Below are 107,399 nucleotides of genomic sequence, written 5' to 3'. Positions count from 1 at the left end.
GAAGTTTTGGAATGCTAAAGGGCAGATGGTGGATTTTAATGAAATGAAACGACAGTGACCTAAGCTATTTCCCGCGCATGCTTCTTTCCTGTTGCATTTTACACAATTTTTGTATAGAAAATGGAGAAGTTTACAATCCCTCATGGGATGTTGAGGACAAGCTTGAACAGGATAATGAAGAGAATGTTGCTATTTGTAACAGGGAATCAAATTAGAGCAGCACTTATGAATTACTTTAATTACTAAATAAAAATAAAATATTGCTAAAATAACTAAAATGGCTGAATCCAGCAAAGGATCCGTTGGAATCTTAGAATTTTGGAAAACGTCCACCACCAGTCTGATTCCAGATTCCAGCAGACATAAATTAACTATACATATTTATTTATTATTTTCAGAAATAGATCATGACAGTAAATTTAAACTGCGTACATAAATATTAGAATAATCAGTGATTTTGTTTGGTCAAACTATAGAGAAAATTGTGACACGCCATGACTTTTAAGAGTTTTTTCCCAAAGCATTAAATGGTGACAGTTACAACTTTTAGGTTTTAGGCGTACTGGTTTTTACCCATTTAAACCAAGGAGCAAGTCCCGAAGCATACAACAAGCGATTGACGTTGAATGTGGCATGTAACTGACTGAGAAAGTAGAAACAACGAGGCATTAATCTAGTGGACTGGATATCGAAACTCAACATGGGGAGCACATGGTACATGCATGCATTGGCTTGATTCTGTAGTGAGATTCAGTCATGTCACTGCCTCAAATGTACCAATGCATGGTTGGAAGAAGCTTTTAAATCAACATCTAAAAGTACCTATCGTTTAGTGCAAAAATGTAAGCCAACATCAACAAAAGTGGTATACTCTTTGCCTTTAAGATGTCAACACAATATGTTGCCAAGAACTTATTCGGCAAACAAGAGGGCTGGGTCACAGATTTACACTGTGTGTACGTACCGTGTGTGTGATGATTGTGAGGTAAATCAGATTTCTTATTTAACTTTGTAAGTAGGCTATAACTACAAATCTGAACACAAAATGTTTGAAGATTGGTAAACAAATAATCATGTTATTAATATTTGTAGACATTTTAGGCAATGTACAATATAGTAAATAATTTGAGTAAAACTAAGCTACTTGATACTAGGCCTAGGCCTAGTCACTGACTGACTGTGCTAGATCGATAAGCCTGGCCTGGCCCTGGCAATGCATTTCAGGTCCCTGTGCTAATTACTAGGCCCGTAAAGGAGGCAGTAGAAAAACGTATCTAAAATGTTTTCCCCAAGCTGGATTTTTGTCGATTTTGGATATGTTGTTCTCCATAAAATTGCGCTTCTAGTTCTAATGATGTAAAAATTTGCTTTGTACCATTTTTTTTCCGGGTAGGGTCTATATTTTTGGTTCAACTACCAGATTAACTGGCGAAATTATTCCCTGTGGTAACATAGGCCGAGGCCCATGGAGTAAAGAATAAGAGGAGACACAACTTGAATAGTTCAGTCAGTTCACTGTGTTTACCGCTTCCTTAAGGCTATGCTTGTAATGAGTATTTAATAGGTGCTAAACACTGCCGTTACGTAACCCAATTAGCAAAGATTACAATTGTTTACTGCCCGCGGTCAATTTTGGTGTAAGTACACATGCGTATATATTAGGACGTCACACAATACTCTTGCTAGGCGATGTGCGTTCAAGCGTGAAAGGTGTACTATACTGTTTGTAGACCTACTGAACTTGTATTCCGACCTTGTTTATTAATTTTTATAAAAAGCAGCGCTATTCTACTTGATATCTTTTATTAATAAATTAATAATACAAGTTTTATACGGCACCAATAAAGGAATTATATTTATATGGTTTACTGTGTACTAAATGTTGGTAATTTCTCCAGACAACTTATCATGAATCATGATGGATTAATGGGTTTAATAAGGACCAGTGGTGGTGCTACGGGGGCTGTATCCCCTCGTCGGAGAGCCTAGGGAATATGATATACAGTAAAAATCATTCGCGTTCACTTCGTATAACTTCAGCACCTAGAAAAACCGCGACGTTCCATTTTTTTTAGTACGTCGGAGCGGAGGGCTATTTCACTTTATATGCATGCATTATTGCCAGCAATCTAATAAACAATGAATAGGTACGCACTTGTCTGGCGGTTCCCCTTTGTACGAATTGTTTAACATTGGGCCCAGCCCATTGCGGTTTACGTGTGATATCATGTTCCATCCAGGGACCAGAATGTGTACTGTACTAGTTACTTTCCAGGTGAGGTTTACAGCCGCGTCAGTCGTGTATTGAGTATCGACTGTACGCAATACAGCAAAAGGGTACGAATAATGATGGCCCTGTTACTATTGAGGTCAGCTTGTGGGGTGACCACACAAACGTTGGCTTCACACTAAATGAAAGGGTAGAGGCAACTGGTTTAATTGTAACGGAATACAAGGACGTCAAAAAACTTGAATCGTCATCAAAAATGTCATACAAAGAAAATTAAAATTAAAATTGTATTAATTTTTTCAACATGCCATAACCATTTTTTAATTTATTTTGGGAGGAGATCGAGGTGTGAACACATTGTAAACATGTGATATGGATCAGAAGGATTGATTGAAATATATATTTAGTATATATAATATAATAATACAGTATTTATTCTCAGAACACAGTCAGAAATCATTCAATTTAAAGATGGACATTGCTTTGCATCATCATTGGAAATAGATGAAAGGCTCATTAAAGACTACAGAAATCCAGTTCAGAAAGAACGACAAAAATCAATCTTTTTCGACGAGAAAGGGAAACGTCTCGTATATTTAAAGGAAGTGCAAACAGTGGGCAATAATACACGCCTTTGAAAAATTCCTCTCAGCGATGGCCCTGATATTATTGAGGTCAGCTTCTGGGGTTAACACACAAACTGTTTAATATTTGTTTGTTAGATAACTAAATTAGTTAGATAGTTGAATTGTTAGACAAGTAAACTTTAAGGTAATTTTCAAAACCACGTCTAATGAAACTTTTCTTTTAAACAATCAATTAATGAACCAAATAGCTTACTAATTGTCTTGCTATAAACATTTGTATTCTTCCTTTTCATAGGCACTTTATTTATTATATCAACCATCACTTGACTTTGGAAGCCAATACTTAAGAACCTCCATGCTATGAATTATGTTATCGATCGTTGTTCCTGCCATCCAGACCCGATACCACTCGTCCATCATACACATCGGCCATCTACGACAAAAAGCTGGTTATAAGCTTCTTTGTTCAATCACTTGCAGTCTTCAGTGCATATCATCTTTGAAAGTGAACAAGCCCGATTAATCTTTGCCAGAATGTGGATGCTATTTGCTGACAGCAATGGTGTTGGGAACCAAAGTCTGACAACATTAAATGAGCATCTGATGCATACTGGTTGCTGTACCATATTTACCAAGCTCTGTGTGGTTGGATGCATCTCGTTATTCCCAGCCTGAGCCGGCAAACTGCTGTAATGCCTCTCCTAGGTGAATAGAGTGACACTTTACAAGCTTTGTGCCTATCATATTCCGTCAGAAGTCATCATTACATCATAATGGTGACAGATGGTGTGCAAAAACCATGATTTTGACACTGTCTGCCATGTGAATGCTTCATTCAAAATGTTTGAGCTGAACAACACCCCAGCTGCAAATAGAGAAAGTGCAATGTTTTCTCACAGAGAGTATGCACTGAAGCTTCATTTCCCGAATTCACCACCGTCATTTAAATCAGACATTCAAAGTCTTTGAATAATAATCGACATGGGTGCTATTTTAGATATGAAACCTCTTCTTGAAATAGGCAAGCAGTGCACTCATCGTGATACAGACCACCGCCCTGCCATCTTCATCCTCATTTTCTTATTATCGATTATAAAATCGTCAAGTACAGTTCAAGTGATTGATGTTGAATGTGCTATGTGTCTTACCGGGAAAGAAATGGAAAGTAGAAACGAGGCATTAATCCAGTGGACTGGATATCGACACTCAACATGGGTTGAGAGTAAATACATCAGAGAGCCCATCCGAAAGCGAATAATTTCGTTGACACATAGTAAGGACTTTTCAGCGAGGCGATACTTTCAAGAAAACTTTGCCTGGTGGGAAATATGCACCACAGCGTTAACAGTGAAAACAACAACTACAAAAAAATAGCTCAGTGGCTTAGGGAATGGGAGAAAAGACTCTTGGTGTAACCCCTGACAAACTAAGTTCAAAATGTAATATTTTTATCCCATTTCAGCAACTATATGGAAAAAAGATCTTCAGAGACGGGGGAACTAGGTGGCCCATGGAAAACTGTTAGCATTAATACATGCAAACAAGCTGATGGCCACAGCTGTGGTTCTTTTGTTATGTTGGTACGTACTAGGTTTTTAAAATTTAGATGTATAGAGAACATCTGTAAATTATAAGATACAATTATTATCTTTAAAACACAGAAAACCATTTTGCTTGGAAGATTGTTACACATTTAAATTAAAAAAGATAACAACTATACATACACTACAAATCTTTTAAAGGTAAAGTGTAAAGACGGTTTTATATGTATAATATATATGCTATATATTGACTAACAATAAAAGTAAAGTACTGTATTCCAAAACGTAGAAAACCAATGTTGACATACTAGACATTTTAGAGAACAGATCAGCTGAACGTCAACATACCTCTGTGTTAAAATAACAAAAATGTAATTAATAATAATAGTACTGTTTGTACTGTAATATTTAACAGAATTTATTGATATTTAAGTTGATAATATTGTCATTTCTGTATAATAAAATAGTACTATAATGGTAATCAAACAAAAAGCAATGCAAAGCCATCTAAAATTGAATCCGGAAAAAAAAACAAAAATATATTGGACATTATTGTTTACATACTTTTGTTCCCCAGGATATGACAAGCTACAGGGAAAGCTGATTGTTGCTGGAGACTGTTGGCATGATTCACTGGGTCATAATGCGACATTTGGGACCTACTCTATCTGCCATCCACGAGGACCAGCCGTAGTGCGAAGGAAGATGCCAGCGACTTCCCCTCTCCTCTCAGAGGGTGGGGGACGCCAGCTTTGCCGGAAACAAGACTCAAAGATGGCAGTGCATTGCCAAAAGACCAGCATCACCACTCCTGCTACGGACCAACACTGAACCCAGTGAGGAGGGGATAACAAATTCTCATCACCTAGAAAATGTTGACTTAAAAAGATGTCTTGAAAAGTTAAAAGTTTGGAATCCTGTGTTTTTCTGTGCTACAGTAGATGACAGCATTGTCATGTTTCCAGTATTTTTTTAATTTTTGTATAAAGTAGAAAATACACATATTGTTTATTTTTTTTACAGGAACACAAATTTAATGTAGATATTTTATCCATGGATCGCCACCCAATGATAGGCGAAGACTTTAAGGAAAAACTAACCAGAGATCAAACATAAGTACTGAATGATATATAGCACCTCGCTAAATCAGTCAGAAAGAGAATTGCAGCTGCTAGAAAGAAGCTTGTTTTTATTGCTTTTTTGTATCTGAGACAAAATAAATGAAATGAAAAAAGTGTGGGAAAAAGGCATCAATAATCTGTGGTGGTCAGCAGAAACCTGCCAAGGAAGTGAAACACAGCTCATGGGAGGGATTTTTTTAATGTAGCATGTTTAATAATTAATCTAAGCAGTTTCTTAGAATCGCTAATAATGCATATCTTTAACAGGAACGTTGGACCTCTATTGTGCGTCATATAGTTGACAAACACGAATGGATTTGTGGCTTTGAGTACATGAAGTGCAGTCATCCTCCACTTGAACCAAACATGTGAGTAAGTAGACTACAACAAACGCCACCAAGGACAACAACTTTCACCGCCATAACATCATACATGCCTCAGCAACCATGTGCATGACAAGGCAACACTCCACTATCTTTATCATGATTTTCTTATTATCGATTATAAAATCGATTTTGTCTTTAGTCGTCAAGTACAGTTCAAGCGATTAACGTTGAATGTGCTGTGTGGCTTACTGGGAAAGTAGAAACAACGAGGCATTAATCCAGTGGACTAACAACATGGGTTGATAGTAAATTAATCAGAGAGCCCATCCGAAAGCAAATCATTTCATTGGCGCATAGTTTCTCTTCAGCGAGGCAATACTTTCATGAAAGCTTTGCCTGTTGGGGAATATGCACCACAGCATTAACAGTGGAAACAATAGGAAACAAAAAAAAAAAAAGCTCAGCGGTTTATGAAATGGGAGAAAAGACTATTGCCTTTGAACAATTCATCTCTGCGATGGCCCTGATACTATTATTAAGGTCAGCTTGTGGGGTGACCACAAAAACGTTGAGTAAACAAAAAGAAAGGGTATATGCAACTGCTCTAAGCAGAATAGGTTGTTGTATGTAGTTACAATTTCAGACTTATTATCATTTCAGATTACCACCAGTGAAGAAGTCGGTGCACTAACAGATGAACAACTACAAAGTCTGGGAGTTATGAGACAGAGGAGATGGTAGAGAAAATGGGGGAGCAAGCGATTGGATGCATAATGCAGCATACCGGGTTAAAAAACAACTGCCTAGACCGCGATGTTCTGGAAGTGTCGTTCTGGCATTATGTCAAACAGGAAGGTCCATTCGATGACGATCATCCAGTGAATCAGTAAGTTTGAGTAAATACTATATTTGAACTAACGCTCAAAACAAATACGAAACAGTGAGCAATAATACACGGCTTTGAACAATTCCTCGCAGTGATGGCCCTGATACTATTAAGGTCAGCTTGTGGGGTGACCACACAAACGTTGAGTTCAAACTAAAAGAAAGGGTATAGGCAACTGCTCTAATTGTGACAGAACAGGTTGTTGTATATAGTTACAATTTCAGACTTATTATCATTTCAGATTACCACCAGTGATGAAGTCGGTACACAGATGCACAACTACAAAGTCTGGGAGTTACAACACTTAGAGATAAAAAACAGTCTGCATTACATTGAAGATTGATAACATTTTTTTAATACTTTGGAGTCGCAGATGGAACTTTTTTTAAACATTATTTTGGACGTTAGCCTATATTCAACTTTCTGTATCAATTGTTTTGTCAACATTTCTTTCATTTGGATTGAACACAATGTGGTAAGTGATCAATTTTTTATAATTCTTTTCTATAACCTCCTCTTTCTTCAAGTTATATATTATTATTATATATATACAGTACATATTGTAACATGTTTTTACGTTTCGGGAAATATGGCTGTTAATACTCCAATTTCCACACAGTCTTATACCTGGTACAGATACCAGCCCAATTACCCCATCATCCCCCTCGATAACCCTTCCGTCTCCATCAAATAGAAGTCATGCCACTTCTCAAAATTCCCACACCATTCCATATAAAGTTGATTCCAGGTCATTTTTGGGATTGACAGGGTATTATAGGAAGTTCATTCTACACTATGATGACATAGCAAGAGCTTTGATAAATTTAACTAAGAAAGCAGTTCAACCAAAGAGAGTAAAGTCTACCAGGAATGTCTCAATTTTTACCTTGTTTCAGCCGAGAAGGCTCATATTTTACCTTCTCGTTTGTCGGGAACTGCCTTCACATTCTGGGATAATTTGCCCAATAGAATCAAAACCAACTTTCCACTAGTGCAAGCTGAATTAATTAAAGCATTTGACCAGGATTCACTAAAACACTGGCATTCCGATCATCTCTCACGTTCTGACCAAGACGAATTGGAGAGCCCTTACAAGTTTATGCCGCCGACATTGCTCAGTTGGTACGCGAGGTCCTCCCAACTTATGGTCTGGTTGCGCAAGATGGTGAAACCTTCCAACGTTTTATTGCTGGTTTAGATACAGAGTTGCATCAAAAATGCCATGGGCATGGTGTAACAAACATCACACAAGCCTTGTGCGTGTAGAGTATGTAGAGTATTCAAAAGAGGCCACTCAATTTAATGGTCCATTATCTCAATCCCGAGCCCTTGTTCCTATGATTCAGACAGACGACCTTCATCAAGAGGTCATGGCACTAAAAGATGCTGTAAATAAATTATTATTAACTAATCAGGACAGACCTAGTAGAAGTAGATAACGATAAAAGTTAGCACGACCGACGCAGCCCAAGTCCATATCAACCAAGAAGCGTTGGGCTTTAAAGTATGTAGCAGGAGATGCTTTTAGAGGTCGAATAGTTTATTGTGTACGAAGACAGATTTTCGAATTTGTCCTATGTGCAGTGCTGAAACCGACAGTTTCACGAGTTTAGTCCAATGAACTTTTTGCCGCATCAAGCAACAATGTCCTTCATGCAACTACACACGACATTGGGAGTCCCAGCCGAAGATACAGAATGCGCATGCTAGGTAATGTCTGTTATGATCGAATTCATCAAAAGCATTTTGGATGCTAAATCACATGCAATGTGCTGCCATTTTGCAACAGACGTTATTTGTGCACCAGCGTAATTTTTTGTTGCCGAGTATTGAACGTCTAGGGGAAGATATAAGATACAGCAGACCAAGTGACAGACCGCCACTCCCAAATCAAGAAGTGGGTTTTGGCAATTGTTTTGAAACCCTACATTTCACTGGCTATTAGATTAAGGTATTGGTAAAATATTATTTCTTCATTTTTAAGGTATGAAAAAAAAATTGATAGCAGCAAAGCTGGTTTGTGGACAAGATATAAAAACATAGGCAAAAAGAGCATCAACCACCAAGTATATTGGTGCGCTACATCAACTCCATCCAGGGAAGGCCAAATCATGGTAATAAAAATGGAACTCGTTGTTACGGCACATGCAAAACATACACACAGGTCATGGTGATCTCTTCCCTTGTTGACTCCATGCTGAAATCAGTGATGGTGAGCCACAGAAGAAATGGTGAGGTGAGATTTTCTATTTTTTAAAACACATGTAAATATTTTCTTCTTTTGACATACAACAAATAAATATTTTGTGTTAATAGGTAGTATTGCTGCCAACAAAACAAAGGATATCATTAAAAAATCCTAGGTTAGTAAAAGACATTGAACAAATGAGTGAAAAGCACCAGACATCGAAATTAGAAGCATTATGCGCCAAACACTATAACCATCTCATAAAATTAGGTAATGTAAAGTTTGTAACGAGTGCTTTAAAGATCATGGTATGGTGGTATCGATGTATAACATTTTTTGGCTGATTTGGGTCTTAATATGTTGATTTTATTAGTACGTTTTGGTAAAATAAATTCTATAAGCGTAAATTATGATTTTTTTATGATTTACATACATCAAAGTTTATATCTCCAAAGTCGAATTTGGAAGCAGGAAATCCAAGGCAATAAATCGTGATGTCATAAGATGAACACACTGCCTGGTCGCGAAACTAGGCGCGCATCTCTCTGTACAAAAACTGTATATCGGCAAGATGTCAACACGTATTGTGTACGATCTCGACAGTTCGGAGTCTGATTTTGAAGAGGAAACTATCCATTATGAATTCGAAATTGATGAAGATGAAGGAGACGACGTTATGGATACGCAATATGAAGGCAATAATAGGGCGATTCAACCGTATATGTATGAGCCCTATCTCACCGATTCTGAAGGCGAGGCCGACCAACGTGAAGGCGGCGAAGAACGTTGTGGAGAAATTGACCAGGCCAACATGGATTATGGACCCAAACTTTGGAATGGTTAGTTACAGTCAGTTATATGGATACATTCTGATCGTGTTTTTAAACGCAATTAAATAATTAGTAAAACTAGGTAGGCCTAGTAGTAGGGGATTAATTTTGTTTTTGCTTTAGAAAATGTCTACCTAGAATAATGTAGCATTCCCATTTTGCTTCAATGTTGTTACATAAATTTTCTACAAACAAATCGACCTACCTAATTGTAAAGGTCAAAATATTATGTTGAATTGAGACCTTTGCAGACATTCAATTTGAATCTCTCAAATTTGTCAAACAATTTCTACCCAGTATAAATATAATATAACATAACCTTTTCTGTATTGCTTTGCTTTTGGTGTTACCTACTGTACATTTTTGTAGTGAGGCCTGGATGCCACACAACAAAAGTGATTCTACAATTGGCCTATCCTTCAAACAAAAAGTTGTTACTTGTTTGCATAAATGTATGAATGATTCTAATTCAACTCATAATGTTAGCATATTAACACTTTTTTCTATCAGCTTTGACTGGCTGATAATTTTAATAATAAATTTCTAATATATTCACGTTTCTTTGTAACCCTCTCCTGAGTAACAGCCTCTTTTACAGTTTTCTTCTCTTCCAGTAGGTGAATATTGCAAAGACATTCCGCAACAGATATTGCAAACAACCCACAATCATAACCTACCGATGTAAAAACATATTTTTCAACTTGTGCTAGATACAAACATAGTAAAAAAACAATTCAGCTAAAAAATACAAATGTTTCTCCATTTCAGATATCTTTTTAGAACAAAAATAAAATAAAATACTAATTATGGTGTTTACGTCGGAACAGAACTCTACATTGTCGACATACACACTCTGAGCAACTGACCACAATAGGCAGCAGGTGCACACAAAATGTACACGTCAGCTTAGTTTCTTTCAGTTTTCTATTTTTTCTGACACTGAAAGGAATCGACGCAACTAAAAATTTGAATAGCATCACAAGTGCGGTATGGGTATCTGTGACCAATGATCGGTTCGATGTTACCATATAAGCACTCATGCATACTGGTTCCTATACAACTAAGAATTGCGTCATGTGAGCGGTAAGAGAATTAAGAAATTGTTTGATTGTCAGCAGTGGTTTAGCATAGGAAAGCGTGTTGGATAATAGTTTGATCTCACCACTGATGCAAATTGTGTTCTTTTGTCCATGATTGTACACATAATAAAGACATATTTTTCCCCAAAAACATGAAAACTGTAGTTTAATATAAAAATCATGAAACATTTTATTATTAGTTTTGGAACTTACTGTTTTGTTGTTGAGGGCACTCTTCATTTACAAATGCTGTTTGTTCTTCAGCTAAAAAAAGATATGTTAAACACAATTTATTATTTATTACACTCGGATACCACTTGATGAGTATGTGGCTGTGTGTGACAGTGGCTGCGTGTGCAAGCCCTACTCCTCTACAAAGATATATTAGTACACATGAGCTAGATGTCTACACTGGGCCTACGTTTGCCGCCCTATATATTACGGTTCCATTGTCTTAATTAACCGTTTGGCCACTTGCTCATTACAACAATCGTGAAGGAAAATAATCACTTACCTCCAATATATGGAAGAAGTTTTACAGAAACTTGTTGTGCGACCCCTGCATTCATGTTGCACATTGAATCATAGTGTAAGAATTGTTGAAGTTCACGGTGAAAGAGCATCACACTCCTACAAAAATAGTAACAATAATTTAATGAAATTTGATGATCTTTTACCTGCAGTTGGTTTTGAGAAATTTAAGGCCTACTGTATGCAAGATCCTAAAATGTGTCAATTATAATCTTGTGAAGAAAATTTGAAAATAAGCCACTCAATAATTTGACTTAGATTAGAAAATTAAGGTTAAATAAAGATTTCTAAAGGCCACAGCACATTGAGCATTTATACGCGTCAAGCATCGAAGTGAACATTTTATGACGCAGTAAACAATTTCAGTGTGAACATTAAATGTGAATTTGCTAGACTTGCTCCATGGGCAACTTTTTCAAGCTTTGCATGACCTGTTTCAACTTGACTTGTGTCACTTAGTGTGCACCGGCCTTCAGTTAGGTACAGTAACTGTAATACTGTTCTAGAAATGTTCATACAGTATACCATATGCCCTAGACAGCAAGGACTAATCACAGACGGCAGTTCAGATGACCCATCATGTTTTAATTGGTCAAACTACTTGATGCATGCTTACTTTGCGTCCTAGTGGGAATCAAGCTTTAAATTCAACTTACCAATGACTTCCACCAGCTTCTGTTCTTATTTGGTTATTATTGATGAAACACAATACAAAATCTTTGGATTTCAAGTCTAAAGGTGTTAGAAATACTTCAAGGTCATCACCTACAAAATAAATAAATCATCACAGTATTTTAGTCACAGGTGTTTGTACAATACCAGCTTCTGAACATATATTTTTAATATGCACCCCAGGAGAGCATTTATTCGACTGGGGAGGGGTCATTTATTCAGGGGAAGCATTTATTTATACCTTGTCACATAATCAAATGAATGCCCCAAAAATATATAACAACAACAACAACACAGTATCAAAAATTGTATCAAAATGTTCAGTAAATTGTAGGTCATGGCAATTAATGAATTCTACTACAAATAAAATAAAATACAATACAATAATTACAAAATTGTGTATATATTATAATGCATGTTGCGTTTGATGAAATGATGTTCTATGGAGGGTAATTGTACCGTACACTTTTACATACAATTTGCGGGTACAAAAAGTGCATTACAGTAGAACCCCTATTAAAGGGACACTCAGGACCCAACACTTTTCCCTTAAAGGACAACTTTACCGAGATCAAGAACCATATTTTGAAAACGTATTAGGGACATACATATGATTTCAGAACAATCATGAGATTTACGATATTGCCAAAATGCTTAGTCTGTTATTTTGAAGGAACACTTCAATATCCATATAGGCAAAAGAATAATATAACAAAATTCAACATTTATATTTTTTACAATTTATTTAAAACTAGTCACGCTTTGAAATGACACAGGGACTAACTAAAAACAAAACTGACCACTAGCAAACTTTATAAACTGTGTGACTTGAGGACTTATGAACGCCACTTTCTCCATGAAACTGCAAAACTGTTCATGTTCAAAATATCTATAAATTTAAAATACAAATGTACAGTATTTAGATATAAAAGTGGATTGAATAATTATTTTACTATTTAAACAAGAAATACATAAACGCTGCTTGACATTTTTAATTACAGTAATCATTGTTCTTTCTTCAGATATATTTATGATTAATTATTAAAAAGATGTCCTTTAATCCCAAAAATACATAAAAATCAAAGATAGTTCTTTAATTATGAATCACATGCCCATTTTAAATTGGTCAATTTTGAACTTTAATGTGCTGTGTGTGTGTGTGACCTCAACCTGTAGGCATGCAACTGAATACCCTCTAGAGACAACGTGAATTCTTCTCGCGTCAACCAATCAAAGGGCGAGAATCCAAAATCGTTCAACCGTGAGCCCTCATAGACTCTCTTTTCCCAGACATTTTTTGGGTCCAGCAGCTGGGATCTATAAATTATAGTCGAGTTTACAAAGTCGCAAAACTGTCGGCCTTAGATTCTATAACTGCTGCTTGCTTTAGCTTCTGAATGAGTAGTCCTCATGGGACGTAGCTGGCTAGAGCAGCAGGGTGAAAAAACCATCGTGTCTAGGGATACAGTACCAAGGGCGCTATGCCAAAACAAACAATAATGGGCCGGCTTCAGGGTCATCATCTCTGACTTTGCTAAAAATTCAATACACAATTTTTGCCAAGCATATAAACGAAAATAGATTTCAGTACACGATTCAGTATTACTCCTGAACAGAGAGAGGGTCACATCAGAAAAAAACTTTAAAATGTTCTTAATTAAAAGAATACAGTACGAATGTGTGCGTTAGTTACTTTAGTATTGTGTTATTAGAGACTGTTCCTTCAATAATATTAAAAGTACACGATAAAGTTCATTTAGAGTCGAAATACAATGTGGGTGCGAAACAGCTACCTATAGGCTAGACTAGCTAGGCCTACTAGGCCCGCTAGCTAGTAATAGTAGGCCTAGCCTAGGCCCCTAGAGTTAGTAAAGAAAAAGTAGATGTTCCACTCACTCAAATACGAAGCTTAAAACATTATCATTTAACCAATGTCCCTGCTGAAGAAGAGAAAGGTCAGATTGGCGTAGAAGGCTATCGTGGTAACTTAGAACAATTTTATCACTTTCTGCCATTACTTTTAATAAAACGTTGACCTTGTTCCTGTTTTTAAGTACAAGACTTGGACCACCAAAACCTACTTCTTCCCTCTTTTAACTTTTTATCGCACATGCATGCCTAGATGGAGCAAATTCCAACGTGCTCTGCATGCTAGCTGCCCTTTAATTTATGCATAACGCGCCGTTCTGCTCTGTTGAACAACAACTTAACCACCATTGACCTTCAGGCATTGAGGCGTAGCGAAGTTGTCACACGACGTCGGTTTGATGAGGAGTTGACTTCTTGTGTTGTTATAAAACAATTAATAAAATGTCAGAAATAAGTCCTGTTAAAAACTTTTTAGCCGGAGGTTTTGGTGGAGTATGTTTAGTGTTTGCTGGTCATCCATTAGACACCATCAAGGTTAGTTATTGGCTACTGGGGAAGGCCTCTAGTTTAGTTACCGGTCCTACTAGCTAGCTAACCGGCTCCCGCTCTTCTGCAACTCTACTACTACTACTACTACTAGTCTACTACTACTACTAGGAAGGAGGCCTAGGCTACCTGAATCCTTCATAACTACTACTAGGCTAGGCACTGTAGTACCGGCGCCCGGCTAAACTAACCACTGGACTGACTTTAGGCCATAAAGTGCAGGCGTTAAACAATTCACCACATGAGCTACATTAAGGCCACTAAACTAGACTCTCTAGAAAGAAGGTCACCTTAATAGTTTTGACCTGTCAAACTATAAAAAAAAATGATTGATTGATTGATTGTTGTTAATTAATGTTTAATGTTAATGGAGTTTAAATACCCCTGTGTACCTAGTCAGATGGGATCTCTTCTTTGGTCTCCTCAGTCTGTGTGATCATTTCAGTATTTCAATCAAGGCAATCTAACAACAGGATGCTGAGCTCCGGAGATAAAAGGGTTTATCAGTTCCACGCCCGTTAACAGACACCGCGCACCATGGAGTATATCTTAACAAAGCGATCTCAGTGTCCAGTTGTTAAATTGAATCAATTCACCACCACAGTCATTGCCATTATCAAAAATGAATAATCAAAATACAATTTTATTTCCAAGTTAAGGTTATATAAAATTATAGATCAGAACGAAGTAATACATTACTACTGTAACCATCACTGATTTAATGAGTGCAAGTCTTAATATGACGGCATTACTCGCCATCATGTTTACTCATCATTGATTGTATTTTTAATTTTTATTATAAAGGTGCGACTGCAGACCCAACCTACACCGGCAGCTGGACAGCCTTTGATGTACAATGGCACATTGGATTGTGCAAAAAAGATTATTTCAAAAGAGGTAGATTATTGTAACCCAATTCTCATCATCTCCGAGGTCCTAACTTGGAAAAATTACATATCAGCAGCATGACTAAACCATATAGAGCTCTATATTTAAAAAAAACGGTACTGTACCTCAAAACGGGTCCTCCTAAATACCAAGCCCTATCAATTATAACCAAGCCCTACCATTATAAAGTGTAAATTTACCAATTAGCAGAAATTGCCCCACCTTTAGAGGGAGATGATTACCAATATTATCATTGTTTGTGTTTAAAAAAAAACTGACATTCCTTCATTTGTTCTTACAGGGATTTACAGGCTTGTACAAGGGCATGTTAGCACCCATATTGGGAGTAACACCAATGTATGCTGTATGCTTCCTGGGCTTTGGAATTGGAAAGAAGCTACAGACTCCAAGTGAACCTAATAATTCATATTCGTAAGAAAACAGGTTATTAGGTTGATCCAGAATGATTGATGGGAGAATAAGCCTGGGTGGGGAGGACAAATAGGAGGTATGGGGAGGGTGTGATGGTGTCGAACATATCCTAAATGCCCTTTCTTTCTTTTTTCAACTTACAAAGTTGAGGATGATAGAGCCTGAAACCCATCTTCTAAATTTGAAGTTAAGATTAGATTATTCCAGGAGAGTCGTTTTGTCTGTACAGTACACTGGGAAATGATAACCTACTCAATGACTCACTGTTGGTGTGGAGAATTTAAATAAATAAATAAAGTTGAGTTTGTGGCTTGATGGTTATGATGCTTGGCTACCTATCCAATGGTCCTAGGTTCAAGTCCAGTCCATGTCAGGATTCCACTCTTAAAGACTTGTAATAAGACTTTGTTTATGTAGAGAATCTTGTGTTGTCTTGTGAACAGGATTACCACCTTTAATTTAGAAGGATACTGAATGAATTCGCTTATGGTTATCCTTGACAATTTTACTAAATATATAAAAACAAAACAAATTGCAAAAAAGGGTAAACTGTACATGAGCCATGTTTTACCATAATGGATTAAATTTAAGAAAGAACTTGTTCATCTGGTTTGAAGATACGATATTTAAAAAATCTATTTTGACAAACCAAAATTAGTTACTGACCTGACTGACAGTTTGGTTTGTCAAAATAGATTTTTAAATAACATAGACTATTAGTATTACCATCAGAATAGCACAGCAGAATACAATGAATCTTATCTTGTATATAATATAATCTCTGCTTTTGTTATTCAGACCAACACAGCTGTTCAAGGCTGGCATGCTGGCTGGTGTCTTCACAACTGCCATCATGGCTCCTGGGGAAAGAATTAAATGTTTACTACAGGTACAACTAAATTATTTGTGTCAGCAAAATCAAATATAGATTGAGTTTTGTCCTAGCTGAAAATGTACTCGGTATGTTTTAGAACTTTGCATAAGTTTGCGCAAAAGCAGCCTACACGAGAGAAAAGGGACAAAGTTAAACACAGGATTTTATTGACCTAATATCTAATTTTAATTCTTAACTCAATGAATGTTATATTATTTGTAGATCCAAGCAGCATCTCAGGGTAAACCAAAGTATGCTGGGCCTATGGATTGTGCCAGGCAGCTATACAGGGAAGCAGGTCTATTTAGAGGCATCTATAAAGGCACAGTGGCAACATTGTTAAGGGGTAAAACAAACACTATATTTGTACAAATTTTACTACTGCATGCACATTACCATAATTGTACTGGGAAGGTTTATATAAAGTTTGAAAAATAGAGTTGTCAAAATGCCCCAATTTTCCCAGGTTTATAAAAATATTTGCTATTAGACGCATTCATAAATATCGGGTACTAAAATGCCTGCAATTTTACTCGGAAGGAAACTACATTTGAAAACCTCCCTAGATGTGAGTACAGGTACACACGCTTCTAGTTTTCAATATTGTCATTTATTATATTATAAATTATTTTAGTGTATCTAGGCAAATACCAAATTTGTTATAATAAAAATTGGCTGTATTACTATATATATATATCTTCTCTAAAATTGTCTGTGTGGCAATCATAAGCATCTATTATTAATAGCAGGGAACACACATGGTCCAGCTACCATAAATCCACCAAGTTTTTACAGACGCATAGATTTAATTTACATATTTAATTATAATTTGCATATAATTAAATATAATGCACATAAAATTATAAACAATGTGTAAATATTTTGTTTATATACAGATATACCTGCTAGTGGTGTCTACTTTATGTCATATGAATTGATCAAAAGGTCAATAACCCCAGCAGATTCCGAGTAAGTATTTTTATGAGCTGACCAACGCCACATAATACAAAATTAACCTATTAAATTGCAAGAAGGCTAGGTGTTATAATAAATCAAATTGCCTGGGCAGGATCCAGGGCGTAGTACGAGGGTTGCTGTTTGATACACCACAAGCTACGCACGTAGAATAATTAATTTATGGACACATTATGATTTAATGAATTAATGGACAAAGGATTTGTCAAGCAAGTACTATACATTTCATACAAATTTACCTTTAAGTCTTGGCCTGATTGACTGTAACCAACATCGTTGGGAGTTTCACGATTTTCGCACGCCCTTTTTTTCGTGATCCAATCGCAAAAGTCGCGAAAATAAAGGATGCGCAAACATTTTGGGCTTTACAGTACTTTATAACAGACTACAGTAGAACCTATCATTTGAGACACCCCTATTCAGGGAGATGACAACCCCATTAAAGGGACAATTTGTTGGGTCCCAATGGTGTGTCCCTTTAATAGAGGTTCTACTGTATTAAATATTATTATGTTAGCGCTTCCCTTGTTTAACAAATTCTGGATTCACCTCAGATTGCATCTTGTTTGTTCTTGTGTACTGGGATATTCTGAATATACATTAAAGAAAAAGGAATTTTATTTTGCAAACAATTTGAGATTAAGTAATTTCATTAAAAAGTTATTTTTATTTCCACTATATTTCAGTCCATCTAGTCTAAGTGTTGGTCGAGTTTTATTCGCTGGTGGAATGGCTGGTATATTTAATTGGGCAGTTGCAATACCACCTGATACACTTAAATCTAGACTACAAACAGGTAAGTGTGCAACCTATAGTAGTGTAATATAATGATATACATTTATAATTGAGAAATCAACCTATGTATTAGAATTCAATTGAGTTCACAAACTCCCTCACTTGGTCCAGTGGAGAGTTTGTCCAGATGTTTTAAAAGTCCATTTAGTCCATAATTGAATCCCTAAAGAAAACACTTTGCTTAACTTTATGACCTTTCCCATCGTTAAACCAGGAGAGATTGACACTATTTAAGTACAGATTTGACAGTGATATCCATCATTGGTAACAGCTTACTATACAATTAATCAATACCTCCAAGAAGTCCCTGGATCAACTTAGGACCAATCATTAGCCTCACAGATGATGTAATGACATATGCTAATGAACCGAAGCCGAGGAGCCTCCAAACACACCTCACAGCCACTTCACGGAAGACACACCTTACCAACACTTCTCCAGAAGCAGATGTACACTCACACCTCACTTACAGCATCACTTAATCCTCCGTTCCTTAGTTGCATATTATACTGAATTATTATTGTATCAAGTATTATTGAATAAACAATATATGTGTTACTACAGTCAAGCGAGTAGAGTCCTCATTACAAGTCAGAAAACCTCAACACACACTACATTACAGTAGTGGTTGTTACCGTATGTAGCCTGCTCATGAACTCAGTGCTTAGGTTGCAAGCATATTTTGTCAAATTATATTTTTTAAATAGTTTGGCTTTTAATAGACATTTTGTATTGTCTATTTACAAGTTTAATTTTGGCTGCCGTGAATTCTCACTATTTTGCATCAAAGTTAAATTGGCATCCATAATTGCTGTTGTGTATATTGTTGGGAACAAAGCTTTACTATAATTGTATACTAACTATTTTGATTTAATAGTGGCAGTTTCCCAATATTTCAAGTCATATCTTTGGTGGATATGTGTGCTTAACAAATCATTTTTATTGTTTGCTATACTGTATATGTATATTTTTAATTGTTGCATGTTTTTGTGTTAAATTCTCTCAATATTTCATTTTCCTCTGCTTACGTTGTGACATTTTTTTTTCATGCTTAGCTCCTGCTGGTCAATATCCAAATGGACTACGAGACGTTTTTAAAGAATTGGTTGCTAAGGAGGGTGTGATGTCATTATACAAAGGTTTTACTCCTGTCATGTTGAGGGCATTCCCTGCTAATGCGGTAAGTTACGTTTCGGTTTTTTCAAATACTATTAAATTTCGCAAACGCAAATTTTGTGTAGATTCACTTTACTGTTGTCTGCTGTCCACCTTTTTCAATCGATTTGTTAATTGGACGATTGTATGATGACATCATTTGTGAACCATTTGATTGGTCAGCTTACATTTTCAATAATATCTGCGTTGATTTTTACTCCTTTTCCTGTCAATCGTTGAATCTTGTTGACTCAGTGTAACTAACTCGCAGTGATTTAATGTCAACAGGAAAGGACAGGCTTTATCTCATGGCCAAACTATCAATTTAATGAAATGTTATTTCTATAAACAATTTGTTGTAGCACCCTCTATATTCAAATTATTGCATTCCCCTGGCCTTGTTTGAGTTACGTTATCTCTAAGATAAAAAATTTGTTTCAGGGCCCCCTATTTTTATTACCTTCAAATAATTTTACTTCACTGTTGCCTAAGTTCACCCTCTAAGCTTAGATAAGATATGTTATTTTAGAAATTATTTCATGTGATCAGAAAATTTGTGAAGTTAAATGGTTGTAGACCGCTCTATGTTTATTCAATCAAACAGTCTGTAATGCCCTCTATTTTGTTGGCCTTCAGGGAAACGATCGGTCAAACTCATAATTTGTATTTTTATTTTTTGCAGGCTTGTTTCTGTGGATTTGAATGCGCCATGAAATTCCTCAACTGGGCGGCACCTTCACTATAACAATGTGTGATTTACATAATGCACAGCTTATTTTAGAATGCACTAAATATGGATTAATATCAGTGAAAAATAATAATGAAAGACCTTGGTTTGATTATATTTACGATCTTTCATAAAATCTCAGGGTATAATCTCATGCGAGTATAGCCTGATTAACTACATTTTAATTCTTGCAATAAATTCATCCCAGTTGTACTTTATTCTGATATGTGACAATTTTTATCGCAGTATCTTAGACAATTTCCATAATACAGCATCACATGTCAATTTTGTAAGAGCAGGTGAAGACTAAATTTTACTCTTCCCTGGTATGAGGGAAGGGTATTAAATACAGTGTCAGATGATGTTCCTATGATACAGGTGACAATGTAACACAATTTGTCCATGATACTGTGTATTTTGCCAAGATACAGTAGAACAGAATCACTACAAAGGATATTGATAATAAGGAAGTACAGTAGTAGAAATTGAAAGTGATAAGTTTACATTGCAATGCAAAATATATTTAAGAATTGTATTTATATACTTCTATTGTTATGATGTTTAATAAACAAGATGATCGATATATTGTTTCCATTTCTTTTGAGTAAGTCACAGGTCTCTCTGAAGTTGCACATCTTCTGCCCATCAAAAAAATAATTGTCAACCCCCTAAAAAAAACCTGCATATGTATTTTGTTGGCTTAGCTTAATGTACCTGAGCGTTAATATTTTCTACTCAAAATAACACAATAACATACAATACACGTGGTACACCTGTAATGTGCGGGGATAATGTCTTTGCGCACAGGTGTAGATGACACAACTTTCTTCTCCCCTTCGTGTCGAGAGACGAGTGCTGCCACCAAACGGCGCTCATTCGTCTGGGCTGACCGGACCAGTACCCATACTGGTCCAAAGGATGGACTGGATTCATTAGTACACAAGCCAGTTGTGTACAGGGATATTAAAAAATATTGAGTTTAAAATGACGCAATGATAGCCAACTTACTGGAATTGAACCAGGGCCCTTATCCATGCCAATCCATGTAAGGTTCACGATTAGGTTTTAGCAATAAAACCCCCATTTGTTTTTAAAATGAAACCGATACTGTTTCATCATTGTCTATCGTCTTTTTCAAACTTTGACATCCTGCGTGTTATAAAGGGGAATCCCCAAGATCAATCAATCAGCGAAAATAATGTAGACCTAACTGAATAAGTACAGGCAACTGACATTGACCAGAGAAAGGTATTGATATTTTAAGGCACTAGGGACGTACCTGGTGGTTCATGCTTTCGAAATGTAATTACACCCATTATTCCTCGCTTTTGTGTCGAATAACTATAAATCAGCATCACCCCCATATAATAACAAAATGTCCTGGCGCAGGTATGGACCTGAATAATTCAAATGTTTGCCGAAATGTTAATTTTCCTTTTCAAACCAGTTGATCGGAAATCATTTTTATCATAGTTCATATTTGTACCGATATTTTGTCCACTCTTCCCGTCAGACTTTGCGGACTATCATGTAATGTCCGGATTTCAAAATCGATATGTAGGCCTACGGCTTAGAAATACCAGTCTACTAGCCTTACAAAAACTGAACATGGGGGGAAAATGCATTGTCAGAGTTACGTGAGACGACCCTGTACATTTGGCACATTCGGGAGAATTACGTCGCGGTGTTAAACTTCAAAAAAGAGGTGCCGAGCCGATTCGGAGACCCTATAGATCTGCCTATCATCTTTAGTTGCAGTGCAGACGTACCAATAGGTCTACTGAAAAACAATTGCACATACATGCACGGTTATTGTGTGAATCTTTATTCGATCCTTTCCTGGTTTCCGTCCACATCTTAAATGCTCATTTACATTAGGACGATAACTATCGACGATAAATAGATAAGCATGCATTTTTCTTACACAAAACAAAAGAATTTAGAAAGGTTTTGGTTCATAGAATACTCATTTATGCTGTCTTTGATAAAAAATAATATTTTTAAAAATCCAATCAAATGACGTCATGATCAATCAAACAAACAAAATCGTTATATTGTCACGATATTATTCCTCTTATGACGTCATTTGATTGGACATGTGAAAATATCATTTTCATCAAAGGAAGCATAGATGGTTCCTAAATAGTTCTAGAATAAACACTTTTTAGATTTCTTTTGTTTTATGTATGAACAATGCATATTTGTTTATTTATCGTCGATCGATATCGTCCTAGTGTAAATGGGCCTTAATACTATAAATCAAAAATAAATCAATACATTTCCAACTAAAATAAATAAAGTATTTGCTAAGAAATACTCTATATTTACACTTATCCTTATGCTTACAGGATTCAAACAAGGAATTTCTGTCTGTACCTGTTGCTATTTCACACACAAATTGAGGAAACATGGTATGTAAATATTTACAATCGCCGGATGATATTATCCCACTTCTTTTCCCCGATTCTGAACAACTTCCTTCAGTACTGGAGTGGAAAGTACGGATTAAATTTATAACACACTAACTTACTGTGTGGTTAGTATATAAGTCGGTCACAAATCCGTCAGGTTGTTGTTTTGGCGCACTTATTAACTAAACGTAAGGATGACATTTGCAGTTAGAGGTATGTCTAAAACTATTTTAATTTCTCTTTCTTTTCTACTCTAATTTGTCTACTTTGTCTTTTTATATTTAAATAATAATATTTTTGCTTGTTTTTTTTCTATGAAAGTGAGTAACTTTATTGAAACTGAAAATTGCAGATTATATTCAAAGTTAATCTTTATTTGTTCATGTTTTGGAATGGGGGTGGTGGGGGCAATACTCCATTTAGGTTACAATATTATTTCTCTTGGTTGTTTAAAACTTAGTTCCCACTAAGACGCAACGCGAGAGGACTGACGCGCAACCTGTTATTGTGTAACACATTGTCAGCCAGGTTGTTGTTTTTGCCGCGCACTTTTTATCTATACTAACTTAAAAGGATGAAAGTTATATTAGAGTATGTCTAAAACTATTTATTAGTATTTTTATAAAACAATGTATCTATCCTAAGTTGTTTCCACTACTGTACATGACTTGGTTGCCACTAGGACGCAACGCAAGAAAAGGCCAACTTAGACAGCCCGACGGAACATCTTGACTAGTCGGTGCTGTCTCAGTTGAATCCCGATGAGACGAGTCGTCTTGAGCGTCGGACGTAGTTTTTAGGTCGTCACGAGAAATTTAAACTTGTTTAATTTTCTCCTGACCAGACGACTCGTTGGGCCTCGTCGTACGACGCTGGTCTTAACTTGACTGATCTCAAGCGACTGTTGATCCGTCGCTTGTTAATCCTTGAGTTGCATCTACTACACCTTTGCGTTGCGTTCTAGTGTGAACTCAGAATACGTGTGTTTGAACCTGATGTTTTTAAAGTTTCTTTGGAGAATGGTAATGGCATCATTTTTTCCAACAGCAACTCTGTTTGCCGTTTGTGTTGTAGTAGCGTTATTGGAATGCGTCCAGGCTATTGGTATACCCACTGGATGTGATGATGGAAGAAACTACTGCACGTGCGGAGAGACGGAAAGAACTTTCTCTATGAGTTACGAAAGGTAGACGTTTCTTATATTATATATTATATTTATATTATTTAAAATTCTTTACAATTGTGAACAAAACTAACCTCACTAAAACAACTTGCTCACTGTCAGTGACACATTTTTTTTTTTTAATTCTTAAAAACACAACTTTTTCCAAAAATAGTAAAGTTCACAAAATGATCGGATTTTGTATATTAAAACGCGTTGATATTTGTAATTAAATGCGTTATAGAAATGACAATTTTAATGTTAATGTTCAAATACAAACACAACTGATTAAAAGATACACAAAATAGATTCACGCAAGTAATCTGCTCTGCAGATTTTATTCAAAGTTAATCATTATTTTTTCCAGTTTTTTGGGGTACAATACATAATTTAGGTTACAATATTTATTTTCTCTTGGCTGTTTAAAACCAACTAACACGCAACGCAAGGACTGACGCGCAACCTGTTATTATTTAAGTCGGTAACAAATTGTCAGCCAGGTTTTTGCCGCGCACTTTTTATCTATACTAACTTAAAAGGATGAAAGTTATATTAGAGTATGTCTAAAACAATTTATTAATATTTTTCTAACAACTGATTGAAAGATACATAAATAGATGCACGCAAGTCATCTGCTGTGGGGCAAACGTTTACATCATATAAGACTAAACTATAATAGCCGAACCGATTAAAATAATGTCCCAACATTATCGATGAAGTTGAATGTCGATCCAACTCGGAGCGTTGAATCTTTTAATCTCATGAAAACTGATATTCTCTGTTGTACTTGCTACTGATAGTCCTACTTACGTTTAAACAAGGCCAACAGCCATTAAGTCGCGTGCTACAATGCATAGTGATACCGGACCGACAGACAGACCGACAGACAGACAGACAGACCAACCGACCGACATAGTGAACTATAGACCACGCGACTAAAAACATCAAACTATGATTAACCTTTGAAGATTCTCCAAAACCCACCTCTAGATCTAAGATCAACAATTTTCCCGGAATGTTACATTTCGACAAAATAAATGTTCCGTGCGCAATGCCACCGTAATATTCAACAGTTTTCTATCAACAGTGTTCTATATTATATAGAACACCTGCATCTATATATTATTATATAGGGCTATGTATTATATTATATAATACCGTACGATATTATTTCAAACTATATTTTTTATTCAAACAAACAGGTGCACGTATTTCTATAGCTGGCGGCCATATTGTAAAGAATGTAACGAAGATTTAGATTTTGTCGCTCAATGCGCCCAGTATAAATACTGCCAAACCTGTGACAATAACGTTGATAGTTGTGTCACTTGTCCTCCTGATCGATATGGAAAGTGGTGTGATATGAGTAAGTTTGTTTTAGTCATTATTTTTATAAGCAAAAACGAAAGAAAAAAGGTCACACTGTTTTGGGTTTTTTTTTACATAATTAAAATTATAGGCCTATTATTCACTGTTTATAAACTGCAATAAGTTACATGGATTCAAATTACGTAATTTCAAGTATGATAATATATCATGCCATTTATTTTAATTCATGTCTAAAGTTTGTCACTGCCAGAACAAAGGAGAGTGCAATAGTAACGGAACATGCACGTGTCCAGATCGTTTTGAAGGTGATAAGTGCGAAAAACGAAAACCAGGTAACTGGAAAAACTCAGAACTCCTCATATTATACTACACAATCAATAAAACGATAATTAATTAATGATAATAAATATAAATTGTTTGTATTGCTACTGCCTGACAGCGGTAAGAGGACAAAGACAGTTTATTGTAACGGCGAGAATTAGACATTGTCTTAGCTTTAAATTGCTGGAAATTGAAGAAGATCTTGACTGTCTTTGCTTACAGTGTACTGCCCATATCCTTCCGTGCCACCAAATGCTAGGCTTGTACAATCACTGCAAGAATTCATCGGTGGAAGTTCTGTGACCATCATGTGTAACCAGAACTATCAATTGATTGGATCTTCCAGACTTCTTTGTGATTTTAATGGAGACTGGATTGGTGATCTTCCTAAATGTGGTAAGACCTCTTAATCATTTCATTTCTAGATCTTTGTTAAAATGTAATGTTGAAATAATCTGAAATTATGTTCTGTTCTCTACATTCACTTTAAATATTGAATTATATTAGGTCTTTTTAGTATTGATACTTGTTTCGAGTTAGGCCTATCTCTTGTTTTGTATGCCTCACTGAATTTCTAAAATGTACGTGAGTTCTACCTGTAATTGAGTCAAATATTACTAATATTGACTGAAAGAGAGAAGGACATGAAGTATTAGCAGTAAAAGGCAAATACCCTCTTACTGAGAATGACGTTTTATAATATAACTGTAGGTCACCTTCATAGATGACGTTACAAATTATCCCATCATGTTCTCATGTTGTTCTCATCAATTATCAATATTATCCCGACTGTTTCTATGAATTATTGGCAAACATGTTTCGAAACTAGTTTGCGGGAATTTCTCCAAAAATTTCCTAGTTTCATTTTCAACATTGAGTTAACTTTCAAGTAGACTGAGGCTATTGTTCTGTTATATTGTAGAGCCCATATGTGAAGCATTAGAGACACCAAATGGCGGCCTAGCGATCGTAACGTCAGTTCCTGGAACATCCATTGTTAGAAGTATTTTGTATGATTGTTTGAACGGGTATCAAATAAGCGGCTTGGATAGAATCGATTGTAAACAAGATGGTACCTGGTCAGGAGTTCCTCCCGTTTGTGGTAAAAATATACATTACAATTTGTATTTTCCTTTTTTCATCTTTGACATTTGCACATTCTCTTGTTTTTTTTGTAAAAAACGGGGGGAAATCTATAGATTAATATATTATTATTGACTCTTTTACAATGCTATTGTTTGTTGTATATTAAACATATATAAAAAGAGATTAGGCCTATAAAAATGAAAGTATCTCTAAGGGATAAAAACACAAAGAATGTAACTCTAATTCTCTTGAAATGCTTTTCGAAATTACAAATAATAAAATTCCACATTAAATTACACAAAATTCATTCCACTTAAATGTGTGTTCTAAATATGTCAAGATAATAAGCTTGGTATATATATAATATAATAAGTTTGTTTATATCGAGAGTTTAATAAATTTATGATCGACCTTCCATATCAATAAAATGTCGTCGACATCCACCCTGTGCAAGTGTAAGCAATAAAATAGATAAATAAATTAGGCCTATACTTTTAGTTGCAAAGTGCGACAAGCCAAAACGTCCAGCACACGGGAGCGTTACCTTAGACGACGAAGAAGCGGTACAACTAGAGGGATCTCGAGCCACCTACACATGTAACAGAGGTTACGTCTTAAGAGGACCTGGCGAGAGGCTATGCGGACCCGACAGACAGTGGACGCTAACAAGTCCAATATGCGGTGGGTATACCATACCATTATTAAATATATAGCAGGCCTATGCATTTTTAGGCCTATTGCCAAAAATTTCCAAAACGGATTATTTCCAATAACTGTCAATGCCCTCTAATAGTATAGGTGACAATCCGATCAAAGAAAAACACACATACACACACAGAACACGTCATAAGCATATTAAGTCTTTGAGACTAGAGTTCTTGCGTGAGATGATTTAGGTCCATTCCAGCCATATCTGAAAAACTTTATTCTAATATATAGAAATATTATACACAGTTTATTCCTAACCTACGCGGTTGTATGGCGGTGTCCTTTGTACGTATCGTTCGTGCCCCAGCTCGCTGTATGGGTATGATGCACGCGTCAACATCATGTTACATCTAGGGACCAAAATGCGTTTATTTTTCAGGTGAAAATAGGCAATTCATTTCGCAACTCTTAGAAATTTACAGACAGCAACGGCAATGGTGACTTCAAATAAAATAAATTAGCACGGCGCTGAAACAATGTGTTTTAATCAAAAGTACTTTACTCTTACGCTTTTTTCCCAATTTTTTTTCCTTATGCTAGGATAATTTTTTTTCCCTCAGATTTATAGGTGGGGGGGCGTGCGGAGGGTGCGCCCCCCCCCTTCCCCTCTGGATCCGACACTGGGATATGTTAATTAAAAGAGAATGATATGCATAATAACCTTTTTTTACCCTTGCCTTTCCTGATTAGACCCTGTCGAATGTGGAATGCCTGATATCCCAGAACATGGTTTTTTAAGTGCAACCAACTTTACTTTTGGCGGTGTTGTATCTTATACATGTGAAGAGAATTACATTTTTTCTAAGCCAGGTGTAAAATCAAGATTGTGCAAATTCAACGGTGAATGGTCGGGCAATACTCCTCAGTGCAGTAAGTCATTTTACCCTTTAAAAATTTCCTTTCATGTTTCTCCCGAACCAAGGTTCAGATCAGTGGAGTCTTCTTGTATCGACATTTGCCTATTATAATCCTTCATTTTAGTAATACATACATGTATTAAAAGACAAGTCTCTTATGCATACAGTATATCAAAATTTCAAAATAAGATAAATTGCAACTAAAGGGGAGAGAATTGAGAAAGGAAGTGACTCTGTAATAAAAAAGACATTTTGAAGTTTAGGTTTAGGAACAAAAAAATGACCTATAGTAACTGATCGGGTAATCGTTTTTTAACGGTTGAGGTCGTCAGGTTATATAGAACCAGTGACTGCTTTGAAAGTAAGAAAACCAAGTTGAAGACAAATTCTAGACACATTTAATAAATTAAGAGTGGAAAAGAGAACAGAAGAACGGTTAAAAGAATGATCCGAAAAGCACGGTTCTGCAAATGTTGGATACGAAAAAATATGACAAGCCGACCAATCAAATCAATCCTTCAATAACTCATGTTACAAACACTATACTTTAGTATCTAAAATAATATACAGTATATATTTCAAATTATGCAGTTAACGACGTATCGTGCCCTGATCCGGGAGTTGGACCAAATATTGTTCGGGTTCCTGATGCTAGTGTACGTACATTTCACGCCGGGGACATCCTATCTTTCTCGTGTGTTAATACCTTCACAATGGTTAAAGGAGAAGAAACTAGGGTTTGCCTCACGACCGGAAATTGGAGTGGTGACCAACCAGTTTGTCTTGAAGGTAAGATTTTCACTTTCAGTTCGTTAACAATGTATTCTAACACTTCCAGACATAGTGAATTAAAGAAATAAAGTATGATACAGTACATGAACCATTTATGATTCGTATTATTGATTCGCATTCATTGCAGAAACTTCGTGCCACGATCCTGGTATTCCAAAACACAGCGTCCGTCAAGTTTCACAGCCTGCTTTAAAGACTATAAGGTATTTATGCATATCCTTATTTGTTTCAGTTAATTTCATTGACGATGAACCGATGGTATTGAAATTTATCCTTTTTATTAGACTAGTAAATCTACGAATGGTGTTTGAGATCTGGTTTGAATCCAGATCTGAACAAACAACTGAAATCCATTTCCATTTTGTAAACATCTACTAACAATACAATTTGATTATTAAGCAGCTTTGATCGGACACGAATAGGACAAAGCTCATCAATGGCTTCATCCGAAAGTTCCGCTTCTAGTAGTGATAGCATATCGACGTCTGACATAGAGGAGGAATTTATGGGCGATGAAGACCAAGAACAGGAACAAAACAACTACCTCACAGAAGGTTACTTTACACATGGGACGCAGCTAGCCTATAGTTGCAAGTCTAACTTATATCAACTCTACGGATCTTCGCATCTTACGTGTTCTGGTGGAAAGTGGAGAGGGCACATTCCTACATGCAAACCAGGTAGTTAATGACAACAGCATGACGCATTGATGTGTTCAAACCAAGCACATTTTATTTTCAATTTACAGGGACTACTTTGTTTTACTTGACCACGTCGCAATTCTTATACAATACGTTAACTATCCACCTTTCCGTTACTTTCAAAGTTTGTGGAAAAGCTAGTGGTGAAAAACAGGCATATGTTGTTGGTGGAAACGATACGATAGGCGGCATGTGGCCTTGGAATGTAGCAATTTACAAGTACAACAATGGCACTGGTAGTAAACGGTTAATCTGTGGCGCTTCAATCCTTACTGAAACATTAGTTGTAACAGCGGCGCATTGTGTTAAAGACAGGTAAGTCTTAATCACGAGCTTAGCATTTCTATAATGGTTCGATTCTCGTGAAATCAGACTACCAAAAACTCTCGAACTGCATGTTCTTTTCTCATACTTTATACTGTTATTTCATCCAACTATGCTATGATACTTGCAACATTTTGTTTTTAACTAATGTGTACTGAATTTCTATTTTGTTAATATGAATGATTTAAGATTATTTCTTGATAATCTGTCTTTTCTTTTTTTAGATTTACCCACTTATTTAAAGTAGAAGTAGGGAAGTATTACCGGGCTCATCACAAAAGAGATGAGGAGTGGATTCAGTCAAGAAATGTAAGTAGGCCTAGGCCTACACGATTCTCTGTTTAAGACAATGAACTAAAGACCGGTGTAGACCCTCTGTCTACTACAACGGCTAGGCTAAGTAGTCTAGCCTACTACCATGAACAAATGAAATGTGTCCATGCTACACTACCTACTATGCGGCTCTACTACTACACTACTACTAGGCCTAGGCTAGTCTGGGCCTAGGCTATGTAGGCTAGGTCTAGCTCTAGCTAGGCTAGCGGCCCTTTAGTTTGTTGGTTGCAAACATACCTGTACGGTGAACACCAAAGTCTCACTGACCTTTTTATGACACTCACTAATTTCCAAAGGTTTGTTTCGATGAAGGCAACAACGATATAAAAAGTTCGCAAAAAGTTCACATCCGCATGATATGTTTAGAATTTTTAAAAAATGGCGGCAATGGGCGGAGCTATATGGAGCAGATGCATGATGGGTATATTCCGACAGGAAGAAACTGTCCTTTTACAAGATGATTTTTCTACAAAAATAGATTTAAGCTTGTAATTCTTCTGTGTTTAGGTTGCAGAATTTTTTGTACACCACAATTACAACCCATCTACACTAGACAGTGACATTGCTGTCTTGAGACTTGAGACACCGGTAGAATTTACGGCACGTGTTCGACCCGTATGTCTGCCGTCCGTATCGAGTACAAAACGCAATTTAAGACCCGGTAAGGAAGGGGTATTGACAGGCTGGGGGAGAACTGGTGAAGGGCTACCTACAGTTCTTCAGCAAGCTATAATTCCTGTAGTTTCAAGACTGGTATGTATCAACATTAACTGTCTTTAGGTTTGTAAATAATGAGTAAAATAAAGTGTAGAGGCTGTAACACCCCGTTTCCCCTGCCGGTAAAGGATGGTGGTCTTCCAGCGCGCGCATGCGTTGTATGACTCATCATGTCGTAGAACTCTAGGCCTATGTAAAACCATGAACTCGGGCATACATCAACAAGAATATTAAAATGTTTGTTTTGTTTTTCAGAGATGTCAACGAAATTACCGTGATTCTTATCCTGAAAATATTAACATTTTTGTCACACGCAACATGTTTTGTGCCGGCTTTGAAGAGGGCGGGGTTGACAGCTGCACCGGGGATAGTGGTAGCCCAATGGTTTTCTCACGAGGGACAGGTGAAATGAAAAGTTGGTATTTAGAGGGAATAGTAAGTTGGGGAAGTCCTGACAAATGTGGACTGCCGAAAGAATTTGGTGTTTACACTAAAGTATCCAAGTACTTAGCTTGGTTACGTGAGTTTGGAATCTCTAACTAATTATAAAAATTGTATATATTGTTCAGTGCAGCTTATTTTTTAGCCATGAGAATCATTATAGTATTGACAAGTGTATGCATTGTATGTATGCAAATGATTATTTGAAGATATAATGGAATATAAACAATCTTTATAGAATTGAACTCTAAAATATCATTTTAGTAGAGTGTGTACATAGTTGCCATTTGCCACCAGTATCTTCTTTGTAAATTATCGATGCTCGTCTCAGTCTCCAGGTCCGGAATAGTTGCATTCCTGAAAACATCTATTGCAGATAGTCCAAGATCTTAGCAATCACTTTGCATGTGCCTATTACTCTGTAAATTGTATATTCATAATAATAAAGGTATAACAGTGTGCATTTGTATAGTCTTCGTTTCATATTATTATGGATACATAGGATATTATACTTAACCTAATTCACGTTGCATTTTACTGTCTTTAGAGACTTTTTTTGTACCATAAGCGAAGGAAATCGTTGTTGGCTTATTGTTATTGCGATAATGCATGTTGTGCGATTATAAACCATTGGAAGTCAAATCTGAGACGTTTTACATATTTTAGAATGTATTTAATGTTATTTTACATAAATACATATCATAAGAATATTATTCAACTTGTCAATTAAATAGGAAAATTGTCAATCAAAGAGACAGTTATACGAAAACGTTCGATAATGATTACTTGTGAAAGAATATCACTAAAAGTAACTATCTAAATATATGTGGACGCAACGCAACGACGTTATGCACTATGCAAGTGAGTTGACCAATCACAGGCGACATTCGTGTGACCCATCGCATTGTGATTGGTCAAAATACTAAGCGAGTCTTGCATATCCTGCCGGTAGTTGCATAAATAAAATATTCATGTTTGTTTGGGCATCTAATTACTACTAGAACTGAATGACGGCTGATCAGCTGAAAATGACTCTGACACAGAAGATACTTCTAAAACATCTTCAATTTCTTCACATTCTTCTAATTCCTCGTTAAAACTAAACGATGGTTGGTCTTCATCTACAGGAGGAGGAGTAATTAGCTCTGCATGTACGTCTCCATCATTCTTTTGGAAAGGACTGGCGTCGCTCGAAGCAGATATAGAAGTCGAAAAAGATACTGTATCAGTTGGTTCCTTCTGTTGAAGATTCGTACTTTTCTCGATTGGTTTCTCTTTCCCAAGACTTAAGTCACTTAGCTGTACATCGATAGAAACACTATCGGATTCTGAATACGAAAGAAATCCGTCCGGTAGTGGTGGGTCTACGCGTAAATTCTTTTCATGCTGTGCTGTTTTCTGTAACATGCGTGTCATTGGCGGGAAACCGGGATCAATGTATGAAGGTTCTTCATCACCACTAGAACTGTATGACGCCGGATCTTCATAGGATGGATATGATAATTCACCAACAGGGGCATTCAGTGTTGGTTTAACTTTAGGTCTGCATTTCTTTACAGAAACTGCTACATTTGTTGCTGCATAGAAAATAAACAAAACAAATTAAGATACCGTAAACATAGGAACTGCGCCATAGGTGGAAAAGCCACCTCCGTGTAAAAACATATAAGGTAATAACTCAAGATACTGCACCACACAGCGGACTTCTTTGTACTGTTAGTGGCAACATTAATGATTTGATGCAAGTCAAGAATCATGTTAAGCTTGTTTCCCACTATAGGACGTATCGTAATTTGACCAATCATAAGCGATGGATTATTCGAACTGTCGCTTTTCATTGGTTAACTTGATTGCGTACGTCTTAACGGGAATCAATCTTTAGCAACAAAGCACACTGACCTGTGCATTCTTTGATACAAGTTTCTTTCATGACTGCATTCTCTTTTGAGCAAGGATCGCCACCATATCTCGGAGCAGGATTTGTGCAGTGTCGACGGCGGTAACGATGACCTTTTGCACCACATTCAGTAGCGCCACAGATGCTCCACGATGACCATTCTGTCAGACCTCCGTCAACTGGGAATTTAAAACACATTCTACTACATATTTTTATGATACAGTAATACGCATAATAATAAGCCAATTTACACAGACGAGCGGTAAGCGGAAACAAACATATATAGACCTAAACCTAATCTATTTTATTTGACCATTTACACAGAACGCGGAGAGTTGGGCTATCGAGTGGAAATCCAAAATCAATGGCAAACTACTTAAATTTAATTCAAAGCGTTTTTACCCTGTCTTGGAAGGTATTGAAGTTCACTAATTTTTGCAAATTGTGACTTACTTGGGCACCTGACATGCGCTGTACAGTTTCTGGTTTGTCTACTTTCCGAAGGACAATCTTTACCACCATGTTGTGGACGAGGAGTATTGCATAGTCTTGTCCTGATCCGAACACCAGTATCACACGTTGCACTACACCCAGACCATGCCGACCAAGTAGACCAGGAACCATCAACTGTAAGAAAATTGTTGTAAGTATGAAATTCCACAATGACACGAATGCATTGATATTTAGACACAGTTTAGTGATTGTAAAGAGATAGTACTGATAACAGAAAGTAAAGAACATGTGGCAGCAGGCAGTCAGCATTGTCTTTTCCTATGACCTCACTTGTATCAATATGCCTTTCTCGATCGGAGTTAAATCCCGAGTTAACTAACAGACAATAATGCATGTTATTTAGTTGTTTTGTGTTCAAACGCACTGGTTAAAAATCTGATATACTTCCATTGTAAATCCTATCAGTTGTCTAACGTTACATTTATTATGAAATTTATTAGGAAAAGTTACATTTTATGTATCTAAAACCTATCGGAGTTATTGGAAGTAAGAGTTAATGACACGAAGAGAATTACGGAGCAGCACACGAACAGCTTCGGGTGTAACTCGGATGATGATCGGATCAGTTTAACTGGGTTATATGCACGATTAACTTCAGTGCGTGTGAACACAGGTAATACTTTTGAATACCTGGACATGCTTTAAGATCAGTGCATGGAGATTGTTCAAGAGCAAGTCCATGACAGTCATCACCGCCATTCGCTGGAGCTGGATTGGTACAGCTACGAGTTCGTACTTTCATACCACTATTACCGCATGTTCTATCACACTGCGAGTAACTGCTCCATGGGCTCCAACCTCCATGAACTGCATTATCAAACAGAAAAAATATAAGAACATTTATTTTAACTTCCTGGCTTGATCTATTGACTAATTATTTATACATTTTGTTAGAGCAGAATTGTCCAGTAAAACCTGTCTTATGTATAAATGATTACAAATTCCAGGGTCAAGGGGTCATATGCTGTCTGCTGTATGTTTTCTCACTACAAAAATAACTCACTTGACTGTTGGAAGTTTCATCCTGCAGACAGAGTCTAAATACTGTAATATTCCCTGTGCTAATTACCTAATTGTCATGAACAAAACTCATTGAAACGTACCAGCACACGATTTTCGAACTGTACATGATCTTACGATACTATCTTTGCCTACACACTGACGGCCCTCGTACAATGGCGGTGGATTTGAACAAGTTCGTACACGATACTGATAACCTGTCCCGCATGAGACCGTGCAAGAGCTCCATCTTTTCCAACGTGTCCATCCACCATCTACGGCCACTGACAAACAAAAAACATAGATTAATTAAAATAGATCAGTTGAAACCTCGAATTCAGCGATAAACGACAAACATGCAATCATTTAAACCACGCCCCTACACACACCCTACCAACATCTTCTGAACAAGATGTAAAAAACAGCTGAGCTTGCACTTATTCAAATGAAAAGTTTCTTTGTTTTGTTTGCCTTGTCTTGAACTTTTATTTATAGGCGCGGAAAGGTACATCAGTAGCAACAATTCAGATTGACTTTTCAACTTGTGCCTTGTAACTTTATGAAATAATTCTTTACCTGGACATACTTGTTGATCACTGCAAGGTCGAATATCAACAGGATTTCCTGAACAGGCATGCGATTGGCACGTTCGGTACCTAAGCTGAGTTCCGTTACCACAAGTCGCACTACACGGGCGCCAGTCACTCCAATCTGTCCAAACTAAAATAAAGATACAAAATAGAGACATTTATTGAGGAAACAAATGCGGTGGATAGAAGGAAATAAAAAAAAATAAAAAGATATCTTCAAAGTCTTCGAAACCTTTTCGATGCGAACAAACACACAGCCAATCATACAGTGTAGTTCAGCATGTTGGTTTTGTGCTATTAGATAGCGAAAGCAGATTTTCTCACCAATTTTAGATTAATCGGTTATCAATTCCCGGCCAAACACACTTCGTTTTGGTCCTTACTTAGTCCTTGCATAGTCCCTATTTGTCATGTCATAGTTTTGAATAGAATTGTTCAATACAGTATCGTAGATTATATAACACCTAAATAAATTCCTGTCATTTGATTAGACAATTGTGGGTCACATGACGTGCAATAGTACGCACTATTAAACGATCGTTTAATACTACTTTTTTCGTGTACGCCACATATTTTGTACTTTCGCCGCGAAGATTGAATGTTATGACTGGTTTTGCGATGGAAGTACATTTTTGGAGAGATATATATGTGTATATATGTAAAGGTTATCAATATCAATCATATTAAAACAAACATTTATTTGCAGTAATAAATATAAAACATATGACCTAACCTGAACTTGTCTCTGTTGGGCTAGGCCTATTACATGGCGTGCAACGTAAACCCTTCCGATGTTTGGAGAATCCTGCGGCACTAGAATGCTGGCAACAATCCTCTTCGCTTATTTCACTACCAAGACCTGTTAATCGCTGTTTACATCGCGAGTTACCACCACTCTTTTCTGCGTAGCTCTTGAAGCAATAACTTGCAGCTTTTGGACAGAAAAAGACATTAAACATCATTAGGCCTTTTTATATAAAACAATTAATTTACATTAAATTATAATACATCCCGATGTTCTGTTGGATTTCTAGAAACAGTTACTATAGCCTATTTAACAGTAATTTGATTTTGATTAAGAATATCCCTAATGTTTATAAAAATAACATTAAATTATAAGACATCCCGTGTTCTGGTAAACGAGCATGGAGAATACGTAAAACCTTACCTGCAGTTGATATAAAGGCGAAGAACAAGTTAAAACTATACAATCTCATATCTGTTGTTTTATAACTCCAATGTAAAAGAAGTCTGTGTGAGGTTAAAACAAGTGCTTGGAACTACTAGAGACAGCCAATTTGTAATAAACAAGCCAATAATGTCATCGCCTTAAAATAAAACAATACCGTGCCATCACGTGCTTATATAAAGACAAAAAGAACCAATAAGAATTGCTGGATATAACGTCCAAATATTTCCGGAAAATGTAAGGGATAATACCGATACTGTCTCAAATAAAATAAAAATAGAAACATTGCACTGCAGGCCGACAACCCGGACTTTCCTCGTGTGAAATCATTTCTTTCCAGGGTATGCTTTAAAGAGTTGTTTACCCAATATAAACAAAGCCAAACATGATTAAAATGTAATAAGGAAAACTTTCTTTTTAACAGAGGGTTCACGATAGGATCGAGTGATTTGCATCGTACGCTAAAACGGTGACTGTTTTGTAGCTTTTTCTATGCGAAAAAATATCTCGGCATCTAATTTGTTAATAACTTTTTCACATTGGTGGCTGGTGGTATATTTCGACTAGATAGAATCACAGTTTTTCCTATAGGTTGATCTTAAGACCAAACTCATCACATGCACTGGAGAAGGCATTGCATGATGTCTAGAGCTCAACTACATGGCGAGTGCGCAACAGTTGCAGCATCATTCGTGTAGAGAAGTTCATTCACTTAAAGCTTCTAATCTCAGTACATGCTTTCAAACGTAAAAGTTTAAAAAGATTCCTAGATATAGACAAGATGCCAGTTGGGTCATCAGGGCACGTGTAGAAAGAAAAACAGCCAGAAAAAAAAAATCCGGAATGAGTTCATGCTTGCATCCTTGTTTCACACTTCAAAAGTGAGAATGGAAGCAACATGTAGGGCCCACATACCGTTCAAGTCCTTTTATTTAAAACGTTCTGTGGGTATTTGTGTGACGCTTCATATCAGAACTTTATCTCCAGCATGTAACAACACAAAAAAACTCAAGGACACCAGCTTTAGAAAATGGAAATTTACACCGCATTTATTACTTTTAATGGGCAAATACATTCGTTGCAGTACATAAGTTCACCAACAGACGGTAGCTAAAGCACTTCATCAGCAGTTCTTATATGGTGGCCTAAACAGTCACAGTGACCAACATAACTAATACATTATTATTCTTAAGGCCAGAATTAAATGTTGTTGAATATGCAGATTGAATCCTTTTTAAAACTTACATCACTACCAAAATATAATTATCTGTAACATTATTCATGTCGCATAACAAAGTTCCTTTCTACCCAAATTCATACTATCCCAAAGAGTCTGGTTCGCACTAGAACGTATGTACGTGCAACGTAAGTAAGTTAACGAATCACAAGGTTGAAGTCTGGTTCGCACTAGAACGTATGTACGTGCAACGTAAGTAAGTTAACGAATCACAAGGTTGAAGTCTGGTTCGCACTAGAACGTATGTACGTGCAACGTAAGTAAGTTAACGAACCACAAGGGACATTTCGGATGGTCATCCAGCGTGACTGGTCAAAATACTTGCGTTACGTGTACGTTCTAAAGCTTGGTTCCCATCTGGACGCAAAGTACGGGCGTACACGCGACGAAAGTGAGTTGACCAATCACAAGCGATAATTCAGATGTTCTATTTCGCTGTCAGATTATTTGCGTTGCGCTAACGTCCAAGTGCAAACGACGGTTTAGTGGGAACGAAGTTGCAATAACGTTAATCTGTATTACCCATGCCTAACGAAACAGAAGCGCATTTTCCCCACACGGCATTATGTATGAATTATTATGTGTATTGCACTGCGGGTTTTTTACTTCATAATTGTTTTGACCTATCATACGACTTATCTAAACTTTTTACTCCTCTCAAAATCCCCAACTCTATAATAAGGTTTAACCTAGCATTGCATAATATAACGAGCTAAGTATAATAATACAAGCAAGAGTACACATTAGGCCTATTATACCTCTTGCTACCGAACTATCTATTCGTCTTTGCAAAGGGCCACCAGCGGCGCTTTTTCTCTCGTAGAGATTAATCTATATATATTTACAGTCAATGCATTCGTATTTGCAGATAATATCTATGAATTAATACAAAAATGTTAAGTTTTAAACGTCATTTCTCGTTAATACATCAAAACGACATATATTTAAAAATATTTATGCAAATTATTGTACTCAACTATACATACCGAATTAAAACTGAAATAACATAACAATTATTCTATATTAGCAGTTCGCTATACACATTATATGCGTCTAATACCAAATTCTATCTAAATATGACATACTCGTAAGAAAAGAAACAATAAGGTCTGCAATAAATTATGACAAATGTGTGTTAAGTATAAATTGAGAACACTCTTTATAGTAAATATAAAATTACAATAGCATCCACCGAACAGGATTACAAGCCGGGGGTCGGAAATTACAACAACACTGACAACTAACTGTATTTGACAATCTATGTGCACAGCTTACCTTCACTTTGTTGTGACGTCATGGGATAAAGCAGAGGAAGTGACGTTTATGAATTCATATAAATACAGAATAATTTACATATGGCAGTCTTCGTTAATTTCCGCTATCTTACTGCTAGGAGCGTCCAAGCCCGTAGTCAAGATTATTACAGGGGCTTTTCTTTTCTCCCAAAACATAAACAGAGCTTTAAGTATGCTTAAACAAACGATGGCATTATAAATACTCATAATTTGAAAACTTGGCGTTTCCAGAAAAGTATGGGAAGCTATCACAACACCAATGAGTTTGAAAACATGTGCATACGACCGTAACACTTAATTGAGAAGTCTTCGATAAGTTCTTATTAGCAGTTTGTACAACCAATGCAACATTAGATAAGTACTGAATATGTTATGACATAAAACGGAAATATTGTACCAGAGTGTGTGTAAACATAGAAGAAAATGCTTTCCATTTTACAACCATTGGAAATTTAAAAGCATACAACTTAATGTAATAATGCAATAACCTTTCCTCTCACATGAAATTTTTTTTTTAAAACGTTTCCTTCTCTTGTGGCAACAGCTACTTCCAGCTATTCATTTAAAATGGTGAATTGTCTACTTGAATGGGACCTATTTCAAAACCATCTAATACACACTGTCAGTCAACAGTAATGAATATTCTTTTTTTCTTCCTAAAACAAATGATAATTAATGAGACTTGACTTGACTTGACTATTACTGTATATCTAAAGAAGAGTATGACATCAGCACACTAGAATTATGCCATTTTCTCTATCAAAAGATGTTTTCATAACTTCGGAGCATTCATTGTTTTCTCCATTGCCAACTCTATTACGACAATCTGTTCTTATAAGTAATACTTTCAGAACGGCACATTCTCTAATAATAATAATGCAACTTTCAATGACATCTGTATTATTGCAATCTCTTTTTCAAAAAACTATATTTTCAATGACGTCTATGTTACTGCAATTTCTTCCTTTAAATAACCGTATCCTCCAGCGGAATCTCTGTTATAACAATCTTTTTAAATTACTATTCTGGAAATTTTTCAATGGCGTTTGTGCAATTTCTTTCTCCAATAACTTTATTTTCCAATGGCAAGGATTTCTTCCTTCAATAACTCTATTTTCCAATGGCAGCTCTGTTACAACGATTTATTCCTTCAATAACTCTATTTTCCAATGGCAGCTCTGTTACAACGATTTATTCCTTCAATAACTCTATTTTCCAATGGCAGCTCTGTTACAAGGATTTCTTCCTTCAATAACTCTATTTTCCAATCGCAGGCTCTGTTAAACGCTTCCTTCAATAACTCTATTTTCCAATGGCAGCTCTGTTACAAGGATTTCTTCCTTCAATAACTCTATTTCCAATGGCAGCTCTGTTACAACGATTTCTTCCTTCAATAACTCTATTTTCCAATGGCAGCTCTGTTACAAGGATTTCTTCCTTCAATAACTCTATTTTCCAATGGCAGCTCTGTTAAACGCTTCCTTCAATAACTCTATTTTCCAATCGCAGTCTCTGTTAAACGCTCTCTTCCTTTCAATAAATTTATTCTCCAATGGCAGCTCTGTTAATACTGTGACTTCTTCCTTTATATAAATTATATTTCATCTTTAAATGTGATCTCTCATATTGGTATATGTTTCAACGCATTCCTCTCAATGATCATAAAGTTCCAATGCCACACCTTTTACCGCAACTGGTACTCTTGTCACAAGTAAAGCTCACAACATATCAGTATCTAATCCCATGTATTGCAATACACCATGATTCTTGCATTTTGTTGCATAAATTCCTATTCTATTTTCTGCCATGACAATCTCTTCAACATTAATACAATTACTTCACTATAGAATGATGGTTCACCAATATCCTCATAATGACACATTGTCATCTAGGTCTACTAGTAATGTGAGTTAGAAGAATTCCAACATTAACAATCATTTTGCAATGCTACCAATAGTACGATGTTACTGCTAATACTCTTCACATAATTTGATCATGTCATTACGGTATGGGTATGTGTTGCATCATTACAAAAAGAAGGGGGAGGGGTCGTTTTTCCACAAAAGGGGAAACAATCGTCAAGAGAAAGTCTACTGCTGTCTCTAGTTTTTAAAAAGTACTTTAGAAAAAGAGAGGTTCCAACACATTGTGTACTATATATTTTAATTAATTAAATTAACCAATATATGGGTTTATAAAATAAGATCTACTTAAGTACAGAACAAATTAATTAGAATCCATAATTTTTTTTTTAAATGGTTCAGAATTTGAAGCAAGTTGTAAAGATCAATCCTGTATCCAGTGTTCTAAGTGCCGTTTCAAACTACACATCAGCATCATACCTAATTAGCCTAGCTCATGACGATTTTGCCCTTTTTGTGGAAAAATAAAACACCCTGTAGGAATTCAAGCAACATGCTTGAAGATTTAATGTTCTTTCTCAGATGTTAAATGTTTACATAATGTGGTGAATTTATTAAAAACGTAAATAAATAAATCTGGTTATATAGCTATAGAATTATTCTAATTGAATGCCTTTACAATTAAAACAAGTTTCAATTTTGAATATACTGTAGTTGAAATATGAGAAGCAAATTAAAAAAGTTAAATCCTTGTACTGCCACTAACAAAAATCCAACAATAGCCGTCCTTTAAAAAGATCAGGAAACCAGTTCATCTAAAATATCTTGGATGTTTTCTGTGAAGATGTCTAGTTGCATTGGTTGTTTAAACTGGACAGGCACAGTAGAACTCCTATTACACCTCTGAATAGCAGGTGGCTGTTGTTAACACATATATTGCTCGTTGTTTCTTGGGAAAGCGTCCCCTTAATAGGGGCATCACAGAGGAAAGGTTATACTGTAAGTTGAAATATACAATGTTGAATACGTTTAAACTGGATAGTGTAAAGGCTTTGGAGTGGTCACATGGTGGTGCCATGAATGTACGTACGCACAAGCCAGAGTCACATTTGATCACATGACAAAAATCCATAACGTTACAATGTCCATCAATAGGACAACGTAACTTAAAGGTAAATTCATTTATTACGATAGGTATTGGTTACAAAAATAAAAATCCTCCTTTCATTGCATTTATAAGCATCAAGTTGTTGCAATATCGATAAAACATACCAATAATAAATGCATTGGATCCATGTCTGTGTAAGCGTGACAGTAGATAAGCAAGGTACAACAATGATAGTTTAACCAGACTCCATTTTGGCAGTTATCTGTGTCTCAACAAATCTTGTCCAACTGCTCTGGTTCTGTTGCACTAATATATATGTATATATAATATATTTAAGCTGTGTCCTATAAATGGTTAGTTGTAATCGTAAATAATGGAAAAGCACCAAATTGGCTTTGAATCGGAGTCTTAGGTGACGGGCAGTAAGCAAAGTCATCCGACGCTAACCTTGCGCGGTTAATTGTAGGTTCCGATGCGCTGCGATGTATCTTGGGCAACGATCGTGCCAAGCTTTCCAATGAAGCTAAAATCTGTGGGTGATAATATTTCAAATGTTTACAAAAGCATTGAAGAAAATATAATATTTACAGTAGGTTTTTAAATTGATAAAAGAGATAGTGAAGAGAATGATGATAACTATTACATGATGAATAGAAGGATGATATTTATCATATTAGTGAAGAGTGATAACTGTGATGAGAATTAAAATGACTATAGCGAGGCATTTAATAAAAAGGCAAACTGATGAGAATGTTGATAACCATGATGTGAATGTTGATAACCATGATGAGAATGTTGATAACTATGATGAGAATGTTGATAACCATGATGACAATGTTGATAACCATGATGAGAATGTTGATAATCATGATGATAACTATGATGAGAATTATGATAACCATGATGAGAATGATGATAACCATGATGAGAATGTTGATAACATGATGACAATGTTGATAACCATGATGAGAATGTTGATAACCATGATGAGAATGATGATAACCATGATGAGAATGTTGATAACCATGATGAGAATGTTGATAACCATGATGACAATGTTGATAACCATGATGACAATGTTGATAACCATGATGAGAATGATGATAACCAAGATGAGAATATTGATAACCATGATGAGAATGTTGATAACCACGATGAGAATGTTGATAACCAAGATGAGAATGTTGGTAACCATTATGAGAATGTTGATAATCATGATGAGAATGTTGATAACCATGATAATCATAATGATAAGACAATGAAGATAAAAATTATGATAATAACATGTGGGCTTACCTGTGGAAATAAAGGTCTTTCATCTCTATTATATTTACAGCTATCTGATATTAACCTTTTCAATGCTTTAGGTGTATTACCTTTAGCTTTGTTAGGTTCTGGGTGTAGATAACCACGACCTACCATCCAAATTATCTGAAAACAAATCAATCAAAATGACAAATAGATTAATAATGAAAATCAACCTTTAGACATCTATGATTGTTCTACTCCGTTGGCTTTTTAAATGGCTTTAAGCCTGCTTAGTCTCTTGTTAAATGTAGGTGTGTTATATAAACCAAATAATTTCATTAGGTAAAAGATGAAATGTTTCACCTTATGAAATTATTTGTACTATTGCACCCATAAACATTCATTATTTGTACTGTATTAATATAATATTACACATTTGTATGCGTGTCTTTTAGGGTAAATGTTGACATCCTCCATCTTAATGTGTTTTATGTTTGTTAGGAAAATGTTTTATTGGAAATAGATTGGTTGGTTGATAATATAATAAAGTACAGCGTTAACTACGACAAGTTAAAAGTCAGCAATAATATTAGCATAATAAACAAAACTTTACCTGATCTTTATTGTTTATATGACTATACGGTAATTGACCTGTTACCAACTCATACAACACAACTCCATTAGCATATACATCAGATTGGAATGTGTATGGGTTAGGGTCTTGCATACGGATAACCTCAGGGGCCTAAAATTAAAAAAACAAGTACAAAAATAAAGTAATACATTTATAGGTTACATATTATATCCATCATGTTTCCAGTGTCCATTCATGAGAGAAAACAACAAAATAGTGAACCCTCTGGTTTATAAATTATCTTTAAGATTTTTGCACTATTGCTGATCACTAGTCCTTTAGTTCAAGTTTTATTCTGGTCCTCAAGCTTAACTGGAAACCGCGGAAATTTGGATTGGGACCTCCACGGAAACCAAGGCAGCCAGCAGTGCAGCGCCTACCAGACCAGCACATCCCACTGTTTTCAAATAGTGTACAAAGGACAAAAACGGCTTTACATCCCATCCAAAGGGCGAGGCAATGAGAGTATAGCATCTTGCCCAAGAATGCAATCAGTATGGTACAGATAGGCTTAAACCCATGCCTATCACATGCTATCATTACATCTAGCCAGAAGGCAACTGGGCCCAATGTTGCTTAACTTCGGTGACCTGACGAGAACCAGTATTTCAATGCAGTATGGCCGTATCAAATATAAGAAATGCATGATAGAATTAGATTATAAATAGGATCTTCGTATTAGTGCTCTCTAACACTAATACCTTGATGGCTAACAGAGGTCAACCTACCATCCACAATATTGATCCTGATGGTTGTTCAAACTGGTGAGATCCACTCCACCTGGATTTTACAGTTGCTAGACCAAAGTCACCTATCTTTACAGTCAAATCGTCGTGTAGAAAAATGTCTGATTATATGGGTTAAGGTACATATAAATTAAAAGTTTAGAGCCTCATGCCTTGACATTATGATAAGATGATACTATAACTTAGATCAAAATGCAGTAAAGTAACTGAAGCTGAACACAGTTTTAACAAAGAGCTTGTCAGCAGTTTTTTTCTTATAAGAAAAAAGTCATTTTGCACATGCTCATATGTTTCTGAGCATGTGCAGAATGATTTTTTTCAAGAACAGAAAAAGTCGCTAATTTAACGTGCAACTTAGTGGCAGATCGATATTTTGCTTTAAGAGGGTGTAAGAATTGTAAAGTGAAGTGCAGAATATTTCCTATCTTTTGCATTTTAATATGTTTATACTTAGGGGAGCCGGTGTGTCTCACTCTAGATCCACATAATATGAAACTTAAAATATTATTTATCAGCGACATAGAAAACATAATTTACAGTAAAACTCTATTTTATATTGTGGGACTATTGTGAGTATTTATTTTCTCAACTTCATCACTGTATACAAAAATACAAATATAAAATACAGAGTACAAAGATAGCAAAAAGAAAGTATCGATCAGTTGATGATAATGTTACTTTATTTTAATGAAGTTATCTGTGCCAGTGTATGAAATCGGACGAAATATTTTTGCCTGGGGTTTTAAATATTCATTTTACTATAAATTTAAATAAAACACTCCAAACATTAGTTTAGAGTTTAAACAACAGTGAAAGGATACTATTAGACTTGAGATCCCTATGAATAATGTTCTTTGCATGAAGGTAGCTGAAAAAAGAATATAAAACATTATTGCTTGTTGTTGCGGTATCATTAAAAAATGAATGTTTACAAGTTGATGGTATGGAGAGAATATTTCTAGAGTTGAAAGATTGATTTCTTTTGTTAATGAGACATAGCCTAGTTGAATAGGACAGTCAATCTTTCAACTCATGACATATTCTGTCCATACAACGAACAAAAAACATTGTTGTTTTTATTCTATTAATCTGTTGCTTCCATATTGAATAATTGGAGGCTAGGCTGGAAAGCTAGGCAAAGAGAAAAGCCCTACCAGTGGGTATACTGCATCCACATCTGAAAAGTGAAACGTCTATGTTAGAGTACGCGAAATGCAATTTGGCATTGGCGTCACGCTGCTCTGTTGATTAACGTTTGAAATCAGAATTGTCTTGAAACAAAAGGCAATGCTGAATTCATGCTACTTGTCAATGAGCATGAGAGATTTCTAACAGGCTTAATTCGTTGCAGACTGGCTGCATTTATGATAATTATAATTTCTATTTGTACAGCGTTATTCCAATGATCATTGCTCATGGCACTGTGGATGTTACACTTTTTAACTACATGCTTCTCTCCTAAGAGTCATGTCAGCGTTGCCAATTCAGGTTCCCGCTCATCTGTCCGTGCAGTGGCTGTGTGTGAACTAGTACATCATGGAAAGACCTTACTTCCAAAAGATGTACTAGGTTCTTTAAAGTGCACTGGACCTATACTATAGTTCTTATTACTTACCACTAGTACTATCTAATAATACTCAAATACTTACTCCATGCCCTGTGCTATCTGTCGTGCAATATCAATCAGCTCGTACATTTCAAACTTGCGTTCATGTACATGAAGATGTTTATACAGACTAGAGCCCTCACACCATTGTGTCACAATAGCTAGGTCCGGTTCAGACAGACATCCCATAAATAATAAAATATTGGCGTGACGTGTTTTCCTATAATGATAATATTTATTTAAACATTTTAACAAGTACAATCTTGTCAGGAGCAAGCAACATCATTTATGACATTTTAACTGTAATGAATCTGTAAGTGATTTGTTCTTTTGTTTAAATTACCTTAAAACCGCCACTTCATTTTTGAATGCTTGTAGTTGAGATGGGGTAGGATGCGTTACATTTAATTTCTTAACCGCCACAGCACCTGGATGACAGAAGAAGCATGGTAAATCATCATAAAGTTTATCTATGTTTATATAAATTATGTTTTTATTACCTTTTTGTTTCAGTAACCGTTTTCATCTTTGTATGTCAAGACAAGAATCATAATTTCCAGTGAACTTTGTATTCAGTATCAGATTTATTTTGAAAAAAGTATAGAATATTAAGATTATACAAAATATTAGGCATTTGAAATCAGCACTGCATCTATTATCTGTCTCAGACGTATTGGTTAAGGTGGGCACTGGACGAGAGAAGTCCTTGGTCAATGTTGGGACCAGCCAAAGGTACTTTAAACAGTCCTGGCTTAGTCATCATTCAGATGAATGTAATACTAATTGTCATTTACGACAGAAGTCGGCCATTAAACAAAAATAAATAAAAAAATGTTTTGCTTACCATGCCACTGGCCACGGTACACTGTTCCAAAAGAACCTGAGCCTATCCTAGGACCTAACGTTAACTCTGGACTTGGAATCTCCCAGTCATCATTTGAATCTCTTCTTTCCCTCGACTATTTGGATGAAATGAAAAAAAAAATGCCAGTTAGCATATAGGTTGTAACAGAAATAGGTATTACACATTCTTTAAACTCTTATTGCAGGGGTTCTTAACCTACTGTGGGCAGATTGATATTATAGGCCATATATAAGTGCCACAGGCCATTTGTAAGGGTGTGTGGTGCAGTGTGTTGCATACTGGACTACTTATTTTGAGATCGTGGCTTTGAATCCAAGGCTTTTTGAATTGCTTGTATCCTTTAGACAAGACAATTTACTCTCTCCATGTGTTTTAACTTTCATTAAAAAATGGCTGGGGTAATGTGCGCTTAGAGGTTTCACAACATTAGGCGCTTTAGATATCCAGGATATTATTATTAGAGTCAAAGGTCGGGAAAGTCATGAAATATCATCACCTTTTTAACAATACTTTTTATATATTTTATGTTATTTTTAGGTATTTTATATCAGCAGTAACTCCTTGCAGGTCATATGAAATACACTCGCATGCTGACCCACAGGTCGTCTGTCAAGAACCACTGTCATACACTAGCATTATCAATATTTGTTAGCCAATGAGAAGCAACTAACCTTTTTCCCACTGTACCTATCCCCAGAAGTTGAGTTCGTACGCCTTTCCCGACACTTCACATGAGGTGGAGGTGTTTGTACGCCCGATGCTGAACTTATCCTACTTTGAGCACTCGCTCCTAAAAGCAAACAAATAAAGCGTTGTTATTGTTATTGTCGACATGCAATCTTTTCAAATATATGTACGCACAAATTTGATTCATGTCTCTGTGAAGAAAATTTCAAAACATTCACAAGTAACTTTCTACCATAAATGGTCAACATCAGTAACCTGGTCTGTAAGAGCTAATGTGCATTGTGTGTTTTGAAAAGACTGAAAATTCATCGACAAACCCAAACACACTTTTTTTTGTTAATGCTAAATTTATCTCTATTAAAAAGTTTATCATTCCTGATGATGATGATCAAATAACATTGCTACTGAATGTTGACAAATCCACCTGAAAAACAAATGTGTTAGGGCTGGGGTTTGAAAAAACGTAATTTAAAACAAAGTTTAAATCATAAATATATCAGAAATGTACTACAAACTGGTTAACGAAACTTACCCAGCGGAGAAATTAATGGCTGGTAAAAAGAATATTGATAATTGCCTAAGCTGGAATTGCTTGAGGGAGAAGTTGAGACTAATGATGTAGAAGTTGTGTTGGAGTAAGAACCTGGCAACTGTAATGGTTCCACGTGATGGTGGTGATGATGATGGTGGAAGTCTACGTATAACATAAAAAAAAGAAATGCAAACTAACGTAAAGAAAAAAAAATTAATAATAAAATTATAAAATAATACATAAAAAAAGACAAAATTAAAACTTTCATGAAGAATAAAAAGATCCAAAAATTGTGTCAAATTGTTTTGAGTTAAAAAAATAATATAGTTATTACTAGCTTTTGAGTGTGCACATTTATTCGTTAACTTCAAAGGAAAAAAACATTATTTTGTTTACTTTTGGGGGAAAATAAAGCTTTTTTTTTTATTGTGATTTAGTAGAATTGACTGGATTATAACCAATACTAACCTGCCACTGGTTTTCCAACATTTTCTAATTCCTGCAGGAGAATAAGTTTAGCATAAAGGATAAGTATTCATTAAGAATTATCAACAATGTAATATATTTATGCCACAAGTTATAATCAATAAATAACTATTATGAACCATGTTCACTTTGTTGCATTATTTTTAGGCTTGCATGCCTCCACCAGAATATTGCACAAGTTGGCTTGCATACCTCCACCAGAATATTGCACAAGTGGGCTACAAATTACCAATATCAATTAACAATTGATTTCATTTTGTAAATGCAAGCATCTCCCTGGCCTTGGCAGATTACAACAATTATGTCCACACACGATGGAGTTTGGCATAGTAGAGTACAATGCTAATAGCGATGTCAAATTAAAAACCACAGAGAAAAACTGGTGTTAAAACGTAAAGCAATGCTTATCGTAAAAATGTTTCGTCTCTATGTATGCTTCTTGCTATCATAGGAAACACTATTCTATATATCTCTGTGATATATATATTCTTTTACTTTGTTTGTTTTGTTGATGGCATCCCTGACACAAGCATTCTGCTTTCTAGGTGATGCCACCATTCTTGAAAATAAATGTTGTTTACGATGATGATGATTTGTTGAATTATATCAGCGACTTGAAATAAAACGTTTTCGTTCAACATACACTGTTTTCCACTAATACTACGATTAAGCATTATACCCTAATACACATACTCTATCTGTGTGAACAGGGCCTTAGACAATCTGCATTGGATACTAGTGAATCCAGATACACCCTAAATACATCAAACTACAGCTGTTCAAAATATATCATGCACATAACAAATATATATTTTATAATATAGAAAAATACTTAAAATTTAAATAGAAAATTTAAATAGTATTGTTATGCCTGCCAGTTTTTGTCATGGTCAATGCCATTCTAATAAATACAGTGTTTTTATAAATATAGACTATTCACTATCACATGTTACACCAATATCTATCAAAAAAAACAAAATACACTTTTATACTGCTATGCAAAAAAAAAATAATGTCCATGTAAACTGTCATTCAACTGCGTCCACATACAGGATTACGAGAGACTGCGATGATAAGGGATTGGAAGAGGAGAGGGTACGAGAGAGGGGTGAAAATACATGCAACAAACGAAACCATGCCAAAGTTAATCTACAGTAGTTTACTGCATTACTTTCCAACTTTACTGCAGTTTTTGAACAGTCAACTCTCCTGATATGGGAAACCTTTTTTGGACAGGCCCAAAATGTCTGTGATTTCTAGACAGTTGTATATCAGTGGTAAACAAATATTTGGAACTTTTTGAATTGCGACTGGTTTAATATTTGGAATGCCTGTTTTTAGGCATTGGCAGGTCTAGAGAGGTTCATCCTCTGCACACTCCAATATAATCCAACATTAGGGGTGTGTCCAGAATAGGGGTTAGCCTATATGATTCAAGAGATAATGTCTCCATATAGGAGTGTGTTATGTTTTATGCAGTGTATTAATAAAAAGATTTTCCAGATTTTTTATATGCTGATTAGATCAAATAAAGATGAAAGGAGAGATTATACTATAATTAGGTTGTCAACACAATTCTGAATGTCAGATGTTCTTTATTGTATGGTGTAAATTAATACTGTTTAATGTCATTATTTATACATATTTACATGTTTATACCTACACCCCTGGATCTGGCACTTTAGGGGAGTCTGGTATTAGAAGAGTTGACTATATAATCTTACAATATCAGATAGGAAAGCACATCCTGGTGCAATGTCCATCAGTACAGTAAGGGACCATGTCAAACATTATTCTACTCCAGTTACTGCAGTAGATACATTTGTTTAATCTTTAACTGTATGAAATTATTTTGCAAGATTTGTTGGCTAATCATACAAACTATAAAATTTATAGTTCTACATTTAAACAAAATACAATCATATGTAAATGCAGTAACAAAATGTAGTTACTGCAGTAACAAAATGTAGTTACTGCAGTAACAAAATGTAGTTACTGCAGTAACAAATTGTAGTTACTGCAGTAACTGCAGTAGAATAATAATATTGACATGATAAAAACCATAAAATAACTTTGGCACAGTCTATGGGTCCATCAAACAAAGTGCAAATACAAACGAAAAGATTCAATCAAATAAAAAAAACAAGCGATTAACAGTAAACCAAACCAAAACAAGGTGCAGTTTTCAAATTAACATAATATAACTGTACAGGTGCAATGTGATATGCAAATTTGTAGTACAGGATTAACAAATAAAAAATGTGTTACAAATATTAGGTTTATAAATTTTTAATTGAAATATGCATAGTTTTTTTGTGTAAAATGGCAAAAAAATAACTTTTAATTTTTTTTTTGTATTAGAAAATGAAAGTACTGTTAAAAACCGAAAGAATGCACCAAATGAAATGTGTGCGGTGTTTTACCAATAAAAAGTTAGTGGATGTATGCCTATATTATAAAACACTTCCATAATTCAAAATATGAAATAAACCACTCAAAACAAGTTTCTAGAATAATCTGTCATGGAATTAAACTTTGACCTAAAAATAGCCTGTCGTAACATTTGAATGAGCCCTAATGTCAAACTGGGTGCCTATAAGATTAGTGTACCCTATTCCCAAGAGGACTGGCAGCTGATTGGATCTCTCCTGGAGCACAAGTAAACAATCAAGATGAATATCTTCTGCTCTATAGTTTCCATATTGTTGATAGCCCTGGATTTTCTTGATACACAAGTATAAGGGTCTTTCACACCTGTTCTGGCAAGGTTCCGGTCCAGAGCCGGCAAATCAAATTGAACGTTAATGTTTCACTTTCACGCAGATATGCGCATATTAAAAAAACGAAACATTGACATTCGATTTGATTTGCCTGCGCCGGACTGGAACCTTGCTAGAACGACTGCGAAAGATCCTCAAGACATGTACAGGTCTACCTTCTGAAGGGCTCAAAATACATAAAACTGGGATAATAATATAGTTTGGTCAGCCTAACAAAACATCAATTACAAATGCTAAAGTCTAAAGCACCTAACGAGACTTCTCCCATCAGAGCGATTATTGGTTAGAGCGTGCAAAAACTTATTTATCTAACTCTCTATTGTCTTTATTCAGGTAGGTAGTTTTGGGTCATCTTTTTTAAGAAAAAGAATATCAATTTTAGCAAATATAGAGGAAAATCAATAACATATTTATTAAAAATACTCAGAACTGGTTTTAGTCTGGCATATAATGTCCAATAAAAAAATAGGCTAATACAGTACTTTAGCCTGTATAGCTGTACAGTACAGAAACAGTTCCTCAACTACGTTTCATATAAAATAAGATACAATGATGATTTAAATGTGTAAATGCTAGTTCAGGCTGGGAAGGGAAATGTGGTAATAAGATACTAACAACTAAGTATGGAAAACCTATCATACCTAATAAAGCCATAATAAACAGGGGAGAATCCAAGGGGATAGCGCTCCATAGCAAACCAGGCCATCGTATAATGCTTTTGTTTGTATGCTTTAAGCTATTTAATAAAAACACCAAACAAACACCAAAATCACAACACGACATTGATAACTCGTTCACGGTACAAGTAAAAAAGAAAGGGTTGACAGGTAAAAATCTACGATAATTAATACAAAGTAACAGTGTCAACTCAACAACCACAACAATCATCACAATATCAAACAAAACTAATCACAGCCATTTATAATTAAATTTAATTAAAGATGGCTGTCATTTTAAATACAGTAGTGCTGGATCCAAGATTATGAAATAAAAAATATACTTTCTTTTAATTATTATCTATTATCTTTTTCCAGTAAAAAGTCCTGGTGATTGAGTAGCCATATTCAATACAGTATTCATACAACACTTAAAGATGTATTGTCCCCCAAAATCATGAAAAATAAAGATTTTTAAAATCGGACTTTGAATAGGCCATTTTGCAGTTTTAATGAAGTTGTTCACTTCCATAAGGAAAAAAACGGGGAAAAAAATTATTTCACCTATAAAAAGACAAAATAAACAGTTAAATTACCCAAAAACTCATTGTCTTCCAGACAATTTGACCATTTTTTGCTTTAAATTACATTTTTCTCAGGTAAATAATTTTTTTTCAGACCCAATTTTTTGTGAGAGTGAATAACTATTATGTGACATTAAAATAACATATTCAACAAAAAAATTTAAAAAAATATTTTTTTAGGGGGACAATATATCTTTAAGTAAAAATGTGAATACAACTTTAAGAGAAATCTATTTATTATTTATTAAAAACACTTAAGTATTTCAGAGAAATATTTAACATGTGATTGGTGAATATGGCCACTGGATATTGGGAAAGCCTAAGGGAGTATGGGAGCTTCAATACCCCCTTCCCAAAAAAATTTCTCAGGAAGATTATTTGTTAAACTTTGAAGTTATAGGAAGTGGGAGGAAGCTTTTCCCTTCCAAATCGGCTCTTGCATGTTGATGCATATTAGTAAATTAGTGCATTTAATTTGCTAATTTTATTTTTATTTACCACTTATTTTATATTATTCAATTTATAAAAGAGTTTTACTTTGTAAAACGATCAGGGCAATAAATATCATATGATGATGATGATGATGCAATAAATATCAATGACTTGTTTATTGATATCATTCCAACATTAATCTTTGGATCCACCACCAGTTAGAATATTTGCAAAGCAAAACAAAAACAGTTTTAGAAAAATAAGAGCATAACAATAGTACGATAAGAGTGAGACAGTGAGGGCGCTACCGAGAACTTACCGATAGCAGTGATGCAGTTAGTGGGTTATTTACTGCGTTTATGCTAACGTTAGGTGCAGATGTGGACCTCTCTCTATGCATTGCATTTTCGGGTATACCCTGCTGGTCTACCGAGCTGGCTAGATCCAACTCTTGCTCGTAATCAAATCCCAGTGGCTTAATTAATTTCTCCCTCGGTATCCAGGCTGACCTGTGTGGAAAATAACTGTTAACTGTTAAAACCGAGTGCAGGTAGTAGGTGTTAGTATACGTACTGTAAGACTGGAGCTTTTAGCAAGCGTCTTTTCAACAGCGCCACCATGACTTATAGGATAGTCCCATTTCACATATGCTTCATCAGGTGGTAATGCTAGAATCCTGAAAATCAACCAAATCTTGTCAAAATAGAATAAATAACAATAAGACCATAACTATGAAAAGAAAAAAAAATATGTTTGGGCACAACTGTGCTATATTAGCATAGTAGAGTGGGCCCCTTAATCAATTTAGTCTAGATGTATTGTAGGTTGTATACTACTGTGCTGTAGAAAAACATGGATTAGGTACCACTGTCCTATTTTATATTAGCTTAGAAATAAATTGGTAACCAATTTTCTAGTAACCAGGATAGACCACTGTATTTGGTGCATGTGTGCTATAGTAGAAACATTGATATCAATTGGGTAACAATACACATAGTATAGTAACCTGAATATTAAAACAACACTACACTATAGTTGGATACAGATTGGATACCACTGTGCTATAGCAACTTGGAGATTGAGTATCACTATGTTATTTTGGGAGCCACTATAGTACACTGGGTATTTATTGGGTACCCCAATGCTATATTAACCTGGGTATTTATTGGGTACCACTATGCTATAGTACCCTGGGTATTTATTGGGTACCCCAATGCTATATTAACTTGGCTATTTATTTGGCACCACTATGCTATAGTACCCTGGGTATTTATTGGGTACCACTATGCTATAGTAACCTGGATATTGGGTATTATTGTGCTATAGTAAATCTAGATATTTTTTGGGAACCACTATGCTATAGTAACCTGGAGATTGGGTACTACTATGCTCAAATTATATATTTTTTTGGAACCACTATGCTATTATAACCTGGAGATTGGGTACCACTACGCTCTAACTTAAATATTTATTGGGTATCGCTATGATATAGTAAACAGATCATGTAGACTGGATATTACTGTGCTACAGTAACCAGGATTAATCTTTGTGATTTGCATTTTGAGTAAAGTGTTTTAAGCCTTCAAAAAGCTGTTGTGAATTTCACAGTGTGATAAAAACATTGACGTAATAAGTGCCTAAAAATAAACTGAATAATCCAGGTATAAAATAAAGCACGGTATTTTTTAATAGCCAGGTACATTTAATTAAGTGTAAAATTTAGTAAAGCAAAACAAAAATTTGTAAATAGATATTTTTCCATAACAAAAATTAGATAGAAACGGGTGATAAAAATAAATGAATCAAATCAAGAATTCCAAAAACCTGGGTTTAGGTTTAGCAATTTGTTAAAATAAAGCAGGATAATCAGTGGTCGGCGATGGTCGGCCCCGTCCATACTCTGAATTGACCACCACTTTCATCACGCCGACCACCACTATATGGTTCGCTAATTAAAATCGCCGCAGCTTTAAAATCCTATTTATGCTAGACAAATTTTGTAGCCGCCCTCTGCACTGGTTAGGCTAATCTAGATGTACGCCGACGAGACAACAACGTGGGCCGCATCGACATCGGAGTCGAGTCTAGTTTCAGAAACCACCACTAATGATATGCTGGTGAGAACCCTGATAAACATCTTGCGGTAGCCTAATTTTTATTCAAAATAAAACTAGTTTCTCATTTGGAAATCATTCATGGTTGATTTTTTTCGCATGAGCATGTAAACTTTAACGAATGCACCAACATTCTACTCATTTGCATAACAGCAGAGTTTAGCAGTTATCAGTTACGTTAATGTACATTTTTCGTTTCCCTCAGATTATTTACGTGCGGCAGAATTGCAGCTAAAATTCACGCCAAATGAATGGTTATTAAATCTGGTTTTGACAATCAAGACTGGAATCAATTGTGACTTTTAAAACCGTATTTAAGATCGGTTCTTTTTTGTCGTTTTTTTAAAGGACCGGTTTCTGTAGGCAGGAAAATACCGTTCTTTAAAAACAATGCTTTCTCTTCTCTTTCTTACTCTATAGAAACTGGCCCATCGAATCAATAGAAAATTAATTAATTTTGTCTTACATTTTGTAGAAGTTTTCTGCACCAGGTGAGACACATACAGTTGGTACTTTACTTGCACATCTTTGATGGAACTTGTAGCTACAGGTCAAACACTTGAACCCATGGAATAGTAACTTTTGACATGCATCACAAAATGCAAGTGTGTAAAAAGTCTTCCTAACCTGTTGGTTACAAATTATAACAGATGTTTATTAAGTGAATATAACAGTGCATATTGATGTCATAGTTGTACTCTGTGTTTAAACATCTAAATTGATGGTAACCACCAAGGACTAGGCCTTGCCACATTGAAACGCTTGTTCTCTTCTGATCACCGTTTTTAAGCAATGTTGGGATGGATGGATGGGAGACCATCTGGGAATATAGGGTGCTGTAGACTTTCAGAGAGCAATATGGCGTAATGGTAAGGAATATCGGACTAGTGAGAGGGATGGGTTCGAGACCATTTGTGACATATTGCTAGTAATAATGCTTTGGCAAGATACTCTCATTGCCTTGTCCTTTGGATGGAACATAAAGCTGTTGGTTCTGTGTAAATATACATTGCCCATGTAAACGACAAAAAACTTTTCACAAAAAGAGTAGAGGAAACGTCTTTTAATACTGATCATATCATAGTCCTGTATACTGTGCTCTGTCTTGTAGTTTGTACTGAATAGGTCATCCAGAATAAAGAATAAATCTATCTACTGTTGGTCATCATTTATGAAACGCTGACCTTTGAGGTACTGTACAGCATACCACACAAAATCGATATTTTTGCACTTGGTTCCTTCGTTTCCTTCATATAGTTTTATAGTTCATGGATAAAACTCTGTGTATTTAAAATATTATTTAACACCATAAATGATATCATTATTCAATTACTTACGTAATTATGTGATATGCTTCTAGTTGCTGGAAACTGCTCAAGTTTCTCGACAAAAAGCTATAAGAAAACAAATTCTTCATGTTAAATTGAATTTGTTTTTTCTTATTGACAAAGCAAGTTCTATGTCATTGTACAACAACAAAGTAATATTATAAACATTTTATGTATATGGGAAGAAAAAAACATTGCACCCTTAAAAAACATGGTGCACGAAAATAATATCAATATATAATAATAGTTAAGAGATTATTGACAATTTAACATTAACATTTATTTTCAGTTTAAAAAAATAGCCACCAATTAAATCTTTAAAAAAAAAAGACTAGATTGGAAAAAAAAAATATCAATCAATTTTAGTGAATTATTATATAATTTCCCATTTGCAAAATGTGGTTAGGGGCGGGAATGCCAGACTCTGGTCTTTTGTGTCCCATTGTCACCTCTATACACACCTTATGCACACCAAGTTCTTTTGTTAGCTTACACCCTTTGGAAAAAATAATTCAGAGGTGAATTCAAACCTATGCCACCCATGTACCTATACTTCTCTAGCTAAATAAAACTGCTGAGTAAAGTTAGTTAGGTATCAATGCAACAAAAGGTGCCTGGAGCAGGGGATATAAAATCTATCATGATGATGTTGTTTAATATAGCTATTGTACTCTCTACAGACTATCATTTTGTATGGTAAAATACAGTTATCATGATACAGTGTTTTGGCGATACAATCATTAATATTAATTCCATAATTTGTTTAATTTCTCCTAATTAAATTGTTAACACTAGTGAAAGTGAAATACTCGCGATGTTTCCGTAGTGATTCATCAATGATGCAAATTTAAATGTCATCTAAAAGTAGCCTAAACAAATTGTAGTTGAACAAACTCAGACAGGCTAGGAGGAAGAGGAATGTAAGGCTCTGTTTAGACATTAAGGCATTCAAAAAGAAAGGCTCTGTTTAGACATAAGGCATTCAAAAAGAAATGCTCTGTTTAGACATAAGGCATTCAAAAAGAAAGGCTCTGTTTAGACATAAGGCATTCAAAAAGAAAGGCTCTGTTTAGACATAAGGCATTCAAAAAGAAAGGCTCTGTTTAGACATAAGGCATTCAAAAAGAAAGGCTCTGTTTAGACATAAGGCATTCAAAAAGAAAGGCTCTGTTTAGACATAAGGCATTCAAAAAGAAAGGCTCTGTTTAGACATAAGGCATTCAAAAAGAAAGGCTCTGTTTAGACATAAGGCATTCAAAAAGAAAGGCTCTGTTTAGACATAAGGCATTCAAAAAGAAAGGCTCTGTTTAGACATAAGGCATTCAAAAAGATTATGAAATGCAACATGTGTAATTAATAAGGTGGTGTTAAAGTTTTGTCAGTTGCAGTTATTCAAAGAAGTTGAAGTAACTGATCATGGTCCTTATATTATAATACCTGTAAATAATATTAATGTCTGTTCAATTTCAGTGGCTGGGGTAAAAATCAGTGATCATGGTCAAGTCTGCATCAAGAGGTAGCATTTTAAAACCATATGACTGAGACCATGTGGCATAGTGTGCTGGAAGATCCAATACATGCTCACCACATTGTCCTTAGGAATGACACTTTGCCTCTCTACACCCAGGTGTACAAATGAGTACCTGATTAGGTCAAAGCACCAAATGTCCTTATTTTAATATTACTGGCTTAGGCATTTTTCTATACGCGTTTGATAAAAATAACCGGGTTAATAATGTGAAAGCATCATTTGAACATGGAATTTGCGCTATATAAACAAACATAATTATAAATTATTATTAACCTGGCCTCCACTGCTTGCGTTAAACTAGTATACAAAATGTGACATTGTGTCTAATGTTGTGATTGGTCAAATTACTAACTTACGGTGGGCTTACACGATACATTCTTCCATTGCGTCCAAGTGGTAATCAAGCTTAAAGATGTGAGTCTGAACATAAACCAAGAACACACATGTGTGCCGGAGTTTTTCTAGGCAATGTCAAAGGTGAAATAGTAAACAGTTTTCCCATATTACACTGTGCCTAGCACTATTCATCAGATATATTGCAATTCAGTGATATCTTATCTTTATTTATTTTTTTTTATTTTTGTGTTCTAATTATCATGATTTGTATTAATTTAGTAGCTACTGTAGCGTCTGTTACATAAATACTTTTTATTATTTTAAGGCCAAATTTAGATAAGCGAAAGCTTTTTATTTTGTCTTTTTGTCAAATATATTGAGCATTGTAATTATTTACATTTGACATTAAAGAGATATATAATTACATTGCAAATTATGTAACTGTATACTATACAGTTTTTTCACTCATTTTTTTCAGAACAAAACTTAGTTTTGACCAGGCTTGCCTGGTTTCTACAACACTGTTATGATTTTATAGTGCACAGGTGTTAAGGCAGATTAAGAAAATTAACTCTATACTCTCTCCTATCAAAATTGCTAATATTTATAAAGGTTATATGAAGAAAAGGAACAGAAAGGAACAGAAAGGAACAGTACTAAAATAATAGAAACATTCTAAAGACATTTTACAATAGCAGTCAGTCAGCCAGAAACAGATCAGCTATTGTTTAGGTAATTCTATTGGTTTATTAAGCTCTAATTTCAAGGTCGGATGCTAGCAAGGCAGCTGGCAGAATGACTAGGAAAAGAAGAAATAGGGAGAATAGGAGAGAAAAAGCGAGTGCAAAAATTGAATTTACAATTAAAATATACAGTGTAGAATAGTAGTATACAGTAGTAGAAATAATAAGTAGGAATCTGATCTGTATCAAAATAGCACAGAGCTCTAATATAGACAGATTGAACCTGGTTTGAACTGACCTGGTAAAACTAGATCTAGTTATTTTTCCAAGGTCAGCCCAAGGCTTAAATGCAATGCACTTTGCAATTTAATTCAGTGCCAAAGTACAGACCTCGTCAATGCACAATAATATTGTAGGGAGAATCCCAAGAATATGTGCTGTTATAGTTTTTTTTTCCTTTGATACAGTTAACATCATCTATCAACAGAACTGTTTTTTTTTAATTGAATGTCATTTCATAATTACTATTTTAAATTGAATAAGCTTAATTTCAAATTTATTGTATAATTTAATTGAAAAATGCATACATTACAATGTTAAACATAAAGGCTGCACATAGAATATACAGTATTAATGTGATTACACTCTACTAATTACATTAAATAGAGCATTATGCATGGAAATTAATGATAAGCTATGTACGGTAATAATAAGTTTTTTTAATATAATGATTAAAGTCTGCATAGTACTGTAGTTAATTATTCTTAACCTTAGGTCAAAAAAATTTTCTATTAGATATTGTGATAAATGCTTGTGTTAACATAGTTTTTAAAGCACCCGAATTTGACCAGAAAACCATAACACCCTTGAATCTAGTCAGCTGTTTTTGCGCGACAGTATGATTTGCATATAATTTACAAAATTGTTTTGTTTCTGAAAGGTCATGTGTACACTGAAAATTTCCCGATTCAACTCCGGCCTACGAAGCCGCACTAAATCCAGATGGATAGCCATTCAAAACTTGTTATTGAATGATTAATATACTGAGTTAAAATATCCAAGAAGTTTACAGTAAGATGGTTGATGATTGAAGAATGGAATAAAATACACTTGTGCAATCCTCGGTATTCGCGGTGGTTTTTTCAAAATATCTCAAAAAGAATGTGTCGGTAGACACCCACTTAATTTATTATCATCAATAATTAAAAATCATCTGTGCATTAGAAATGTTAAGCTTTAGACATTGAGTGACATAGAGTTGGTAAGACTAAAGAGATATAAATATCGTAAGCGATGGTATGACCGAGCTATTAAAAAGATTTTTTTTGTTGCCTTTATTCATGTCCGACAGACGATGTTTTGACATACATGAACTAACAGAATCTGAACCAATCAATATGGATTTACAGTAGTTGGAAAGTTAATATCCGAGATGTTGTAAACGCACCCAACATGAGAAATTCCAGTGGCTGGCGCTTGAATAACCACGGTCTTGTATTGTTATGTTTGCTTTGCTTTTAAAAAAACGGTGCCTCAATCATTATATTATTTATCTAAGAAATTGGGTTTATTTTTATTGTATGTATGAAGGAAATAAATGTTATTTTAAATGAATAATTAATCTTGTCATGTAATCTTTTTTTATTGAATAAAAAAATGTGTTAAAAAATATTTGATAGTAAAAAAAACCATGTGTTTAAAAAACATGGACAATGAAACAAATTTAGTCCCTTATTCTAAGCACTACATGTTAAAAATGTCTCTATAAAAACCAAAAACGTTTCGACAGAATTGACTAAGGTTTTTAAAAGAAATTTTTTGTGCTTTTTTGTGAGACCCATTCCTGCAGTACTTGCATAATACTGTAGAAACAAAACAAGTTTTAAAACAATAACATTTCCCTGTCTCAATAGAAGTGGACAAATGTAAATACACAAATGATATGTTACAGTGACCTAACATAATAAAATTGTCCAAGTTAAATAATTTTCCCTTAGATTGCCGTTGTCCAACAGGCATAGGTTGACTTAACCATGCCTATTCTGCCTGTAGGTCAAAGGTCACTGATTCAACAGGCATTACAACACTCACCTGGCTTTTACTAATACAAGTTTAAAAGATGTGTTTTAGTGAGGCAAAGGATAATTACCTATGGGTTAATTCTGCAAAATAGTGCAGGAGACATTTAGGTGTGTGTGTCATTAACATCAAAATTCACTTCATGGGCACCTGTGGCTCAAAACAAATACTTAGTGTTTGAAGTCACCCTGCACTACCCCTCCCCCTCCCCCTTTCTATTTCAAAATCCTGGAATTCAATCAATCAGCAGTCATGGCATAATACAACCTTTTTGGCCAATACCACATACTATGAAATGAACTTTGCTTGATAGCCCTAAATAACTTCACTTGAGCATGTTCAATTTATCATGGCAGATCATGATGATTACCAACTCACGATAGTACAATGTGAACAAGACTAATGCATGATTCTCACTAGAGACGCAACACAACGACATAACACAACATAAGGGATCTGACCAATCACAGGCGATGAATTATTCAAACTGATGTTTGTCACTGGTCAACTCGCTTGCGTCCTAGTGGAAACCAAGCTTACGAAAGAAAGTTTACCTCATCTACACCTTGTCCCAAGTACATCATATCAATGTCCCATGCTATTCTAGATTTAGTACCGTCAGGATTAATTTTGTATATAGAACACATTGTACAGTCTAGCTCCCTATTCCGCATGGCTTTGCTGAGGGCATCTTGGAGTAGAATCCCTGGTTTTGCCAGAATCTTAAAAAAATGGTACAGGATCATATTAAAATAAATCACTGTTTTTCTTCAACAACGATTATTCTCCCATCCCTCTCCCTTCTAAAAAATCTTGTAAAAGAATTGTATGGTTGAAGAATACAACATTTAGTTACTGCAGTAACTGCAGTAGAATAATTTTGACATGGTTTCTAAAGTTCTATCTACACTATCAAATAAAGTGTGCCCAAATACAGTTAGTGATATGACATCATCATGTCCATACATAGGCATATAACATTTTTTTGTCACATAAAGTTTTATAATGTAGGCAGTGCTTAAAGAAATATAAGAAATGCCAATTTTAGTGCAAATAATTATGTAAAATAAAGATCATAGTAAATTTATATTTGATTTATCATTACTTACTGTAGTACGTTGTTGATCAGGTAAAAACACCCTGATTGGTATGCTCTTCTGGTTGAGCTTGCCCTCTGGGATAGCCTCAGGGGAGAGCTGAGCTTCTGAAGGTTCTCCAAAGACAAGTTGTTCATCTAGGCTAGTTTTATCATTCGTCATCTTCTCCATTAACTCTTGCTCTCGATGCTGTAAAGTGTCCAGCTTCTCTGTGAGGTCCTCATACTCCTGCAAAAAGCAGACAATGAATAGTAGAACCCTTATTAAGGGGGGACACATTCAGGGTCTAATAATAGATTAATAGGCCATATTGTTAAAATATTTATTACCCCTAGTTCACTTCACAAGTGTCCCCTGAATAGGAGTGTCCCCAGAATAGGAGTGTCCCCAGAATAGGAGTGTCCCCAGAATTATGCCCTCTATAGGAGTGTCCCCTGAGTAGGAGTGTCCCCTGAGTAGGAGTGTCCCCTGAGTAGGAGTGTCCCCTGAGTAGGAGTGTCCCCTGAGTAGGAGTGTCCCCTGAGTAGGAGTGTCCCCTGAGTAGGAGTATCCCCTGAATATGAGTATCCCCTGAGTAGGAGTGTCCTCCGAGTAGGAGTATCCCCTGAGTAGGAGTGTCCCCTGAGTAGGAGTGTCCCCTGAGTAGGAGTATCCCCTGAGTAGGAGTGTCCCCTGAGTAGGAGTGTCCCCTGAGTAGGAGTATCCCCTGAATATGAGTATCCCCTAAATAGAAGAGTGTGCGTAGGGATTCTACTGTATTTTATCAAGTTACAAAGGATGCCTAGATGGAGGTTGGCGTGGACACCACCTCTTGACAAATGGAAGTACTTTTTGACACACTAGCTACATCAATGCATTACCTCCACATATATTGACGGTGGGTGTTGCTCATCTCCAAAATGTGTGATGAGCTGTTCAAGGTTCTCCTTGTACAACATCATTAATTGTTGAACATTTTTTATCTGAAATGATTAAAAAAAACAGAAAAAGGATTATGTTCAGACTCATAGCTTGATGGTAGTGATACAACTTTGTGTCTTCACTGTACGTCATGGAATAACATAGCTTAAAAAATGAACATGAATTAACACATTTTGTAATGCATCAATGATTTTGATGATGGCCAATGAACAATCAGTATTTTTCGAATCAACCAATGAACAGATTTGACTGCAATCAATGTTATTTTGTCGCTGGTCAATGAACATAAATGGCTGTTAATATGACAAAGCATTATACTATTAGCTGATGCAAATGCCGTGATTGAACATCAATTGCATTTTTATATGAACTTGGATTTAAATCTTGGATCCAATAGCGTCCTATGACATCTAACTTCCCCACTTTGGCTATTTGTTTTTTTGCTGTCGCGTACATCGATCGAAAAATTACCGCAAGAAAGTTTTAAACTACATTTTTTGGGTGGGTAGACTTGGGTATACATTCATTCAGTTACCAAAACAAAACATTAAGAGAATTTAATATCAAATTTGAATTTAAATTTAAAGGTAATTTAGTATACTCCAAAATAACATATTGTTTATTGGTTAATTTGTTTGAGGTTATCATCGACATAAGTGCATGGAGAGGGTAAACCAACTCGGCTTTTCTGACATGCTTGTAAGAACCCTGTTTAGTTCCACAGTACAGCTGGTGGACCTGTCCCGCCATGTACATAACATAACGTTCTACTGTATTTCACACTGTTCTGACCCTGTATGTTTGCTATCCGGAATAAAATCATAATAATGTGCACTGTGTAAACTGGGCAAACTCTAAAGTGATAAAACTTACTTACAGTAGATCTGCTGTACAGTAGTATCAAATGTTTACAGTAATTAATAAAAGTAAAGTATAATGTTGACATTAATGCACGAACATTACTGAACTTTGGCTTTTCTATAGGGTCACTGACCTTCGTTCCATTTTATGTATTTATAAAGATAATCTATATGGTACAAATTGGTAGAAAACCTTAGTACTGTATGTTCATCCAAATTTCAATAATTAAAAAACATAGCCTATAATCCTGAATGTTGATTCTACACATTGCATGAGGCCACATCTGGCCAAACTACACCACACCCAAAGTATAACTGTAGTGGAATACCACACCTACAGTATACATCTGTATACTTTTGTGCTACAGGTATGCACAGTAGGCCTATCTATACAATGAGGTATCAAAATGACCAGAATTGTAGTTTTAAAATTACATATCGATATGGCAGCCGATGGTATCCTGATTTTTACGTCATGGGCTGTGCTTGTATGTTTGTTCCTATTGCACGCATTCATACGAATGGTGGAGTATCAAAATGACCAGTGGTAAGGGTCAGAAGTACTTTCAGAGTTTAATTAATTGATACATAAATTTATCTTCAAAGGAAGCGGAGAGTTTTAAGTACAAATTTTAAAGTTCTGTCTAATCTATCAAACTTTATGTGACAAAAAATGTGATGTACCCATATATGGACATGATGATGTGACATATTACTACTACTGGGCATATCACTACCATATGTGGGCATATCACTACCATACACTGTATTTGAGCACATCACACTTTTTTTGTCAAACTATTTTGATAGTGACAGAGCTTAAATGCATTGTTTTACACACAGTACTATAGGGCAATCAGTAAAACCTAATTGCTAAAGATCATTTTAATTCAAATTTACATATAATGTTCTTTTGTCCAACCCAAGACATTCATTATTATTAGAATGGTTTATATTGGCCATTAGGACGAGTACTGTAAGAATAATCTGAATCAAGGACACTGAAATAATGTATGTTTATTATCTAACACATAAATAAATTCCTGTCATTTGATTGGATAATTTTAGGTCACATGGCATGCAATAGTACATACTATTTAATGATCGTGTAATAATATTTTTTAAAATTTTCTCGCGTATGAAAAAAAATCTGTGTGAAATCTAATAGCAGCATCGTCTATTGTTCTGTGAACAGAAGCAGCGACGCGCACAACGTGGTCTCTCCTTCACAACAAGATCAGAACAATGACACGAATCTACTTTAGATGTTACTACATATAAAACAAATAATGCATGTTTTTATATTTGTGCGATTCTACAATAATTTCATTCGGTGAAATATGAAATTCTATTTTTACTCAGGCTTTGCCTCATGAAAATAGAATTTCATCTTTTACCTCATAAAATTATTTGTACCATTGCACTCATAAACATTCATTATTTGTATTATACAATTTTATTCACATCTCAAATATACACTGAGCTTTTTCTTCTTTACAGGATCGCTCTACATAGTTTTGTCGGATTCTCTAAGTCTAGACAACAACAAACAACAAAATATGCGTAGGTCATTTGGTCAAAGGTCAATGCAAATAGCAAGCTCCTAGTGCTTTGCCCAAGGTTGACAAATTCCTAAAATGTATTTTTGGAATAGTGTTCAGGTTTTTCAATCAATCAATGTTTAAAAATGGATTACCTTTAAGGGCGGATCCACCCGTAATGGTTTATACTGTACTGTAAGTGGCCACCTCTCATAAGCGTCCACAGCCATTTTTTTAACTAAAAATTAGATTTTTTGTATGGTGAATCACCTTCCGTAAGCTGCCACCCAAATTTGATACTTATTGTGCTTTAAATAGTTTTATTTCAAGTGTTTTTTAGATGAGATGAGAAAACTACACAGATTTTGACTGACCATTTTCATATGATAAAAGCTTTTAAAGTTTGTCTGATATTGATAATCAAAAATAATACTAAACCACCTGATCAACAATAATACAATTAGCTGGAGAATTTAGAGGCCCGTTGCGTTATGAACGGCAAAAAATATCATGCATAGCCATAATACGTGATTTTGGCCCTCTATCGGCAGAACTTCCTGTCCTGTATGTGAAGGCTGAAACTAGTTTCCCATTCCCCCATAGCACATATTTTGTGATGACATGAATGTCAACAGTTCTGATCAGTCAGTTAAAAAAGCACTCAAGTACATTTTTGCAATGTCTCGCTTGCCAGGTTAGTGGTGTTCTGATGATGTGGCTTGGGAACGGAGGGAGAATCTGCTGAGGGTGGGTTCGATTTTTGTGAGGACCAATCACAGTGCAGTTGATGCCTATTCTTTAATAGCAAGTCATATTTTCTTCTGATTACATGATAATTAAGGTTTATCGCAAAAAATAACGTGGGCGACGCATGGTGGGAAGGGTTTGGGAGGAAACGTCACGACGCATACGTACGTAATTTGTTGTTTGTGCGTAGACGCTGTGACGTTTGCTCCCAATCCCTTCACATCATGCATTGTGCAATGAAGTTCCTCGCAAAATCAAGCTATTTGCAATAAACCTTATGGAAACAGATTATTATATACTTCTACTTCCTACTTTTTTTCTATTTGTTTGCCATCTATTCTATTCTAACCTAGAGTAAGCCTTTTGAGACAATTTAATATTTAGGCTAGCCTCAAGTGGATGACATGCAAGCTGCCAAAAGGCTGACTATTTATTATGTTAAGGGTACTGTATGGGAACCTATTTTTAGTTTTGAAATTTCACGATGACTGTTGTTGTTGGGTCAGTCAGTGCTTCTTGCAGAGAGCAAAGTGTGTGATGTTCTGTTATCATTGACATTGTCCTTTTTAACATGTTTGCCATCATCAATTTAACAGTCATAAAAAAGGCTATACAATTGCAAGAATGTTAAATGAATATTAAAGTTCTACCACTACCAATCAAACATTCCCCGGTGGAAGTAGATTTCAAATGTAGGTGTCTGACACACCAGACAAAACGTCCCGACGTTCGTCTGAGCAGTGTTTATGGGCTTGCCGACTTTGAACACAGAGCAGACAAGACGACCCAGCCAGGGTTAGTCACGGCGGTGAACCTAAAGGGAAGCTGAAATCAGTCTTTGGCCTAAATCTACATAAATAACAATTAATGCAATACCTCATCATTTGATACAAGATCATCGTTGTGGCCGTTGTCCAGTGGCATCATATTCTCATTGATTGAAATTTGCGGATGTTGCAACGCCATATTTGTTGAGAGACTAAACATTAGTCATGTGATCAAATACAATTTTATGACATGCGCAGTACGGTCAAAACGTGCTGACTTCAAATCCATAAAGGGCGCACTATGCTTTATTGCATGAATAAAATAATGTAGCTCGTAGTCGCTGCGAATGAGCTAGTGAGAAAAAATGTTGTAATTTGAACACTACATTCATCAATGTCATTGTATGGTGTAATACAACGCATTCAAATGCGAAGTGTGTTTACTTATAATAGCTTATCATTGCTGCAACACTTTTAAGGCGCGGTAGATGAGTGATAAGGATGAGAAGATGATAGACAAAAATAAAAATCATAGGCCATAATCATACTACAAATTATTATTATTCTAATCTTCATCATATTAACATTATTTTTCTGATTAATGTTTTATACATTTTCTTGGATGAATCATTTTAATGAAATCTTTTTTTTAAATACATTGAGATTTCTTTTTTAAAATTAAATGTCAATTATCTATAATATTATGATTTGTCATCAATTTTTCATACATTAAGATTTCTAATTTGTTTTATTTATTGTCAATGTATTTATCTTCTGTTTAGAGATATGAAGCTTATGTTTATAAATGAGCGTATTTGGTGTAGGCCTATTTCAATTTAATGTTGTCTTTTTTTAACTAAACGTAAACACCGAAAAAAAAATGTAATGTTAATCGAAGTGCTATTAAACGTGTATCAATTAAAGAGGGCGACATAGCTCTTTTATTTGATGTCAGGAAAGATTTTATATAGCCGAAGGCTAGATTGCAAACTCCAATTTTATCGCAGATCAAAAAGTGATCCATCATGAATATGCATGAGTTTATTCTCGCGTCCATGGTGACACGCAATGCTATTTATTTTTTTTAGGGGACGAGGAGAAGGCGAGAGCAAGCTGTATGTGACGGACGAAATGTGAAAAGAGAAATGAAATGTTTTGTTTATAAAGTGGTAATTTAGAATAGAAAGCATGGTGAACAATTCTTGATGATATATAGATGTGTATTTTGATAGGAAGTATAGGCTAGTTCCATTCTTTAGTATTTTCAACACAAATCGAAACCGTAAGCCTATGGTTTTCCCTATCGATCGTGTTTGTTGATCAACAAAGTGCGAGCAACAAGGCCATTCAAACGTCGCGGCTGCGGCATTGATCCTTTTTCGCAGAGCCTAGCTAACTAGGCTTGAGCCAACACCGATCGAAACACCAGCAACCAGACAGAACTTGGTTACTGGTCCTTTCTGTCGTTGGCCTTGTTGCGTGGTAGAGAAATGATGAAGGTAAAAGACGAGTCAGATTCTGCTTGTTCGAGTGGCATTCCTATAACAGCACAAAACAGGTTTTCTTTCGAAACAGAGCTAACTTTTGCACCAAAATTAAATGCAACAAGTATTCGATTGGCTAAAGAAAGACAATCAAAATATAACAATTTTGAACATCAACAACATCAGTTTGTTTCGCCTGTGCGTTCAGTTGGAAATCATGCAACAAATTCCACATCAAATCGTGAATTTAGTTTTAAACCTCGTATGAGCTCCACAAGTTTGAAAATTGCAGAAAACCTTGGAACAACGTTTATGGCAAGACAGGAACTCCATCTAGAAAGGCAGAGAAAATTGGTAAGTCACCCCAGTTGTTGATCCATAAATCCGTTTACGCTATCCTAGTAATCGGGAAAGTCTATATCGTGCCTAGCTTACCTGTATAAACCGACAATAGCCCGTGCTCTCCAGAGGGAGGGCTTAGATACGAAAGTGAAAAGTTCTTAGAACACCCTTGTATTATAATGGACCAGTCCGCAACCACGCACGTTTCTGTCCACATTTTGACTGAAGTGAAACATCCCACTTTTAATACTGTATACATTTTTGTGGTCATGTATCAAATTTTGAAATCTGTATCATGTATTTTAATTAACATTTTTCAATAAAATAATGAGAAAACAAATTCAGTTGAAAGAACCCAGTATCCCAGAGTTTACCCTATTTGTTAGTGTCCTTATGCACTTGGAGTGGTGCGTCATTTGTCCAATGTGCATCATACTTTATTATGAATAGCATGACGCACCCCTGCATAAATTTTGAAGAACAATGACGCATTGTGACCATGTTGTTCATGATGGTGGGTTGTAACGTGACCTGACATTAACACACCAATTTTTCATTAATGTGACGTACCATTTAGGTTTTAGGTCGTATAGTTGGTCATTCAAAGTGCATTACGACGACCAATACAGTGTCAGTAGTATGATGATCAATAGCACATGCTCAATAGATGTTTGATAAATACTAATAGGTTATGACATCGCTTCATCGAAGCCAGTCTTATGGCTGAGCAGTCACTGCTCAGGCCTCTCGTACAGTAGCCTTGGCCCCGTGTTCGAAAAACATTGATGCCTTTTTTTTTTTTACTCACAATCTTCTTTATTGACCGGATCATCTTTTTTCAAAAGAGATTGCATTTGCACTATAGAATAGTCTTTAGGGCTACATTTTAAAAAAGTTATCAGCACTAATTCAAATCATTTTTCAGATTGAACAGAGCAAATTACCAGTGAATTTTAAGGCAAGACTCTCGCCAGTGTTACTACATCGAGTACGAAAACTGAAAGAGAAAGAGGTCTGTACAATAAAAACAAATTTCATAGTTACTAATTTCATATCAAATAATTATAATTTAAGATGTTTCTTAGAGCTCAATGTACTGTATAACACAGTCGGTTGTAAGCATTACATGAAATGGCTACGTCAACACCTACTGTAGACGTAACTCCTATCCAGATATTATCAGCTACAAAGTAAACAGTATAAATGTACATTATGCTTTTCCTTCCTCCGCCCCCATCCACTAAAAAAATATTCTTCTAGGAAAATCTATTCAATAAAGAACAATGTTTTTAAGAAAGAAATCATTGAGCCATTCAACAACAATTTTTAAGAATTGCCAATGTGAAATCATACAGTAATTAGCCATTTTCCAGCACATGATTCTCAAACTCAGTCAAGCATTCAAAAAGTAAGCGCGCACAGTAACACTGCAGCTAATTTTATCCAGCTCCATTATTTAAATAAATGATTGGGTGGGTATAGGCCAACAATTTTTTTTTTTTAGAAATATTCTTATTTTACCATTCCAATAATTATGTTAATCGACCTGTTGTCAAATCTATGTTGAGATTGACAAATAATTATTGATTTCTTTGAAATATGGAAATATTGTTTAAACAAGTTTATTTAAAGATGTACTGTATTGTCCCCCTGGAAAAATAATTCTTAACTAAATTTTTGTTGAATATGCCATTTTAATGTAACATAATTAGTTATCCACTTTGACCAAAAATTGGATCGGAAAAAAAATGTATTTACCTAAAAAAACTGTAATTTAAAGCAAAAAATGGTCAAATTGGCTGCCAGAATGTTGACAATTCGTTTTTGGTTGAATTTAACCATTTATTTTGCCAATTTATAAGTGAAAACATAATTTTTTTCCATTTTTTGATTAACTTTATTAGAACTACAAATAACATATTCAAAGTCTGATTTAATTAATCTTCATTTTTCATGTTTTTGGGGGACAATACATCTTTAAAGTTCTCCCAGTTTTTTATTCAATCAAAACCAACAGCAATAATTACCGCCACTAACAGGTTTGAAACATAAAACAATACAACATCAAAAATTGTACAATGTACTGTAATATTAGTATTGACAATAATCAATTAAAACACAAAGTGTCGTACAGTATTTGACATACTAACACGCTGCGTGCATGCATCTATTACAGTTCATGCTGATTGCCTCTCTGTATGAGTCATCGAGGAGAAGGTACATCATTAGAATATATTTTCATTTAGCAAAAGCCAGCACTAGCCGGCTCTGCATTGACTGTTGTGTGCTACTGTATAGTCAGATTTCTGTGACCGTTGATATTCCCTCTCTACATTTTATTGAGAGTGCATTTTGCACCTTTTACTGTGTAATTAATTCATAGTACATTTACAGTAAATTTCAAGAAGTATATTGAAATGTGAGTTTTTCATAATTGTTTAATTTGTATCGGTCAGGCTACTACAGTAGCTTGTGTATGCATTCTTTGTATTATGATAATGAATAATTTTTTTTAGGAATAATGATTTGGATATTATTTAATATCAATCCCACTTTAAGTTTAGTGGTTTGTATAAAGTGATGATGAACAATGATTATAATTGTTATGATGATGATATGATTAGAATGATGACAAAAATGCTATGAAAACAATTTAGAGAATTAGGCAGATATTTTTGTATAACAATCTTCAAAAATATTGGAAATGATTCTTTAACTTATATTCAATATCAATGCATCAATAAATATCATTAGTCAATAATTAATATTGATGATCATTATTGATATGGATTGATATTTTTATCTTATTCATCAAATATCAATCTATGCCAATCAATTAATATAATCAATTATTATCAATCAATATTAAATCATTGTCAATCCATATCAATCAATTTGAACCACTCATTGTCAATCAATTTTAATCATTCAATATCAATCATATCAATAACCATCAATATTGCACTGACTTTCTAACACTCAACAGTCACTATTTCTCATGAATAATCTTCTCGTTTCTTTTTTCGTTCAGAATCTTGATCATTCAAAGCAGCAGTTAGCGTGGAGCACACCCAATTCAACTCCGAATATTCTCGACTACGGAAGAAAACTAACGGATCTAGATGGCGTCAAAGTTGGTGTTATCGGCTCTATGTCAATGCATTCCAATATGTTGAACCCAGTACGCCCTTCCAAGCATCAATTGCAACGACTCAATGAAGGTACAGTACAAGTATTGCCTGCATGCTCATTATATTATGTTATTAATCTTCTTTCCATTCCGACTTTTAACACTAAAACGTATGGCCTAAGCACCTTTACTTCTGCTGCCTCTCGCTTATGGAATGACCTACCCGCCTCTATTTTTTCATGTTCTTCTACTATCGCCTTTAAATCTGCCTTGAAAACTCTTCTTTTTCTTTCAAATTGAGCTCTCTCATACTCCACGCCTTTGATCACTTACTGCTGGAATTGGCGCATTACAAATTCGTATTATTATTATGTTTTCTCTCTCCACAACTGAATATTGTTTTCAACAGCTGTGCATCATAATAGACTCAAATTGTATAGACTTATCAATTTAGAATGTTTACAGTATAGTAGTATAGTTTTAAATGCTTGCCTAGAGATTGTGTACTACAGCATAAACATTTTTTCATGTCATTGTCACTCCCTTTTGGTGTTTACTTAGTAGTAGTAGGACAGATCCTCTTACTCAAATAATCAATACAATTGTATTGAGTACTGCTTGAAGTTGTTAGTGCGATATTATCATTACACCATCACTCTCCTATATACATCACCCGCCGCTCTTTCTAGACGGTCTCCCATCCGGAACACGACCGGGCCCAACGTTGCTTAACTTCATGATCTGACGAGAACCGGTGTTTCAATGCAGTATGACCGTATCAGTTGTACACAAAAAAAAATACAAGCTATTGCATGCCATAAATCAATAAATTGTTTCACAATAGTTTTTTTTTTTTATTTATAATAATAATATGGTGTTTATTCATAAGCCAGATGTTAGTTTATGTAAATTAATTCTAAATTACCATACAAAAAATGCAGTATCACTTTTTCAAGATATAGTCAGTTTTTGTTTAGGTACTTTATGAGTATGTGTTGGAATACTGTAGAAAAAAACATTTGCTAATTTAATTTTTGCAGGTCCCTATTCGTCTACTGGAGCAACAAGTGTAATGAAGAAACAAAAACCAGTCTTACCAAAAACCAACCCATCAGGGGTGCATAAGCGGAGTACTACCCATCCACCTGAAGGTAAGTACACTTGGTACCATAGGATGAGGCATTGACATACAGTGGCAGATTTAGAGGTGAAAGGGGGTTGTTTTACATCTATAACATGCCTGTTGTTCCATAATAATAATTTTATCTATTCTACCCCTCCACTACCCATCTACTAAGTGCATGTACAATTTGTACCATGTGATGGTGAAGCATTTACATGGCTCTTATTCCATAATAATAATTTTATCTATTCTACCCCTCCACTACCCATCTACTAAGTGCATGTACAATTTGTACCATGTGATGGTGAAGCATTTACATGGCTCTTATTCCATAATAATAATTTTATCTATTCTACCCCTCCACTACCCATCTACTAAGTGCATGTACAATTTGTACCATGTGATTGTGAAGCATTTACATGGCTCTTGTCCCATAATAATAATTTGATATATTCTTCTAAAAATGGAATTTGAATAAAAAGTCACTATAACAGTAAATCTTTCAACTCATAAACATGGATTATTTGTATAACACCAAAGTAAAGTAGATCCTTGTCATTTGATTGGAGGATTGTGGACCATATGATATTCAATAAATACTCCATTGAACCCATGTGACATCTATTTTTCATTATATTGCGAATGCAAATTTGTGTTATGCATGTTAATTCCTGTTAAATACAATCTCGAAGGATCATAATTTATATATTATGAATGACAAATGAATGTTTTTGTATTTGAGTAATGAAACAATTATTTTCATTGAAAAATTAATTCACCTCATGAAAATATTTGTACCATTGCACTCATCATAAACTTCAATATACTATTAATGCATACAACATTTGTATGTACATGTACAGTATTAAACAATATGGTGCTCTCTATACATTATTTCCGAAACTGCTAGATAGAATGAAGTTTTTTATTTTATTTAGAAAATGAACCAACATCCTCACCTAAAGAGCATATACGAAGTAAAACAACATCTTCTCCTGAAATGAGTCCACGTAGGTCAAAGTTCAACCTTAAACGACTAAGCAACAGTAATTCTTTGATGTTCGACAAAATGCAAATTGCAAAAATGAACGCAGAGAAAGCAATTAAGGTAAGTCTGAGAACTAATACAGTAAGCTATTTTCTGGTTGTCGCTACAGTAGGCATGATTACTGTATTTTAAAGGTCAAATGTCAAATAAAATTTGGAAATACAGCATAGTGTACAATAGTACAGTCAAATCTCCCAATACCGGACTTTCTAAAAGCCAGAACTTTTCTTGAGGTTAAAAAGGTCCCAAATTCTTTGTTACCTTTAAAACACATTTAAAACCAGACATATTAAGCCAGCTCAAACATGTCCGGTATATGGGGTTAATACTGGATGTGACTTTGAACTTGTTGAATATAAATTAATCAATACAGTATTATTGCTTGAGTGCATAACCTTTGAACATACAGTACCTGGTGGGATGGTATTCCATACCCAAAGGTTTTTTTTTTATTTGATTAGATTTATTTGCATCTCATTAAATAAATAAATATTCTAATACAGTATTAGTGACATCTGTTTACTTAACCAAAGGAACAAACCATTTAGTAAATGCAGACATAGGAGAAAGACAATAGGTACATAAGACACAATAGACAAGCTAAAGGAACAATAAGTGAATGCTTGCATAAATTAACTACATAAACAGTTCCTTCCTATGTATGAATTGCACTTTATAATTATACAGTACATCTCTCCTTTGCATCAAACTGAAAGAGCAGTATAGGGATACTACCAATCTTTGTAATAGGGACTTTACGAAAAAGGACTGGAAGCCACAGGACGGCGCTCATGAATAATTTATGCATGAGCTTTAACAAAGTGGGTGGAGCTTAGCGTGAAATTCTGTTGTCTTTTTGAGATAAAGTTGCCAGCAACAACTAGTAAAAATAATGTACATATACCCTTAAATATACAGTTCAAATTTTAAAAAATTTCAAAGCTCTAAATAATATTTTAACTAACTAATGTAATTGATTAATGAAATAACATTTTTATTGGGTTAAAATGGCTGTGTTAAAAGCAATACATTCTGCGCAGCGTTTGAATGCGAGGCTCCTAACTAGGAAGGCTAGGCCTGTGCTGTTCCACCAGAGCCAAGCGATTTAGAAGGGCCCACACCGCGAGAAAGGGAAGGGAGAGAGAGATACTGTAGGTCGTTGTGGTCTTCGCGTTTATGATGTTACGCTCCAGCAAACACAGAATATTTGTCGTCCTCCCCTAACCGTCCTGTTTTGTAAAGTCTCTATTGCTAGTATATTTAGGCAAGATACTTTGCTCTAATTGTCCTTCAGATAGGATGTAAAGCTGGGTCTCGTGTGTATTTACTTTACATACAGTATGTGCATGATGGGTTACACTATTCGAAAAGAGTAGGGCTTGTCTTACATTGCTGTACCGGGCCCACTGTCTTGTACTAAAGACTTATTCAATATAGAGTAATGTTTTTTACAGCATTTCATTCATAAAATCTCACAGTATACAAGAACATATTATGTATTTGTTTTACACATTACACCAAGCTACTCATAGTGGGCTACTGCATTATCTCTCGCTAATTAAATATAATCTATTTCAGCTGATATTGCTGATGCAATCAAAATCCAAATTAAGTATAAAAAGCTTGTGCAATCAATTATCTCTACTGACATAGGCATATAATTAATTCCCATTTTCTGTTTACAGTTAAAAAAGGTGTTTTCAATTCAAGGCCCGTATCCTGTTGTTCGTGAATGTTTGAGGAATCGTGAGTGGGTTGAGAAACAGTATAGGAACATGGCACCCCACACTCACAAGGCTAAGAAAATGGCAACTAGTGATTATGATTCTGATGATTCGGATAATGATGGTGAGTTTTTTTGTATCAATGAATAAATGACAGGCCCTGTCAGTGTCTCTTGAGGATATCTCTATGCTTGAGTGGCAACATGTCCATACCAACTACAGTATATTAACTATAACCTGTGTACATATAGTGCACGTTTAAGAACTTGGTACACTATTACAAAAGATTAGGGGATCATCTCCTGGTGTGCTGATCTGACTGCCATGGGTCTGTTAAGCTTGAGGATGATAATAAATAACTTTTTAAAACAATCTTACACTACTGTACACTACACTATCTCAAATGGGATGAAGATTGCTGCAGGTTGTTTGTCCCTAGACTTGATACAGATTGTGTATTAGGTAATCAATGGGGTGCTATTTTGAAGTATTGTAAATTAATATAACTTTGGTATGAAAGGGATTTAGTGTGGTGGGTGTGAATGGTAGGGGTGGAAGTGAAGTTTATTATGTTTTTATTAGACATTTTTATAATAATTGCATAAGGTTTTTCGGTTTTTAATAATTTCTTGTTTTTTTTTATATTCTAGATGATCAGGATCAAGACAATGGTTGCCATGGGGATAGTGATGAGGAGGATGGTTTCCCTGGTGATTCAGATGGATTATATGGCACAATGGTAATTTAATTTACTTTTTTATTCTTTATATAAGAACATTCTTTTAACCTTATCTACACTGCAGTTAGATGGATGATCATTATACTTTTCATTGTTTCATTATTTTTTGTTTTGTGACTTTGTTGTTCAAAAACAAATTCGATAACAAAAATACTTAATGAACCCATGTAAATGTAATTATGATTGTCCTCAAGCTTGAAAATGTTACTATCACACACATTTCATTGACTGGCATAAAACGCATGTGAGGGTTAGAAAACATCTGCCTTGTTGTCAGAAGCATAACAATAACATAAAAATATTGGTGGTTTTTTTTCAGTCACGCGTTGTACGCAATGCCACTCCCAACTTTATGTGGACCTGTCGCAGAGATTCAATAGACTTTAAATTATTACGAAAAGACACCATTGTCAATCATTTTGCGAAAAACGGTTCTTTTACTACAAAAGTAAGTGTTTATGTTTATTTTTATTTATAATATTTGATGTATTATGTATTGTATGTAGTTATTATATTATTAACAATGATATCCTTCATTTGTATGTGCAGAAATTTAAACTCTATCTACCTGCTACCTGGATTGCTCTGTGAAAATAATAGATACATGATCACTATCATAATCATATCAACATTAAAATTGGCAAATGAATACACCGTGACCATAGGCTACTGCTTGTATGTTTTGCTTAAGTCAGAGGGTGTAAGTACGTCATATCCAACAGTTATTTTACCAGTGGTTTTTTTCTTATATTATTTCAAGGTTGGCTTATGTACAAACCTACGTAATCTACATTGGTTTGACAATATCAATCCAGATGAGTTTTTTCCAAGATGTTATAAGGTGTGCAGTGAAGAAGAGAAGAACGCTTTCATAGGTGAGAACATTCAAACTACAGTAAAATCTCTCAATTATAAATCCCAATTTTCCAAAATTTTATTTATACTCACGTAGAAACCAGCCTATAATTATAGTAAAATTATATTAAAATTATTAATATTTTACCTTTAGATGATTATAGATTAACTGCTGCAATAAGTATCCTAAAATGGGTTGTAGAAAATCATGAAACTAATTTAGATGATACGTCGTTAGATGAGAACTGTCAATCAAATGCTGCAACGCCTTGCCCACCAGCACCAAATGACGAAACTAAACTATCAACTTCAGGTAAGCTTATAGTGGTTGACGCTTCCGTATTTGTTTCATGATTTACCACTTTCTTGATGTTTCTATTTTTGCGGACACCATTTTAGTTCAAGTTCAAATCTAGACTAGGCCTAGTGTAACTTAAATTAGATCTTTTTGTATTACAAAGTTTAAATTCTAGGCTAGGCCACTAGGCGAGGCATCGTATTATATAACATCTACCTACCAGTTCTGTTCATTTGCCTAGTTCTTAGACCGTATGGCCGCTTGTTGGGTTCAGTCGGACCACTTCCCCATTAAATTATATTATCTATCCATTCCGTTCTTCTTCTACCTCACCTTCCTTTTGCACATATCTCTTCCTCTGTTATTACCATCACCATGCTTCCTCTTTTCCAATGACCATACCTCAATTTCCGAATTTCCATTTGTTGTTAAATGAGAAATATTTGACAAAAAATTATCTGTTTATTTGTAGTACAATCACCAGTAAAAGCAAAAACAAAGAAGACAAAGAATGTTTTACCGCCTTCGCTGATAGAAATGAGCTGTAAGATTGTGGACATGTTTTTAGAAGAACGAGAGCATAGTGATATTGATATTCCACTTGACACTCCTCCATTATTCACAGCCCAACAATGGGACGATTTTATACAACAGTACTATCAATTAATATTGTAAGTATGCTGCAATGTTTCCTGTGTGTGTGCTTCATGGCTACGTTGTAGGAGTAAACAACCCATTGAATTATCAATGTAAACCTACCTAGCCTAGCCATTTAGCTGTAGCTACGTCGAAGACTAAAGCTCTGTCTACACTACCAAACGGTATGTAAAAAAATGTGATGTGCCCAAATATGGTAGTGATATATGGGCACATCACATTTTGTCACATAAAGTTTGATAGTCAGAGCTTTAAGCCTGTTTTTACACATTTTCGCAAATAAAAAAATGACCTTTTAATTTTTTTCAATATAAGAGTGAATAACTTGAGATTTTCATTTTGATCATGTGATGTGTCTTCTGTTCAATTTTCGCTTTGGCTGGTTGTGCAATTGTTTGCTTTGTAATTAGTACTATTCGTCGAACTAGTAATTTTTAAAATACAGAATTGTACTAATTGAAAAGCATAAAATAATAAATAAATTTGAAAATAACTATTAGTATCATTCCTTTTATAACAGTGAGGGCGGTAGTATATGCAAGTCAGCAACATATGTTGATTACAGCCAGGATCTTGTGAACCGTCTGAAACCACACTTACCACAGCTGGACCTAGATGGTGTGAAAAACGTATGGATAATAAAACCTGGAGCAAAATCAAGGGGAAGAGGTACGGTAATAAAGACATTTAATATGTGTAGAATTCAGTATCCATGTTATTGAAGTTAGAAGTGAATTTAGTCAGCTCGTTGATGCAAATTAGTCCTGTACTGCTCCCGTTGATGCAAATTAGTCCTGTACTGCTCCCGTTGATGCAAATTAGTCCTGTACTGCTCCCGTTGATGCAAATTAGTCCTGTACTGCTCCCGTTGATGCAAATTAGTCCTGTACTGCTCCCGTTGATGCAAATTAGTCCTGTACTGCTCCCGTTGATGCAAATTAGTCCTGTACTGCTCCCGTTGATGCAAATTAGTCCTGTACTGCTCTCGTTGATGCAAATTAGTCCTGTACTGCTCCCGTTGATGCAAATTAGTCCTGTACTGCTCCCGTTGATGCAAATTAGTCCTGTACTGCTCCCGTTGATGCAAATTAGTCCTGTACTGCTCCCGTTGATGCAAATTAGTCCTGTACTGCTCCCGTTGATGCAAATTAGTCCTGTACTGCTCCCGTTGATGCAAATTAGTCCTGTACTGCTCCCGTTGATGCAAATTAGTCCTGTACTGCTCCCGTTGATGCAAATTAGTCCTGTACTGCTCTCGTTGATGCAAATTAGTCCTGTACTGCTCCAGATTCAATGGATGTATTGTACATACTGTAGCAACTTGAAGGACAGTGCATACAAAAATTGTCAACGTATTATAACATTTGTGAACAATTCATAAAATATGGGCAATTTTTTTGCATCATGGACATGCACATTGACTTCACGTACTACCCACACAGTTTCTGAATAGTATGTGCATAGGTTGCATATTCTGACCCTAAAGTTCCATGTAGGAGCCAATCTTAAATGAAACATGAATATTAATACTGTTTATATTTTCTTAGGAATAATGTGTATGAACCGACTAGAAGACATTGTAAAACTTGTAGGCAACCCTATGGTGCAGAAGGAAGGAAAATGGGTTGTTCAGAAATATATAGAGCGCCCTCTCTTGGTTTATAATACAAAGTTCGATATTCGTCAATGGTTTTTAGTAACAGATTGGAACGCATTGACTATTTGGTTTTATAAAGACTGCTATTTGAGATTTTGTACACAGCCGTATACACTAGATGATTTTGATACGTAAGTACTTACTCATGTAATTAAGTACTGTATATAAAGTAAGTGCATGTCGTGCAGTGTGTTATACGTTGGACTACTAATCGTCAGATTGTGGGTTTGAATCCAGCATTGCTTGTATCCTTAGGCAAGACACTTTACTTTACTCAGGTGTACAAATGGGTACCTGGTAAGGTCAAGACTTCATACTGATTACTTACTTCATTATGTATGTTTTCATACGTGTTTGATACAAAAATGATTAGGGTAATATGTACAATGCTTAGAGGTTTCACAACATTAGGCACTTTATAAATCCAAGATATTATCATTAATATTATTATAACCGGAGTATACAGGAGGCTTGAGTACAACGTTTGATGACAATTGGAGAGCAGTATTATACTCTGTGTTGCCTTTAGAAATATTGCTTTGTCTCAAAGTGAACAGATCCAAGGGTAGGAATTATACTCAAACATGGATATGATAGTGCAATTATAGTTATAATTAAATCAGTATTTCTAACCTTTGAACCTGAAAAGTAAAGTACACTCATTTTCCATACTGGTATTCCCAGAGGCAATGTTAATGTTGTAATTTGTTTTCAATAGGGCTATTCATCTTTCCAACCAATCTGTGCAAAAGCATTATAGCAACAATCCAACCCGTTCTACTGAGCTGCCAGACGACAACATGTGGACCAGTGCTCAATTCTGCGAGTACTTAGAAGGGAGAGATTGTGGCAACGTCTGGATGGATCTGGTTTATCCTGGCATGAAAAGAGCCATTATCGATGCCTTACTTTGCGCCCAAGATATTGTTGAGCCACGAAAGGTTTGTAAGATGACTTTTTAATAGGAGTGTCCTCTGAATAGGAGTGTTCCGTAAATAGGGATGTCCCCTAAATACTGTAGCAGTGTCCCCTGAATAGGAGTGTTCCTTAAATAGGGATGTCTCCTAAATACTGTAGCAGTGTCCCCTGAATAGGTATGTCTCTTAAATAGGGGGTGTCCCAACGAAGGCTTTTACTATATTGTATGGAAAACATTGAATCATGTAATTTTGCCAAAAGAACTATTAAATGGTAGTATAAATCTTGTTTATTCTTCCAACAGCACTCATTTGAGGTGTATGGCGCAGACTTTATGTTAACAGAAGACTTCAAACCATGGTTGATTGAGATCAACTCTAGTCCTGCAATGGGTGCAACGACAAAGATCACAGAGCAGATGTGCTTTGATGTCATCGAGGACACTATGAAGATTGTCTTGGACAGGAGGCAGGACAAGACCTGTGACACAGGACACTTTGAACTGGCATACAAACAGGTACGCCAAAGTCATTTTTATTTTCAAAACCCTGGTCATTTTTGTCTTGTATGCTTTACTAAAGGTAAAGGTATTTATTATCATCCTCAAGCTTAACAGGAACATTTGTATGAGGCCCTCTATGGATCCATGGCAGCCAGCAGTGCAGTGCCTACTTAGATCACACCGGGAGACAATCTCCTACTCTTTTCAAATAATGTACTGGTTCTATAACACGCACTGAATATACACAGCTTTACATCCCATCAGAAGGACGAGGCAATGATAATAAAGCATCTTGCTTAAGGATACAATTCATAGACAGGCTCAAACCTGTTGAGGCTGAACTAATTTAATTTGGGAGACGATCTGTTACTCTTTCCAAATAGTGTACCAAGTTCTTTACATCCCATCTGAAGGACAGGCTCAAACTTGTTAAGGCTGAACTGACTTCTTACAAAATAATATAGTAATAATTTGTTATTTTTGTATGTGTAGGCACAAGGGGCTGCACCACCTTATATAGGAATGAATTTATCAGTTGAAGGTGCCACAATCAAAAAACCAAGTTACCTTACTCGGCAAAAGAGTACACCAAACATGTTTGGTTCTCGAACCATGGACACAAAGTTACATGCAGAACGTACAAGACTTGTAAAAGAAGCAAAATCAATTAAAGAGGGCAGAGAAGCCAAGGGGGCAGATGGTAGCAAATCTAACACAAGCTTAGAAGAAGTACAAAAGAAACTTACAGGTACAAATATTAATATACAGTCATCAGATGTTGTTGGCAGTGACATTAAACTAGAAGAGAATTCCAAATTAGACTTAAGGTTAGGTTCACACGGTGCTCTAGCCAATATAAAACCAAAGAAAAAGAAGAAAAAAGTTGTCAAAGCTTATACCGTCTTTAATAGCACCGTAGAAGAAGGGGCCACAGAAATTCCAAGCATCGGATCTTATCAATTTCCTATGCCTAAAAAGTTAATCACAACTTCCAATTTAAATCGGTTAAAGTCTGTACGTAATATACAGCCAAATGGGAATAATTATAGAGTTAAGTATCAACATCATTCCGTGGATAAGAACCATTTTATAAGCACAGGTCCAAATGGCGTTACTGTTTACTCAACATAGTTTCGCACTTAAGGTCCACCAAATTATTTTACTACAGTTACTGCAGTAACTACATTTTGTTTACTCTTTAACCTGTCTATGCAATCATTTAGCAAACTTTTTTTTGGGGGGGGGGGGGGGGCTGGGGTTAATGATACTGCTTATTGCAGTGACCTTATCACCTTCTATAAAACTTCTATGAAATAAACTAAAATCATATGTTACTGCAGTATAAATATGTAGTAACTGCAGTAAAATAATTTTGACATGATCTCTTTGCAACTCTTCCAATACCAGACAGGTGGCCTAATGATGTATGTCTGGTTTTCCAGAAAGTTGTATGCTACATGTGTTTTAAAAAAGGTACACAGTAACTTGGAACTTTTTGAACCTCAAAAAAATTCTGATTTTCCAGTGTTTCCATTTCCATAATTAGAGAGTCTGGTATTGGGAGATACAATTGCTGTCTTTCACAAAAACATGATTTACCCATTTTTAACAAAGGGTGAATGTAAATAATTTTAATTATAAATTTTCAATTTTGCATTTACAGTATTTTTTAGAAACATTTTTTTTAATGATATGTTGTTATTATGGTTTTCTGAGATAGTCTATAAGGTCTGCATCATGTAATGATAGTACCATGCATGACTGAGTTTGCCATATGTAATCATTATTCAAAACTATTGTTTGTATTTTTGTAACATTATTCTTCAATCACCATATTCAAAAAACTATTCTATTTATGTGACAATATTCCTTAATTCATGCTTTCCATAGAACATTTAGCAGCAACCCAGGTTAGTTTTCCTTGTAACTGATTATTCTATTTTGTTTGTTATTTTTTCTACAATTGGCATATCTGATTGGGGACTTTCCATAGAGTACTGTTTTCCTGTTGGATAATAGTGAAAGTTGCGCTTATTAACGTTTACGTTTTGAATATTCAAAAGTTCCAAATTGAATATGCCAATTGTATGGTTTGTTGTGGTCAAATGTGTCTTTTTAATATTCTTTTTCATTTTTGTCAACATTTTACATGTCTTCTCAGTAGCAACACTGTATTGCATGGGTTTATTACAAGTTGGCAAAATAGAATGTTGCCAAGTATAGTTCTTGCTTTGTATGTTTGTTTGTTAGCACGATATCGCCTACCATTTTCAAATCATCATTTTCTGTGTAAATATGTATATACTTACAGAACATGTCTATTGAAGAAAATTTGTTCATTAATAACTTCACAAATAACAAAAACAGAATTTGTATTCTTTTAACATGGACCGAAATATCAACATGCGGCTTCTGTGGCAATATCTTGCCAAGTACTTCACTCAGTTTCTGAGTGCTTTCATTGCTTTTTAAATGTACATTCAACGATTATACAACCACATGATACACAAGTTCACGGTATGACAGCATGATTTAAGCAGAACACGTATGAATGTAGTTAATAATATATATTTACTTTTTACATGCTGCTAAAATGAATATTGTGTAAATTTATCTCTCATCACTTAAACAATTTATGATTGTGTTTACAACATTTTTAAGCATCCGGAACATGCTGCTGGCGACAGAAAAATGGAACATCCTCGAATCTAGTCATTCATTTGCAAATACCACTGCAGGAAAATACAGTAGCATGATTTGCATATAATTCTAATTCTCTCTCTCTCCTTTGTATACTTGAAAACAAACTACACAGTCCCAAATGGCTGGTGTGTACTCTGCCAATGTGCCGGATCAACTTTCTAAATCCAGAATTTGAATTGGAATGATTAATTACCGAGTTATCTGGAAATTCCCCCGTAATTACCAGTTTCGTTAATGCACCATGTGTGTTCCTTGTATTGGCAATGTTATTCAATCCAATTCAAATTGATTTTCCCCTCTCTTCTGCATTTTCATAGAATCATAACAATAATGATATTTACAAGTTTAAACTCGTGTTTCATATTGTTAGTGTACCCATGGAGGAAAAAAATAATAATAATAATAATAATATTTTTTCCTCCATGCTGTACCAGAAATAATACTAGCAGTAACCTATATGAATCTTTCCCATCATGCAAATGCTCATCCTGTGAAGTTGTGTATTGTTCAGTTTATATAACCCTTAGATACTGTATCTCTATCAATATTGTTGCTAACTGTGTCTTTCATTTATGTGCAATATATTATTTCACTTTTAAAAATCTAAACTATAACATCATTTATACTGTGCATTCTGCCATGTACTAATTTATATTATCCTGTTTATGAAAAGTTATTGTTTTTTTACTTTTGTTTTACTTACCAAAACTGTGTGTTAATCAAACAAACTTGCCTATTTTTGTTAAAACTTAAACCTTTGTTTGTGTATATTGTTAAGGTCTGCTTGGCAAGTAAACAGTGTTTTTTTCTAAAATAGATAAAGTAATGTTGAGAATGTCTCAATTTTACTTTATTTAAATTTTAAAGGATCACATGGTGTACTGAAAACCTTACTATAATGTATTAAAATGCATCCATTTATGATATTTATATCCATTTTTTTGCCACTGTAAGTGTATATTATGTATAATATTCTAAGTTGCTTTTTGTAATTTATAAATATAGATTCTCCAGTTTTTTTTTAAATTGTGTTTTTTTTCTCTAAAAAACTATGAATAACAGTGGTCTTTATTTAGAAGGACATCTGTATGTTGTTGTTTTTTTAAGTTATGATTTTTGCTTATAGTTTAGTTTCATGTTTTCATGTTTGTTTTAATATTAGCATCAGCTTCACATACGTCGATCCAAGCTACACGTTCAAGCAGCCCACACCGAGATAGCAATCATGACTCACGCTGTATGTTAAACACTCATTAATTATACAGACCGTTCATACTTAGTTATTTACCCGAGTAAGTTGGTTCTTCCTACAAGGTGCCCATGAAACCTACTCCTTATCTCGGTAAATAACTAAGCATAAATGGGCATAGTCTCTATCTTAGACTTTTAATTATGTACATTATACCTTACACTTTTCCACATTAGAACGCAACACAATTAATTACAGGGCACGGATCACCCGAACTGTCGTTTTTGATTGGTCAAAAGTCGCGTGTTTTACCTCATATAGTGGGAAACAAGCATTACTTTTTTCCGTTATCATTCATTTTCTGTTGCATAGCTTTCACACACTGTATTTCCAATCTGTCTTCACTGTAAACTAATAACTAATCGCATTCACACATTTCATCTCAGGCACAGGCAACGCTATAAATGGCACATGGGCCCACACTTGTACCTTGTGTGGCAGTGGTAATGGTCTGAAATTGGATCTAGACGAAGAAGCCGTCAGGATGTGCCCGTGCCGAAAAGACAGTGTCGTCACGCCCGTGTCACCCGTACCGCAACGCCCGCACAGTGCCTGCGTCTCACCCGATATTATTCTGCGTAGTGGCACTTTTATTAGCAATAGGCAAGGTGATTTGGTTACCTTAAGTGGACACGATCCGTTAGTCGGCGTTCACAAAGTTGGCAACGCGGGCTTCTTGAAGAACAAGACGCGGCCTAATATAAATAGAATCAGACGAGAAAACAGAGCTATGTTAAAAACAAGTGATGTTAGGGTCGCTTGTAGTTCAAGTGTTCCACTAACCTTAGCTAATCATGTGATAATGAGAGAATAAAATGAAATGTCATTATATATATATACATATGTTTTGTGAATAATCATGTACAATAAATATATATTTATGATTATTATATACTCTGTTATTATACTCTGTTTATAGTATATGTGTACAATGGTGCTTGGATATTTCATATACGTTTACATATAACAAAGAACTACTGTATTGTATCAATTTATATTTTATTATGACATAGCATTTTCGTGCAAAAGCACAGTATACTTTCAATGTTGAAACAATTTTCTAATCTTTGGAAAACACAGGAATTTGATATTGAGTATTTTAGGCCTAAAGATATAATCTTATTATGAAATACGTATTTTCTGATGTCAGGCAGTATCGTAGGCCTACTTTGTTCTACTAGCTTGGCAGTAATGTTGTTAAGTATAAGGTTGTGAATATGTGTTAAAAGGTATATGTATAATCGTTCTTTGTTGTGTGTTACAGATATCGAATTAAGATTAATGTTCTGATCCATTTAAAATAAATTGTGTAATGTGATTGGATTTTCTAAACGTGTTTGTTGAATGTACGTAGATGTTTATTACACAGTGGCGTGCTTTCAAATGGTTACAATATTGTAAAATTAAATTCTGAACTTAACCTAATGCATGGTTTCCACTAGAGACGCAACGCAAGGACGTAACGCAACGTAAAACTTGGTTCCCACTAGAGACGCAACACAAGGACGTAACGCAACGTAAGTGAGTTGACCAACTGTCGGTTTTCATTGATAAACACGCTTGCGTTGCGTTTACGTCTTTGCGTTACGTCCTAGTGGGAACCAAGCTTTATGATCTACCTTTTAGGCGGCCTCGTAAAAATAGTATTTGATCGTCTTTACATCCGATTTTTTTTTCCTGATGAACTGATACGGCGAAATTAATATATATCGTATCAAGAAGAACCAAACTACCCTACAAAATATACCCTAGATATATTTAAGGGTATAAGAGTATGGAGGTATGGAAACACACCCTTATTGCATTTCCTTTGAAAGACCATGGATACATTTTTCTAAGTTAGCTAGGTACCAGGAAAAATATGGGGTTAATAAGCTACGCGATCCACAGAACATACATTAGGCCTAAGCAGCCATAGATCGACCAACTCAAAGTTTCCAGTTTCGCCATTTATTTTATTTTATGTATTTAGGCAATGTGGCCAAGGATTTCAATGGTGAATTAATCACTGTCCTATCAGATAGGTGGTAATCCCCCTGATACAGGGGCTATTTTGTGAACCAGTTCACCGGGGTAACCCCCTACTCTTTTCGAATAATGAACTGGGTTCTTTAAAGTGCACACAGGTTATAACTGTGTACACTGGACCTATAGTCCTTATCCGAGAAGACTTGTTCCACCACCAGAACTAGGAGCGAGTCGGCCTCGAACCCTTGCCGATGTTGTTGGCTCTTTAGGTACGGTAAACGGCGCCCCTGCCTTAACCGCTCGGCCATTTGACTCACTCAAATTAATGAATCCGGATTATGTCCATACCGGTAACTGTCTTCTGATCCTCACAGTCTACGTTCCATCAGTGCGCCATACCATTCCTCATCCTCATTTGCATAAATATAATTTGCATATCCAGATACAGATATGACCGGTTCAAGCAGTTTTGTGATTCCTAAAGTTAAAACGACAACGAACGAGTATTATAAAACAGAAGATATTAGTGGCGGAATTCCAGGCCATCTTATTTGCCGTTGAACGATATTTTTCCCGGAATATGACGATGATTAGAAGCTTTACCGTGTGGAAGGTAGCCCTCCTTGGCGAGGATAGTTTTGCTAAAAAAAATGATCACTTTTCTGGTTGAATTGTCGATGACAATGCTAATTGAGCTTCGGAAAACAGAGGCTGTTAATACACCCAACCTAAAATTGCACGATTTGTAGGTTTCTTAGGTCTACTTAAACCGCTATTAGAGTCGTTATGTCTACCACCTTTTACCAACAGTTCAACGACTTTGTGCTATAATTTTTAACACAGATTCAACCTATGATTCCTTTTTATTGACATAATTTTATTATGTCTAAACGACGGAACTAATCATTTCGTGGAGATAACCCCCACGAACTAAATAAACAAGAGTCAATAAAATGTGTTTACCGAATATCATTATCTATCAATAATGAATCCAACTTATCTTAAATGTGAGATAACAATGCCAGTCAGAAGAGGTTCGACGAAGCTAAAGTACCTATACTGAGTTAATAGGTTACAATCAACATACTGTCGTAGGTCATTCCAATACGTGATTGAGGCTTTACGATTTTTGGTGAGTTGTGTATTTTTTAAACTTTTAAATCTAGCTTACTCACATTCTAAGAAACGTTCGACATAAACGATAGTTAGGGAGTTTATTCTTGATTAATTCCATCAGCCTGAAGGGAAATCCCCTTTTAGGACCGGGTTCAGCTTAAATATATAGTTGTGTAGTGAAAGGAAGGAAGTGATCACAGGCAAAAGAATACTGCATGTTGTTTTAAAAAAAGGCGTTTTATAAAATTGTAATACAATTGCCTATGATCAATATTGACATCACAAAATAACGCCCATTGGGTCGTGACGTATCCAGGATTTTCAAATAGTAGACTAAAGGGCTTGATTAAGTAAATGAATTGCTAAATTAAAGCCCACTTTGATTCTTCTCCACCACTTGAACATTTTTTTAAACCGCGGCCACGTGTGTTGTTCATACAACAAAAGTCTATATGACAGAATTGCATCTTTCAGTGGGTGGGGTGGCAAAAAAAAAAACAAAGTTCGCTCAACCCCATAATAGGACCTAGGGGGCCTATCTTAACGACCACACTCAATCGTTCCAAAAGTGTTCAATGATGACTAAAGCATTAACGGATCAATGTTTTATAGGTAATGGAGACACCTTGGAATTTAGCACCTTGCGATTTGAGCCATTTCATTAAAGAACTTCGTCCAACGAAATCTACTACTAAGCAAGTGAATGATGCCATTGAATCTCTCGTTGAGTATATGAAGACGAAATTGACTGTGACTGTAGGCCGAGTAGGAGTGGTAAGTGTATTATAATGTCATATTATAAGAGGATACAAAGAAGTGGAGAGGAACGGCCTTGCAATATAAAAGATAGGACATCTACCCTAAATCAAAATCCGCCACTACCTCAAACCAAGGAAGAGCGAAATTACCCTGTTTAAACTTTATTTCTGTATCCTCACCAATAGTGATTTTTCAATGTTACGACCACGTGACTAAACAATCATTCTGCGCATGCTTCACAAAAAAAGACTTTCTATTTGATAGCTGCGTAATACTGTATAAAGTCTTTTGGGCTCGTCCCATTTTTATTTCATTTTGCTCTACACATTATTTCAATACAAACTCTTATGTATTATCTTGTATGATAATGTAAGTCACTACAGTATTTAGAAATGACAATCATATTCTCTATCTTTGCTTGCAAGAGACCTACATATTTGTGATTAATTAATTTTAAATACTCTTGTCAAGTCAGTATTATTAGTAGATGAAAGGACGTCATTCAAATTGAATCGATTTATTAAACCAAATTGCTCCATCATCTTGATGACGTCTCCGAAACAATGATATATCTACTTTCAGTCAAACTTGCCTAATTACAAATCAATCGCTGAGCCTTGTACAGTGCCAGATCGATTGGAAGCAAACTCGGTTGCTGAATGAAATGATAATAGTAATTGTAAACTTGTCTTAAATCTAAATTATCGCCAACTTAATATATCTGCAGTGTGACGTCACAAACAGTTTTTTTAGCTATCTCGGCTACGCATAATTCTACAAAAGCAAAACATCTTGCAAAAGGAAAAAGGTGTTTGATTGTCCCTACGAAAATGATTTTAACCGATATTAAAAATATTTATTCTACTGAACAAACTTAAATAACGTCCCATTGTACATTCTCCAATTTAAAGGCGATAGAACACATTGAAGAAACACAGTACCGTTACTGGTAGACGTTTAGGTGTTTTCTAAACGCTCAAATGAAATACTGTATAAACAAACAACAGGCAAATATCTTCTGATATGTTTATGTGATACTCTAAACGCTCAAATATAGACACGCATTAAGGCCTATCAATAAAGCAAACTTGCACAGATCTTTACATTTTAACGTTACAGTATTCCCTAAAAGAAGACAAAACACAATAAAAGAATTTAAAAAAAAGACAGACAACTTTTTCGCAAATATTGAACCCCTAAAATGCAGTAGTAAACATAGATCTATTCTCCAACAACCTTTAAAGATGTATTGATTAATTAAATCAGACTTTGAATAGTTATTTTTAATAAAGTTAACCACTTCCACGAGAAAAAAAAATGTTTTCACTTATAAAAACGGTTAAATTCAACCAAAACACATTGCTTGACTATTTTAGCTTTAAATTACAGTTTTTTTCAGGTAACTAAAACATTTTTTTTTCGATCCAATTTTTGGTCAAGGTGGATAATAACTATTATGACTATTACAACACATCTTTTACGTTTCAATATTCTCTAAAATATAAACAAACACAACAAAAAAATACAGTTATGTAGATTCTCATCGTTTTTTTACCAAGTTTTACTCATTTTAATGTTTATTCCTTATTATTCACGCACGCAATATCGATCATATCTTATCTTTAAAATTTAAGTCGGTGAAGTATTAGTATGTAAGCGTGGTTCTATGTAGGCTATATACAGTAGCCTTCAAACATCATTATTGAGAAGTCATTTACATGAGTAGGCCTACATTAAGTAGAGTACCGATAATTTAAATCTGGAATTAAAAGTTGCGTAGGTGTAGCTCATCAATAAAGCCATCAAGCGACATGTTCATACACGCATACAAAAAAAACGTGTATTTTGAAATCAACCCTAATCATGTTCATAAAATGCTAATCTAAAAATGGCATTATATCATCCACCAACAAAAACATTAATTTAGAATGAGCTATAAGTATCATCTGGGAAATACAATCTATGAAAGAATCTCAGAAGGGTTTAGCCTATACACTTTTAAATATTTTTATCCTTTTGTATTTTTCTTAAAGATGTAGGCCTAGGCCTATTCTGAAAATAGTAATCCAACGAGTCAAAATCTTTCTCCTTATTTATGCCCGTTTATGCATTAACCATGCATAACTTATTGTAACTAGTGCAATCACAATACGTATGAAACGCGATGTGTGCCAAAATATTTATCTTTTTACAAATATTAAGTCGAATGCAGTCGACAACGTAGTGTAGAATAACTGTAGGCCTATTTACGATTTATTTATTTACTTATTTGTTCTTTATACTGGGTGACCTCTTCAGTAAAAAAACTGTTCTCCCAGAGGGCCCAGTACACAAAACACAATAACAGTAAAAATACAAAACAAATTTAAACAAACCAGCGATACAAATACAAAAACTATACAAAACCTATACAAAAAAGGATAAGAAACACCCCACCCACAATTACAATTGTTATTTATTTGTTATAATTTATTTATTTATTATTTCTGTTAATAAAGGCTGGCGAATGGGGTAAAAGTCTTTCAACACAAGATGATATATTTATCGATCTTCTTCTATATATCACTGACTTCCGAGCGATTGAAGACCACTCAAAAAAACTACCATCTATCGTGAACGAATTGCGGGAATGTCTTAATGACAAATACAGATTGGGAATGAAAAATCCCCAAGATTGTTTAACAGTTTATTTACCAACGTGTGATGATATGATCACGTGTACAGTTTTTCCTACTGTCGATTTGCTTGGCAACAATCCAACTCAAGGTACGTCAAGTGTTTAACGCAAATCTTCAAATGACCTTCGCGATTGCTTTCATTTTCTGTAGGTAAGCGATGCAGAAATCCTAAATTATTCATTACTTGTAACCGGTGTGACCGTGAAACTATATTTTCTAAGTTCTGTAGCCAAACCGACTCCTCTATAACCTATCTCTCTCACTATGAATACAAAAAGTTCTGTAAACAACAAGACAACATTCAAAGCACATAAATATAAACCATTGAGGTACGCAGACGGCTCGAAAGATTTTCAATAGCTAATTGGCAGGTCAGTTCTTACATCACACCTATAGCCTATGTAATCATATATAGAATAATTCATGATTGAAACATCGCTTATCTACGAAATGGCACCCTGCCAACTTACATTATTTTTTGATAATTTAGTAAAAAGGATTAAGCCTACTTACAAATATTACTAAGTTATTATACCCTCAGCAACTCTGCATTGAATGTCCAGGTCTTATTCATTCATTTATTTTGATCAAAATCATTGTCAACAAACAAGTCAAACACAAGATAAGAAAACAAGCATTATGCAGGTTGAAATGGATAAAATTTGTTTAAAAAAACTTCGATTTCAAGAAAATTTTCAGTTCAAATATTTTAAAAATTGTCATATAAAAAAATAGTAAAATGTTTATAAAAAAGTTTTAAAGAACATTTAGTATGAGACATATATATTATCGCTACTATTTTATTTTTCTTCAGCAAACATCGGCACATTTTACCGAAAGTTCATTACAGTTTCTGATCGTTCCCCTTACAACGCAACCATACTAGAAATGCAATCTAATTTAATTAAGAAAACACCAGTTTACCTACATGACTTAATACGATTGGTCAAAGCGTGGCAGACGACAAAACTTTCGCTTCGCAGCAGAGAGCCTAAACCAGAATTGTTTGATCTGGTAACATTGCAACGCTGGTGCAAGGCTGGATGCCCCGCCGAGTTTGACATCCGTAAAGGATTTGTTGATGTAATGAAGACGCTTGGAGATTGGGCGAGTTTACAAGTGATTTGGGGCGGAACTCAGTATGGTCGATACGACAAAACCATAATGGAAGAAGTGGCGAAACATAATTTGCATATTTGGTAAGATTATCTTTAAAACGTCTTCTTTTTTTCAAAGTTATTTTAGAATCACAACTTTATAGGCCTAAGATTCCTTTATGAAGGAGTATGGTAGAAATAGTTAAACTTCATTCCAGGCCAATCACAAACGACAGTGTTTTGCTTGTGATGCAAGATAATCACTTGCGTTTCGTGCACGTTCGTGCGCTGCGTCATATAGGTACGTACCAAACTTTGCTGATGTCTAAACTATAGTTATGATACGGTTTTCAAACATGAAATGCGCATGTAAAGTACGTTATTTTATAACTGGTACACTCTGGAGATTCTTATTTTTGTCTCGTAATTCGTAGACGTTACCGGACATCATTTCTCGTACAAGTATAGGTTCAGCTTCGATTAGCAAGCGATTAGGGCTGTTGAACAACAGTACGAAGAAGATCTTTTTTTGTCGAGCGAATTTACCTTGCATTGTTTTTATTTTATTTCTGTTGTTTCCACTGATTATTGTTGAATTCATCAATTCTCAGTAAGACGCCTTTGTGACGTAGTGCCAATCCAATCTCTCTTAGCCCAAGATGTGGATTAAGAGTCATAATCCAGCTGAAAATTATAAACGTTTGCAAATTAATGATTGATTGACATTTTATTTATTCCACTAGTGACTCAGCAAAATAGCTAAACACTTTTTTTTGTTGTAATGATTTTAATTTTGTATTTCTATTTAAAGAAATTTGATGTTTCCTTCTTGTTTTCAGTCTTGAAGATACACCACTTGTCATGGATCCGATAGATCCATTCCTAAACTATTGCAGTGGAGTTAGGAGGCTGATTTGGGAGGAGATTGAGCGCACTGCCAGAGAAACTACTAAAGAGGCAGGCTTGAAAGGAGCGGAAGTCACGCCCAACTGGCAATGAACGGCGTCGAAAATTAATGAACGAATTAAATGAAAGGGAATAGCTGCTTAAATCTACATTTTAGGTTGTACGGCCGGAAAACAGCAAATACAGAGATAAGTGGAGAGAATGTAGGCCTAATGTGGTATAATGTGAGTGAGCGGCTAGATGTGAGAGGCATAGGTTCGAGCCATGACTGTATCTCATCCTCATTAAAAGAGCAGTCATATTTTCAACTCGCATTCAAATCATCATTACTTACTAAATGATTCTAATGCACATCCAGCATCATTAACATTTTGAGAATGTAGTGCTATGTAGTTTATGTGCCGTGTATAACTTTTCTATTCCGCGGTTGAAATTCAAACACTACATCTTTGAATGGCCCAGCCTTATCGATTCAAGATCGATTCATTTTAAAACAGTAGCTAAAACAAAAGATGATGTATTGTTTGATAGGCCCATTTCAATTCGTTAAAAGCCTGATTGTCCTCCTCGTTTCTTTAAATTTTTATTTTATTTTATTCAAACTCATTCAACAGCGGGAAACCCGCGCCTTACAGAATGGAATAAACAATATCATATATATATATATAAATCTTAAAACCTAAACAATACAAAATTATACAATTTTACTAATTTTATTACAAAAACAATTATAACGGTCAAAAAAGAGATCAATAGAATTTATCTTTAACAACACAATTATTAAAAGAAGACAAATACGCGAGATAAAACCATTCTTGGTAACATTGACACGACAAATAGAAAAGACATTTTGATATGTTTCAACTCCGCATTCAACGCATAACATCCATTATGTTGTATTTTACTTTGCTCTCTCATTAATGTAACTAACAAAGTAATAAAGTGGTGAATTGATTTAAATGCACTGCACGCACCAACCAACCAAACACGTTTTATTATCGAGAGAAAGTTTAGTAGTGTAAATAGGCTTACATGATTATATCAGGGAAGTCCTTCATGATTATATTCAACATTACCACCAATTGCATTAAATTAAAACTACGGACGGACACAATCATTAATTTTTGTTAATGTATTCCAATTCCTTTGTATAAACAATGCTGCATACGCTTGTATTTAACCTTGGAATCTTTTTTAAATGTCATCTTGTAGATTGACATGTTCATTGGATTTGATGCTGATGAATGTATCACACTGATTGCATTAATGACGAAAATATGTATCTTATTATTAAACCAGTTAGTTACTGAACCCAGTGTCAAATTCATCTATATAATGTATTGACAACAATGCTGTGATTAATCTCAGTAATTACAATCGGCTTGAAATCCTCACGTTTATAAATGACAAAGGTGGATTATTTAAATATACATTTAGTAATTATCTGCTTTTTATCCGTATAATTGAGCTTCTGCTTTCTCAAAGCAATAATAATTGTTAGATTTGTTAACAATGACGTCATGTCTGATGATTGTTCTATTTCAATATTATTATAGGCCTACCCTAGTTTCACTGACGTAAATGAAATACTGTCAAGAACGTATTGTACTTGGTTGATTGATTTTTTTTCTTCTAACGAAAAAGAAACAATTTAAGTATAGCAGTACTATACATGTTTTACTTTCGTTTAATGTTTGTACATATTTTTTGTAGTAAACATTGAGTGCTTATTCTAACAACCATACAGAAACTTCAGCTAAACAGTAGTATTACAATTTCATTTAAACCAAATAAAACGCAAAGTTAAAAATGATCAAAGGTAATATACTATGTATGGAAAGGAGAAACAACTGTAGACAAATGCACTATAATATTTAGAATCACGAAAACAAAAATTGCGAGGCATGCGTAGAGGTTTTTGTCTCTACATCGTAATTTTTATTTTATAAATCCCCATTTACGTAATAATTGACCTGTATAATCATAAAGTTCATCTGCTGTATATACTCGTTAATATAGATGGTAATAATTAGTCGATGCTATGTTTACACTATTTACCTATACCGCAGACAATTGATACCGTGGTAGTCTATTGAACCAAAAAAGACGGAAAGATTATAAGGTTATGTGTAGGCCTACGTGTGAGGACTTAACTCTCTGGTCATTTGATGTCCCCAGGACTAGGGGCTGAATTAGTACCTGCATTTGCTGAACTTCCCGTAAAACTGGCAGTACTAAAGTTCCAAATTCTCAAAAACCGTTCGCCGATAGCATTTCTAAGTTCACTGATTCTCAGACCGTAGATGATAGGATTAAATATTGAGTACGCTATGCCAAGAATGAAAAAAATACTATACACATCAATATAGGAATCTTTGTTACAGTCGATATGTCCAAAGTAATCTAAGATAGAAAACGTAATAAGTGGAACCCAGCATAATGTGCACGTGACAATAATGATGGAAAATGTTTTCAGAACTTTCTTGGACAGGCTGATTTCCTGCGACCTATGTGAGCTCACCTTTTCTTCATGTCTTTTAACAAACCAGTATATTAAAGAGTAAGACACATAAACGTTAATAAGTATAGCAACATCCCATATCGCCAATATAAACCCTATTTCATCAACTTTATTCATGATCAATAGAATAGACAAAAATCCGAACGAAAATCCCCAAATACAAACACACACTGACAACAGTTTCTTGGGCGTGTTTACGTTGCGTTTAAACGGGAAAATAACGATAACTAAAAGTCTCTCAATTGAAACAACTCCAATCGTCTGAATAGATATGATTGCGATCGTTAAACATAACGAGAAAAGATAGATTGGTTGAATGATGTCACGTTTGTTAATTGATATCATCAAAATAACTGCACCTGCAAAAAGGCTATCCGAAAGTGCTAGTGAAATTGTAAAAATGTTGGTCCTTTTGCGCAACGCTTTTTCCGTCACCATCATAAGAAAGATGCTGAAATTCAACGTAATAGATAGTATGCAACAACTGTAAGCGGCATAGTTGTAAGCGTTATTATCTGACAGTTGACGTAAAACATTGTCAATTAACGAAACGTTACAAACGTCTTCAATTCCAGTAATATTCATCTGTTCAGCCATGTCTGCAATACAATTATTTTCTCCGTTCTCACATGTAAATATTAGCCCTGTACATAAACACACATGCCGTTTTGGGGATAGGCCTATTTGAAGATAGGTCAGCAGGCCTAAGTCAGGTTCAACAACGTATAACTCTCCGTACTAACACTTAGCTTTTGCTGCGCTTCATCTGATCTTACTAGTAAATTATAATAGCAAAATATAAAATATCGTGATTGGTCAGATCATCCTGACGTGATCACATTCTCGTATGTGTATTCGTTACCTATATGGATAGCTTATTGGTTTATTCGATTTTATGGGTAAATTAATATTGAAATGATGAATCTTTGATTGGTTAGATCTTTGTGACGTAGTCAGGTTTATTCAATATGTGCAAATTAATATTGTAAAATAATAAAGCCTTTGATTAGTCAGATCTTTGTGACGTAATCAGTTCTCTACTCTTAACATTCATTCCTTGTTACCTGGAGCTAATTACATTGGTTTATTCGATTTAACGGGTAAATTAATATTGTAAAATAATGAATCCTATGATTGGTCAGATCTTTGTTACGTAATCAGAATAATGTTTACTTACTCTGAATATTTTCTTCGTTACCCAGATGTATAACTTAGATTTTACGGGTAAATTAATTGTAAAATAATAAATCTATGATCGGATATTTGTGATGTAATCAGATCCTTACTTGTATAACAACGCGATTCTCCGTTGTTTTAATAAATATGCAGGTATATAATATACCGGTAACTTGTTTTATTTTACTGTATTCGTAAATTAAACATGTAGGTCGAGGATGAATTATCCGGTTATTGAGGAAGAAAACTCACATGAGTAAGTGATTAATTAATTCCATGTAGGCCGGGTTATGCTCGCTTACACTGCTAATAAAAACATCATCTTGCCCGGAGTTGAAGTAAGAAAACGCGCATAAAGGTTCCTGGTTTAATGCCCATTTCCCATTAAAAAAGAAGCTTAAACCATATCTCATTCCACTAAACCTCGCTGGTTAATAGAGGTACGTTCACACTTGTTAGGTAATAGAGATACGTTCACACTTAGTTAGGTAATGGAGCTACGTTCACAATTGTTAGGTAATAGAGCTATGTTCACACTTGTTAGGCAATAGAGCTACGTTCACACTTGTTAGGGAATAGAGCTACGTTCACACTTGTTAGGTAATAGAGCTACGTTCACCATTGTTCCGTCTTACGGAACGAAAGACAACGCCGTTCAATTCTCTACATTATTCCATTATTTAGTGGAGTTGTAGGTTGGTGGTTAACGTGTTTGCCTTCCAATCCCAAGGTCTAGGGTTCAATCCTGTCCTGGTGCCAGGGTTGTTTCACGACTCTTTCAACTCCACTCCATAAGCTTCAAATAAAACTTGGTTTATAAGCACATACATTTTAAGTTTATCCATCCTGATTGGCGGGTTACTCGCTGTTGGTTGCGAATTAAATAATTATTTTAAAAATTCCGGAAAAACAAGTGTTAAAAACAAAGTGCTTAAAACAGGTTGTTATAAAATAACACCATCCATATAAGACACTCCAATACCAGTTACACCTGCTAAGAAAATGTATAAATAAAATTGTAATTGCTTTGAATAATATTGAAATTGTGCTTGTCACTGTGACAGGGACAATGCTACGTAGAGCGGAAGGATAACATTTGTATAATAACGACGATGGGTTATAGTTTATTTTTATACGGATACCTGACTCAGCTAAAAATGTTTTTGAAAGGTCTTCCGTAAAGGCCACATCATCAATACATTCTAACATTTTGTAATCTGGCAGAAAAATAATGTCCTTCCCCATGTAGATCTCAATTTCCCTAAACTCTGATCTTGCATAAAATTAATGTTTGAAAATAAGTTCAAATAAAAAACAAGAAATTTAAATTCGAATTTTATTTATTTGTTAATGAGTTGATTTAATGTATCTCGTCATATTGATAATAACCGGATTCATATGCCTCGCAAACATGCTAAACATTAATTTGTGCCAACATTATTGTTTTCTTAATTATGCTAATTTGTGATAATGTGCTACCGTATGCATGCATCAAGCGTATACCTCTCTAATTCTCGACGAATAGATTATAAATCGATCACTAATAACTTAGAGAGCTTTCGATTTAGGACGATTTAATATTAAACGACGACATGCTTCCTGAATTCTTCTTCGATTTCAGATTTGATGGGTTCTAGGTCCAGACGCCGACAAACAACACAAGGTCATCATAAATCGAAATCTCTCTATAAGCTAAATACAATACTGTATTCCCAATTTTTACTTTAAACCAAAAATATTTCTTAAATATATGAAATACCAAAAATGTTACCTATTATTATTGATTATATTTACACAATTTACAAAAAATAAATGAAGATTTAGATGTAAATGAGATATGCAAATATACTGTACAGCTAGTTTATTATTTACAATACAAGTATATATTACTTCAGAATTTAAGTGATAGACAATTAATATACACTTACAGTTTCTATGAGATGGGTTTTGCTTTCAAAACCCATCTCTTTTTGCTTTCAAAACCCATTTCACTTCCTGATAGAAGGAAGTGAAATTCGTCTTTTTTCTGAACTAAAATGTTTCTGATAAATTGAAATAAATTCCATCAGAATTACAAATATGTATTATACATAATATAAATAAAAGCAATTAATTCTTTTTGTCAGAATTAAATAGTAGTACGATATCATACATTACTAAACGTTTTCTGATAAAAGGAAATAAAAGCCATTATTTTTACTTTTTTTTGTCAGAATTAAATTAGTAGTAGGCCCTATCGTACAATATTAAAAGTTTTTGATAAATTTAAATAAAAGCCCTTACTTTTTTTCAGAAATAATAACAGTAGGCCTATAGAAAAACAACAAATGAACTAAAAGTCATTGGTTCTTTTAGGAAGAAATAAATATAGGCCTACAACATCATGAGGATTAGTTCCCATTTAGATATCTGTATATTTAAGTCTTGTTGAAAGACATGGAAATTTCATGGAAAAGCAATTACTAGGCCGACGAAGATAGACTTTACATCAACATCAAATAGACATGGAGAATTGTTTTAACGAAACGTGTTCAATGAATTACTGCTGTTTATTGGGGAGTTTTGATTTGCGACGATCTAACCACGTCATGTGGGTGATGTTTTCCTCCTCACCTGGACACAGGTTTCGTCTTTGCTACGACCGACGACACATCAATTGACCTGACCCAGGTCGTAGGTCATCGCAAATTGAAAGCTCTCTATTAACATGACATACAACCTTTATTAAAAATATTTTTAAAATTAATATTTAATTGTGGATATCTTTTTGTAAAGTTTGTCATTTCTCCACACCCGGTCCTTTTACGCATAAACCCCGCTAACTGTAGGGGTCTTGTTTGTCAATTTGTTCAAAATAGAGTTGTACAGTTTCATGACACGTTTCTTAATCACTATCTGTATTTCATTTATTCCTAAACCATACACTATGGGATTAAATATACTATAGCATAAAGCAAGTATAAAGAAACCAGTTATCGAAACATTCCTTTTACAGTGACGCATGCTTGAATGATGGTCTAAAATGGTATGGACGATCAATGGAAACCAGCATATTGTACACGTTACAATGATTAAAGAGAACGTTAAAATCAGTTTCTTTGATTTTTTTGCTGCAGATGTGTGTGTACTTACTTTTCTAATGTGTTTCATAATAGACAAATAGATTATAATGTAAGATATGTACACAGTGGCCAAAATGACCAGATCCAAGACGGATAGTACAAAGCTTAGCTCATCAGTGTCGTCTGTGTAGAGTAAAATGCTTGTTGTTCCAAGAGAGATGAGCCAGATACATATACACGCAGCTATTTGGCTTTTCGACGCAACTGCACGTTGTTGAAACTTGAAGACGACAAGCACAACAAACCTTTCGATTGCCACAGCTCCAATCGCCTGGATAGAGATGACAGCAAATGTTATACACATACAAAATACCTCACTTTCAGATGTGCCAATGTAACTAAGTAGAAAAACACAAACTGCAAAGCAGATGTCGGACAATGCTAACGATACTTGAAAAATATTCCGTTTTCTTAACGCTTTTTCTGTTACAATTATAAGAACCATACTTGCATTTAGTAGAAATGAAGTTACGGCTAACGTCACGCTAATCGTTTTGTATGTAGTAGTGTTCACCAGTTTATCCAAAAGATCATCTGCCAAAGTCACATTGCATGAATCGTTTTCCATACTTTTGAGAAAAAAAGTTGCTGTAATTTCAGAATTAGAATTTCTTTCAAAAGTATTCTGAATTTTCCGTTTCCTCTTCTTGTCTTAACAATCTGAATTTTCCTTCTGTTAATTTTTCTTCGTAGATTAGGTGTCTGCCCTTTCTTGTCCTAGCAATCTGGCGTTTGCCTAGAATTTGCCCTTTCTTTGTGTTTTTAAGATTTTACTGTTCTTAAAAATCTGACTTTCCTTCTTTTAAGAATTTGTGTTTTCCTCGTGTTGTTGACATCCGACGTTCCCTTCTAAGAATCAATTGCCCGGTCTTCGTGTTAAGTTTATGCCGTTTTATGATAAGAATCCACTCTTACCTGTCTCTCCACTCTTAGAAAGCCTACGGTGGATTAGTATCTTCAATTTCAGAAGAATCCCAAGATACAAAACACTGAGTCTGAATGCTGTATCTAAGTCAGTCAGATTTAGTTTTATTTGTAGCTTATTACATTTAATACCTCAAGTCAAAACGGTTATTTTATGTATGTTGCAAGCAAAACGTGATCGTTGAAAGACATAAAGGAAGTTGTTAGAATATATTATTAATAATTCTAACCAATCATTTGCTTTACGAGTTACTGTACTAGAAATAGCACAGGTACGTCACGGAGAAGTCTATAATCACAAGAAATTCGATAAAAACAATAATAGGCATATGTCCTGCAAAAAGGATGTTTTCGCGAACGTAGGCCTAACTATAATAAAATCAAATCTGTTAGACATCCAATTACTGGAATCTTGGTTCGAACACCTTTTCCCAATTCCGTCGGTTGTAAGTTCACATCATAGCCAGAGGTCATCAAGTGGGGTGGGAAGGGCTATACCATGTACCATGATTCTTTGATAGACACCAACTCAATATACGAAATGACGTAAATAAACTTGTTGTTTTAGGTAGTACGAGGAATAACTTGTTGAATAGGCCACACCATACTTTTGGACAATGATGAACAAACAATTTCCTGTAAAAGTAAAACAATAACAGCCATCTGTAATACATCAACAATGCACCGGTGGTCGGCCTCATTGATGACACCATTTCCCAGTAAATCTGTAGTCCTACCGTTTTACACATTTAGAAATTTTTCAAAGTGCATTTCCTTGTTATTGCAAATTGTGTTATTGTTATAAATTCATGATTGTTGAAATATTTAGACCTTTTAATTATTATTGTAAACTTTAAAAAACAAACACAAATAATAGGCCTATTCAAAATTGCCAGTTTATTGATTCCTTTTCCGTGTTACGCTGTTATAGTTACGCGATTCTAACTATTTTATTTTTACTTGTTTACTTTGTTTGTTTTACTTTACTTGTGATTCCTCTTGAACAATATATCTTTTCTATTTCTATTATTTTTCTGGAAAGTCAATGTAGTTAAATTAATTAAATTAATTGATTTCTCTTCTTTCTTAATCTGTTCTTTCACTTAACGAATTTTGTTCACAGCATATTGTAGCTTGATATAGGCCTATTGATATACACCATGTTATCTTTTAATATTATATTAAAACCCGCAGCTTTAAGCCGATAATGTAGTGACTTTCAGAAACTTCGACGGAGAACTTGCTAAAAACAAATTGACATGGAAAAACATTTGATGTAAACTAATTTGTTTGAGACTGATCAGAAACGTTAATATATATAACACTTTTGATTGTTATATTTTTTTAATGAAATTATTTAAAACAAGGCCATATTATATACATGGCCCTGCAGTCGCGTGCTCAAGTTAGTGTTTACCGACCAACCGACCAACCGACCGACCGACATAGTGAGCTGTAGAGTCGCGCACGCGACTAAAAATAGAAAAAATAGAAAAAAAATTATCAAGAAACGCGCACCCATGTAAACGGCGCGATGCGAGCTGGATGTGTCTAAATTTTAAAACTGAGAAAATCATAGATAAGCAACACAAAAAGCAGAAATAAATAACTATTATCCACCGTTCGCAGAATATTTTAATAAGCACGAATGTGCGACAGCAAAAGAAGCTGTAATTGGACGGGATGTAACGTCACATACACATCAATAACCTCGCACCAAATACGGCTATATTCCGAAAAGTTACGTCACATAACCGGAAATGGCATAATTACTATAAATTATGAAATCTCAAAGTGACAATATTATAAATAGGTTTTACTGTATATATTCTTATTCTCCAAAACACGGCTATATTTACGACGAAAATCGTTTGGCACCAAGGTACCATCTTCGAGACGTCATATGGCTGCATCCGGTTTGAAATTAAAAATCCGGCTCTATAACTTTGAGGACATGTCCCTGTAGTATACCCATGCCAAATACCAGCTCAATACTACAACGAATAAGGGAGGAGTAGTACTTTATAAATCGCACTTTTTTCGATTGATGATGCTTATGACGTCATAATTCTGCATCCGTACGAACATTTTCTCTCTATAGCTTTGTTCACCTATTACTCTACCCTAGTATATGCAGGCCATGTTTCAGAGCCGTCAGACGACGCGTAAAGAACTATAGTAGGACTTGAAAGTTGGCTCAATAGTGTCCAGATGGAAGAAAAGAGGAAGAAAAGGAAGAGGAGGACAAGGAGTGAGTGAGTCCTAAAACTTGAATCAGCTACCTTCGCCACCAACCCTAGTAAATTATGAGGGCGGGCTCTATTATACAAGGAAATAACTTTCAAGAAACTAACATTTTAATGATTATTGCGTGAAAGTTTGTAATTTGTTGATTGAAAGAAAAAAAAAGTTTATAAAATCCCGAAAAAAACAAAACATAAACATGTTTGAAAAAAGATGCATGATAACGCTGATGTTGTTCCTTCTACAATGCGTAATGTGCTCATCCCAAACGACGGATGATCCATGTGAGTAAATCAAGACCCACCCCGGCCCAGATGAAATCGGTCGCGCTTGAAATCGGTCGCGATAAAATCAACATCCGGTATTTTGTATGGAGCGCCGCTAGATACCGCTATCATTTTTAGTTTACGTTTGATATCGGTCGCGTTTTATTTTGGTCGCACTAATTTGTATTCACATTTATTTACTCATCGTTTATAGTTTCATAATATAAATGATGGCAAGGATCCTGCATAGGCCTAGAGAGAAGTTTAGGCCTACAATTCTGTTTTCGCAGGACCCTTTTACATAAAAAACATAAAACATGGGACGCACTAGATACATTTTTAATGAAAACGCTCATTATTTTTTTAGTTAATTTTGAATATAGAATTTCTAATGTTAATAATACTATTGACATTTTTGTTTACCTCGATCGTTATTATTTTTTAAGTACAGTAAATATAAATATTTATCTCATTATTTATAAATAATTTATTCGTTCGATATCCGCCACTCTGACGTGAGAATGGTTTTAGGATAATAATAAAATATATAGATAATATGCCGTTATAAATCAATCTACTGGGCCTATACAGCCTATTGATGTACAATGATAGATGTGAGAATAATAATGGATGGATCATAAAGGTGGACACGATTCTCAAAGAGGTAATCTGCACTGATATTTAAACATTTAGATTTTCGAACAGCGTATGGATGTGAGACACTGAGTTGCACTTACTTAATTATTTACATTAAATGATTATTATAAATGAAGAAAAAAAAGATATTCAAATTAAAAACTATAGTATCGCCGACGTATATACGTAAATTATATACATCGTTTCACAAAAGCACGTGCAGGAGGCAGGGTTATTAGTAATATACGTCATCTTTACCTGGCCATGGACAACGATCGTACGTGTTTTGTCCATGATTTGACACACTAGTGCATGTTTTTTTAAAAAGGGGAATCCCTTGTCAGCAAAATAACGTACTGTTAGAGGAAATGGCTGCACGATCATAGAACGCCCATCTCTGATATGGCTTATTTGGGGGTTTATTTCAGTAAGTTGCCTTTTAACCATCCGCATATAATGATGATTTTTACTAAAAACTATTTTAAACATTAGAAATAAAAATATAAACGTGATTTGCCTCAACAATAATCATTCGTACGGACATAAATAAAATAGAAATTTATTTTTCACATTTTTAACCATTTAAAGACGAAAAAAGTTATCGCAATAGGACCATATAGTATTATTTTTTAAGTTAGATCTAAAAAACGTAGGGAAGGGGTCTTTAGGTATAACAAGTCAATTAGCCAAAGCAATGTGAAGGAAGTCACAATTTAATATTGTAAGCCTAAATACACGCGTTACAATTACAGCCCTATATACAGTGCGCATGTTGATTTTAGGTTGATAATTATTTGCACACCTCATTTTGGACTGTACCATTTTCGGAAACCTTGTTTTGTTTTCATTTATCAATTTATAAAGCAAGTATACAATGCCGATATGTTAAATAGAAATCTACTAAAGACATTTAATAGACGTGGGCAGACGGGCAGAAAACCATTCACAGTGTCAAAAGTTATTTGATCAGTATTTATTGAGCTGAGCAAATAGTACCTAAAATGCTAGTATTTTAATTTAAATATTTGACTTTAAAAAATAGAAGTTAACATCATTTTTTAATACTGTATTACTATTTAGGTTATTAATTGACCTATTATTAAAGATTGCTAAATATGTTTTCTGTGGGGCTTTTAGGTAGCTCTCTCTATTATTCTAGCCTGTACACTGCTCTAACAATAACATTAATAATAACTCATTCACATGAATTCTATAGACTTTCTTATTGATTGTTTGCTAAACAATAGAGAGAAAATAAACTTTGTTACATACAGTAATGGGCGGTTTCAAATTAAATTTAATTCAGCAATGCGTTAAGTCAAAACCACACCATCTTTGCCTCAAGTCAACTCAGGCTTATGTCAACTCAGCCTTATGTCAACTCAGCCTTATGTCAACTCAGCCTTATGTCAACTCAGCCTTATGTCAACTCAGCCTTATGTCAACTCAGCCTTATGTCAACTCAGCCTTATGTCAACTCAGCCTTATGTCAACTCAGCCTTATGTCAACTCAGCCTTATGTCAACTCAGCCTTATGTCAACTCAGCCTTATGTCAACTCAGCCTTATGTCAACTCAGCCTTATGTCAACTCAGCCTTATGTCAACTCAGCCTTATGTCAACTCAGCCTTATGTCAACTCAGCCTTATGTCAACTCAGCCTTATGTCAACTCAGCCTTATGTCAACTCAGCCTTATGTCAACTCAGCCTTATGTCAACTCAGCCTTATGTCAACTCAGCCTTATGTCAACTCAGCCTTATGTCAACTCAGCCTTATGTCAACTCAGCCTTATGTCAACTCAGCCTTATGTCAACTCAGCCTTATGTCAACTCAGCCTTATGTCAACTCAGCCTTATGTCAACTCAGCCTTATGTCAACTCAGCCTTATGTCAACTCAGCCTTATGTCAACTCAGCCTTATGTCAACTCAGCCTTATGTCAACTCAGCCTTATGTCAACTCAGCCTTATGTCAACTCAGCCTTATGTCAACTCAGCCTTATGTCAACTCAGCCTTATGTCAACTCAGCCTTATGTCAACTCAGCCTTATGTCAACTCAGCCTTATGTCAACTCAGCCTTATGTCAACTCAGCCTTATGTCAACTCAGCCTTATGTCAACTCAGCCTTATGTCAACTCAGCCTCAAGTCAACTCAGCCTTATGTCAACTCAG

The 107,399-nt window shown here is 35.0% G+C and overlaps 7 protein-coding genes across 14 annotated transcripts; 4 read left to right on the top strand and 3 right to left on the bottom strand.

Annotated features, from left to right (window-relative positions):
- Nucleotides 1-10,062: 10,062 nt before the first annotated feature.
- On the bottom strand, nucleotides 10,063-14,063 carry LOC144856019 (sentrin-specific protease 8-like). Its single transcript, XM_078713990.1, has 6 exons — nucleotides 13,888-14,063; nucleotides 12,792-12,880; nucleotides 11,976-12,084; nucleotides 11,303-11,418; nucleotides 11,002-11,052; nucleotides 10,063-10,382 (listed from the first exon to the last, which is right to left on the bottom strand). The coding sequence occupies exons 1-6, from the start codon at nucleotides 14,004-14,006 to the stop codon at nucleotides 10,216-10,218; spliced, it is 651 nt and encodes a 216-aa protein (XP_078570116.1). The 5' UTR covers nucleotides 14,007-14,063; the 3' UTR covers nucleotides 10,063-10,215.
- Nucleotides 14,064-14,225: 162 nt separating this feature from the next.
- LOC144856544 (mitochondrial carnitine/acylcarnitine carrier protein-like) lies at nucleotides 14,226-20,835 on the top strand. The gene is made up of 9 exons (XM_078714559.1): nucleotides 14,226-14,394; nucleotides 15,211-15,303; nucleotides 15,596-15,726; nucleotides 16,525-16,615; nucleotides 16,823-16,946; nucleotides 17,497-17,569; nucleotides 18,262-18,371; nucleotides 19,426-19,550; nucleotides 20,208-20,835. Exons 1-9 carry the CDS (start codon nucleotides 14,302-14,304, stop codon nucleotides 20,268-20,270), a joined length of 903 nt encoding a protein of 300 aa, XP_078570685.1. The 5' UTR covers nucleotides 14,226-14,301; the 3' UTR covers nucleotides 20,271-20,835.
- A 1,930-nt stretch (nucleotides 20,836-22,765) lies between these two features.
- On the top strand, nucleotides 22,766-31,900 carry LOC144856045 (clotting factor C-like). Of its 2 annotated transcripts, none has more exons than XM_078714021.1 (15): nucleotides 22,766-22,876; nucleotides 23,711-23,849; nucleotides 25,028-25,191; nucleotides 25,391-25,486; nucleotides 25,698-25,871; nucleotides 26,398-26,577; nucleotides 27,060-27,242; nucleotides 27,960-28,139; nucleotides 28,718-28,915; nucleotides 29,046-29,121; nucleotides 29,321-29,598; nucleotides 29,745-29,934; nucleotides 30,168-30,252; nucleotides 30,787-31,032; nucleotides 31,252-31,900. In XM_078714021.1, exons 1-15 carry the CDS (start codon nucleotides 22,858-22,860, stop codon nucleotides 31,537-31,539), a joined length of 2,496 nt encoding a protein of 831 aa, XP_078570147.1. In that variant the 5' UTR covers nucleotides 22,766-22,857; the 3' UTR covers nucleotides 31,540-31,900. The 2 variants fall into 2 exon arrangements, with proteins under 2 accessions (XP_078570147.1, XP_078570146.1); XM_078714020.1 differs by having other exon boundaries at nucleotides 29,318-29,598.
- A 188-nt stretch (nucleotides 31,901-32,088) lies between these two features.
- Nucleotides 32,089-36,757, bottom strand: LOC144855540 (properdin-like). The gene is made up of 8 exons (XM_078713437.1): nucleotides 36,605-36,757; nucleotides 36,170-36,367; nucleotides 35,423-35,566; nucleotides 34,951-35,130; nucleotides 34,478-34,654; nucleotides 33,788-33,961; nucleotides 33,337-33,513; nucleotides 32,089-33,014 (listed from the first exon to the last, which is right to left on the bottom strand). The coding sequence occupies exons 1-8, from the start codon at nucleotides 36,651-36,653 to the stop codon at nucleotides 32,425-32,427; spliced, it is 1,689 nt and encodes a 562-aa protein (XP_078569563.1). The 5' UTR covers nucleotides 36,654-36,757; the 3' UTR covers nucleotides 32,089-32,424.
- Nucleotides 36,758-37,647: 890 nt separating this feature from the next.
- LOC144856046 (serine/threonine-protein kinase B-raf-like) lies at nucleotides 37,648-67,595 on the bottom strand. 5 transcript variants are annotated; one of them, XM_078714022.1, is made up of 18 exons: nucleotides 67,497-67,595; nucleotides 63,412-63,513; nucleotides 62,564-62,779; nucleotides 62,009-62,176; nucleotides 56,835-56,891; nucleotides 55,964-56,124; nucleotides 53,703-53,907; nucleotides 48,914-48,944; nucleotides 48,446-48,607; nucleotides 47,898-48,016; nucleotides 47,206-47,320; nucleotides 46,705-46,789; nucleotides 46,405-46,581; nucleotides 45,577-45,623; nucleotides 44,738-44,856; nucleotides 43,989-44,120; nucleotides 43,424-43,558; nucleotides 37,648-42,657 (listed from the first exon to the last, which is right to left on the bottom strand). In XM_078714022.1, exons 1-18 carry the CDS (start codon nucleotides 67,584-67,586, stop codon nucleotides 42,472-42,474), a joined length of 2,307 nt encoding a protein of 768 aa, XP_078570148.1. In that variant the 5' UTR covers nucleotides 67,587-67,595; the 3' UTR covers nucleotides 37,648-42,471. The 5 variants fall into 5 exon arrangements, with proteins under 5 accessions (XP_078570148.1, XP_078570150.1, XP_078570149.1 ...); XM_078714024.1 differs by lacking the exon at nucleotides 53,703-53,907 and adding an exon at nucleotides 53,957-54,059 and having other exon boundaries at nucleotides 39,966-42,657; XM_078714023.1 differs by having other exon boundaries at nucleotides 39,966-42,657; nucleotides 53,703-53,892.
- A 1,224-nt stretch (nucleotides 67,596-68,819) lies between these two features.
- On the top strand, nucleotides 68,820-87,238 carry LOC144856560 (tubulin tyrosine ligase 3-like). 3 transcript variants are annotated; one of them, XM_078714579.1, is made up of 19 exons: nucleotides 68,820-69,225; nucleotides 70,139-70,225; nucleotides 72,245-72,434; nucleotides 73,384-73,494; nucleotides 74,405-74,574; nucleotides 76,200-76,362; nucleotides 76,889-76,977; nucleotides 77,297-77,425; nucleotides 77,738-77,852; nucleotides 77,987-78,145; nucleotides 78,603-78,801; nucleotides 79,308-79,456; nucleotides 80,335-80,575; nucleotides 81,163-81,385; nucleotides 81,667-81,879; nucleotides 82,357-82,612; nucleotides 83,755-83,774; nucleotides 85,730-85,804; nucleotides 86,203-86,360. In XM_078714579.1, exons 1-19 carry the CDS (start codon nucleotides 68,878-68,880, stop codon nucleotides 86,218-86,220), a joined length of 2,955 nt encoding a protein of 984 aa, XP_078570705.1. In that variant the 5' UTR covers nucleotides 68,820-68,877; the 3' UTR covers nucleotides 86,221-86,360. The 3 variants fall into 3 exon arrangements, with proteins under 3 accessions (XP_078570705.1, XP_078570706.1, XP_078570704.1); XM_078714580.1 differs by lacking the exon at nucleotides 85,730-85,804; XM_078714578.1 differs by lacking the exon at nucleotides 83,755-83,774 and having other exon boundaries at nucleotides 68,824-69,225; nucleotides 86,203-87,238.
- A 234-nt stretch (nucleotides 87,239-87,472) lies between these two features.
- On the top strand, nucleotides 87,473-94,969 carry LOC144855497 (2'-5'-oligoadenylate synthase 3-like). Its single transcript, XM_078713387.1, has 5 exons — nucleotides 87,473-87,596; nucleotides 89,513-89,674; nucleotides 92,158-92,425; nucleotides 93,152-93,536; nucleotides 94,274-94,969. Exons 1-5 carry the CDS (start codon nucleotides 87,591-87,593, stop codon nucleotides 94,431-94,433), a joined length of 981 nt encoding a protein of 326 aa, XP_078569513.1. The 5' UTR covers nucleotides 87,473-87,590; the 3' UTR covers nucleotides 94,434-94,969.
- Nucleotides 94,970-107,399: the final 12,430 nt, after the last annotated feature.

Source organism: Antedon bifida, chromosome 11 (genome assembly GCF_963402885.1).
Source record: "Antedon bifida chromosome 11, ecAntBifi1.1, whole genome shotgun sequence".
Classification (NCBI taxonomy): Eukaryota; Metazoa; Echinodermata; class Crinoidea; order Comatulida; family Antedonidae; genus Antedon; species Antedon bifida.
The sequence above is the reverse complement of the archived record's forward strand: the minus strand, read 5'-3'. Positions and strand labels throughout refer to the sequence as shown.

What these genes read in the sequence shown, in the direction of transcription:
- LOC144856019 (XM_078713990.1), bottom strand. Translation starts at nt 14,006, where the DNA reads ATGGCAGAAAGTGATAAAATTGTTCTAAGTTACCACGATAGCCTTCTA. An exon ending in GTTTTAAGCTTCGTATTTGA is followed by an intron (nt 12,881 to 13,887) that starts GTGAGTGGAACA and finishes TTAAATTTATAG; the next exon opens with ATATTTTGAACATGAACAGT. An exon ending in GTGCCCTCAACAACAAAACA is followed by an intron (nt 10,383 to 11,001) that starts GTAAGTTCCAAA and finishes TTACATCGGTAG; the next exon opens with GTTATGATTGTGGGTTGTTT.
- LOC144856544 (XM_078714559.1), top strand. Translation starts at nt 14,302, where the DNA reads ATGTCAGAAATAAGTCCTGTTAAAAACTTTTTAGCCGGAGGTTTTGGT. An exon ending in AAAAGATTATTTCAAAAGAG is followed by an intron (nt 15,304 to 15,595) that starts GTAGATTATTGT and finishes TTGTTCTTACAG; the next exon opens with GGATTTACAGGCTTGTACAA. An exon ending in GAATTAAATGTTTACTACAG is followed by an intron (nt 16,616 to 16,822) that starts GTACAACTAAAT and finishes TATTATTTGTAG; the next exon opens with ATCCAAGCAGCATCTCAGGG.
- LOC144856045 (XM_078714020.1), top strand. An exon ending in AGGAGTTCCTCCCGTTTGTG is followed by an intron (nt 26,578 to 27,059) that starts GTAAAAATATAC and finishes CTATACTTTTAG; the next exon opens with TTGCAAAGTGCGACAAGCCA. An exon ending in GGGCAATACTCCTCAGTGCA is followed by an intron (nt 28,140 to 28,717) that starts GTAAGTCATTTT and finishes CAAATTATGCAG; the next exon opens with TTAACGACGTATCGTGCCCT.
- LOC144855540 (XM_078713437.1), bottom strand. Translation starts at nt 36,653, where the DNA reads ATGAGATTGTATAGTTTTAACTTGTTCTTCGCCTTTATATCAACTGCA. An exon ending in CGCCTTTATATCAACTGCAG is followed by an intron (nt 36,368 to 36,604) that starts GTAAGGTTTTAC and finishes TCTGTCCAAAAG; the next exon opens with CTGCAAGTTATTGCTTCAAG. An exon ending in CCCAACAGAGACAAGTTCAG is followed by an intron (nt 35,567 to 36,169) that starts GTTAGGTCATAT and finishes TCTTTATTTTAG; the next exon opens with TTTGGACAGATTGGAGTGAC.
- LOC144856046 (XM_078714022.1), bottom strand. Translation starts at nt 67,586, where the DNA reads ATGGCGTTGCAACATCCGCAAATTTCAATCAATGAGAATATGATGCCA. An exon ending in CTGATCAACAACGTACTACA is followed by an intron (nt 62,177 to 62,563) that starts GTAAGTAATGAT and finishes CATTTTTTTAAG; the next exon opens with ATTCTGGCAAAACCAGGGAT. An exon ending in TAGGGATCTCAAGTCTAATA is followed by an intron (nt 44,857 to 45,576) that starts GTATCCTTTCAC and finishes CCATATAATCAG; the next exon opens with ACATTTTTCTACACGACGAT.
- LOC144856560 (XM_078714578.1), top strand. Translation starts at nt 68,878, where the DNA reads ATGATGAAGGTAAAAGACGAGTCAGATTCTGCTTGTTCGAGTGGCATT. An exon ending in ATGGATTATATGGCACAATG is followed by an intron (nt 76,978 to 77,296) that starts GTAATTTAATTT and finishes GTTTTTTTTCAG; the next exon opens with TCACGCGTTGTACGCAATGC. An exon ending in AGAGAAGAACGCTTTCATAG is followed by an intron (nt 77,853 to 77,986) that starts GTGAGAACATTC and finishes TTTTACCTTTAG; the next exon opens with ATGATTATAGATTAACTGCT.
- LOC144855497 (XM_078713387.1), top strand. An exon ending in CTGTAGGCCGAGTAGGAGTG is followed by an intron (nt 89,675 to 92,157) that starts GTAAGTGTATTA and finishes CTGTTAATAAAG; the next exon opens with GCTGGCGAATGGGGTAAAAG. An exon ending in AAACATAATTTGCATATTTG is followed by an intron (nt 93,537 to 94,273) that starts GTAAGATTATCT and finishes TCTTGTTTTCAG; the next exon opens with TCTTGAAGATACACCACTTG.